This window comes from Lissotriton helveticus, chromosome 6, assembly GCF_964261635.1.
Source record: "Lissotriton helveticus chromosome 6, aLisHel1.1, whole genome shotgun sequence".
Classification (NCBI taxonomy): domain Eukaryota; kingdom Metazoa; phylum Chordata; class Amphibia; order Caudata; family Salamandridae; genus Lissotriton; species Lissotriton helveticus.
Window position 1 is genome coordinate 584,197,808 of NC_136067.1, and position 144,179 is coordinate 584,341,986.

Sequence of the window (144,179 nt, forward strand, 5' to 3'; positions counted from 1 at the left end):
CTAAATATGTAACTGATTTTAAACCAATGCGACACTTTTCCTTTTTAACAGTAAGTCCACTTTCTCCCAACTTGCTCAAAACAGATCTTAGCACTCTGTCATGTTCACTCTCATCAACACCATACAACAAGATATCGTCCTGAAAGAACATGACATTTGAAAGGCGTCCCAGAACCATCTTCATCACTCTTTGAAAACATGCAGCAGCTGAAGCTAAACCAAAAGGCATTCGTAAAAATTGGTAAGCTCCTAATGGCGTGACAAAGGATGTAAGATGTCTACTATCCTTATGTAACACAACTTGATGGTAAGCTGAAGAGAGATCAAGTACGCGAAAATTTTTCGCACCCTTCAAGGTACTAATGCTTTCAGTTATGTTGGGTAATGGTTGCCTATCCACCCAGATCCACTCATTTAATCCACGTAAATCCACACACATCCTAATTGACTTTCCCCCATCCTTTGGTGCTAAAACCACAGGACTCAACCATTCCGAAGATTCTATTTCTTCAATTACACCTAAATTCAACAATTTCTCAATCTCACACTTAAGTGGCTCAAGCATCATGTTAGGTACTTTCCTTACTTTGTGCACACATGGCCTGGCAGATTTTTTGAGAATAATTCTATGTTCAAAACCTTTTAAACATCCTAAGGTATCTGTAAAGACTTTTGGATAATCAGCAAAATACATTTCAGAACTAGAGATATAATCTATCTGAGGGGGAGTGGCAATATGTAAATTTGCAGCAAGAAATTCTTCCTTCAGCATGACTTGATTCTTTGGATCTTTTGCTCCTGGGTCAAGAATGATTCCTAAATCATGCTGATGTCTCCAACCCAGAAGATTATCACCCCTGACAGCAACATAAACTTTGCCAGAAATGCATCTTCCTCTGAAGGAAATGTTGGCTACAGTGTAACCCAAAACTTCTATCCTTGACTTGTTGTAGCTCAAAGGAGAGATATCAGACGGTAAAAGCTTAACATTTCCTAACCCCACTTCCTCATCCCAAATTTTGTTCCCAATTAATGTAAAAGGGGAACCTGAGTCAGCCATAAGCTTGAATACGAATTTGTCAATGGCAATATCACAAAATGGCATATATATATGTTCAACATCAACTCTACCTTCACTAATACTAGAAACAACGACTGTTCGTATAATATCAGAATTTGGTTCGTTGTTTTCTCTCTTTCTGCCAGATCTGCACACACGTGCATAGTGCCCTTTAATTCCACAATTGTTACAAATACTGTCTTTAGCAAAACATTGAGGAAAGCTGGATGTATGGAAGGTACTTCCACACCTAAAGCAACGTATTTTTTGGTTAGGGAAGGAACGTTGCTGACGAGATTCTTGTTCTTTGGAGTTATAGGATTCCCTAGAAGAAGAAGGACGTGTTTCAGAAAAACTCTTCTGTAGGGATGGGTTCTTTTGAAAAGATTTACCCTTAGATCCAGCACTGACTTTGGCAACATCCTGACATTCAGAGAATTCTTCTTCTGCTAACATATGCACAGAGTCAGGAATCTTCTTCTTATGATCATTAACAGTTTGACTCTCATCTTCTTTATTTTTTCTTATTTCTTTGACCCATGTAGAAGTGTTTTCCATACCCTCTACAATATCCAGTGCATCTTTTAGTGTGGGATTTCTCGACAATAATTTTTCTTGTACTCTAGAACTGTTCGTGCATCGAACAAGTTGATCTCTGACAAGAGATTCTGAGAGTTCACCAAAATCACATGTGCGTGAAAGAGTTTTCAGAGCAGCAACATAGGTTCCCACACGCTCACGAGCGCCTTGAACTCGAGTAAAAAATCTATGTCGCTCCAAAACAACGTTAATTCTTGGGCCAAAGTACTGTTCTAACATAGTCATAGACATTTCAAAAATATCAGCAGGTTCACCATCCGCTCCACCTATGGGTATGGTATCCATACTATCGTACGTGTGTCTGCCTTCAACACCTAAATTGTGTAACAATATAGCTTGTTTTTTAAAAGCTGAAAATTTCTCTCCCCCAATGGCAACTAAATATGAGTCAAACAAATTTCTCCATCTCTTCCAGGGAAGAATGGGCTCACCCTCTTCTGAAAGAAATGGGGGTGGCTGTGACATACTAGAAGTAGTAGCCATTTCAACCAACTATACAGATAAACAGTGTCAAAATGAAGTAATTTAGATAAGGAAGAGATATTGAACTACAATGAATGTGTGAAATTAAGTGTGAGAAGGTGCATAATGTAATATTAAAGTAGAGAACACTCTGTATGCAATTTAGTGTTTTTACAGAAAGTTGTACACATTTACAATCAATATCAATATGAAAATTGAAAACAAGTTTACTGGGGAGTATTACTGTGTATCAGCGCTGAAATTCGATGATTGGTAGTCAGAAAACGCTGTTGAGCGTATTAACGTGGTTAATTTGCTATTTAATTGTCAGAATGCGCTGCCGTGCGCATCGGCGTAGTTAAGACTGTAGTTATGGTAAACAAATGCGCTGCCGTGCGCATCGGCGTTGTTGTTAAGGTAATCTAAAATGGCCGCCGCGTGATGACGTCACGCGTAGGACGCTAATCGTCAGACGTTCAGAGGCAGGAAGTGATGATCCAAGCTGCCGGAGAGTGAAGACGCCGCACGCTCACTTCAAGGTGGTGGACACTCTCGTGAGGCTCTGTTGCGTTGGTACACGTTCTTCTGATGATGTTGGAACGGGAAACGGAATGAATCACTCGCGCTATGGTGAGCGCGAAGTGCCTGTGATGACACGTGCTGGCGCTGGTGATTCAAATGGCAACATGTAACATGTAACGGTGAGCCTTAAGAAATAGGCATTTCAATAACAGTACAGTACCTGTATTTTGGAGAAATCCAGTGCGTGTTCATCCAATGTTGATGACAGGTTACTGTAGGTTTTGTTAAATCAATATGAAGCAGTCCAATAAAATGAATAGGAAAGGTTCACAGTTCAAAGTGTAGGGTCCCAGCATGTAAATTCAATCCAAAAGGAAATCCCTTGGCTGATAATCCTCATGACAAGTAATCCTTATGGTAGGCCATCCAAAGCACAACAAGTAGACTCAAATGAGTAGAATCCAAAGCAATCCAAAACACAGGAGAGAAAAAACTTGAAGAAATCCAAAATCCACGCCAAACACGAAATTCCAAGGGTAGGGGAATTGATGGTTGTATGTGCTTGTCCCCAATCAAGCCTTGACCCTCGTCGCCAGTGATAAAAGCTCAAATGCAGAATAGGTTGTAGAAGGAGCTTTATTAGTACAACCATCAACAGCAGGTTATAGCAACTGACTCTTCAGGAGAAAACATAACATTCTCATAATGATGTCAAGATGATGAGTCTGAAGGAGTTCCATTAAAGGGACAGTAACAATAACCACAACAACCAGCCAGTCACTCCGCAAGGAAAGCCGGACGTGTCAGTAGAGAGAGATCATCGTCGGATGAGAGAGAGACATGCCTATGCACAGATAGCCCAAGAGTTCGCCAGACAACCCGAGGCCGCGAATGAGTTACCGAACCAAACAAGACAATCTCTTCAGATAGCACCATACTGTCTGGTATACATGACCCTGAACTGGAGGGCAGTGTTGCCCTCGACCGGACAAGACAAAAGGAAGTAAAAGTAGAGGCGGGTGCTCGGAAGAGAACAAGAACATTATCCACTAACGAAAGAGATCGAGCATCTGGGCCAACAGCAGGTACACCACAAGAAGGAAACATGATGACTGCGGAATGTGAGAATAAACAGTTCACACGCAACGTAGTCAAGGATACCCTGATTAAGACAACGGAAAGATTGACCAAAGCCAAGCTCACCACTGATTCGACACTACTGAGGCTTGAAGAACAGGCTGTCCGCCGACCCGTGTAGTGGATTGAAGATTTGCGAACACTGCGGAAATTAAGCCCATTTTGTTAAGAAAGGGGGAGATGTAGGATTGTGTGATGCAGTCTAGTGGTTGGGGGGTGGAGTTAAAGGGAGGAGCAGGAACGGGAGGAGCCGGGAACAGGAACCGGGCAGTTAGAGTAGGGACAGGGTCGATACAGGTTGTACTAAATAAAGCTCCAGTAAACTATAACCTGTGTCTATGGTTATTTGTAGCACGATGCTACAGCATGTACTCTCTTATCCAACCCCATTCTTCTTTTTTTTTTCTCTCTCTCTCTCTCTATTCCTCCACCTTTTCCACTCCTCTCTTTCTGTCTCTGTTCCTTCGGGGGAAGATGTGTTATGTTCTATAGTTGTGCCCCTGCGAGGACACCTTACGCGTTGCCATGTATGTCCCTTTGCGGATACTGTCCTGCCCGCTCCCTCATCAGCTACTAACGTCACCTGCCTTGGATGACAGTTGACAGCTGATTACCCGACGCTCGGCGCATTCCTGAGCTCCACTCCCGGAGCCTGTGTTGATGTTGTATTGAATAAAAAACTCTGTTACTTCATTCCCGCCTGCATGAGTTCTTCAACACTAGGGTCGCCAATATATAATTTCTAGAAGCTCTTTTACAAAAAACGTCGCAGGAATGAATTTTCCGGACGCCTGTAGTCATAGTCACTTTTACTTCCGGATCAAGAAAGGCAGAGCGGTCTGGTACTGCGCGGTATTATTTTCTGTTTCTATTTCCGGGGTCGATTATGAAAGAGGCAGTGGTATGGTTAAAGGTCGAAGCAAGGCTTGTCTCGCGGACTTTGTTATCCGCAGTGAACGATGACGTGGGGTGCGGGTCGGTTGCTGTGCTATGCTGCAGGGAGCTGGACGCTTCGGCTTTCCCCGTCCCTGAAGTACACCCTCGGAGCGCAGGCAGCACCAGCTCTGAAGCTGAGCCAGGGTCAGTGTTGTGCGATGGTACTCTAATTCAACTCAATAACAACTGAAAACCATAGGCAGGTTATGTGCTTTCTGGGTTTCTTTATTCCAGTCAGTGCTGGAAAAGTAAAACAAATATTCCGGCAACGCATACACTAGGGCTCAATGTGTGGCAGCGGAAAGGGGTTGTGTCACGCAGGGTGGACTCTTACAGGGTGGACTCTTACAGTTGAGTGACCACTGACCAGTCGACCCGGATTTCTGTGGAGAGTCTCGGTTTTCGGTGGACTGTCCCGGTGTTCTGACATATTTCTTCATTTTAAGTACATGTCCCGATTGTTGTGACAAAGGTCCAGTAGTTGTAATTTCAAGGAGGATTGAAAGTATGCTCTCTTTTCACGGGCGCCTCAGCAGACTGAAAAAAATCACGCCATTCATTCTTTTTCTGTCGACCGGTGGAGAGAAAGGCAGGGGGCTCAGAGTAGAGGTCCTCCGTAGATAATGTTAAGTAAATGTGCCTACATATGTGTATATATAGGCACACATTTACAAACCTCTCATATATAAATCTACATAGACAGGGCTTTAGGTGGGATGAAAAAACTGGAGGGGGTCTCTCAAAGGGGCGTGGCCACTGTAATTAAGGGCGTGGTTTAAAAACATGTAAACTAAAAATCTGTGGTTATCATAGTGGGTCACCCGACTAGTATTTTGCTGTTTCTGTCATTGCATCCAGATATGATACAACAAGTAACATCATACCTACAACAAGTCAGGACTATTGGCTTTGTCAATGTTTGTTAGGTGCATAGGATAAATAAGCAGCAACTATGGCTTGTAATATATAATATTGAAAAAGCTTCTACTTAAATCCCTGGTGATACCACGATGATGTTGTTGCACCTGAGTTTCAAAAACAAAAGGGAAATCCAGAGGGGAAATTAATCTTTGAGGGATTTCCCTCATCCTACAACGCTCACCTGGCATGACATCATGCCACAATTTATCCACTAGTGGGAAGCGAGCAGTGTGAGCGCACTCACATCGATTTGCCTGCTTTCTTGAGACGCGTCTCTATCGTGCTCTGTTTTGTGCCTGGGATAGGTGGTCCTTTTTTTTCAGACTGCAGTGACAGCAGTCTGCTCTCACTGCAGTCTGAAAAAAAATGACAGGGCACAAAACAGAGCCCGATAGAGACCCGTTTCGAGGCCCCATTTAAAAAAACTGCAGGTGCTCAGTACTGGTGAGACCCGGCCCACTTAAAGCCATGTATATAGAGGCACATATTTACCTGGGTAACCGCGAAAGGCCAGATCTAGAAGTAAGACCAAGGAATTTAGTCCTACTTTTATTTATGTCCTGTCACGGTATTTGGTTCTCAAAACCTGGTCACCCTATCTTACAGCCAATTTATAGCCTTTAAAAAAAATTCTGCCACAAAGAACTTGGTATGGAGGATAAATATGACTATAATCTGTTCCGATTTACATAATTGGTCATAAAGAGGCTGCATTATACAATGTCTTACTCGGTAGGGGCACCTCTGCAGAGATCTGCGTGTGCCCAGCAATTCTCTGGGGATAATAATAACGATACAACAACTGGTGGTTAATGCACTTGTATTTTATGTAGATAGCTAAATGGGTTACTGCTTTTGACCCAACACTCTCTTTGTTACTTTCGTTACATAATTTGCAATTAGAAGAGTGATCTATGAACTGGTATCAAGGAGCTGTACGCAAACAGCAAGGTACTGGTTTAGAACCTTATTGATTTTTTTTTCTCAATCTGTCATTATTCTGCGGTTTCTTACGGGCTCCTTTGGGTAGTGCCTCTGTGCTACATTTTAAATCCTGACTGTTTCTTCTGACCATGCATGCTTTGTAATGTCTACCAGTATGTCTGATATGTGACTCCTACGCCTTTACAATTCTATGTCTTTAACATTTCATGTAAATTAGTTTATACACATGTATGATTTATTGTCTCTGTATAATGTGTGTGTGAGAGATGTAAAGCACTCCGACAACCTACGTTGCGGCAAGTAGCATTATAAAGCAACTAAACAAAATTGAGTATGCACATTTTTAAATCGTAACTTGTATTATTGCTCATGTAGGCATCTAGATCTGACGTTCCTACAGTACATGCATATCTCTTACATACAGAGGTTGAACAAAGGCAACAACTTGCCTCCAACTCAAAGATCCTCTTAAGTATTGTGAAGTAATAATAAGATATATTACTTTGTTTCCCTCCATTGCATTGCCATATAGGTGTTAAGCTCCATATAACTGCCAGTCATTATGCTGATTGAACAAAAGTAGGGCTTTGTTTTGGACCCAGCTTGAAGTGAAAGTCTCATCGCCACCTGCAAGTTGCTCCTCCAAACAGAAAGCAGACAACTAGTGGGCCCTGCTGAATGTGTCCCAGTGTTGGCAAACTACACCAGGACACATTTTTATTTGAGTTCAGCCCAGAAGCGGCTCAATAATATCAGCTGAAACCACCTCATTTCCTGCATTGATTCCAGTACATGACCAGTTTTGAGATCCAGGCTTCATATTTGGGAGAAAGAACAGGACAAGTTCAACATATTTCACTGGGTGGAGCCCAAATTCACCTCAATAGTATCTGCCAAATCCAGAATCCAGCTTGATCCCCCTCATTTCCTTCATGATTCCAGTACATAACAAGTGTTGGATACCTTGGGCCTGATTTAGAACTTAGCAGACGGGTTACTCCTTCACAACGGTGACTGATATCTCGTCCACCAACATATTAATCCAATTATATCCTATAGCATAGGTCTTCAAACTGTGGGGGGCGCCCCCCTGGGGGGGGGGGCGCAGCATCCCTCCAGGGGGGGCGCGCACTTCTCCTTCTATTGCTCCTTTCAGGCTCCGGTCGCGCATCTCAGCCTGGGCTGCAGCAGCTGGGGGCTCGGCTGAGTGTCTGGAGTCACAGGTCTTTAAAGGCCAGAGGCGGAAAGATTTCAGAGGGGTTGGGGAGTGGGAGGGGGGCTAATTCTTCCAGTGATAGGAAGAGTGGAGATTCAGGGGCTCTTAAGAAGGGATGAAAAGCAACAAAGCCTCATTAAAGCGTTAATGGTCTTTTAAAGACCTGCGAAGTACTCGGTGCGGCTGGCAGCTCCAAAACTGTCTGTCACTTAATTACCCTTTATTTCTGCGTTGGAATGTTTTTTTTTATATAGCGCGGACTTTACCCAAAGGTGTCAGAGCGCTTCACAACAGGAACAGCAATGATACATGTGGAGAAAATTACAAGTGAACAAATTACAAAAGCAAACGTTAAGTTACATGAGGCAAAAGTGACAAATGTGAGAAAACAAAATACATGAAAAAGTGACGTGTGCAGGTTACAAACTGTGGGGCGCAGCATCCCTCCAGGGGGGGCACGCACTTCACCTTCTATTGTTGCTTTCAGGTGCCAGTCGTGCATCTTAGCCCGGGCTGCTGCAGCTCCAGCTGCTGGGGGCTCGGCTGAGAGTATCTGGAGTCACAGGTCTTTAAAGGCCAGAGGCGCAACAGTTTTGGAGGGGGCGGGGAGTGGGAAGGGGCTAATTCTTCCAGTGATAGGAAGAGTCGAGATTCAGGGGCTCTAAGAAGGGGTGGAAAACAGCAAAGCTACATAATCATGCATTTTTAATTGTGTCAGAAAGCATGTTTTGTGGAACTACTTTTTCTGATAGCTTGTTTAGGGGCAAGGATGTGGCACAACAGCCAGATCTGATGACTGTAGAGCTGGGAAACCAGGCTCAATTCTTGATGTCTGCTCAACTTCCTGTGATTCTGGGCAAATCACTAAATCTCCCTGTGCTTACAAAAAATGAATGTGTGCTTGTGTAATGTAAAAGATGCTCCTGTAAAGTGCTCCAATACCTTTGGGTCATGTTCGCATTACAAAAAACTGAAAAAAATATATTGCAACATTTTGTGAGCACTCCCGTTTCCAGGCATTGCTCAAGACTGGAAGTGGAGCACAACCTAAGGATGGCAGAAGCAAGCATCCATCCGCACGTTCTCTCTGTTGAGAAAAACATGCACTCCCACACCTGTGTTTTGGGAGTGTTTTTGCTAATCTATCCTACATTTTGTGTTTTATGTGAAAAATAAAGCACCAATGAAATTTCTTGTGCTAATTGTTTTCTTTTCATTTGAAGTTTAGAATAAGCACACACACTACAAAAACTTCAGTTTACTAAACACTCTTACTTTATTTAATATTATTTGCCCTATAAAACCTGGGCTGTGCAGGAGGGAATGGCCATCAATGATGCAGAGTACCAGCTTCCAGAACTTTTTTATCAGGTGGTGGTGGCGGTGGGGGGGCTCGACGTGTAAAAATGTTTAGATGGGGGGGCTCGGCCGACAAAAGTTTGAAGACCTCTGTCCTATAGGATTTACATTTCAGCAGACCGCAGATGGAGTAACTCGTCCGCCGAGTTCTAAATTAGGCCCTCAGTCTTTCTTTTGGGTAGAAAGTATGTTTGAATCCTATTTCGTGGAAACAATTCAACCTGTCAAAATAAGGAAAGTTTCTGAATGTTATTAATGTTTGCGTCCCTTTTGTCAGATGTCAGAATATACTTTTGCACACAAGTACCCTGACCCAGGGACAGCAATGTAATATTGTGTTCAACTATTTGGAAGTGGATTATTGGGTAGCGGCAGTTTAAAGGTGTAGGAACACATGAGTATGCATGTGTGCTATGATAGCTGTACCTGCAAGCTGACCGGTAAAGCATTCCTACCTGTTAGTTTGGGCTTATTATGCAGTGAGCTATGTGCTTCTTGTTCCACTTGCCACTCTAAACATATGGGCAGGGGGCATGTCCAGGATGGCGCCCGTGCAGGAGCTGACTTGAAGAGCTCCTCTGCACCTGTCGGGCTATATGCTTCTCGGGAACATCGCAACAATCCTGCTTTCCGGGACTGAAAGACAGGGCCCAGGAGAGTGTGCAGTCTGTAATGGCTGCTTTGCTGACTGCCTAGAGCACTTAATCTTCTTGGGCTGAGGCCACCAGCGGTGTTTGGCCCCAAGCTGGCAGCTGCGGCGGGCCTTGCTGGGGCCTATTACCCCCAACTTGACTTAAAGATGAACAGCAACCTGGCTGGCTCTCTCTCCCGGGGGGTAGGAGGGCGAAAGCTGCCGACCCAGTGCCTGTTCCTGATGATCTCCGGAGGCAGGCGGCTGCAGCAATGACACGGAGGCCGGCACAGTGACCTGCTGAGAATGCTCCGCGCAAGTGTGGTGAGCCCGAGTTGGAGAGACTCAACTGCTCAGAGGCACCGTGATGCGGCGGCTTGTGGACCTGGCAGAGGGTGCTGGCGGGGCAGACATCCTGATTGCGGTGCCTCTCCTCCTGGATTGCAGGGAGACTAAGGACCCCGTTTGAGGATGAGTGAGGCCTATGGCGCCAGGGCAGGCTGCTACTGGGGCATCCACAGAGGGAAGAGGTGGCACTCTGCCTCTGCCCCAAGCCCGGTGCACTCCTGTCAACTTGGCGACTTGCCTGCATTGGGGCCCTCTTCGGGAGCTGCCGGGATGGACAGCCAAGGCTGCGCTCGCCTGCTGGACCTGTGTAGCCCAGTGGGACATAGCTGCTCCAAGAATATCTTCAGGCCTGCCGTGCTGATATTTGGGGCAGCGGTCCTAGGGCCCTAGAGAACTCTTACCTCCATGCCTTACCTTCCTCACACTCTCGACCCCAATGCAACTGCACCTGCTAAACGGATGATAGTTAAGGCCTCAATAGCTGGCTATGTCATCTGCCTCTTTCACCCAGCTCCCACCATGACTGATCATCCTTCCAACCCTGAAAGAGGCTCTGTATCCCTTTTTTAGTTATGTATAGCACAGACTCCACCCAAGTGCATTGGAGTGCTTTACATGAGCACCAGTTACATTACACACAGTTAGATTGATTTTTTTTTTTTGATAGGCACTGAGAGATTAAGTGATTAGCCCAAAATCACAGAATGTTAAGCCAATGCTGGGATTTGAACCTGGTTCCCCTTTTCTAAAGTCAACAGTTCTCATCATTAGGCCATATCTCGTCACTGTCAGGAGAAAAAAAACCGAGCCCCCACACGTTGCCCCATTTTTGTGGCAAAGGGACCCATGTCTCTAATGCTAGCAAGCAAATTAATCCCCCATAGCCATTAGCTCAAGAAAAAGTCATAATTTTGAGACAGTGGGGCCCTTGGTCCCCAGTGCCTCAACACCTGCTTCACTAATATTAGATACTGTCGTACAAAGCAGGCTGAGTCCTGTGTCCTTTGTTAAAAACATGGGCTCCCATCATGTACCATCTCCCTCCCTACAGCCTCTCTGATGCCAGAACTATGGTTTCTCCTCTGATTCAATTTTCCCCTCCTATTGGGCCTTTGCTCCATGGCCTGAAGCAAAAAAATTTTTTTTTGAAGCGTAAACATTACCCGAAGGTGTCAAGACGCTATTAAGCAAGCTATTGCCCAGAGTCACATGGTGCTGGGCTGATCTGCCGCCAGCACCAGGGATCGAACCGTGAGCCCCTGGGTTCCGAAGTTAGTCACCCTGGCCGCTGCGCCACACCTCTTCCACTTCCATTGTCACTGCAGATGTGCACTGGGTCTCAATTCAAGCAAGGAAGGATAATAAGAGTTTATAATTGTGTTTTAGTTTGCCACTCATATTGCAGGGACCCATTGCCACTGCACCTGTAGCACCAATGACACCTGCAGCTCTGTGAAGAAGGTTGTCTGCTCTGTCACTTCACCGGGACATCACAAAATACATCGCACCCCCTCGCAGTTTGGGCCCCGTTCCAGGCATAGCAAGTGTGACCTAGGCCTTAATAGTAGCAACAAGGCCACTGCTGCTCTTTTTTGTAGTAGGACAGCTATGATTCGGGTGAAGTGGCCACTAACACCCCTGACCCCAGAGCCATTGCACCTGTTGCACCAATGGTCTTGATGGCCCTTTAACTAAGAGACCCCCATATGTCCTACTAATGGCTCTGCTGAATTGTAGGTCCCTTCCTAGTCATTCAATCGAAATCAATTCCCTCGTACAAGACCATGAGTTGGATATCTTGTTTTTATCAGAAACCTGGACCACGTCTAGTTCGGGCCCAGATATGGTGCAAGCACTTCCCCCTGGCTATCTAATTTATCATGTAGATAGGCCTATTGGACGAGGAGGTGGTATTGCTATCATTTATAGGGACACGCTGGTCTGTAGAGCCCAGGACGGGGGGGTACGTTACTGTGAGAGTTGTTAATTCTCACTACGGATGTCAGCCACGACCTCCATATCAGGCCTCCTAGTGTATCGCCCACCGGGGTGTGCAGGCAATTTCGCCAGTTCATTGGTGGAAACTGTTACGCTCTTGGCATCGTCGACTGCCAATTTTGTGGCACTCGGAGATTTTAATCTCCATTTTGACGACCCCGATGACACACTCGCTGTCGACCTGCAGGGTGATTTGAAAGCCTTTGATATGAGGCTAATTAACTCAGGGGCCACGCATTGTAAGGGTCATTTACTGGATCCTGTCTTTTCGAATATGGACTGGATTGAAGCCTTGACCCCTTTGGCTTTACCGTGGTCAGACCACTTTCTGGTTCCTTTCAATTGGCAGTACGATTCAACGGATGTAACTATTCCTAGGACCTACTCGGTTGACAGGGCTTGGTCCAGGTTACCAGTAGAGCGCTGGATTACTAACCTGGATGCTACCTGCCCGCGCCCGGTGTTGGATCCACTAATTGCTGATGTGAACCTGGGAAATTGGCTAAATAGGTCCCTGGACGCCATTCTCCCTAAAAAGAGAATGCCGAAGAGGGAGAAGAGAGTGGGTTCAGCCCCTTGGTATACCCAGATGTTAAGAACTCTTAGGAAAGGCTGCAAAAGGCTAGAGAGGATTTGGAGAAAGGATTGGGGAGAGGCAACCCGGAATGAGTATCGTACGGCAATTAGAGGATATAAAGCCGCTCTCCGGGACGGCAAAGCCAAGTTCTATGAGGAGAGAATTGGCAACTCGGCTAACTCCTCTAGAGAGTCCTTCAAGGTCTTTAGAGACCTTCTGAAATCTCCGGAACCGTCAGTGAGCCATGAGAGTCCTCAAAAGAAATGTAAGGAACTGGCTAACTACTTTCATATGAAAATAGTAAACATCGTAAGTTCCATACCACGTCCTGCCCTGGAATCAGATATAGGCGAACAGCGAGGTGATGTTCAGAACAAGCTTGACGTCTTTGGTCCAGTGACCATTGACGAAGTTCGCAAGGTTCTAGGGGCCATAAAAAGTGGTTCACCTAGGGATCCTGTTCCGATGAGATACCTCAAGCAGATAGCAACCACTATTGCTGCACCAGTAACAGATCTTATCAATGCATCTCTGGCGCAGGGAGTGGTTCCACCCAGTTGTAAAAAAGCGGTTGTAAAGGCCCTTCTGAAAAAGCTTGGTCTAGATCCATCGGACCTGGCTAATTTCAGACCGATTTCCTTGCTGCCCGGGTTCGGTAAGATCGCGGAGAGACTGGTGAACAGGCGACTGTCACAGTTCCTGGAGTCCAATGGCTTGTTGCGGATTTCCCAAACGGGATTCAGGCCGGGCCAAAGCACTGATACTGCCCTTCTGGCAGTCGTGGAAGAAGCCAGGAGCATTCTGGATTCAGGGGGATCAGTGGCAGTGATCCTCCTGGACCTTAGTGCGGCTTTTGACACCGTTAACCATCAGGTGTTGCTCCAGCGACTGTCAGAGGTAGGCCTGACTGGAATGGCCTTGAAGTGGCTCGCGTCGTTTCTGCACCAACGAACCTACCAAGTCTGGGAAGGTAGTGCACAATCTGCCCCCATCCCCCTTCAATGTGGTGTGCCTCAGGGCTCCTCCCTGAGCCCCACATTGTTTAATGTCTATATGGCACCATTGGAGGATGTGGTGGCACCACTGGGTATCAAAATTATCAGCTATGCTGATGATACCCAGTTGGTGGTGGCCCTTTCCCAACTGGTGGATCATCCGGACCTGTTGCACTCCTGCTTGTCCAAGGTGTATACATGGATGGGCAATTCAGCACTAAAACTGAACGGCTCTAAAACAGAGCTGATGCTGCTGGGACATGCGGGGCCTTTTTTGCCGACAGGCAGCTGGCCGAGTTGTCTTGGTGACCCTCCAAGCCCCAAAAAGAAGATCAAAAGCCTGGGTGTGTGGCTCGAACAAGACCTGTCTTTCAAGACCCATGCAAAAAAACGGCCGGAGTCTGCTTTGCTCTGCTCCGATCAGCCCGTAAGATTCTACCCCTTCTCCCTCCGACTTCCAGGAAACTTCTTATCCAGGGTCTGATTGTCTCGAGGTTGGATTATAGCAATGCGCTTTTTTTGGGCGCTCCGGAAGCAACGCTCAATAAACTGCAACAAGTGCAGAATGCAGCAGCAAGGCTGCTGATGAATATTCCAATGAGACAGTCAGCAAAACCGGCACTAAGAGCATTGCATTGGCTTCCGGTACGGGAGAGAATAACATTTAAATCTCTCTGTACGGCTCATAAAATCCTGCGTGGGAAGGGTCCTCCCATTTTGGGTAATATGGTGCTCCCTTACAAGGCTATCAGAGCTCTACGCTCTGACCACAAATCTTTGTTACAAGTGCCCAGAGTGAAAAGAGCCCGGACGGGCGGTAGAAGATTCTCGGTGAACGCAGCCAAGTTATGGAATGCGCTGCCTTTGAATTTACGGATAGAGACTGGTACTATTCGGTTCCGAAAGCTACTCAAACCCACCTATTCCCCACTTAATGCTGTTTTTTAATGTTGTTTTCTTAGCTCCATTCCCTTGAGTCACGAACGAGCGCTGGGATGCCCAAGGGTAACTGTGCGCTATACAAGATTCCAAATAATAATAATAATAATAATGTCACCCCTGCTTTTCCAGAGGGGCATCTCTCAAGCAAGCTGTCTTTGTCCATTTCTAAACAAAAAATGACCCCCCACATCTATTTTGAACTATCCATTGATCCGGCTCCTTCCCTCTTTCTTCTGCCCATTATTTTGGGGCCTCAGGAGTTGGAGGATTATGGCTCTGCATCTGAATGCATCCCTGCTGGCCTCCTCCCTACCACCTTCTGGACTCACCTGTTTACAAAAATAACCATACCGTAAAAGTCAAGGCTACCTTGAGATGCTTCTGTTTAAAAGTGAAAGAGGAGATGAGGGGAACTCCTGTGCTGTAAAGCTGAGAGAGGGACAGAAAACAAAATAATAAACTAGCCTTCTCACTAAGGGGCCCGCTACCTAAGTGAAATGGAAATGTGTGCGAATGGTTAATCACCAAATATGAAGGCTGCTTGAGAGCCAGTAAAGGCTTTAACTGATGGAGTTACCTGGATCTACAAGGTGACAAAGATTTATTCTTCTTGAAACGTAATGTGAGAGTGTTATTAGCGGAGTTCTGGAGTGTGTCCTTTTAATGGTCACTTCTAAAAATGTTTCTAGAATAGGCTGATAACCTATCACCTGGGCCACTGGAACTATGCGACAGGGAATGACCAAATTATGCAACAAGGTTGAAGTCTGCATCTAGAAAATGCAAATTATGTGGCCTAGTATAGCATATTCTTTGACAGTACTACTTCATACTTTTGTGTGTGTGTGTATATATATATATATATATATATATATATATATATATATATTTCCGAATCCTGAACCTCGGCCACAATCTCCAACGTTTTCCCAGGTACAGACCACAAATCCGCAGGAAATTTGTATTAAGGTGGTTTATTTCTCCATCGTCTCCAGCATGACGCATTTCGGCTACGTCACCGCAGCCTTGTTCACATGACAATTCAAACCAATGGGAGTGCTTAAATACTGTGAATAATCACTTTTGCAGGTCAACAGGCACATAGACATGAAAGACATATTCTTGGTAAAGGAACGAAAGTTGTGACAGCCATGTAACAGTGCAAATAAGCATAGTAAATACATTACTGATAAAATAAAAACAAAAGATAACAGATCATCCCCAAAACAAAATTGGATAAAATATAACAGTCATAAATGACAACTTTACAATTATATCAACCACATATCAAGTGTTTAAACTGATGTTCCAAAATTACTACCCAAAGTCCTCTTATGTTCCTACTGCGCCATTTGTGAACTCTGCATTAAAGAATAAAGTGCTAGTGCAAATTTCAATTTATGTGCAAATATATATATTCACTGAAAAAACCATAGGTTTAACACTCGTTATAGTTAGGAATTAGCATTTAAAAAACCTTTGAAATTCACTGAAAAAACCATAAGTTTCACACCAGTTATAGTTAGCTGAACATTTTACTCATACAAAACCATTGAAATTCCCACGTTATAGTTATTTGTACTCACTATAACTCGCGCGCCCGCAATCCACTGCTGATGATGTCACATATTACATCATTCATGACATGGCCAGCGACATCACTGATGACATCACTGATGACATCTCAAATGACATCACTGATGACATCACTGATGACATCATCCATGAGATAATACAAAGGTTTTTTAAATGCTAATTCCTAACTATAACGAGTGTTAAACCTATGTTTTTTTCAGTGAATTTCAAAGGTTTTTTAAATGCTAATTCCTAACTATAACGAGTGTCAAACCTATGGTTTTTAAAGTGAATTATTACGTTTTTTTAATAGCTAATTTTTATAGCTATTAATTATTATATATTTTTCTAATTATTCCAATATTCTATATTTTTATAATATTATTTTTGGAATTTATTCTTCCCTTTTTTTAATTTTTTTAAAAAATATTTAAACCCTGGAGCGCTCAGGGAGCGTGTACCAGTAAGCGCAGCCGTAAACGTAGCGTGAGCGCTATTCCCGCGATCGAAAAAAATATATGTATGTATTTAAAGTAAATAATAATGCAAGACATTCGGTGGCATACTCACAAAAGTAGTATATTTGATTTTTAATCACCGTATTTTGACTTTTAAACACATTTCCGAAAATTGAGCAACACGTCATTCATTCGCGCCGCGTAAGCGCCCCCGGAAGCGCCTTCGTAAGCGCCTACGTACGTGCCGCGTAAGCACCCCCGGAAGCGCCCCGGAGCGCGTAGCGTAAGCGCGTGACCTTAAAACAACACTTTTGATTGGTTAATAACAGTTTTTTACACAACTATGGAAAGTCTCCACCCATTTCCCTCACTACCTCTTTGCAATCGCTGAGAGAACACCTCTTCTCCATTCTTCTTGAAAATACTTCTTTTTTTAGAAAGATGTCTGGTTCCAGGGAGCCCTCTTCAGACTCTGATCTGGAATTCCTACCTGAGGACACCCCCCAGAGAAAAGTGAAAGAGCACTTCATTTGGAAGTTCTTTAGTTTCCCAGAGGGGCAAAAAAAAGTTAATGCAGCAAAAGTGACCTGCAAGATATGTGACACAACTTTGTCACGTGGGGATCCCACTCGGAAATATAGTTTTGGGAATGCCAACTTGATCCGGCATGTACAGAGGAGGCACCCAAATAATTTCGCAAGGGAGAGCACCAGGGACCTGGCACGCAATCCCCCAAGAGATGGAGCCAGCACCTCCACCGGAGCAGCAACACCTTCGGGAAGAGAAGCAGCACATTTAATCCCGAACTTCCAGCCGGTGTTTGGAGATTTAAAAATAAAATGCAAACACTGTGATGAACTACTCTGCTACGGGGAGCAGAGCATTGAATTAATTGTTCGAAAGAAGGAGGAACACCGCTGCTTCACCCATCTCTAATTTTTCCCCATTTTTTTTGCTCCTGTTGAGCAGTTTGGCATTCCCTAGTTAAAACGTTCGGAAAAACTAAAAAAAAAGAAGAAAAAACCCAGTTCTTTTTAGAACTACCTCCAATTTTCCAAAAAGAGCTATATTCTTTACATATTGTCAAGGAGTGAGTGAAGTGGAGTACGGTGAGAAAGGAAAGGAAAATAAGTGAGGGAGCGAAGGAGGGGAAGAGAGGGGAAGGGAAGTGAGCAGGGGGACTGAAAGAAGGTGAGTGTGGGAGGTGAGTGAGGGGAAGGGCAGTGAACATGGGAATGAGGATAAGTGAGGAAAGCGGAGTAAGGGAATGGGGGTGAGGAAGGGTAAGAGAAGAGCAGTGAGGTTGCGGAAAGAGTGGTGATAGAGGGTGGATAAAGGCAAGTGAGTGTGAGACAAGGGGAGTGAGGGAGTGAGGAGACAGAGGGAGTGAAGGAAAGAGTGAGAGAAGGGGACTGAGTGAGGGAGCATAGAAAGGTAAGTGAGGGAGTGTGGGAGAGTTATAGCGAGTGAGTGTGACGGAAGAGGAGTGAGAGAGTGAAGGGACGGAGAGAGTGAGGCTAAGAGAGAGGAAGTGAAGGAAGGAGAATGAGGATGTGACAGGACAGAGGGAGTGAGAGAAGGACGGAGTGAAGTGGAGTAAGGTAAGTGAGCGAAGGAAGGGAAATAGAGGGGAAGAGGACTGAAGCATAGGTACTGAGAGAAGGTGAGTGGGGGATGAAAGTAAAGGGAAGGGGAGAGAAGGATGGTAAATGAGGGGTAGTGAGGGAACAGGAGTAAGGGAACGGGGGTGAGGGAAGGTGAGAGAAGGGCAGAGAGCATGAGTAAAGATGGGTGAAAGAGCGTGGATAAAAGTGAGTGAGGGTAAGACAAGGGGACTGAGGGAGTGAGGACATAGAGGTAGTGAAGGAAAGAGTGAGAGAAAGGGACTGAGTGAGGGAGCAAAGAAAGGTAAGTGAGGGAGTGTGGGTGAGTTATAGTGAGTGAGTGTGACGGAAGAGGAGTGAGAGAGTGCAGGGACGGAGAGAGTGAGGCTAAGAGAGGAGTGAGGGAATGGGAGTGAGGAAGTGAGAGGACAGAGGGAGTTAGAGAAGGAGTGAGTGAAGTGGAATAAGGTGAGTAAGAGAAGGGGAATGAGTGAATAAGCAAAGAAAGGGAAGCGAGGGGAAGGGAAGTAAAGCAGGGGGTCTGAAAGAAGGTGAGTGTGGGAGGGGAGTGAGGGAAAGGGGAGTAAACATGGGGAATGAGAATAAGTGAGGGAAGTGGAGTAAGGAAACTGGGGTGAGGGTGGTTGAGAAAAGATTCGTGAGGTTAAGGAAATGAGTGATGAGAAAGTAAATTTTGTTTGTCAAACTTACCTTATAAGTAATGTAAACTTGATGACATATTTTTATTAAATTTAATATCTGTGGAAGAGGGAAAAAAATTACTTATAATTTTAATAATATTTATTATAAAATACAAGAGACGAGGCAGGAGATTAAAAGTCATAAAAGGGTACTAAGAGATAAAGTAGGAGTGAAGGACACAGAAAGGGAAACAAAGGAATGGTGAAGGACAAAGAGAGGGAAAAAGAAATAGAGGGTGAGCAAATTACTAAGAGGATAATGAGGCAGATAGATTCAGTGACAGAGAGGAAGAGAGGGAGAGAGAAATGAACTGAAGGTGAGTAAGATACTAAAGGAATGTGAGTTAGCAAAACTAAATGAGAAAAGGGGAGTAAGGGAAGGGGAGTGAGTAACAGGGAAGGGGGAGTGAGTGAAGGTGGATTCACGACAATGAGGGATGGAAGGTGAGTGAAGGTGAGTGTAGGGGCGTGAGAGTGAGGAGACCGAGGGAGTGAGGGTAACGGAGAGGGAGTGAGGAAAGAGGAGTGAGGAAGTGAGAGGACAGAGGGAGTGAGAGAAGGAGTGGGTAAAGTGGAGTAAGTTGAGTAAGGGAAAGAGAATGATTGAGGGAGCAAAGGAAGGAAAGAAGAGAAGGGGAGTGAAGCAGAGGGACTGTGAAAAGGTGACTGCGGGAGCAGAGTGAGAGGAAGGGCAGTTAAGGATGGGGAATGGTAAGTGAGGGAAGTGGAGTAAGGGAGGGGGGTGAGAGAAGGGCAGTGAGGTTGAGGAAAGAGGAGTGATAGAGGGTGGATAAAGGCGAGTGATTGTAAGACAAGGGGACTGAGGGAGTGAGGACATAGAGGTAGTGAAGGAAAGAGTGAGAGAAAAGGACTGAGTAAGGGAGCAAAGAAAGGTAAGTGAGGGAGTGTGGGTGAGTTATTGGGAGTGAGAGTTGCGGAAGAGGAGTGAGAGAGTGAGAGGACGGAGAGAGTGAGGCTAAGAGTGAGAGAGAGGGAAGAGGAGTGAGGATGTGAGAGAAGGAGTGAGTGAAGTGGAGTAAGGTGAGTAAGGGAAGGGGAATTACTGAGGGAGCAAAGAAAGGAAAGAAGGGAAGGGGAGTGAAGTAGAGTGACTGACAGCTGGAAAGTGGTGGATGGGAGAGAGGGAAAGGGCAGTTAAGGAATGGGAAATGAGGATAAGTGAAGGAAGTGGAATAAGGGAAGGGAGGTGAGGGAGGGTGAGAGAAGGGCAGTGAGGGTGAGTTAAGAGGAGTGATAGAGGGTGGAAAAAGGTGAGTGAGCGTGAGACAAGGGGAGTATAATATATATTTCATAATACAAAATATAATATAACTTGTACAACATGTTATATGGTTTATTTTTGCTTTTTTCAGAATATATTGAATTTCACTTAAAACAGTGAGTTCAATATTACTCATCATATGACAGTGGGCAAAAAAAACACAATCAAAAAGATTGTGTTTAAAAAACCCATACAATGTTTCAATAAATAATGTAAAATTTAGAAAAACATATCTTAACTCACTTTTGATCCACTTACTTTTCCACGAAACCAAATAGTATATGGAAAGTCCTTTTCTTTGGAAATTACTCAATAGTATTCTTAAACTTCCATTTACCCGAGTTTCTGAAAGAAAAGCTCCAACATCTTTTACATCATGAAACAATAGTTATATTTCCACCTCTGGCTTACTCATGATTAACATTTCCTATAATACTCATATCACTCACTATGTGATACACTTACACTACCTCTATGACAACTACAAGTTTTTTATTATCTTGATCACTCTCACTCACAAAGTAATTTTGAACAGCAGACTAAGTTTTATTAACTGCTCCAATCTTCATAGGCCCATTACCTTTCCTAAAATTTCGGTTGTAAGAACACTAGGTAAGAATTTGGTAAGTCAAAAGGCAAACGCTGTTTGAAAGTCAATTGAGTATTGTTAGACCTAGGGTATCCTAGACTACATAGGGTAGCCTGGCACAGTAGGGGAAACAGCTAAACTCCAAGGCGTTGGTTAAGTGCTTACAGGACCCACTCACAGTAACTCAATGACTGACCACTAAAAATAAAAGACGCTACACCAGTTTAGAAAAATACCAGTACCTTTTATAAAAATTCTCTTTTGTTCTTTTCTTAGGCAAAAGCAGTACACTTTTAGTTCAGTACAGATTTCATATATATCACATCAACTTCAATACTTTTCTCAATTCAGTGCAGATCAATCAAAGGTACATCACATTTGAGGTAAATTACTATCAGTTTCACAGAAGGCTTCTTCACTTAGTTGTTACAGAAGGGAAAACTCGCTTTACACAATCTTGGCATGTACATTACCCATCTGCACTCAGGGCCCAGGTCAAGCTTGTCAGACTTCTACCCCCAGCAGCGTTGTTCACAAAGCCCACAGCCAACTATATAGTTAAAGAGGAGACAAGGTACATTAGTTAGGCTTCCTTGGGACTATTCTACGGCTAATGCTCTCCTGTAATAGAACTGGCTCCGAGTGATTAACTGCCTGGGAAGTTGTTGTGACTGAGCTCTGTTCGTTACCGGCACCCTATGGCCAAACTTGCACCACTCCTACGCAAGGCACAAGAACCTCATGCTTCGTTTCCCTTTGTCACTGCTCCCCCTGTCATTAGCTTGATTTTAACGGATACTAGTATACTGAGAGGGTTGATGGCCAAGTTCCTCACGTTTCTATTCCTGACGGTTCATTAGTTTTTCAGTAGCTTTTCCCAACACTGCCGCTTCAATGCTCTGTGTCAGCCGGCTCTGCCGCCTCCCGCTTCCCCTCGTTTCTCCCCCGCTTACTTTATCTGAAGGCAATCCGGCTTGAGATGTCCTCGCGCTCGGTTGTTCTCTCCTAGCGCTGACGGCGGGGCCTCTGAGGAAGTCGGCGTCGGGGCGGGGAAAACGGGAAGGGCTTACTCTAGCCGGGGACGCTCCTCTGGCGGTTCCGTGGCGGCGCTTCTGCCTCCTTCCGGGTTACCTCAGGCCGAAGCTCCGCGTCGGGCGCACCTCCTCTGACGCGCCGGGTCCTTCCTCCTGGCTCCGGACTCCGCCTCGGGCGCACCTCCTCTGACGCGCCGGGTCCTTCCTCCTGGCTCCGGACTCCGCCTCACCTCCAACGACGACTCCTCCCGTCAACACACGGGACAGCTGGGCATTTCACTCGCGTGTGGGTCAGACTTGATGACGGCGCTACACACAGGTAGGAGCCTCAGCCGATCTCACCGCCTTTCTCCACAGTGTGAGAGCTGGTCTCGAGTGGGGTGAATGTGGCTGTCCTCACTCCTCAGCCAGACAATACAGCTCTGGATCGACGTCCACCTGCTCCGCCCACAGCCTTCAGGGCAGGTGTTCAGGTCACCCACAAGGGTCGCTTTACAGCAGTTTGCGAGGGTCTTTTCAACACGACCCGGTGATTTGAAATCTGGTCACAATGTCTCTGGTCACAATTAATGGATGATGTGACAGTGGGGTTTGGTCAGCCTGAAAGGGGGCACTTCCCAATAACGCGACAGCCGGCCCACAGGTCGATCTGGTCACCACTGGTGCGCAATCCTCCTCCACAAGTCGCCTCTCTCCTCACTGGTCCCTCCTGAGACTGCACAAAATGGCTGCTGGTCACTGGCCTTTTATAGAGTGGCCTGAGACCTCTGGAAGCCACTAGATGTTTCTGGAACCTTCCTCATGTTAGTCTATGGGTCTGTCCTCCTGGAATGTCCGTTATGGCAGTTGGTGGACACCATTTTAGGTTCATGAGTGTCCCTAGATTTTCCAGGAGCTAGACTAGGCCTCACAGTGTATGAAGGGAAAATGGCGTCATAGTCAAGGAACACCTAGCCCCCTGACAGCACTGAAAAATCCTGGTGGACATAAAAAATAAAAATAGAAACACTGGGAGGCTAAGGGGGACAAAAATAAATCATGATGGTTAGAACACCCCCAGATGCAGACAGGTCTAACACGCGTCCCCCCCAGCTGAAAGTGGGGAGAGCTACCCAATCCCTTGGGAGTTCTCATCAGTAAGGCGGAAATACCTGGATAGACCGTCTGCGTTGGCATGGTCCAATCCAGGCCGATGTTCCACCCGAAAGTCCATTCCCTGTAGGGAGATGGACCACCTTAACAACTTGGGGTTCTCCCCCTTCATTTGCATCAGCCAACGAAGGGGCCGGTGGTCAGTCTGAACCAGGAAGTGCGAACCAAACAAGTATGGCCGCAACTTCTTCAGAGCCCAGACCACCGCAAAGGCTTCTCGCTCAATGGTACTCCACCTCCGTTCCCTGGGGAGTAGTCTCCTAGACAGGAAAACCACGGGTTGATCCAAGCCCTCATCATTTAGCTGCGATAACACTGCCCCAATGCCATGTTCTGACGCATCTGTTTGGACAATGAATTCTCTAGCAAAATCAGGGGCCTTGAGTATTGGAGCAGTACACAATGCTTGCTTCAAGGTCATGAAGGCTCGCTGGCAAGCCTCCGTCCAGACTACCCGTCGGGGTTGTTTCTTGGAAGTAAGTTCAGTGAGGGGTGCCACAATGGTGCCATACCCCTTCACAAAGCGACGGTAGTATCCAGTGAGGCCCAGGAAGGCTCGGACCTCAGTTTGAGTCTTGGGGGGCTCCCAGGCTATGATAGCCTCAATCTTTGCCTGGAGGGGCTGCACCGACCCTCTGCCCACCAAGTGGCCTAGGTACACCACCGACCCCTGCCCGATCTGACACTTGCTGGCCTTGATTGTCAAGCCAGCCTGTTGCAGGGCAGGAAGAACAGCTTGCAAGTGTTGCAAATGATCCTCCCAGCTGCTACTGAAGACCGCAATGTCATCCAGGTAAGCAGCAGAAAAAGCTTCCATACCAGAAAGGACCTTGTTCACCAACCGCTGAAAAGTGGCAGGGGCGTTCTTGAGCCCGAAGGGCATCACACAGAACTGGTAGTGTCCCTGAGGTGTAGAGAAGGCTGACCTTTCCTTCGCCCCCTCAGTAAGGGAAATCTGCCAGTACCCTGAAGTTAGGTCAAAGGTACTTAAGTATTGGGCAGCTCCCAGCCGGTCAATAAGTTCATCCGCCCTAGGGATGGGATGAGCATCTGTCTTGGTTACTGAATTTAGTCCTCGGTAGGCCACACAGAATCTCAATTCAGGTGTGGTGCCCGGCGGGGCAGCTTTCGGTACCAAAACCACCGGACTAGACCAAGGGCTACTAGAAGGTTCAATCACTCCTAGCTCCAGCATCTTAGCGACTTCACTTTTGATGCTGGCCTTCACCTTGTCCGACAGCCGGTAGATCTTAGACTTCACAGGTGGGCTGTCTCCTGTGTCCACGTCATGGGTACACAGGTGGGTCCTACCCGGGACAAGGGAGAACAGAGAAGAAAATTGCTCCAGGATCTGACGGCAATCTCTCTGCTGTTCAGGAGTCAGGGATGGTGAGAGAATCACTCCCTCCACTGACCCATCCTTTTCTTGAGACGAGAGAAGATCAGGGAGAGGTTCACTTTCCTCTTCCTCTGCTCCATCGGTCACCATCATTAAGACAACCTCGGGCCTCTCATGGTGTGGCTTGAGGCGATTGGCATGCAGTACCCGGTGGGGCTGTCTCGGGGTCTTAAGATCCACCAAGTAAATGGCTTTACCCTTTTTCTCCAATACCTCAAAGGGGCCTGTCCAACGATCCTGGAGGGCATTTAGCTCTCCAGGTTCCATCACCCACACTTTTTGTCCAGGCTCCAGTTCCACTGGGTGAGCATTGTGGTCATACCACTCCTTCATAACTGCTTGGCTGGCTTCCAAGTTGTCAGAAGCTTGCTTTCACAACTTGGCCATTTGGCTCCGGAAGGCCAGCATGTAGCTCACCACGTCCTGGGGAAGCTTCCTGGGAGTCTTTTCCCATCCATCCTTCACCAGGCTGAGAGGACCCCGTACAGGGTGCCCGTACAAAAGTTCGAAGGGGCTGAAGCCCACTCCCTTCTGTGGCACTTCCCTGTAGGAAAACAAGAGACAGGGTAGGAGGACGTCCCATTTCCTCCGCAGGCTCTCAGGCAGACTTCTTATCATGCCTTTCAAGGTTTTATTAAACCTTTCCACAAGACCATTGGTTTGTGGGTGGTAAGGGGTGGTAAACCGATAGGTAACACCGCACTCCTTCCACATAGCCCGCATATATGCTGAAAGGAAGTTAGTCCCCCTGTCGGACACAACCTCCTTGGGGAAACCCACTCGGGTGAAGATCCCCATCAGGGCCCTTGCCACTGCGGGTGCAGTGATGGTCCTCAGAGGTATTGCCTCTGGGTACCGTGTGGCATGATCCACTAAAACCAGGATGAACCGGTGACCAGCTGAAGTTGGTGGATCCAATGGCCCTACAATGTCGATGCCCACCCTCTCAAAGGGGGTGCTAACGACAGGTAGTGGTTCCAGGGGAGCTTTTAGCTTCACCCCTGTTTTCCCACTGGCTTGGCAAGACACACACGTCCGACAATATGTATCGGACGCCACTCTCATCCGAGGCCAGTAAAAGTGGGGGACAAGCCGGTCAAAGGTCTTGTCCTGTCCTAGGTGTCCTGCCAATGGTATCTCATGAGCCAGTTCCAAAAGAAAGGCTCTAAAGCATTGAGGGACCACCAAGGCCCTGGATGAACCATGTCCAGGTGCCTTGGGCTCACTGTAGAGGAGTCCATCCTCCCAGTAAATCTGGTAGCTCCCTACAATGTTCCCTGCTGCCTGGGCTTTGGCCTGTTGCCGCAGCCCCTCAAGAGTAGGACACTCCTTCTGAGCTTTGCAGAACTCTTCCCGGGAAGGACCTCCCTCCACATGCCATTCAGTAGGGATGGGTAGGTTCTCCAAGGAAGCAACATTCTCCCCTGTGGACTCCAGATCCACCTCCGCCGGTGGCCTGTCTGTCTCACGAGGTGGAGATGCCGAGGCAGGGTCCTCCGGCCTCCTGTCCTTCTCTTCTCTGGAAGCCGGCTGGGCCATTGTTCCAGGCTCCAGCGTAAGTGAACTCCCCCTTCGGGTAGTCGCGGACCTTGTGCTGACACAGGCCCAGTCAGGGGGTCCCAACATCTCAGAATGAGTCTGGTACTCCACCCTCCTCCAAGCATTGTGCTCCATATCATTTCCTAACAGGCAGTCAACAGGCATGGCAGGGCTTACGGCAACTCGAAGTGGGCCTGCAACCCCTCCCCACTCAAAGGGAACCTCGGCCACAGGATAGTGGCCCAATCTGCCGTCAGCCATCACGGCGGGATGGAGTACATCTGGGATGACCTGCTCTGGAGACACCAGTTGACTCCTTACCATAGTCATACTGGCTCCTGTGTCTCTCAGAGCCTCCCCTCTACGGCCGTTGATGGTGACCCACTGCTCATACTTGGTAGTATTAGAGGGCAGTTGGGTCTTTGGCACCATCTCCTTATCACCCAGGGACACTAAAGTGACACCCGCCCGCTCCCCTCCGTTACCCAAAGGCATCTCCTCCCCGAGCACTACACTAGTTATTCCCGGGGCTTTTCCTCCAGTGGGAGGGGGTGGTCTTTTTGGGCATCTCACATCTCCTTTATAGTGTCCCACACCACCACACTCGAAACAATGAACAACCCTTGGCTGCTGGCTTTGGCCAGGATTAGGGTTGCGAGGGGGGTTACTCTTAGGGATGAATCCTCTGCCTCTTCCTTGTGAAGTATTTTGTGGACCTTTTGAGAACTCCCTCTTATTATCCCCGCCCTCTTTCTTCTGGGGGGCGCCCTGTCCAGACTTCTGGGAATCCCCTCCAGTCCCCTTAGATGACACCCGGGTACTAGCCCAGATGTCCGCCTCCTCAGCAAGCTTCCTGGGGCTGGTCAGCTTGCTGTCCACCAGATGCTGGCGCAGCTCGGGAAAACATTTCTCGAGTAGGTGTTCCTTGAGTATGAGGTCATATAAACCTTCATAGTCCCCTACCTCGCTGCCTTTCACCCAACCCTCCAAGGCCTTCCTGGCGTAATCCAAAAAGTCCACCCAATTCTGCGTGCCTAGTTTGTGGCTACCCCGGAACTTCTGCCTATACTTCTCAGGGGTTAGCCCAAACTTCCTTATCAGCGCCACCTTCATAGCAGGGTAGTGGGTTTGCTCACGCTGCTCCAGGGCCAACAAGGTATCCCTGCCAGCAGGCGGCATGTATTTATACAACCCACCCCCCCAGTGGGCTTCCAAGATTCCATGGGCCCTCAATGAGACCTCATAGGCGGCTAGCCATTTTGCAATATCATCACTTGGTACGTAGCTAGCCATGACATCTTTGGGTAAATAGGGTCTGGGTTCTCTGGTGTTCACCTTGGTTTCGCTGCCACCATTTGGAGTGATGTTAGGGGCCTGGAATTCGAGTTCTCGTAGCTTGAACTCGTGTTCCAACCTCCTCCCCTCCCTCCTTTCTTCCAACTCCATTTTTGCTATTTCCCACCTTAACAGTCTTTCCTCTCTCCTGTCAGCTAACTCGGTTTCTGACAACCCTCTCGATGACACACTGCTGCCCTCCCTTGAGGTTGCCTTGGGGCTGATTGACATCTCACCCACCCCCGGGGGACATTCCGCAGTCCTATCAATGACAGTACCTCTGTCCGATTCCTCCTCCTCTACCATTCCCTCCGTGTGCGCTTCCACCCAGGCTCGCAGACTAGTACGGAGCTCTTCTCTTTTGGCCCCTCGCCTAACGAACACTCCCCTTTCCTGACAGAAATCCTTGAGCTGTGCCACAGTATAGGTCTCCAGCTCTGACATTTCGAATTCCATCTTGTCAGTGAAAAGTGTGGACAACCACCCCGAAGTAAGTTACAAGGATAGGAAACTCTGAGGGTCACCTCCACCCACCACCAGGAGTAAATTTAGAAAAAACTAAATTCAGATTAGGAGGGCCGCAGGGAGAAAACTCCAGGTGTAGTCCCGTGGTAAGCACTGCGTTACTACTAAGTGAGTGTAAGCACAAATCCGCAATCCCACCGCTGAAACACCAATTATGTTAGACCTAGGGTATCCTAGACTACATAGGGTAGCCTGGCACAGTAGGGGAAACAGCTAAACTCCAAGGCGTTGGTTAAGTGCTTACAGGACCCACTCACAGTAACTCAATGACTGACCACTAAAAATAAAAGACGCTACACCAGTTTAGAAAAATACCAGTACCTTTTATAAAAATTCTCTTTTGTTCTTTTCTTAGGCAAAAGCAGTACACTTTTAGTTCAGTACAGATTTCATATATATCACATCAACTTCAATACTTTTCTCAATTCAGTGCAGATCAATCAAAGGTACATCACATTTGAGGTAAATTACTATCAGTTTCACAGAAGGCTTCTTCACTTAGTTGTTACAGAAGGGAAAACTCGCTTTACACAATCTTGGCATGTACATTACCCATCTGCACTCAGGGCCCAGGTCAAGCTTGTCAGACTTCTACCCCCAGCAGCGTTGTTCACAAAGCCCACAGCCAACTATATAGTTAAAGAGGAGACAAGGTACATTAGTTAGGCTTCCTTGGGACTATTCTACGGCTAATCCTCTCCTGTAATAGAACTGACTCCGAGTGATTAACTGCCTGGGAAGTTGTTGTGACTGAGCTCTGTTCGTTACCGGCACCCTATGGCCAAACTTGCACCACTCCTACGCAAGGCACAAGAACCTCATGCTTCGTTTCCCTTTGTCACTGATCCCCCTGTCATTAGCTTGATTTTAACGGATACTAGTATACTGAGAGGGTTGATGGCCAAGCTCCTCACGTTTCTATTCCTGACGGTTCATTAGTTTTTCAGTAGCTTTTCCCAACACTGCCGCTTCAATGCTCTGTGTCAGCCGGCTCTGCCGCCTCCCGCTTCCCCTCGTTTCTCCCCCGCTTACTTTATCTGAAGGCAATCCGGCTTGAGATGTCCTCGCGCTCGGTTGTTCTCTCCTAGCGCTGACGGCGGGGCCTCTGAGGAAGTCGGCGTCGGGGCGGGGAAAACGGGAAGGGCTTACTCTAGCCGGGGACGCTCCTCTGGCGGTTCCGTGGCGGCGCTTCTGCCTCCTTCCGCGTTACCTCAGGCCGAAGCTCCGCCTCGGGCGCACCTCTGACGCGCCGGGTCCTTCCTCCTGGCTCTGGACTCCGCCTCGGGCGCACCTCCTCTGACGCGCCGGGTCCTTCCTCCTGGCTCCGGACTCCGCCTCACCTCCAACGACGACTCCTCCCGTCAACACACGGGACAGCTGGGCATTTCACTCGCGTGTGGGTCAGACTTGATGACGGCGCTACACACAGGTAGGAGCCTCAGCCGATCTCACCGCCTTTCTCCACAGTGTGAGAGCTGGTCTCGAGTGGGGTGAATGTGGCTGTCCTCACTCCTCAGCCAGACAATACAGCTCTGGATCGACGTCCACCTGCTCTGCCCACAGCCTTCAGGGCAGGTGTTCAGGTCACCCACAAGGGTCGCTTTACAGCAGTTTGCGAGGGTCTTTTCAACACATGACCCGGTGATTTGAAATCTGGTCACAATGTCTCTGGTCACAATTAATGGATGACGTGACAGTGGGGTTTGGTCAGCCTGAAAGGGGGCACTTCCCAATAACGCGACAGCCGGCCCACAGGTCGATCTGGTCACCACTGGTGCGCAATCCTCCTCCACAAGTCGCCTCTCTCCTCACTGGTCACTCCTGAGACTGCACAAAATGGCTGCTGGTCACTGGCCTTTTATAGAGTGGCCTGAGACCACTGGAAGCCACTAGATGTTTCTGGAACCTTCCTCATGTTAGTCTATGGGTCTGTCCTCCTGGAATGTCCGTTATGGCAGTTGGTGGACACCATTTTAGGTTCATGAGTGTCCCTAGATTTTCCAGGAGCTAGACTAGGCCTCACAGTGTATGAAGGGAAAATGGCGTCATAGTCAAGGACACCTAGCCCCCTGACAGCACTGAAAAATCCTGGTGGACATAAAAAATAAAAATAGAAACACTGGGAGGCTAAGGGGGACAAAAATAAATCATGATGGTTAGAACACCCCCAGATGCAGACAGGTCTAACAAGTATCATTACAATTAGTCCAGCCTTTTTGACATTTTAAATAAGTTGAGTAATGTACTGATGTTGTCGAAGAACCATCATGGAAAATAATTGCTGCAGTTGCAAAGGTTCTTCCTGAAATTGATAATTGAGAAGCCACAACATTTTTAATTAAAGTTGTCAATTTAGTTCCATCAGGTCTACATCGTTGGAACATTAAAATTACATACTGTCCATATCTTTGTATAAATAATGTTGATAGCGTTGCAGATTTACATTGAGTACAGACCATGTTTTGATTTGCTTCTCTAACTAGATTATTAAAAGACACTGATTTGCAGTCTGGTAAAGTCAAATATATAAATCTTTCAGTGTCTATTGTAGTACTACTTGAAAAGGAACAATTGTCGCAGTCATGCTGCCATTTATAAGAAAGGCCAAAAAGATTTTCTACATCTACACCTTCATCTTGCAATACAACAAGCATATACATTAGAAATTCCTGACAATCTTGCTGAACATTCTGTGAAAATTGATTTAGACCAGAACATATGTCTAAAACATTTCGAATTTCAGAAACACTTTGTATTTTTGTTCTATCACTGCTACATTTCTCAAACACCGAATTGAACAAACAACAAAATCTTTGATCACGATTTTCAACAATCTGTTCTTGTACAGTTTGGAGAAAAAACCCCAACATTAACCACTACATTAGCATAACAGTTGACACCAGAACTGTTTCCAAACTGAAATCCAACAACATCTTTAACTGAATCCTTTTCCTTTCTGCTTACAATTACTGGTTCATCTACTTTTTTTCTTTTTGCTAAAACTTCACTACAATTTTTCTCATTTCTTCTTTTTCGGCCTACCACACGCTTTTCAAATGGAAGATATTGAGGTAAATTTAGAGCATACTCTCTTCTTAACCTATTATATTCTTTTACACAATTCAGATCTGCACTAATCTTTGTCTCATTAAAATCAATCAAGTACAATCCAGATAAAGTTCTGACTCGAGATAAAGCAACATATGCCATACCCTCTTTGAACACAGAACTTCCAATATTCACCAAAGCACTATCTACACTTAAACCTTGAGATTTATGAATAGTCACCGCATATGCCAAAGAAACAGGAAACTATTTTCGGCGGACATATAAATCTTTCACAAGCAGAAATCGAGCAGAACAGCGACTGATTTGTTGTACTTCTTCAATACCATCAAATTTAATTTTTATAAATTCAATTCCTTCTCTATTTCGGTAATTCACAAAATCAACAACATGACCCATTGCTCCATTTACTAAACCTCTTTCCACATGTAAATTCCGTCGTAAAATTATACGACAATTTAAAGATGCATACAGAGTCTTTTCCAAACCAGCAGTTTTAGATATTGTCTTCTTTAAAGAATCGAATTTTGAGTTCAACTTTTCTGACTCTATTTTATCAATAGCTTCCAGTTTCACAATCTCTTGATTTTCTAACTTTAACATTTTGTTGTTGAAGATTGAACCGTCTTGCAGAGTTGGCATCAAGCATATGACAGATTTGTTTTCAGGAATTTTCTTAAAAATATTCTCTGGGAGAATGTTTTCGTTTGGAAACAAATTTGAAATTAATCGTGCATGTAAAGCTTCTTTGCCATGCTCACTTACTTTTCCAATTCTTACATCTTGTAGAATATTTTTATAATCTTCATCCTTTGCCTGTCGCATATTTTGAAGCAATTCTGCATATTTGAAATGTAACCATATGTTAACATTTCCAATGCTTCCTAAGCACTTCCTGGTATCTTCATGTGTAAGCATTTTAAACACTGGTTGTCCTTTCAGTTAGCTGCAGTAGATCTCCAAAAACAATGATGTGTTTGCCTCCAAATAACACATCATACTCTGTTTTAAGAATTTCTTGCATTCTTAAATGCACAAAAGCAAACATTACATTTGATACCATGGTTACCTCATCGATGATAAGAAGTTTCATTTTCTTTAGGACTCTTGAAACTTCACAACAAGCTTCTCCAGATAGCTTGTGGTATTGTAATTTATTATCATGCTCTACTGCCAGCATCAATAAACGATGTAAAGTAATCCCTTTAATGTTATGTGCTGCTAACCCAGTTGGAGCGGTAACAACACAAGACAGCGATGACTCTTTTCTGCAGATAAGTTACAATTGCTTTAATCAGAAAACTTTTTCCAGTTCCAGCTTCTCCACTCACGTACAGTCGGACAGGTATAAATGATGTACATGAGCACTCTTTTTTTTCTCATGACATAAATCATGCTCAATCTGTTCTGTGACTTCGTCATATATTTGTCTCTGCTCAATGTTTAGTTCTTTTTCCAAATCTTCTAAGTTAACTACATCCTCCTGAGCTTGTTCCATGGCTCTCTCCACTTCATCCATGGCAGTGGCAGCTTCATTTTGGATAATTGGTCCTCCTAGTGGATCCTGACTCAATGAAGCAGAACTCTGACTGTCTTGAGAACTGTCTCTAGCAATCTCTGCTGCAATTGTAGCTTCTTGCTGTATTTCCTCGTTCAACATTTGCAGATAATTTGAAAAAACAGGACATTGCATGGTATCCTTGGTTGCATTGAACGAATCTTCATAACTGAGAAAATCTCCAAGTAGTTCCTCTTCTGTATGCCATGGCTTAAAGAGTTGCAAAAGAGCTAACTAGTAAAATTCCCTTTTGTCAGGAGATTCACTAGACATACTTCACATCCAATTACAGCATATACACCTTTATTAATATTTTCTGTGATGTTCCTCTTAAAAGTATAGGTTTGCAGAACTTCATAGAGACAAATGTTCTCAAGATGACTACTTCTATTTGGATAGTATGTATCCAACATGTTTGTCTTCAAAATATCTGTACTGTTTGGTTCTTTCTCCGCCAAATACTCTATTTCTTGTACAGATTTCAAAACTCGGTTTCGTGTTGCAGCAAGACCTAGACTCACCCAATTGATTGTTCTAGATTTGGCATATAGAATTTCTGATGATAACCGATCAGAACATTCATATGCTCCAATTTCTCGATGCAACAACATCTTCAGACTGTAACTGTATAATTTCTTACTTAGACTCTTCATGTGAAATTTCCTCCCACATTTCCTTCAGTTCCGTCTTTTCTGATTTTGTGATGTAAGACGTCACATATCGAGCCACAGCAATAGAGTTGTCAGCAACATATTGAATATCCATGTTCGCATTCCACATGGACAAAATGACTGGGTTGTAGTCATTTATGTATTTCGACTCTTCATTTCTTCTTAGGTTGTATGTATTTTTCGGTGATTTTCTTGTCACAGTATGTCGCAGAGAAGACATAAAATTGTTCACTCTTCCTTTCGATGTTACTGGACGTGGAAATGCAAAACGACATTTTGTGTAGAACTTGTCCCTGGATTTGTATTTTCGACGACCGTATTTTCCACAACGATGCGTTTGAAAGCGTAAAACTTGATGTCTTAAATTGTTTTCTTCTGTATTTTTCGGAACAGCACATGTAGAATACTGTTCAATGAAACTCATCACTGTCTCTTCCGAATCTGTTGCAAATTTGGGTGCATCTTTGATCCATAGCAGGATATGTATGTGAGGAGCACCTCTTGCTTGATACTCCTTTCTCCAAAAGAAATCCAAAACCTCTCCAAGTGGAGGATTTGTTTTGTTTGTGATAAGACATCATAGCTTCAAACCTATGATTGAAATACCTGCATACATTAACTGGATCCAAAGAGCACAGTTCTCCAGGTGTCTTGTATTCATATTTTCAATGTTTTTATTTGCCTCTCGTAGAAATTGAAGTAAGTCTTCCTAAGCATACTCATCACAGCTAAGAGTGAGGAACCATGTAGGAGTTCCTAAGTTTCTTAGCATACATTTCAATTCCCCATGACGACGGTACCAATACTCGTTAGTACCACGCTGACATGCCATGAGATTAATTAGCTGAGATTCCAAAACACTGTCTTGCAGTTTGACTTTATCCATAAAGTCCCTTGCCGAAACATTTTGCAGATGTACTCCACTTTTCAGTATATGGTTCACTGCATAAGAAAGTCCAGACAAGTCACTCTCAAACAGTAGATGAGACCAATATGGAATGCATTGACGAAACCTTGGATTTTCTGCATATATTCTTAAAGTCCGGTATTCAGATGCAGGAATTTGAACAGGTCGGTCATCTTATCGTCCACCTTGACCTGTTTGAAATAACTGTGGAAAACAACGAGCTTCCAAACTTTCTTCCCATACACTAATGGGACTTCCTTTTGCTTCTTTCATTTGAAACAAGTCAATAGCATTCCCCATTACTTCTTTGGAATGCAATGGATGAACACTATAATGTTCATAAACTTCTTCACTTCTAGAGACATCAACTTTTTCAATTTGCCCAGCTGAGAAATCACTGTCCTCTTCTACAGTTGTTTCCTCTTCTCCAACATATACATTTTTGTAGTAGTGATTATTTTTTACCAAATACAACGTTGCCTTTTTGACTTTCCTAACATCCACTAATTCTTGCCAGATTTTTTTACTCTTTGTTGGAACACCATTAACTAGAATAACCAGAGGTTTCTCTTCTACTTTTTCTACACCAATTGTATCCATATTTTTCTTAAAATCTAGAGGCAAATAAACAACTCTTCCCTTTAATCCTCTCTGTAAATCTGAGGGCGGCAATTTCCCTGTCTTAGGCTCCATGCGAACAATAGCCTGAAAAGGATGCACACATTGAATCGGAATAGACTCGTAGGTATTTAAATCCTTCAATTCAGAAGGAATGTCTACCAACTCCAGATTATTATGAACAGCTCTAGCAGGCATTCTGTTTTGATTTAATTTATTATAACAATATTTACAAATACGTTGATCAGAACCCAAATCAAAACCATTTTCTACCAACAAATAAGTTGCAAAACCCTTCCACTCATCATTATTTTCCATTTCACTTTTTACATATAAATCAACTAATTTAGTCTGATTCATATAATGAGTTTGTCGACAACACACACAAGAAAAATTAGGCCTTTCACTTGAATTGACCTTAAACTTTGTAATTTCATGTTCATATTTTTCTGTACTTAAAATCTGTACATTCTCTTCCACATTACCTTCTATTACTGTATCAGTTTCTACACTGTCCTCTTTTTCACCAAAGTTACAAAACTCAATTTCTTCACAAATGTTCTTCACATCTAATTCAGTTCCATGCAAAAGAGTACTGTTTAACTGTTTTAGCTTAATTGCTAGGCTTTTTGCATAATATAACCTTCTCACTAATTTCCTCACTTTATTATGATGCACTGCTAACATCCTAAAATGGTGAAAAACACTCTGACATACCTTTCTTGAAAGACAAGCCAGTGAATGCCCATGCAAACCTGTTTTTTCTCTCACTCTACAAGGCTCTAACTCTTGCAAAATCTTCATCTTTTGTTTTAGACTTTTCTTAGTATATGTCCGTAAGAAATTGAGAAACAAATCAATTGAATCATGTTGCACACTACAAATACTACTACAATTCCAAGTATACACTGGAGCCTTAGGACATCTCCCTAAAACTTCATCAGCTAACACCTCTTCTGCATTTCTAGGCACAATTTTTTCTTTTTTCAACCGGACAACCGTCCTTCACCTCATATGCTCGACCACTGGTGTCAACTGCATGCACCAAATCATTATCCTGAAAGTAACTTTCTTCATTAAAAAAATGTCTCACAACTTGAACTAGGCTTCCATTCTCCAGAAAAAACATCAAAACAATTAGTCCGATTAATTACTCTTTTCCACTTACATTTTGATTTGAACACATTGATTACCTTATCTAGTGTACGAATTCTATTGATTACTAAACCAGATCATTTATTTTTCACTTTAAATGCCTGATCCACAATCTTCACTATGCTTTTTTTTTCTTGTAAAAAGCACTCTTCTTTTGATACATCTTTACATTTTTTAATAAATTTGAAACTATTCTGTTATAAAACATTCATCTACGAATGTTAATAAATTGATTTCTCCTTCTTTTGCTATAGAGAATATCATCTCCTTCTACAGGTCTAACATTTTTTGAGGGGCACAGTTTTTTCTTTGTATTTAGAGATGTTTTTTTTTTTTACATTTCATTAATTTCCTTAAAAAGTCCTTTGTTTGCTTACCAGGAGCATTCTTTTTTTTCACTGAAGATTGTGTTTTGGATGAATCTTCTATTTGTGTTTTCTTGGACCATAAATCATGTTTATATATTTTTTGTCGTCTTTCCTTCGTCGGCATATTCTTTTATCTTTCTATAGATGATTACAATCTGTGATAAAGAAAAAATAACATATTATAGACCGCTACAAACAGACTACATGGCAATTACAATAAGTAAACGATATAAACACTAGTTTACAACATAAGTAAGTTTATACCACAGCAACAGTGCAGTACAGTTTCATTATTAATCTCACTCTCTGCCTGCACCATCTCACTCTGTGCCTGTGTGTCATCTCACTCTGTGCCTGCCCCATCTCTCTCTTTGTGTGTGTCATTTGGTAAAATGTATGGCTTTAACATTTTTGACAAGGATCCCACTGAGTGTCTGTATGAAATATGGAATTATATTTTCACATTTTTCTATAATGTCACCTGTGTCTGCTCACAGTTTGCATCTCTAAGCTTAAATGGTACTCTGTGCCTGTGTCTCACCTCACTCCGTGCCTGTGTGTCATCTCACTCTGTGCCTGCCCCATATCTCTCTCTTTGTGTGTGTCATTTGTCTGTTTGCGTGTGTCTCATCTCACTCTGGTAAATGTTTTATGGTAAAAAGTATGGCTTTAACATTTTTTGAGAAGGATCACACTGAGTGTCTGTGTAAACTATGGAATTATATTTTCAAATTTTTGAATATTGTCACCTGTGTCTGCTCACAGTTTGCATCTTTTAGCTTAAAGGGTACTCTGTGCCTGCCTCACACACAAAGGAAGAAATGACACACACAAAGCGAGAAATGACACACACAAAGAGAGAGATGGGACAGGTACAAAGTAACATGAGACACAGGCACAGAGTACCCTTTAAGCTAAGAGAGGCAAACTGTCAGCAGACACCGGTGACATTATTGAAAAATGTGAAAATATAATTCCTTATTTCACACAGACACTCAGTGTGATCCTTGACCCAAATTTTAAAGCCAGACATTTTACCAGAGTGACATGAGACACACGCAAAGAGAGAAATGACACACACAAAGAGAGAGATGGGGCAGGTACAAAGTGACATGAGACACAGGCACAGAGTACCCTTTAAGCTAAGAGAGGCAAACTGTCAGCAGACACAGGTGACATTATTGAAAAATTTGAAAATATAATTCCTTATTTCACACAGACACTATGGGGCCGATTATGATGGAGGATTTTCCGCATCCTCCGGGCCGGCGGATGCCACCGCCGGCCTGGAGGATGCGGAAAATCCTTTGCGGAGCCTCAGAAGACCCACCGCCATATTAGGATGGCGGTGGGTCTAGAAATCTGTCCGCAGCTTTTCCGCCGCGGTTGGCTTACAACCGCGGCGGAAAAGCTCTAATATGGTGACGGTGTCTCTCGGACACCGTCAGCCAGATTAGGATGGGCTGAAAAAAATGCTTTTCCGCGGCGGGTTTTCCGCCGTGGAAAAGCATGTGTAACTTCACTGCGGGGGCCCGTTGCGGGCCCCCTGGGTGAAGGGGGGGTGGGTGGTGCACATGGGGGGTACCTATGGTACCCCCCTGCATTTGTATGCAGAAATCGGCAGGCACCGCACGGTGCCTGCCGCTTTCTGCATACAAATGCAATGTATGCATTTTTACCATTGCGGCGGATGCAGCTTGAAGCCGCACCCGCCGCAATGGTAAAAATAGAGGATGTGACCGCCAGGGTGGCGGTCACATCCTAATTGCACAGGAGGGAACCCCGCAGGCCATGCGGAGGTTCCCTCCTACCTATGGTGGCGGACGGACTCAGGTCCGTCCGCCATCATAATCGGCCCCTCAGTGTGATCCTTGACCAAAATTTTAAAACCAGACATTTCACCAGAAAACATTTACCAGAGTGACATGAGACACACGCAAAGAGGGAAATGACACACAGAAAGAGAGAGATTGGGCAGGTACAAAGTGACATGAGACACAGGCACAGAGTACCCTTTAAGCTAAGAGAGGCAAACTGTCAGCAGACACAGGTGACATTATTGAAAAATGTGAAAATATAATTCCTTATTTCACACAGGCACTCAGTGTGATCCTTGACCAAAATTTTAAAGCCAGGCATTTTACCAGAAAACAATTACCAGAGGGACATGAGACACAGGCACAGAGTACCCTTTAAGCTAAGAGACGCAAACTGTCAGCAGACACAGGTGACATTATTGAAAAATGTGAAAATATAATTCCTTATTTCACACAGACACTCGGTGTGATCCTTGACCAAAATTTTAAAACCAGACATTTCACCAGAAAACATTTACCAGAGTGACATGAGACACACGCAAAGAGAGAAATGACACACACAAAGAGAGAGATGGGGCATTATGCTCAATTCATTTTTTTGCCAGCATTACAAAAACATGACACACAATGCAAGAATAAAGAAGCCCAATATGCTTCTTAATCTTCCCCATAGTGCATACAGCAGTCTATCTATATTAAATGAATCATAACTCACCTTTAAAAATGCTTTAGAAGATTTAGAACAGTGTCAGTTACACACACCAGATTTCCTTAAGCAGAATCTCTGAAATGCACCTCAAATGCTGTAACCACAAATGGCCCTGATTCCCTGTAATTCTTCACACATATCCCTGGAGTTAACCAATAAAAATTCTTCCCACACTATTTCAAAAGCAAACTGACATTTTAATTGGTTCTACATTTCAACACTTTCAAACTCACATAATATTCACCCATCCCCCCAGTGCTCATTCAGCCTGTTACCATGGTAACTCCCACCTAACTCAGCACACAGTTGAACAGTTCATCATACTATGTTGCAAAGAAATCCAGCAAGGGTGTTCGACCTCTCAATGTACTAGCTAATCATGTGCAATGTTTCTTTCAATGACTTTTTCTTAACCATTACAATTACTTCTTTCAAAAAACAAAAGCATGCACCCTAATTTTCAGTGGAGAACTTTAAAAATCACCAATCATTTCTTCTCTTTCAAGAGCACTGCATCTCAACCACTTTTTTTTTCTTCACTCCTACTTTCAAACTGCCATTTCATTTCCACAACTCATCTGAATACAACCACATCTACCTTGAAGATGCCAAAAGTCTGGATTGTGGGTCATAGCTTTGTTCACTGGAGTGAAAAATATGCAGCTAACAGAGGTATCCCCAACCTTGATTTACCAAATGTGGATATTATGTGGATTGGCCAGAGAGGATTGAGATGTCACCAATTGATACCATTGGTAAAATCCTTTATGCATCTACCACACCCCGACCTCATAATTGTGCACTGTGGTGGAAATGACCTGGGCACTTTGACTGGGGTAGGTCTGGAAATACTTTTAAAGGACATCTTTGGGCAATTGAAAATTGGAACTGGTCCAACCAATTTTGTCCACAGATTGAGAAAGCAAGGAAACATGTGAATAAATCTGTTTCTGCTTTCCTCAGAGACTATGGTATGGGTTCCATATACCACAACAACTTGCGTTACAACATGCAAGGCATCTATAGGAGAGATGGTGTACATTTTACAGATGAGGGGAATAGAGTCTTTCTCTTGAATTTTAGACTCTGCATCGGTACCTACTTGTAGGTACAAAAAACACCCACATAACACAACAGCTCTTTTCAGAGCTACCCTACCTCTAAGCACTCTAAATTATTTTTTTACTCTAATTTTTTTCACTGTTTCTCCCCGTGGTGTGATCAGGGTACACGTACCGGGAAGCGTACATGGGAACGCACCCAGCGCTTACCCCGCGAATTCTTTTTTTTTAAAAGTAGTTTTTTTGCCCTTCTAGGGGGTCAGGGGGTGTCTACCCTGCCCCCTTTTAATCATTTCCCACTTTTTTTTTTTTTTATACCTCTTGTGTCTTGATTCTACCGAGACACAAGATGGAGGACTCTCCGGACTGTTCGGAATGTTGACAGACATCCGAGAGCCAATTAACTTTCCGCTCGTGTACTTCCGTGGCGCGCCGGGTGCGCTCCCCGGTACGCGTACCGGTAAGCGCTCGAAGCGCGCAAATTGATATATATGTGTTTTTGAAGTTGCTTTTCATAAAAACCACTGGAGCAATTTTAAACAAATATGGAAAAGGCCCTACTACGTACCAGTCCCCATAATTTTGCCAAGTTTGGTGTAATTCCGTTCAGCCATTCGGGCTGTAGCCGTGGCTAAATGTCCTATGGAAAATTGCATGGGGAAAACACATTTGAAAGTCTTGAAATTTAGAACCAATTAAAATGTTACTTTGGTTTTTAATTTGTGTGTGATGAAGTTTGATTGGTTATGTATATATCTAAAATGAGAGGAAAACACGTCCATTTTGTGATATTGCTGTCTGAGGTACATTTGTGAGGAATTTTTGGTGCTCAATTTCTGGTGTTTTTTTCACAACAAATTTTATTGGTAGGAATAAGCAAGCAATTTGCGTGGCTCCCCACAATCAGGAGAACACCACCAAGCATCAATTCTCCATTTTAGTACAGAACCAAGTGGCCAGCTAAGCAATCCAGAAAAGACAGATATATAGGAACATTATCATGCCTTCCCCCACCTTTTCAAACCCAAACTACCCATTCCTCCCAACTCCCTCCCAACATCCCACCCCACCCCTTAGCACGTGTGTATTAATCGCCGCTGTGTCACATCATGGAATAAGATTTGTAGCACAATGCAAGAACTAGCCAACAACACAAGTCTAGAGGTCTTCTTCCAGTGCCGCTGGAGGGTCAAGAGTCAACCCCCTATACTCGGCCCACTTCTTCCATATCTTGAAATGTTTGCGGGGGCAACCGCGTGCTTCAAAGATCGGCCGTTCCAGGCCCATGCAAAAGTCCAGTTCGGCCCTCCATGCACCCAGGGGGGGGGGCCTCACATCCTTCCAGGCTCGGGCCAAGTCCCTTTTGGCCACTACCAGACCCAGAAGCAGCAAGTGCCGTTTATATACATTACCACCAACTCCCTCTAAAACGTGGAGCAGGCCTAGGCGATGGGTGCGAGGAAGAGTCCAACCCAATACCTCCGACAGGCAGTCCCACACACCGCTCCAGAAGCCCACCAACCTCGGGCATGACCATAATGTATGAAGCAAACTGCCCACGGCATCTCCACAGCGCAAACACTCCGGGGACTCAATCAGGCCAGCCTTCCACAATCGTTCACGGGTGAAGTAGGCCCTATGGAGAATTTTGAACTGAATGAGCCTAAGCCGCATAGCAATGGCTGCTCCCCTAGGGGACTCCAGAGCCTCCCTCCAGTCATCTTCATCGAGGGGGCCAACATCAGCTTCCCAAGTCGCCTTTAACGGAAGAAGGGTGGAGGAGCAATGAGTGACCAAAGTCTGATAGATGCGAGAGACCTTTTTCTCTCCCAGATCCCCCATAAAGACCTTCGCCTCGATGGGACTAAAGTCGGGGAGGGAATCCAAGTTGGCGATGCTGGGCCACAATGCATGGCGCAGTTGTAAATACCGAAAGAATTGGGATTGGGGCATATCGAACTCAGCTCTAAGTGCCTGAAAGGACTTGAGCGTCGTACCGGACATCACATTCCCCAGTCGCGAAATCCCTATCGCATCCCAGCCATCGAATCCCGTCAACGCCGACAACTCAGGCAATAGCCCGTTACGCCATAGCGGCGTCTCCGCGGTCAGGCGACCCCACCAGCCCACACGGCGCAAGGCCTGTCTCCATATGGCAAAAACAAGGCATGTCACTCTCGGCAGATCCCGCCGCAAGCGGGCCGAGTAAAGCACTGTGTGGAGTGGGTTGTCGCCCATCAAGGAGCGTTCCAGGGCATAAGCCGGATCCCCCCTGTCGCTGTACCACCAGTCGTTCAGGATAAGCAGATGTGCGGCCTGGTAATAGGACAACAGGTCCGAGGTGGCCAGGCCACCACAATAGGTGGACAAGAAGCACGTACGAAGTGCCACTCTGGCCGTCCCCCCAGCCCACAGAAAACGGCCTAAGATCGAATTAACCTGTCGGAACCACTGGGGTGTAATCGGATACGGATGGTTCTGCAACTGGTACAGGAGACGTGGAAGCGCCACCATCTTAAAAATGGCGGACCTGCCAAATATCGAGAGGGGCATCCGAGACCAAGTTTTGACATCCGACTGTACTCGATCCCAAACTGGGACGACATTACGCTCCCAAGCAACGTCGGCCGATCTCGACAGGAATACTCCCAAATATTGCAGGCCGTGTGTAACCACTTGTAGTTCCAGCGCCCAAGGATCCGCCACATCACTTCCATCCAGCACCCAGAGGATAGATTTACGCAGGTTCAGAAAGAGACCTGAGACCTCTCCAAATATTCGCATAATTTCTAGTACTCGTGGTCCCGAACGCTGCAGATCAGTAAGAAAGAAAAGGACATCGTCCGCGTACAGCGCAATTCTATCAGTCAAGCTGTCATTCCATACAAACCCCCGCATTTGCGCATCTATGCACACCCAGGCAGCTAGTGGCTCCATAAGCAAAGCAAAGAGATAGGGGGAGAGTGGGCATCCCTGTCGAGTCCCTCGACCAATCGGAAAAGTCTCCGACACTGCCCCTGCAACCCGCACCGAGGCCGTAATATCAGTGTATAGTAGCCGGATATAGGACAGGAAAACAGGGCCTAGATTGAGTCGGGGCAACAGCGCAAAGAGGTAGGTCCAGCTGACAGAGTCAAAGGCCTTATTAATGTCCGCGAGCAACAAAGCCGCTCGCTCTCCCGTAGCTCCCACCGCGTCAATCGCCGCCTGTGCGCGTCTGATGTCATGTCGCGTCGCTCTATGGGGCATAAACCCGGTCTGATCCGGATGAACAAGATCTGTGATATGTGGGGACAAGCGATTCGCCAGAGCTTTGGCCAGAACTTTAGCCTCAAGATTGAGTAAAGAGATGGGACGATACGAGTCATGCCTCTCCGGGGGTCGACCCGGCTTCTGGAAGACCACAATTTCGGCGTGCCTCCAGTCCTGGGGCAGAGAGCCCCGTTCACGCGCAGCCTCAAGCGCGCGGTGATAATGGGGCCCCAGCTGTACATGAAACATTTTAAAGAACTCACTCGGGTAGCCACTCGGACCAGGGGCCTTCCCAGTATTTAGCTGTCCCAGGGCATCGCCTAGTTCCTCAGCCGTAAGGGGTACATCTAACGCCAGCCTAGCTTCCTCAGACACTGCCTTGGGGGGCAGGTCCTCAATAAATTTAATCACCTCGTCAGCGGACAGGCGGTCGCAAGGGGCGTATTGGGTAGCAAAGTAAGCGGCAAAACTCGCCGCCAGTTCGATTGGATCAGTAATGACCTCACCGTCGGCAGACGTGAGTCCCGGCAGCGCAAGCGGCTGGAGATGGCGTTGGCAGAGTCTATGAAGCATTGTACATGATTTGTCCCCCCACTGGTATATTCTACTACGCGTAGCCAGCCACGCCTGTCTAGCCTCATCTAGAAGGACGGATGCATAGGCCTGTTGAGCCTGAAGAAGGAGTCGCAACTCGGCCTCCCCCCCACCCACTCGGTGCTGCTCTTCTAAAGTTGCCACCTGCGCGGCCGCGTCCGTAATCAGTTCCCTCCGCTTCCGACGCGCCGCGGCACACCACGCAATGTCCACTCCCCGGATAGTGGGCTTCATGGCTTCCCACACCACCCCGGCATCCACGTCCCCTACAAGATTCTCTCGCCAATAGAGATCCAGCGCTTCCCGTAAGTGTGTCACGTAGGCCGGCTGCTGTAGATGCCACGAGGACATCCTCCACCGAAACGGTTGGCGCTGTCGGCGGAGTTCCACCCTAACCGACACTGGGGAGTGGTCGGACAGACCCCTAGGCAAAATGACAGCACTCTTCACTCTACACAGACAGCCACTAGGCACAAACATACAGTCCAATCTCGAGTAGGAGCCATGCACAGTGGAGACATACGTATATTCACGCGCGGTAGGATGCATGTGCCTCCAGGCATCCGACCAACCCAGTCCCTCAGTCAAAGCATGCAGTCTGGTGCGGACAGGGGGGGGGGCAGCAACATTCACATCTCGGCGCCGCTGGCGGTCCATATTCGCATTCAGTACGTCGTTCCAGTCACCACCAATCATCGCCAAGGAATCAGGAATGTCCTCCCACACCGCGAAAAGTTTCTCAGCCAGGGCCCATTGCAGGGGAGGGGGGGCATAGACACTCCCAAAAACCACAGATTCAGCGCCCACCATGCCCTTGACAAAGATAAATCGACCCAGCGGGTCAACCCACTGCTTCTCATGGACGTATGCCACCCGGCGATGAATCAGAATGGCCACCCCCCTAGATCCCCGGGAAAAACCAGCATGGAACACCTGGTGGTAGCCAAACCTCTGCAGGCCCAGCACTTTGGAGCCCATCATGTGGGTTTCTTGGAGCAATAAGATGTCAGCACTTTCATTCTTCCCCCATCGCAACACTGCCCCCCGCTTAATTTTGTCAAGCATCCCCCTGACATTCCAAGTGATCACCCGCAGAGATGCCCCAGGAAGGCCATGCGTCTCTTCAGCCATAGTCTAGTGGGACCCATCCAATAGAGTGTCCTTGCCATTGCCTCCCATCATGCACAGGAAATAACACCACAGCAAAACACACGTGTAGACCCACCCCCCCACCCCAAAACACCCAAAAAACACGACGAGCTACTCCCGTCCCACCCTGAACCCCAGAACTAACCATCAAATGAATGTCATCATAGTCACTATCAAAGTACAGTCCCAACTCAGTGGCCCCGTCTCCAGCCACCCGCACCCTTCCACCCCCCACCCTATACCTCAAAAAACCATGAAGTACCTGTCGCGGCATGGGCGACTCCGGGTCCAGAACAGGGAGCCCTGAGCCGGCCATGCCAATGGATCCCAACACCCCCAGAACTAGTAATCACAACCCTCCCCCCCCTCAAACTCCCACATTCGCAGGAGAACAGTAGCCCCTTATATGTAACCCCCGAACCCCCCACTCACAATCCCCTTTCACGTTCAGCGATCAGCCGCAAAGCAATCTCAAGGCAGTACTGACGCCACCAGTCTATCGAACCTCAAGTGCTCGTACTCCTGTGGCCAAAACCTGCAGTCACCACCGTTCAGAGGAGCGCAACACCATCAGGTCGTGCCATTATCCACCTCAGAATGGTCGGAATCTGCTGTCCCACCACTGGCCCGGACACTGCTGAGGGAGGCCGAGCGCTTACGTGACCTGGATCGTCGATGTCTCTTGGGTCTGGTCCTCTCCTGTGAGACCTCCCTCAAGGGCCCCGGATTCAGCCCCGGCTGGGGGTTCGGCCGGACCCTAACTGTCTCGTCGGTCCACTTGAAGAGGTCCTCTGGAGTATCGAAGAACAGAGTACGAGATTGAAAAATCACCTTCAGGCGCGCTGGGTACAACAGAGAGTACTGAAGTTTAAGGCCACGCAATTTCGCCTTGGCGTGCACGAAGGATTGGCGCTGCTGCTGTACCAGTTTCGTGTAATCAGGGAAGATCATTATTTTACGATTCTCATATAGGAGAGAGTCCCTGGATCTCGCCTCCGGTAGAATGACATCTCGATCATGGTAGTTCAGCAGCCGAGCAATCACTGCCCTAGGACGTTCACCCTCTGGCGGCATCTGCGATAGGGCGCGGTGCGCGCGTTCAATAACAAAGCAGTTAGATAAAGCTTCTGGGGGCAGCCAGGACTCCAGCCACTGCTTGAGAAATTGTTCCATGTTGCCCTTCTCACATCGTTCTGGAAAGCCAACGAAGCGAAGGTTATTGCGGCGCGCGCGCCCTTCAGCGTCTTCCACCCGAAGCGCCAGGCCCCGCTGCGCCGCCTCCACCGCCGCCATTTTCTTCTTAAGCGTGTCGACATCATCCTCCACAACCGACACCCTGGATTCAGTTTCTGTGATCCTCGCCACAGCATTCCGCAAGTCCTGTCGCAAGAGGGTGACATCGGCGCCCACCGCTCCGATCTTGGCATCGAGCGCATCCCTTGACTGGGTAATGGCCGCCATTAGTGCCGCGTTGTCGGGTCCACCGCCCTGCTGCTGTCCACCTCCCGAAGGACCAGGGCCCCCACTCGGCCCGGTGAACTTGTCGATTGTCACCTGCTTGGCGGGACCGCCACCCCCTCTGGTCATGGCTGCAAGTCTCTCGTGTAGTATCAACCACGTATGTGGGAATGGCCGTCAGGGACCCCCAGCCCCTTCACCAAGTATAGCAGGGGAGGGAGGCCACACGATGGCAGTAGGGCACTCAGCGGGGCCCAGTGGACTGTCTCTGTGATGAAGCCCCTTGGCCAAGCAAAGTCTAGATAGGCCCCGAGGCCCGCACTCCACCCGCCGACAATCAGGGACCCCCAAGCCCCCTAGGCCGCCAGGCGACCTCTCCAAACTGCCCCAGGGCCCCTACAGCGTCCGCCCGAACTCCAACAGGGCCCGGGGACCAGGGGGATGGGGTACTCACGGATCAACTTTGGGCTCCTGGCAAGCCAAGACGTCTCGATCTGTCCGCCGCCGTTCAGCCACTGCCAGAGCCCCAGGGCAGGGGAGCTCCGAGCACCACCAGGCTCCAAGTAGTGAAGGTGTAGGTCCAATCGATGGGGGAGCGCAGCCCTCCAAGCCCCGGCCGCAGTCCGATCACTCGGCTCCCCAGCGGAGCAGGCAGCGCAGCGGCGCCAGGACACACTCCCCTCTCGCAGGGTCCCAGGAGGAGAAAATCGCCTGTCTCACAGCCAATGTCCAATGTCAGGTGGCGGGCCAGCCGACCCACCCACAGGCCGCCCAGCCGGTGTCCGCCAAAATCGAGGTCCCGGCGCCCCACCGGAATGCCAGGCCTCACTGCGCCATGCACAGGCGCGGGCACTCACAAATCGCCGCAGGGCCCCCAGGCCGTCTACCCACGGCGTTCCAGGCCGTCCGCCGTGTAGGGGCAGCAGGGAGGATCTCCGCCAGGCCAAGCGACGAGGCCCCGTCCGACCCCGGAGGCCGCAGCAGCCCACAGCGAGCCCCGGGCGGGAGTCGCGAAATCCGAGGCCCCGGTCCGGCCGGCTCCACAAGGCCACAGCACACAGCAGGGCGAGCCCACGCCCTCAGGATCTCCAAGTGCCCCACCGGGCTCTCGGGGGGGCCGCGCCCGATGTGCGGGGTCCCGGTGGGCCAAGTCCGCGTCAGGCAAGCGGCTGGGCGGCCACGCCACACCGGTAGCACTAGCCTCGGGTGCGCCAAAATGGAGTCCCCCGGTTTCCAGCGGAGCGCCGGGCCACACACTCCTCGTCTCCTCCCGGCCGCGATCCGGCACCCGAGGCTCCGCTGACCCCGCCGGGAGAAACCAGGCAACAGCAGCAGCAATCGCCTCACTTTGGGCGAGAGTAAGAGGTCCGGGGGTCAGGATAAACTGTCGGATAAGTAGCGGGCAAGCGGGAGCTCTAGATAGCTGCGACCGCCATTGCCGCGCGCCAAGCCACGCCCCTCAATTTCTGGTGTTTGATTTACACAGTACTAACTCTTCTCCTACTTTCAAAAAGGTGAGTTGTTAATTTGTAAGGGGAACTATGTTGTACACTTTAAGATAATTTGAAAAATGTTTTCTGTTAGTTATTTACAGTCCTTCTGTTATAATGATGGATTAAGATATGCTTCATCACATGCACTGCTTTATATTTCTAGTTCCTGCCTGATACTATACACTGCCCAATTAATTTTTTAGAACTAAATACTTGATAAAGCTAGTTTTATATTATGTATTGCTAAAAACGATAAATGAAAGTGATTAGTTTTTTCTGCAATTTACAGATGGATCACAATGAAGAGACCGTGGAAATTTCTTTTGAATTTTCCACTACATTTATTGAAATTCGAAATGTCCCAGATATTAACAACACCAATAATGAAATATTTTCACAAGGAGGAGATGACATGAATGATTTTTTGGATCAGTCTCTTGACGGCGAATTTATCGAATGTTTGGAGACCATAGAGTTACAAGAATCATCATTGCAGACTTTTCATGAGGAGATTCCTGATGATATGATTGAAGACGAAATTCCTGATGATGTTACTAGTTCTTTTAAATTATGAAAATTCAGAAGAATAAATTTATATTTAGAAATTTAAAATTGTTCGAGACATTATTCATTTTTATTTGTAATTTATGAGGTTGTAGAGAAGTGATTCTAGTATAAAGTGAGACTTATAGTATAGAGTGCAACATTCTTATGTTACATAGTACATTTACTCATATTTACTTCCCTTCTCCCACTATATTATCTCCAATGTGTATTTTACATCTCTTCTTCATCTCCTGCCTCCTTTCTCTCACTGTCTGTCTCTGAACGTGAAAAGGGGGCAGGGTAGAGTGCCCCTAGGCCTTCTCAGGCGGTCCCAAAAGGATCTGTTTCTACTTTCCTGAGAAACTATGGTATGAGTTCCATATACCACAATAACTTGCATTACTACATGCAAGATATTTACAGAGGAGACGGTGTACATTTCTCAGATGAAGGGAACAGAGTCTTTCTCTTGAATTTTAGACTCTGCATCGATACCTACTTGTAGGTACTTAAATCACCTACATAACACAACAGCTCTTTTTAGAGCTACCTTACCTCTAAGCACTCCAAATTCTTATTTTACACTATTTTCTTTCACTGTTTTTCCCTGTGGTACGCTCAGGGTACGCTTACTTGGAAGTGTACATGGGAACGCACCCAGCGCTTACCCCGTGAAAAAAATAATATAGTTTTTAGCCCTTCAGGGTCCTTCTAGGCCCCCCTCAGAAAACCTAGGGGGTCAGGGGGTGTCTACCCTGCCCCCTTTTAATTATTTCCCCCTTTTTTTTTCCACCTCTTGTGTCTCGATTCTACCGAGACACAAGATGGCGGACTCTCCGGACTGTTTAGAATGTTGACAGACACCCGAGAGCCAATCAGCTTTCCGCTCGCGCACTTCCGTGTCGCGCCGGGTGCGCTCCCGGGTACGCGTACCGGTAAGCGCTCGAAGCGCGCCTATAGATATATACATTTTTTTAAAGTTAATTTTCGTAAAAACCACTGGAGCAATTTTCACCAAATATAGAAAAGGCACTTCTGCGTACCAGTCCCTACAATTTTGCAAAGTTTGGTGTAATTCCATTCAGCGGTTCGGGCTGTAGCCTTGTCTATTCGTCCTATGGAAATTAACATGGGGGAAAACACGTTTTGGGACCCCCCTTTTTTCTCAGCCCCCGCATGACGAATCCCCCCGAAACTTCCAGGGAAGAAGCGGAGCGGAGCTGACCTAAATTTTGGAAAATTACACGCAAATTCCTCCACCGGCGCCAAAGTTATACCCAATAGAATGTTGCGGATTTCCTATGGTAGCTAGGTCCTAACTATAACTACCTACTGGCGACCGCCAGTAGGTAACATATATATATATATATATATATATATATATATATATATATATATATATATATATATATATATATATATATATATATATATATATATATATATTTTAACTCATGGTAACAATGACTGGGTAAAGATCTCATCTCATTAGTACCAGTTTAAAAATCAAATACAGCATTAAGCAACCGAAGGATGATCAGTCAGCTTTTGCGAAGAGACTTCCACTGCGCGCAAACACATATTTGCAAAGTTTTTAGTAACTTCTAATCCATTTGTGCTAGAAACAAAATCGTTTTTTGTTAAAATCTGCAGATTTCGAAGCATATGATGGTTAATGTGACAAATACAGCAGATACATAATTATGCAGTAAACCATGCTGCCCAGAATTGCATTATTCCAGTGGCCCTGCCTATTACTAAAGTATATAAACTATAAATACACAAGCCACTATTTCCCACTGCACCAACTAGGATAACAGTAATCAAGTGGAAACATAAAACAAGAACATTCGAAACCAGTTTAGAAAATAGAAAAATAGTGTAATGAATAAAGTGACCCCAAAATGAATTAAATGCAACCAGTAGAACCAGAGTTATACCTTTAAAAGTTGTTACTGCCAAATAGCACCTAAAAGATCAAAGTGGCAACTGTGGGTATCTGGTCGCACAAGACCAGGCAAAGTCAAAAGTTAAGGCTGATTACAATGGAGCACATGTCGGATATATGAGGTGGGTTGTTTCCGGTCTCTGCTTACCTTTAGACTTAAAAGAAAAGTTAAAGAAAAGTGCAGGAGAAGATAGAGTTTAGCAGAGCAAGGCAGCAGGTTGTGTCCAAGGGATAGTTGGGAAAGCTGGATGAGGTCTTGGTAAAGCCATCAACGATGACGGGAAAAAGCTCAGAGTGGGAGAAGATCTTTTTCCAGGCTGAGGAGGTAGTCGTCGACGATGGGAAACATGTCACCGTTGAGCCTGGTGAAGATTTGTGCCTTGAGACTTAATCAATTTTGTGGAAGTTGAATACCTCCATTTGGACAAAGCTGCAAGCTGTAGCTGAAGAGGGCTTCATGAAGCCAGGTACCATTGTTCAGAGCTTCTACTGAAAAGGATTTGCTGCTATGGAGGAGAACGTAGCAGGAGCTACCGCAAAGTTCGGTTTAATGGCTGTAAGAAAATGCCCCTTTTTGACATGGTCACCCCAACCTTTTGCCTGGTATTCGAAGCAATTTTGACTCGAAGTGCACTGGGTTCCTGCTAACTCATGCAGATTGCCATTGCAGGCTGCGTGCTTTGGTGGAGACAAAAGTGAAAACATGACTTGGCACAGAACCCTGTGTGCCATGCCTACAGACAATGCATACAATATATTTAAGTCACCCTATAGCGTGCCTTACAGTCCTAAGACAGGGTGTATTATGCTGCATGTGTGGACATAACTGCACAAGCAGATCTGCCCCTGTGCTGGCCAGCTCAATTACTGCCAGTAGAAATTACCAGAAATGGTGAAAAAGAGTTCCCGGGATACATCATTGTTTCACTGAAACCGAAGATGGTTAATATCAAACATCTTGTATTAATGAACCCACACTGATTCCATTGACGGATTTATTAATACATTCATCCAGAGGGCACCTTGGAGATGCCCCCTGAAAACCTTCAAACTACTAGTGTGCTGGCAGACTGGTCTTGACCAGCTGGCCACCACACACTAGTGTCTAACCTCCAGGGGCGAGTGCCGACGCTCTCAGGAGGTCCGGTAAAACGCATGCTCCGGTAGAGGGTGTTTACACCCCTTTCCAACAGGATGACCTGTACATTTTCATTCCAAGGTAGGCCTTTGGTATGCAAATCTGGCTTTCCACAGAGGGATACCATCCCCACTGCCCAGGGCTCATTTGGCTTCTGGATAGGCGGGAAAATTAGTAGTCATAGAGGCCTGTTCACCTTCAGGCTAGTTCCAACCCTAAGGTAGGCTACCTGATGTGGACCTAAAATGTCAGTGTCTGCCATCTTTCTGATGACACAATTAGGAACTCTGGGACAGGCTAATGCCCACTCCCCACAGGGAGTGGTCATAAAGGTGGAAGAAATCAACCCAGGGACAAGTAGTCCATTGGCTACTACCCTACACTCCCCTAAATGTTGTATTTAAGGGAGCCCCCTTGCACCAGAAAAGTAGATTCCGCTGACCTGAAAAAAGAAGACCGATGCTGAAAAGTTGCAAGAACAGAAGACCAGCAACAGACTTGACTGCAACCCTTCCAGCCCGTCTGCTGTCCTTGACAATTGTGCCAGATAAGACTTGTTCTGGATCAGTCTTTGCCTCCAAAAGCCTGGGAGGACTTTCAGCCTTCAACCAAGAATCAGGGACTCCCTCGGAGTAACGGAGCTGCTCCCTTGCATCCTGTAGGCTCTCTAGAAGAGCTGTGAGGACTCTGAACTGGAAAGCACAACTGCACCTGTGCCCCTTAGCCAGAGTTGTAGGTGGATAATGGTGCCAGCGTGGTCTCCAGACTCTAAGCCGACCTTGGGTTTCCCAGTTGTGGACTTCCTGAAGCTGCCCTCAGCCTCTTTGTGCAGGCCCCTTCTACCACAAGCGTTTCTGGTGACAAAAACCAGACTCCTCAGGACACCTCTGCACCCGGCTGCCCCGGCCACAGGAAAAGAGAACCAAAGGTGTCCCCACATCCCTGAGCATTGTGAGACCTGAGCCCCCCTGTTTCAGCCAAACTGCCCCCCCCCATTCCACACCTGCAGCCTCTTTGTGACCGTACCGATCTCTGTTGCCTTCAACGGGGCACTTGTGCCGTATTGATCCTCTGCACGCGGCTGCACCAGTGCTACCTGAGGTGAGCTGTTGGTGCTGTCTTGGACCCTGTCCCATACTCCCCTCAAGTCCAGGATATTGATCTTGTAAGTCGCTGTGAAGAGCTTGTATGCAGTACTTGTTTTTCCCCTATAGGATGACCTTGCCACCTCTGAAAATTGCACTGTCGAGTTTTGAAAACTGCAAATATTTCTATCTCGACACCTAGTTACCCGATCGTATTGATTATGGTGCCTAAATATATATAAAATACATGTTATTTTTATAAATTGGTGTGGATCTCCTTATTGAGTTGAGTGTACCATTTGACTGTGTGTATTGAAGATGTCCAACACTCCTCTCTGATAAGCCTAAGGCTGCTTGACCACACTACCCCCTAAGAGAGCACCTTGGAATTGCTAGAGCAAGCCTCAATCCACTTATAAGGTATACTTGCACTTTTTGTACAGTATACCTCTTTTTGTTATACTGTATTGAGAGCCCACTTCCTACACCAGCAATGTACCTTGGGCAGATCGGCCGGCAGGTAGTCCTGGTCTTTTGTCAGTTCTTCTGGCACTTCCTGGCAAAAAGTTTTCTAAGTAAAAAATGTTAAGTTCGGGCAGGAGTAACACCTCTAACACACCTTCCAAAGGTCCTGAAGTTGGAGGGTCCCACTTGGGTGGTTAGGACACACTCCAAGTGCTAGTGTAGGATTCAAAGGCTCTGGAACTTGTCATGTCTGTGTAACTCACACTGGAAGCCAGACAACTAGCCCTTGTAGTCACTCTGGTTTTCCTGGGTTCAAGCAGCAAGGCAGGCCTCTAGCAGTAGGGCAATCTTCTGGGGAACAAGACAGGCCTCAAGCAGCAGGGCAGCCTTCCGGAGAACAAGTAACGTAGTAGTCCAGGCAGGCGTTCCGAAGTCTCCCACAGGTCCAGGATTTTCCTGAAGAGTTGCTTTGAGGATCCCATATTTAAATCTGGTGTCAGCCTTTGAAGTCGGGGAATATTCTAGGCTGCCCCACATCTGGTTCTCCAAAGTTCTTCCCTTCTCCTGTCAAGGCTCCAAGAAGTCTGGTGTGACAAAAGACTAGTATCCGGTTCCTTTTTTGTGTGTGCTGGAGGCAGCCCTTTGAAGTATTTGTGGCATAAGGAGCATCTCCGTCCCAGAAATCTAGGCAAAGTGGCTTGGCAACACCTAGTCCCCTTTTTTTCTCTGTCTGGGAGGAATACACAAAGCCCATTCACAGTCATATGACCCGAGCCACTGACAGCGAGCACAAGAAGCTTGGGAAAAGAAAATGCCAACCTTCTATAAGTCTAATACACAAATAGGGCAATCCAATATCCCCATGGAACTGGGTATAATCAATGACAAAATACAAGTGTACCTTGAGGAATACTTTATCTATAACTTGATTTTTCAAAAAGTCACGTGTGTGAACAAAATATTCATCAATCATGGAATTTCTCATAAATGTATATTTTATATACATTTGATTCAATCAGTTTTTATAAAAAACACTACAAATAAGTACATTTATTATATCATGTACGGCAACAATTGTACTACTAACTCAGTATATGTCATACACAGTTGTAGCAAACACCTAGGACATAAATGAAAACAAAAAGGTGTAATTGCGTAAATTACACCTTTTTTGTTTTCATTTATGTCTATTGATGCACAATGAAATTAATGTGAATAGCTAATTAATTTCAATGTATGGTTGACTCTATGCACTGCCCATACTTTAGTTTTCAAACAAAAGGTGGTTTGCTACTAATACGTGTATTTTCTTGCACTTTCTGCTGCGTCTGAGAGTTTCTCACACTGGGAAGAATGGCTGCAGCACCTTTCGTGCATCGTCGTGCACCTGTGAAATGCGACACAGTCGGTATGTATACCAAATTATAATCCGCCTTCATCATTGCGACACTTCGCTGCGTCTATGTCCTGGAGCTCAGAGCTTTGGGACCACCCGTTGCACTAATACAGCACATCACCTTGGCGTAGTGTTAACTTAAATAAAAATAATAGGCACACTGTGCATCAAACTTGCTTTAAAGTTGTCTCTGACACACCGGTAACGAGACGCAAAATAGACAATGACTAAACATCCCGACAGTACAATTCAACTTTCCAAAGAAATATGAGATTATGCTCTGGTCTGACCTCAGGAGAATTATTCCAAAACCAGCTCCCTTTTAGTTATTACAAATTATTTTTAAATGCCATTGCCACTGTTTCTAAGCTCTTTATAAAACAGGTGATTCTATAACCCAATCTAATGCAATATATTCATTCACTTGGCCAACTTCAGAAGGAAAGGAAGATGTGTTTGCCTTGCCACAATCCAAACTCTACCAAAATGTTAACAGTAAAGGTTTAGCGCGTAGAACTGCCCGCAGGCCTGTACGTCAAGCGTTCTTGCTTCAAGTTTCCGCACTTGAAAGGTCTGCCTGATCCGCCCATGTCTTACCAAGGCAGTCTGAGTAGCCAGGCCCGTACTTCCTTATCTGCTGCCAGACGAGGCACGCAGCACTTACCATTATTTCTAAACTTCGCCAACAACCAATTGTAAGCCCTTTAGTATTTAAATCAAAATACTGTATTACTCTTTAAAAATTCTCTTTTAGAAAAAAAGCACCGGAAGCAGCTGGCTCACAAGTTTTAGGCGGCCTTTACTCCTGAGAAGTGTTTGACTGTACTTGCATTAATACCACATTATTAGGTCTCGACTGGCGTACACTGCGCAGCAGTGTCGCGCAGCTCGAGAAATTTTGTCTTACAGTAGTGGGGTTGAACCCGCCTCTCTCTTCCATTGGCTAGCTCCATAAATGGAGGCTAGCCATTGGAAGAGAATAATGTCAATCATTGTTGGAGCAGATTCGTGGGCGTTTCTGTGTTTTTGTTAGCCCCGCCCCCTTTTTACCGTCATGGGGCGGTTGTTTTTTTTTTGTTGGTTTTTTCAAGCCATGTTTTTGTCATTTGGAACGTGTCTGTTGCACGGATGAGCTGCGCTATTTCTTTTGCTGATTCTTTTGCGAGCAGGTAAGCAGTATTTTGTAATGTTTTAATTTGTCTTTTTTTTTGGGGGGGTTTGTTTACTTTGTCGGTTTACCCTGTGTCCTGTCGTTTCCTTTATCGTAGTGCGTGGCTGTCGTCTTTGTGCCTGTGGTCTCCGTGTTATGTCGTGCCGCTGCTGCTGCCTCCTTTCCGGCTTCCTCCCCCGCCCGCTGCTTTCTGGAAACCTCGCTCCGTATAGCGCTGCCTCGGAGCCTTCTGCGGCGCAGCAGAGGACTGCACGGCCCCTGCCAGGGCATGGAAGGTCGGGGGTGGAATGGACGGAGGGCCGGAGGCGAAAAAGGCATGGCCCCCAGCTCCCCAGGCGACGGAGGGAGGAAGAGACTCGTGTGCGCAGGACTCGCCACTCCCTCCCGCCTCCATTGGTGGATGGGCGGCGGGAGACGGTGAGCGAGTCACGGGGATCTGTGGAGCGAGCTGCTTCTCCGCCTGCTGGCGAGCGATCCCTGGGACTGGTCTGGACTGCACTACTGTGCCTGGCTCGCCCGGTGTTCCTGGGGGCACAACCCGCGGCTCGACCACTGCGGCCTACCAGCCACTGACGTGTCCGCTGCCGCCTCCTATTGTTTGCTTCATGGGCTAAGGTCCTCTCCCGGCGCCTTTACCTCAGCACGGAGCTGTGCCAGTGAGGGCACGAGCACTTTGTGGAGTTTACGCACACATTAAACTCTGTTAGACGCCGAGAAGCGATCACACAGAAGGAAAGCGACCCCCGCTCCCCAAGCATGCTGCAGCTGTGAATGGGGCATTTGCTTTTCGTATGACGCAGCATTATTATTGCATTTAAAATCCTAGAAAGGTTCTCATACCTGCTTCTTGCAAGCCTATTGTGTGATCCTGAGGAAATCTCCTTCCTTTCAAAGCTGAGAGAACTTGAAGAAATTGTCCACGTTTGCTATAGTTTGGAGGTGTGCATACAAATACAATACGCATGCATAAGAAAAGTGGACATTTTACATTCCTAGTTTCCCCCTCCCCCAGCTCCGGGAATGTAGACGAGACGGGAGAATCGTGAATCAAAGCTGCCGGGTGGTTCTACTGCTGCAGCTGCGAGGGAGGGCGGGGCTGGCTGCAGACCCCGCCCCTTCTCTGACTCGAGCGAGGTGTATCTTGCCTGCATGCATGAATGTTTGAATGAGGGTCTGGTCCGGAGACAGTTGGCGCCTGGGGATATATTTATTTCTGTGCCCGTGTTGGATTGTGCCTGTGGAGTGGGAAGTGGCGACTTCTGGCACCCTGCGCCATCAGTTCAGACTGGGACCCGACCCTCCAGACTTCAGAGACAAACTTCAGCGGGGAGCAAGCGGCGTTGATAGCGTCCATTTGCTGGGTGATCCGCCATCCGCCAAGGAGCAGCAGCAGCACAGGCGTCCATTTGCGGAGACAAATTCACAAAGACCGCACGCCTACAGAACGTCACTGATTCTGCAGTAGACCCCCGCTGTCCGGAGACAGTTGGCGCCTGGGAATATATTTATTTCTGTGCTTGTGTTGGATTGTGCCCGTTGAGTGGGATGTGGCGACTTCTGGCACCCTGCGCCATCCTGGCAGCCGCGGGCGCCGAATCGGTAGGTGGAAGTGAAATTGGGAATGGTTATATATACCGCGATTATGTCTCATGGAAAATGTGCTTGGCGGGCTATGTGGTATGTATTCGGTTACCAGATATATTAAACTTTCCGTAGTGTTTTTAACCTAGTGTTTGTGTTGTTGTTGAGTATCGGAGCTTTAGCCCGGATGGCATGAACGTATAATCTACTTTTGGTTTCTTTGCTTAGTTTTAAAACGTGTAACATGTCTGTTTTTCAGTTCTCTGTGGTTGAGCTTTTCTGTACTCTGCTGCGGTTTTAAACTAGCTCCCTGTGGGTGTTTGATTTAAACTGGTTCGGGGATACTTGTGAGATATCTGCGTCCATGCGGTTGTAGTTTGTTATGCTTAGGGCTGTGGGAACGGAGAATCGCCACCTTCCTTATAGTCGAGTGTTGTGTGAATACGCTTCAGAATCAGAAGTCCCGTAGTGCTACGTGCAGTTCCTCGACGAACTAAGTGACCAAAGTGTTTGATTCCTTAAGGTCGTCAATGCTTTCTTGTGCTTGTTAGATTTGTCTATGTGTTGCTCTTTACAGCTGAACTTAAGTGGGTGCGTTCTCAATGAATGGTGGTTTGTTTAGTAGTTTGTGGGATCCTCAAAGCTAGAATTAGTCTGCCTGCTGGACTTTAGTTCTCGTGGTTATGTTCCTCTAATTTTTAAAGTCCCGTGGTAGTTTCCTGGTATGTGTTTGGGTATATTTGTGTTTCTGGAGTGTGCGCGTGTGTAGTTTCAGGTAGTGTTAGACCTGGCATCATTGGCATGAGTCTCTCCTCCATTTTTTCTGTTTGCCTCCTCTGTTTACGATGTTTTTGCTGGTATATGCTTTGGGCACTGTGCCACTGCTGATCAGTGCCACAGTGCAAGTGCTCCCTATGTGAAATTGCTGTATTGATTGACTTCCATGTTTGGCTTATTTGGTTTACTATCAGTCCCTAGTAGAGTGCACCAGGAGTGCCAGGGCTTGTAAATACAAATGCTGCTGGTGGGCCTGCAGCACATGTTGTGCCACCCACAAGAGCGGCCTAGTAAAAGTATGTCTGAAGGTCTGCCATTGCCAGACCACGTGCAGTCTGACTGTCACGAGGACTGCGCAAGTACACCTACTTGCCAGTCCCTAAACCTTCCCTTAACTTCATGTTAGTCACCCCTATGGTAGGCCCACGGGCAGGGTGCATTGTAAGCATAAGGTAGGACAAGCCTGACAAGGTTGGCATGTCCTAATAGTGAATTACATCCATAGTCGTTTTTCACTATTGTAAGGTAGCCTGCTCTCCATCAGTTAGAATGGGCTGCCAGGATTATTAATGTTATAATCCTAGCGGGCTCGGGGAGCATGGTGCAATGTCGAGTTTGGTATCCCTGAACTCAGGGTTTAATAACGCATCCGTTTGTGTGGATGGTTTTTGGACTCTGTGTTTGAAAATAGCACTTTTAGAAAGTAGCTATTTTCTTGTCTAACTGTCTACCGGTCTCTGCGGGTTCTGGTGTGTGTGTGACAGGAGCTGGGTGGCTCCAGAGAGTCTGAATGAGTCAGTGTGGGATGAGTGGGGCATTTGCATTGAGAGTAGGGGAAGAGTAGCTCTTGATAGCCTGCCCTGCCTGATACAATGTTGGCTCCGCCCCCCTGCCAGGCGACTGATGACTCTGTGCTTGCCTGGGACTTTCCTGGCCCGCCTCCTGCCGGGCAGCTGATGGCCCTGCCCCTGCCAGTAACAATGCTGGCTCCGCTCCTGCTGAGCGGCTGAGGACTCTGCCCTGCCCAGTGAATAGGCCAGGTGCTCTGGCCTGGCAACACCCACAACAAACCCAGGATGGGGGGAAATTCCCCTGCATGGACAAAGGGATCAAAGCCAAAAAGGGGTATAAGAGAAGGACCCCTGAACCAAGAAATCAGATCACTTCTGACAAGGAAACCTGAACCAAGGACAAGAAGCCTGCTGATCTAAGGACTGCCTACCCCTTCTGCCAGAGTGCTGTTTGTTGGGGGAATCCTGCATTGCTTCTTTATTTTTGCCAAGGAACCAGGAGAGAGGAACTTTGTGTGTACTCTCACTCTTTGCTGAGAAAATCTCCAAGGGCTGGAAGAGTGCCAGTCTCCTGTTGAAGTCACAGGGCTAAAGGACTTCATCTGCTTAAAGTGCTATTTGCTGGGATTTGTGAATCCAGCACCTCTGAAAGAATCCAGCAATCTCGACGCCGACGGACGCCGCCGAATCCAGCTCGACATCGTGAGTAACGGCTCCAGTGTCCCGCTTCCTCGACGCCGGCCGCCGGGCCCGATCGACGCCAGCAGCTACGCAAGTGAGTAGTGAGTTCGGCTCCAGCTCCAAGTGACCCCGTGTCTGCACCGCTGCTGATCGCATCGACTTCGAGCCCTCTCGACGCCGTGAGCGCTGCTCACTCTTGCAACATCGACATCGACGACGTCGTATCCTGCTTCATCCCGTGAGCGCTGCTCCCGCCTGACTTCGGTCGACGCCGCTGCAGATCGCCCCGACTCCGAGGCCCGATCGACGCCGAAGACGCGACGCCGGACATCTCGACGCCGCTGATCATCGAGTGCTTCACTTTTCCAAGGTACTGTGTTGTTGGGGTCTGTGCGACTCCGGGCTCGACGTAGCGCTCCTCGCGGTCGACGCCGAACCTTTGGATTAACTTTGCCTCGACGTCGTGTGACTCCCGTGGGGGTTACATTGTTGCCAAGAACTGTGTTTTAGAGAAGAAGAGTTGCTTTTGATACTAAAGACTTTGTGCTAAGAAGAAACCGTGCTTGAACTATTATTTTTCCTTCCAAGAGTATTTATTAAGACTGTGGTATATTTTTGTCGTTATTTGGTCTTGTGCTAAACCTTATATAAAAATACTTATTTTTATAATACTACTGTGTCGTGTCCATTTGTAGTGTATTCACTTTATTACTGTATGTGGTCATAAATGCTTAACGCACTGCCTCTGAGATAAGCCTGTCTGCTTTGCCAAGCTACCAAGGGGGTGAGCAGGGGTTATCTAAGTGTGTGATCTCCTTGCCCTGACTAGAAAAGGTGTGTCCCTATTTGTCAGAAGTGTATACCTCTGCCAACTAGAGACAGCCGCTTCTAACATTGGTGGGTCAGCGGTGGGATTTTGAACTTTGCATTTATGACCCATGTGCAGTGATTAGTGTGCGCTACATAGTGAAAGCAGACCATAGCGCAGCCACAATCTGTTTTGGTTGGATATTCTATTTTTGTTCTCCGCTTTTCCTGAAGCTTGATTTTTGAAACTGCCAGTTTTAACCATGAGTGATACCGGAGTCACTCCCCTTGTTGTTGTTGTGGAGGAATTTGATAGAGCCAAGATAGGGACATACGAAAAGAAGCAACTGCAATACTTTTGCAAGCAGTTTCAAGTTCCTACCAAAGGCATCTCCCGGAAAGGAGACTATTCCAAAGCATTGGAGGCCTGGTTAGAGGCCAGAGACCCCTCTGCCCCGGTGGTGGTACCGACAGAGGAAGGGGAGGAGGAAGTGCCCGTGACTGGGCCTGTATCCCCTCCTGGCAGCAGTGTTTCCTCCAAAGGTCTTTCCCCTGAAGAAAGAGAAGAAAGGGCGAAGGAGCGAGCCTACAACGTGGAAATGGCAAAACTTAAGATAAATGGGCAGTTGGAGATAGAGAATGCAAGAGGCAGGAGAGAAGCTGATTTGGAGATCAAAAGATTAGAGTTTGAAAGAGAGAAGTTAGCTTTTGAGCGTGAGAGAATGGTGAGGGACATGGAGCTCAAAGCTAAGGAGTTAGAATTGAATCCCTCTGGTGGCAGCGTCCCATCTGTGCCTGCAGAAAGTAGGTTTTATTTTCCCAAAGATGTGATCAAAGATTTTCAGAAGAATGAGGATATTGGTCAGTGGTTTAAAGCATATGAGTTAGCATTGTTGGCCCACCGGGTCCCTGAGAAGGATTGGGGAGCGGGGTTGTGGGGTCGCTTTGTGAATGAGGGAAGAGATACCCTGTTAGACATGCCTGTTGAGAATAGGACGTCTTATGCTCATATGAAAGATGCTTTAATGTTAAGGTATGGCCTAACCCCAGAAAAGTACAGACAGGCCTTTAGAGAATGTAAGAAGTTGCCTGGTACCACGTGGGTGGAGTATGTGTCATATTTTTGCAGAGCCATGGATGGTTGGGTAAAGGGCAGCAAAGTGGAAAGTTATGATGCTCTTTATGATTTGTTTGCTTGGGAGCACTTGTCTAATAACTGTTTTCCAGAGCTGCGCCAGCACCTTATTGATAGCAAGATATCTAACCCTAGAAAACTTGCTGAAGAGGCGGACCGCTGGGTCAGTACCAGGGTCCACAAGGGTCCAGTGGGAGACTCAGCCAAAGGTGGGCAGGGTCCCCAGCAGAAGAGTGGGGGGGACAAGGGTAAACAGAAGGAGTCCCAGAAAGGGCCCCAAAGTAATCCCCAAGGGAACCAAGGGAAAGGTTCCCAGCCTCCCCCTGTGAAGAAATCAGAGGCCCCGCCAGGTAAACCTGGTCATAGGGGCCCCCTGACCTGCTTCGTTTGTAAGCAGGTAGGACACCGTTTTTATGACCCTCAGTGTCCCTTGAAGAAGTCTGGTGCACTACCCAGTGCACCACCCCGTCAGTTGGCTAGTGTAGCTCTGGGAGGGGAGGAGATGGTTGCCCATGGTGGGGAGGGTCCCGCGGAGATGTCCCTGGTCTCTCTAGGAGACATGGAATTGGTCCCTCCACCCCCTCTGCCTAGTAACACTAAGAAATATAGGCAGTGGGTGACCATTAATGGCCATAGAGTGGAAGCTCTCAGAGACACCGGAGCGAGTGTGACAGCTGTCAAGTGTCACTTGGTGTCCAGAGAGCAGGTTGTTCCCCACGCATTCTACCCTGTGATAGCTGCTGACAACTCCCAGAAAGAGTGTGAGGTAGCTCAAGTTTCCTTTGAATGGGGGGGAGTTTCAGGTACTCTTCAGGTTGCTGTGAGGCCCGCCATGCCTGTTGATTGTCTCCTGGGCAACGATTTAGAAGACTCCCCTTGGGCTAAGGTGGAGAGGGAGACACATTTGAAAATGTTGGGTGTGCCAGAGTGGGTGTGTGCAACCACTCGATCCATGACAGCAAGTAAGGGTGTTGATGGGGTTCTGGAGCCTGAAAGTATGGCCCAGGACCCAGCGGTGAAGAGAAGAGGCAGGGGGCGCGGGAAACCGTCCCCCGTAGTTCCCGTGGTCCAGGAGGAGGCAGACCTCGAGGGGGATGCCCTGGAACCCACAGGTGAACAAGTTGCCGAACTGGGAGACCTGCCCGAGCTGACCCATTGGCAGCAGGATGGTGGTCCCTCCAGGGAGGAATTCTGTGCAGAACAGAAAGTGTGCCCTTCTCTTGTGGGTATGAGGCAGCAGGCCTCAGCCCAAACCTCAGGTGATCAGTCAGGGTCACATTTTGTGTACTGGGAGAACGACCTCCTGTATAGCGAGCCTAAGGCTGCTGAGCCTGGGTCAGCCCGTGTGCTGGTGGTACCCCAGCGCTTCAGAGCCTTCCTACTGGGTTTGGCTCATGACGTTCCTTTAGCTGGACATCTGGGGCAGGACAAGACCTATGACAGGCTTGTCACCCATTTCTATTGGCCTCAGATGCGGAGGGATGTAGACATCCAGTGCAAGACCTGTCAGACTTGCCAGGCAAGTGGGAAGAGCGGGCGGAAGCAGAAGGCTCCCCTCCAACCTTTTCCCGTGGTCAGTACCCCCTTTGACCGGGTGGGGATTGACATTGTTGGGCCACTGGACCCCAAGACAGCCCTGGGCAACAGGTTCATCCTGGTCTTGGTGGACCATGCCACACGGTACCCGGAAGCCATCCCTCTCAGAACAGTGACTGCCCCCGTGGTGGGACGGGCGCTGATGGGTGTTTTCTCCCGAATGGGGTTCCCCAGAGAGGTGGTGTCAGACCGGGGCACCAACTTCATTTCCAACTATATGAAGTCTCTGTGGAAGGAGTGTGGGGTAACTTATAAGTTCACCACTCCTTACCACCCTCAAGGTAATGGGTTGGTTGAAAGATTCAACCGTACCCTTAAAGGCATGATCATGGGTCTTGAAGAACCAATGAGGCGTAAATGGGACGTCCTCTTGCCATGCCTGTTGTTTGCTTACCGTGAGGTGCCACAGAAGTCTCTAGGGTTCAGCCCCTTTGAGCTTTTGTATGGTCACCCGGTAAGAGGACCTTTGAGTCTGGTCAAAGAAGGCTGGGAGCAATCTCCCAGGAAACCTCCCCAGGATGTATACAGTTACATGCTGGCCTTTAGGAACCAGACTAGGCGCTTCAGGGATCTTGCTCAGGCAAATCTGGAGGCCAGCCAGGAGGAGATGAAGCGGTGGTACGACCAGAGGGCCACTCTGGTAGAGCTTCAGCCTGGACAGAAAGTTTGGGTCATGTCCCCTGTGGAACCTTGTGCGCTCAAGGACAGGTGGACTGGACCATTCGAGGTTGTGGAGAAGAAGAGCGATGTCACCTACCTGGTGGATTTAAAGTCTCCCAGGAACCCCTTGCGGGTCCTGCATGTCAACCGTTTGAAGCCCCACTTAGAAAGGTCCGAAGTGGGCATGCTCCTAGCTACAGATGCTGGAATGGAGGAGGAGAGTGAGCCTCTTCCTGACCTCCTGTATGCAAAAGAGCAAGATGGGTCAGTGGATGGTGTTGTCCTCTCTGACACACTGACCCCTGAACAGCAGCAGGATTGTCGCCATTTGTTGGGGCAATTCCCTGATCTGTTTTCCTTGATTCCTGGTGTTACTCAGTGGTGTGTCCATGATGTAGACACCGGGGACAGCACTCCTGTCAAGCACAAGGCTTACAGAGTGACTGACAAGGTCAGAGCATACATCAAGGAGGAGGTCTCCAAGATGTTTGCCCTAGGGGTGGTTGAGTCCTCTAGCAGTCCTTGGGCCAGCCCCGTGGTCTTGGTTCCAAAGGCTGCAGCGCCTGGTGCTTCACCGGAACTTCGGTTCTGTGTGGATTACCGAGGACTCAATTCAGTCACCAAGACTGACGCGCACCCCATCCCCAGAGCTGATGAGCTCATCGATCGGTTAGGGGCTGCCCAGTACCTTAGTACGTTTGATCTAACGTCTGGGTACTGGCAGATCGCCTTGACCGATGGGGCAAAAGAGAGGTCAGCATTCTCCACACCAGATGGGCACTACCAGTTCCGGGTTATGCCCTTTGGGATGAAGAATGCCCCTGCCACCTTCCAGAGGTTGGTCAACCAGGTCTTGGCTGGACTGGAGGATTTCAGTGCCGCCTACCTAGACGACATCGCAGTGTTCAGCGCCAGCTGGGAGGAACACTTGTGCCACCTCCAGGAAGTGTTGTTGGCCCTGCGCAGAGCAGGCCTCACAATCAAAGCCAGTAAGTGCCAGATTGGGCAGGGTTCAGTGGTGTACTTGGGGCACCAAGTAGGGAGCGGCAAGGTGGCCCCCCTACAACCCAAGATTGATACCATCCTGGCATGGGCACCGCCCAAAACCCAGACTCAGGTGAGGGCCTTCCTGGGTCTCACGGGTTACTACAGGAGGTTTGTCAAGGATTATGGTAACATTGTGCACCCCTTGACTTCGCTGACTTCCAGGAAGCAGCCACGACTTGTGAACTGGACTGACGCCTGTCAGACGGCCTTTGACACCCTGAAAACTGCAATGTGCACAGCACCCATACTCCAGGCACCCGACTTTTCTAAAGAATTTGTTGTTCAGACGGACGCTTCAGAGCATGGCGTGGGGGCTGTTCTAGCTCAGGTGAATGAAGAGGGCCGAGACTTACCTGTAGCCTTCATCAGCAGGAGGTTACTTCCCAGGGAACAGAGGTGGAGTGCGATAGAAAGAGAAGCATTTGCTGTGGTCTGGGCACTGAAAAAGCTGAGACCCTACCTGTTTGGGACTCACTTCCGGGTGCAGACAGACCACAGGCCCCTCAGATGGTTGATGCAGATGAGGGGTGAGAATCCAAAGCTGTTGAGGTGGTCCATTTCCCTACAGGGGATGGACTTCACGGTGGAACACCGCCCTGGCACAGATCACGCCAATGCTGATGGTCTGTCCAGATTTTTCCGCCTTAGTGATGAGGACTCCCTAGGGTAAGGGTAGTTCTCCCCACATTTCAGCTGGAGGGGACACGTGTTAGACCTGGCATCATTGGCATGAGTCTCTCCTCCATTTTTTCTGTTTGCCTCCTCTGTTTACGATGTTTTTGCTGGTATATGCTTTGGGCACTGTGCCACTGCTGATCAGTGCCACAGTGCAAGTGCTCCCTATGTGAAATTGCTGTATTGATTGACTTCCATGTTTGGCTTATTTGGTTTACTATCAGTCCCTAGTAGAGTGCACCAGGAGTGCCAGGGCTTGTAAATACAAATGCTGCTAGTGGGCCTGCAGCACATGTTGTGCCACCCACAAGAGCGGCCTAGTAAAAGTATGTCTGAAGGTCTGCCATTGCCAGACCACGTGCAGTCTGACTGTCACGAGGACTGCGCAAGTACACCTACTTGCCAGTCCCTAAACCTTCCCTTAACTTCATGTTAGTCACCCCTATGGTAGGCCCACGGGCAGGGTGCATTGTAAGCATAAGGTAGGACAAGCCTGACAAGGTTGGCATGTCCTAATAGTGAATTACATCCATAGTCGTTTTTCACTATTGTAAGGTAGCCTGCTCTCCATCAGTTAGAATGGGCTGCCAGGATTATTAATGTTATAATCCTAGCGGGCTCGGGGAGCATGGTGCAATGTCGAGTTTGGTATCCCTGAACTCAGGGTTTAATAACGCATCCGTTTGTGTGGATGGTTTTTGGACTCTGTGTTTGAAAATAGCACTTTTAGAAAGTAGCTATTTTCTTGTCTAACTGTCTACCGGTCTCTGCGGGTTCTGGTGTGTGTGTGACAGGAGCTGGGTGGCTCCAGAGAGTCTGAATGAGTCAGTGTGGGATGAGTGGGGCATTTGCATTGAGAGTAGGGGAAGAGTAGCTCTTGATAGCCTGCCCTGCCTGATACAATGTTGGCTCCGCCCCCCTGCCAGGCGACTGATGACTCTGTGCTTGCCTGGGACTTTCCTGGCCCGCCTCCTGCCGGGCAGCTGATGGCCCTGCCCCTGCCAGTAACAATGCTGGCTCCGCTCCTGCTGAGCGGCTGAGGACTCTGCCCTGCCCAGTGAATAGGCCAGGTGCTCTGGCCTGGCAACACCCACAACAAACCCAGGATGGGGGGAAATTCCCCTGCATGGACAAAGGGATCAAAGCCAAAAAGGGGTATAAGAGAAGGACCCCTGAACCAAGAAATCAGATCACTTCTGACAAGGAAACCTGAACCAAGGACAAGAAGCCTGCTGATCTAAGGACTGCCTACCCCTTCTGCCAGAGTGCTGTTTGTTGGGGGAATCCTGCATTGCTTCTTTATTTTTGCCAAGGAACCAGGAGAGAGGAACTTTGTGTGTACTCTCACTCTTTGCTGAGAAAATCTCCAAGGGCTGGAAGAGTGCCAGTCTCCTGTTGAAGTCACAGGGCTAAAGGACTTCATCTGCTTAAAGTGCTATTTGCTGGGATTTGTGAATCCAGCACCTCTGAAAGAATCCAGCAATCTCGACGCCGACGGACGCCGCCGAATCCAGCTCGACATCGTGAGTAACGGCTCCAGTGTCCCGCTTCCTCGACGCCGGCCGCCGGGCCCGATCGACGCCAGCAGCAACGCAAGTGAGTAGTGAGTTCGGCTCCAGCTCCAAGTGACCCCGTGTCTGCACCGCTGCTGATCGCATCGACTTCGAGCCCTCTCGACGCCGTGAGCGCTGCTCACTCTTGCAACATCGACATCGACGACGTCGTATCCTGCTTCATCCCGTGAGCGCTGCTCCCGCCTGACTTCGGTCGACGCCGCTGCAGATCGCCCCGACTCCGAGGCCCGATCGACGCCGAAGACGCGACGCCGGACATCTCGACGCCGCTGATCATCGAGTGCTTCACTTTTCCAAGGTACTGTGTTGTTGGGGTCTGTGCGACTCCGGGCTCGACGTAGCGCTCCTCGCGGTCGACGCCGAACCTTTGGATTAACTTTGCCTCGACGTCGTGTGACTCCCGTGGGGGTTACATTGTTGCCAAGAACTGTGTTTTAGAGAAGAAGAGTTGCTTTTGATACTAAAGACTTTGTGCTAAGAAGAAACCGTGCTTGAACTATTATTTTTCCTTCCAAGAGTATTTATTAAGACTGTGGTATATTTTTGTCGTTATTTGGTCTTGTGCTAAACCTTATATAAAAATACTTATTTTTATAATACTACTGTGTCGTGTCCATTTGTAGTGTATTCACTTTATTACTGTATGTGGTCATAAATGCTTAACGCACTGCCTCTGAGATAAGCCTGTCTGCTTTGCCAAGCTACCAAGGGGGTGAGCAGGGGTTATCTAAGTGTGTGATCTCCTTGCCCTGACTAGAAAAGGTGTGTCCCTATTTGTCAGAAGTGTATACCTCTGCCAACTAGAGACAGCCGCTTCTAACAGGTAGCGTGAGCTCCTCACCCCCCTCGTTGCTTGTGTGTGTGAGCTCCTCCTCCCCCCTACCCCCTCGTGGCTTCTGCAAGCGTGAGCTCCTCACCCCCTCGTTGCTTATGTGCGTGAGTTCATCACCCCCCTCATTGCTTGTGTGTGCGTGAGCTCATCACCCCCCTCATTGCTTGTGTGCGTCAGCTCCTCACCCCCCTCCCCCCTCGTGGCTTCTGCGTGCATGAGCTCCTCACCCCCCCCCCTCATGGCTTCTGCGTGCGTGAGCTCCTCACCCCCTCCCCCCTCGTGGCTTCTGCGTGCGTGAGCTCCTCACCCCCCTGCCCCCCTCGTTGCTTGTGTGCGTGAGCTCCTCCCGCCCCCTCCCCCCCTCGTTGCTTGTGTGTGCGTGAGCTCATCACCCCCCTCGTTGCTTGTGTGCGTCAGCTCCTCACCCCCCTCCCCCCTCCTGGCTTCTGCGTGCATGAGCTCCTCACCCCCTCCCCCCTCATGGCTTCTGCGTGCGTGAGCTCCTCACCCCCTCCCCCCTCGTGGCTTCTGCGTGCGTGAGCTCCTTACCCCCCTTCCCCCTCGTTGCTTGTGTGCGTGAGCTCCTCACCCCCCTCGTTGCTTGTGTGCGTGAGCTCCTCACCCCCCTCCCCCCTCGTTGCTTGCGTGCATGAGCTCCTCACCCCCTCCCCCCTCATGGCTTCTGCGTGTGTGAGCTCCTCACCCCCCTCCCCCCCTCGTTGCTTGTGTGCGTGAGCTCCTCACCCCCCTCCCCCCCTCGTTGCTTGTGTGCGTGAGCTCCTCACCCCCTCCCCCTCGTTGCTTGTGTGCGTGAGCTCCTCACCCCCTCCCCCCTTGTTGCTTCTGGGTGTGTGAGCTCCTCACCCCCCTCCCCCCTCGTTGCTTGTGTGCGTGAGCTCCTCACCCCCTCGTTGCTTCTGCGTGCGTGAGCTCCTCACCCCTCCCCCCTCGTTGCTTGTGTGCATGAGCTCCTCACCCCCCTTCTCCCCTCGTTGCTTGTGTGCGTGAGCTCCTCACCCCCCTCCCCCCTCGTTGCTTGTGTGCGTGAGCTCCTCACCCCCTCCTCCCCTCGTTGCTTGTGTGCGTGAGCTCCTCACCCCCCCTCATTGCTTGTGTGCGTGAGCTCCTCACCCCCTCCTCCCCTTGTTGCTTGTGTGTGCGTGAGCTCCTCACCCCCCTCCTCCCCTCGTTGCTTGTGTGCGTGAGCTCCTCACCCCCTCCCCCCTCGTTGCTTGTAGGTGCGTGAGCTCCTCACCCCCTCCCACACTCGTTGCTTGTGTGTGGGTGAGCTCCTCACCCCCTCCCCCCCTCGTTCCTTGTGTGTGTGCGTGAGCTCCTCACGCCCCTCCCCCCTCGTTGCTTGTGTATGCGTGAGCTCCTCACCCCCCTCCCCCATCGTTGCTTGTTATCATTATTATTATTATACATAATGATAATAATAATAATATTAATATGAAGGCAGCAGATGTTATACAGTTTCTTTCTTTTTTTCAGTAAGGGTTAGAGATCCGTAGTTCAGTACTTTTTTCCACATGTACAAACAGAATCCCGGCGTCGCCGCGGAGACACTGTGTGCCAGGCTGCACACATAAAACCTCCATTATTTAAGTGTAGTGCGAGGGAGACGATTTTAATCAGTATTCCCCTGCTGACTGTTTGACCCGGGGAGAGTTCAGATTAAAAATAATGTGCCCGTCTGAACCTTACTGTAGATTGGCGAAGGAGGGGTGCGGGGGGGCTGAGCCGGGGGGGGGGGGTACACGTACTTAAAAATGCAGGTGGAAAGATGGAACGTTCACTTCAGCATCCTGCTTAGTTCGGTTGAAATGTACTTTGCAGCAGTGTCATTCCCCTTTCATTGTCCTGACATTAGCGGAGCTGCCAAGCCGGTAGTCTTTCCTCGGCTTCTATTGCGCGGCGCAGGTTGTCCCCGCCAAGAGTCGGTGTTTGGGCGACACTATTTACGCGTCGTCAGTCTTATGGCTCCGACGGACCTCCAGTGTTGCCACACAATACTCGTGGCCATTCCTGTTTAGTGGTTATTGTGTTCATTTAATTGTTCGATTGTTAATGCGTGTTACTTGGAGTTGCGGAGATGATGTGTTTTTGTTTTGTGTATTTGGTTTGTGTATGTTTGCGGGTGCTGTGCTTCTTCGCTGATTGGTCTGTTCGCCGCGACTATTTTGGGTAAGTGTGTGTGTGGCTCTGTGTGTGTGTGTGTGTGTGGCTCTGTGTGTGTGTGTGTGGCTCTGTGTGTGTGTGTGTGTGTGTGTGTGTCTCTGTGTGTGTGTGTGTGGCTCTGTGTATGTGGCTCTGTGTGTGTGTGTGTGTGTGGCTCTGTGTGTGTGTGTGGCTCTGTGTGTGGCACTGTGTGTGTGTGTGTGGCGCTGTGTGTGTGTGTGTGGCGCTGTGTGTGTGTGTGGCTCTGTGTGTGTGGCTCTGTGTGGGTGCAAATGCAATAGGTCTTGCATTTGCGAGAGATTAAGCTATTGGCATTGTAAATGACAATGCCATTTATTTATCTGTTTTCAAAACCAACACATAAATAAAAAGTTTGTAATTTACAATGCCAATAGCTCTAACTTTTGCAAAGGCGAGACCGTTGCTACATTGTAAATGCTTGTCTGCTGTCGTGACCTAGAAAGGGGGCCTGCCTGGGCTATTCTCAGCCAAGCCAAGCTAGGTCCTCCATTGACCGGAAACAAGTTGGTATGTATACCAAATTAAAGTCCGCTTAAGTGTGTTTTTGGTTGCACAAACATTATGTGAATGTTTTGTTTTCGATGGATTGGCTAAAGGAACCAAGCGCTGCCGCTGACAAAACAAAGATGTCGGCTTTATCCTGAGTAAATGTATTTGTTTATTAATTGGTGAATGTCTGTGTGAATAGAGAAGTGTAAAACAGTTAGGAAGGATGGCTGAACGAACGGTGGTGGGCATGAATGAACAGATAAATGAAGTCGTAAAATAACAGCATTCTGTGAGAGAAGAGAAATGCGTCATCTAACACTAAACACTAAAACTGAAGCATGTTTGGGAATTAGCTTCCTGCACTTTAATGAGAAGACATGAGAGATGTGAATGGCAAGGTGTAGATAAGTGACGGGAATGAGGCTGGACATTGGTGGGTGAAAAGGAAATGACGTCAGTGAGGATGAATGGATAAGTGCGTGAGAATGAACACGAGTAGATTGATAGACGAATAAGTGGGCGGTAGGTAGACGAGGCAATGGTATGTTGATGCGTGAATGGAGAAATAAAATGAACTCCGTGTGAGAGGGGGTGTCTCCTGTATTTTCCATAACCTCCAGTAAGGGGAATGCTAACTAAAATGGCTGCACGTGCATAAGTAGAATCAAGGAAGACTATCGTTGTACTGAATCAATGAAAGGATTTTAAGTTAGGATTTTTATAATTTTTAAAGCCCTGCGTGAGAGCACGCTGCTAGGGAAAGGCGCGCCTCTGCAGATCAAGGTGTCATTTTCTGTAAAAACATAAAAAATATCCAGTGCTGGGGGCTCGTGTGGTTTGTACTGAAGATCCGGGTTCTGCCTTTGTTGGAGCAGTGTTAGACGGGGACCCTGAGGGTCGGCCGGATACCGAGGGAGAGATCCCCGAGGGGGACCGTCTCCGGCGATCGTACAGACAAGTTACCTCCCTCCCCACAAACAGGCACCACACCAAGTCGAGTTCAAGGCTTTATATAAGGTTCTCAAGGCAAGGATATCAGCGATACAGGAGATCTTGGACCCGGGGGTCCTCTCACTTCTAGTCTCTGTAGGGAAAGGGGGTAGCGGGACAGTCTTGGTACCGGATCGGTACAGGTAGTGGTAACAGGCGAGCTCACAATCCCCCAGGGCCCAGGGAGAGCTTTCAAGGTCGTTTCCTAGGAGGCAGTCCACGGGGGCATCATCGCGGACAGTAATGAAGACAAAATGGAGCCAACAGGAATATTTAGCACTGGCATAGGCTAAAATGAATATTATCAACTTACCAGGGGAAAAGCATCGGTCTGTGCTTCTGTCTGTGTGTCTGTCTATGGAAAGTGCTGACTGGTAAGGAGAACCATGAATGTTTGAACCCCAGTCATTTATACACATTTTCCTGGCTCAGACTACACGGGGGGTCATGGCTGATCTCAATGATGCCTTTTGCAGGTAATAATGTTTCTATTACTTACCGGTAATGAAATTACTCCTAGTCCTACTCTCGCTTATCTCCATTATGCAATGAGGCCCCTGCGCATTGTAGACACACCCCCTACCAAAATAACAAGCATTGAAAATGCAATAGGTTTCGCCTTTGATTAAGTTAAAGCCATTTGCTTTGCTAATGGTATTGTATAGCTAAGCAAATGGCTTTAACTTAATAAAAGGTGAGACCTATTGCATTTTTTATGCTTGTGTAATGTACCTGGTTCTCATGTACAGCGCTCTAAGTTTGCACTATATAAAACTGAAAAATGAGTCGCTTTAAAGATATATCAAAGGCAGTGACTGGTTGTATTATTGCAGAGTTGAGGTTTTTTTGTTTCCACCCCGAGTGTAACAAGCATTTGCAATACAATAGGTCTTGAATTTGCGAAATTTTAAGCTATTGGCATTCTAAATGACAATGCCTTTTATTTATCTGTTTTTTAAAACCAACACCTAGATAAAAGGTTTTTTCATAATACAAGCACACACAATCCCACTCTATAAACTTTCCTTCACTTTACACTACACAACACCACTCCACTACTGCTCCACTGCCCCACCTTCCCCACCAGCCGGTCCGCGCCCAGTTCACTGACACCCGCCAAAAGGGAAGCCCGACCTCCAAGCAAAACCATCTCCCAGCCCCACCCCCTGCCAACCCCTACTCAACCAGAGCAGAGCCCCCACACCGGAGTGGATCACTACCTCCATCCTCAACTAGGCCTCTTCCTACCCCCTCATGCCTCACCACAGATGGGCGCTAAGCCAAAGTCAGCACCCCAGCTGCCTCTGAACCCCCCACCCAGAAACGACATGGCCAGCAGCCCCTCACCCCTGGGACTCAGCTCCTCCCTTCCCCTCCCCCCGACAAGCTGATGCAACGCCTTGACCTGCTAGAAGCCCAGCTTGGAATCCTTATTCATGGCCTGAAGGAAACCCTTTCCACCTTAGGGAAAATCCATCTGACAACCCCAGACTTCGCAACCCCCCCCATTCCTCCGCAAACTAAAAGAAATGACTCACAACCCCTCACCCAGACCGCGGCACTCCCAGGCTCTCGGCCCTCACTGGCAAAACCCTGGATGGAGTCACGAACAGACAGACCCAGAAGAACTAATCCCAACCTCTCCCCCCCAGGAAGCGACCACACCCGCCTCATCATATGATCATCCCACTATCCCCTACCACAAGTCCACTCCCCACCCTCAGATAACGATTCCGCCCACCTTAGTTCAAGCTCCGACTTTGATCTCTTCTCCCAAATCCGTAATCCAAGTTATTACTGGAATGGGTAGGGACCCTCCCCACAGTAGAGCCACCAGACCCCCAGCACACCTATCCTCCATACCCAGTGCCCACCCTGGCAGTCAGAAGCCTAAAGAAGACCCGCCCATTAACTGCATGCTCATCAACAGTAGATCCGCTTCCAAACACGCTACTGAAATAGCAGAAGCCATCCTCTCACATGACCTTGATGTAGCTTTTATCACGGAAACCTGGCTGAACACCCTGTCTTACCCTAACATGGATATGCTGGTGCCACCCGGTTTCTCAATCATCCACAAAGAAAGACCTGAACACAGAGGGGGTGGCATAGCAATCATTCACAAAAGCGACATCTCCATATCAGAAAATCCCTCATGCCTTTATAACTCCTTCGAATGCCTATCCGTCATCATCAAATCGCGTTCTAACAGTTCGCTACATTGCCATCTCCTGTACCACCTACCTGGTAACCACAACAAATTTGGAACACAGCTCTCGGACTTGATCACCCAATGAGCTCTCAGCAACAATAACAGCATAATTCTGGGTGACCTCAACTTAAGATGGAATGAAACAAAAAACCCGCTCATCCAATCTCTCAACAGCCTCATGCTAGATAACTGTTTGATCCAACACTGTTTAGAAGAAACACACCACAGAGGAGCGATCCTGGATGCAATAATCGCGGACAAGAAATCAATCACTTGACTACATCATTCCCATTGACTGGTCCGATCACCACATTATTCTTTTTCGTATCAACCAACCGGCCCTATCCAATCCCCTCACTCTGGCACCACCGAAATGGGCCAGGAACACATCAGAGTCCCTCGAGACAAACTAGAAGAAGGCCTAAACATGCTCCTCCCAAACGAAGCGGAGCACCTCTCAACCACTGAACTTACCTCGCTCTACCACTCTAACTTGTCGCTCACCTTGGACCGGCTGGCGCCCCTGAAACAAAAAAAAACCAGAAGCACCCCCTCTAGGTCCTATTTCACCACTGACATCAATGAGGAAAGAAGACACCTCAGAACCGTAGAAAGAGCTTGGAGGAATAATCCCTCCTCCCTCCATCGTGATCAACTCAAGGCAGCACGCAGAAACTACAACAAACACATCAAGAACAAAAATACATCTTTCTTCTGCTCCGCCCTAGACAACACCAAGAAAACGCCCCAATGAACTCTTTAACATCATTAGGAGCCAAACATCCAAACCGTCGACAACCAACATGGTGGCGTCAAAAACGCTCTGACAACTTTGCTAGCTTTTTCAACGAAAAAATCGCCAAAATAAATCTATCACTCAGCACCTACCCCTCCACCCGCACGGCGACCTCGACACTAGCAACAATAAGCAACTCCCCAGTGATCACTCCTACGCTTTGGTCCTCCTTCCGCCCCATCCAGGAAGAAGAGATTATTAAGCTGATAGCCGCCGCTAAACCCTCAACCCACTCCCTAGATCAGCTACCCTTGAGCCTGGCGAAAGACCTGAAGCTTACCCTAGCCCCAATCTGGTGCAAGATAATTAACAGTTCACTGAGCACGGGACTCATTCCTGACTGCCTCAAAGTAGGGCAAGTCACTCTGTTACTAAAAAAAAAAACAGGTCTGGACACTGTGGATATGAACAACTTCAGACCGGTATCAAACCTTCCGCTTTTATCCAAAATTCTTGAAAGATGTGATCTCCCTCAGTTAACCCATCACCTATAGAACATCAAACTACTAGACCCAAACCAATCAGGATTCAGAAAGGGATGCAGCACCAAAACCGCAATCTTAAATCTTCTAGACGATCTTCACATGTCACTTGACTCTGACCAATGTAGCCTTCTCATCCTACTTGACCTATTGGCCGCGTTTGATACAGTTGACCACACCCTGCTCCTCAATGTCCTCCAGGAGAGAGCAGGCATTGAAAGGATGGTACTAAAATGGTTCTCCTCCTTCTTTCACAACCGCACACAAAGAATAAAAATCAACAACTTTGAGTCTGACCCCCTTCCCGTCAGTAGAGGAGTTCCACAAGGGTCAGTACTCTCTCCACAACTTTTCAACATCTACATGGAACCCCTCACCACACTTCTAAGGAACTCCAACATCCCCTTCCACCTCTATGCGGACGATACACAACTCTATCTGGAAACCACCTCGATTGAAGACATCCACAAACTAAATGTCACGCTCAAAGTGGTCCAACAGTGGCTCTCAATGAACCACCTCAAACTCAACCAAGAGAAAACAGAAGTTCTCCTCATCTCTAATAGAGACAAAAACGCTCAAATCGAAGAATGGCTGAAAGCAATAGACGCCCTCAATAGGGCCCTTCCTTGCGCCAACGGACTCGGTGAAATCCCTAGGGATTACCCTCGACCCCAAGCTGGATATGAAAAAACACATCTCAAAAGCCACAAAAAGCACATTCCTAAACCTGAAGCTGCTGTACAGAATAAAACCCTTCCTCCCTCCAAAAGATCTTAAACAGGCCGCGCAGGCATTGGTGCTTTCCAGAATTGACTATGGAATCGCAGCATTGACCGGATCAGCAAAATCTCACCTAGGTCCCCTGACCACTACCCTCAACGCCGCAGCAAGAATGGTCACAGGAACGAAGAAATTTGGAGACACGTAAGGCTTCTTAAAAATTGTGATTAAAAGACTCTAAGGCCGTGGACAGGAGAAACTTTATCACAAGGCAAAGAATGGTGAGACATACACGATGTAACGTAAATATGCTGAATGACGGACGACAAAAGTGGTTAGAGTGGCTATGTGTTCTCTCTTATGCAGCTATGATCCGACTATGGAAAGGGAAAGTGTCACAAGACTATGGAGCGGGATAATAAAAGATCCCTGACTAATATCCTGGAACGTCAACGGGATGGGAGACAAGATAAAGAGGGGGATAGTTCAGCAATATCTTCAGAGGCATTCGCCTGATGTGGTCCTCCTGCAGGAAACTCATTTGGTAGGTCAAAAATCCAAGTTCCTGTAGTGAATGAGCCACTTTAGTGGTCTGATGATCTGTGGATGACCCTCGATCACCACCATTGTGTACTGACTTTAGTGTGCTATGTTACTTTAGCCTTAATGTAGGATGGTCTTGCATTAGAATAATCTTGCCAAAGAATAGAAGGTATGGGATGTCGAGGTGCAGAGTTGTTGGTGATGGTGCACACATGTGCTCCATAGTGGATACTGAGGGATTAAGTGCATAGTGTTATTTGAGTTAGGTGAATTATGACTTTAGCCTATTGGCTTTGATGTGTTATAATAGCATTCTGCTTTCCAAGTAGTAGAGGCCTATGCTTGAGCAACTCCATATTCTAAACTACAGCCATCTTCTGAGCCTCTGTAGGTGAGAGGTGATATTTGAGATTACATGTGTTGTTCACCGGCAGTGAACCAGAGCAGACTAGTTCTTATCAGGAGGAATGTGCCTTCTTCGCATTGGCGCCATAACAAAACGCTTGGCCAGCTGCTGTTGGGTGCTTGGTGTGGAAAGGTACAGGAATCTTGTGAGAAAGGTAGGCGGGTTCTTCCAGAAGCTTCGATAGAGGATAGCATTCTATATTAGAGAAAGGGGGTCCGAGAGAGGGTGCGATGCTGAGAGGCAGAGAGATGCAGAGATGCTGAAGAGATTCAGAGAATCTGAGATGCTGAGATGGTGAGATGCTGAGATGCTGGTCTGGTGTTTTGGCGGTCTGATGATACATCGCGGTGCAGACGTGCAGACGTGTTTGTGCAACAGAGAGTCCGGACCCAACCAGAGAGAGGGAAAGAGAGACGGACCCTTCTTCAGATGACAAGACGCCTAAGATTATGGTGAGGTGTTCGATGTATATCTAACTTTATCTAACTATGCTTTTATTTTCAGGCTCTATGTATATGTATGTGTTGGTGATTGCTATAAATGTTCACTGTGATATTTAGTTCTTTCTTTCTTTTGTCATCCTATTATCATGTAATAAAGAAACCCTAGAGCATATCATTTGTTTGCATTCCTTGTGAGGGAAGGTCGGGACCCTTTTTTTTACCAAGTACCTACAGAGGGATGGGCGATTCCCCTCTAATGGGTAATTGTTGATAGTGCCTGCTCGTGCTAAGCACTGGTATTGCCGCCCTTGCTGCCGCTTTTGCGTTACTCGTTCCGCCGTCCTTGTGCCTGGTAAAGTTTCGTATTGTACTTATTTGTGAAGCTCTGTATTGTACTTGTTTTTGGTATTTTGGTTTTTTGTACTGTACCCCTCCGTTTCGCTAACTGTGCCCCGTGTCTCCGCTTGTACCCTGCCCCACCCCGCTCCCTGCCGCTGCTCCCCCGTGGCCCCACCCACGCTCCCTCCAGCATCACTGCACCGCTGCCCCCCCCCCTTCCGCCATCCCGCTCTCGCCTCCCAGCTGCTCCTACCTCGCCCCTCCCCCCCCCACTCTCCATTTATGGCAGAGGGCATGTGGACGCACAGCGTTGACGCGCAGCGGGCGCGCCGATTGTGCGACGAAGGCGTGCCAAAGGCAAGCCTGTCTGCGCCCGTCCGCGCCTGGACCGCGCCCAGTGCCAGGACCCCCGGCCCCCGCCCAGTGCCAGGATCCCCCACCCCCGCCGATGCGAGACCACCCGACAGACCTACGACGACGCCGCCCTCAACGCACTCAATGCCGGCCGGAACCCCGCCTGCTGCCGGGCCACCCCGAAACGCATCCACGAACCCTTCACCTGCAAGGCATGCAAGTTCACCTGCCTCCGAACCTGCACCGCACCCGCCAAGCCAAGCACCAGCAAGACCCACCTCAAGTGCATCCTGCTCAACACCCGCTCCATCCACAGACACGCCATCGAACTCTGGAACCTGCTCGACACAACTTCACCAGACGTCGCCTTCCTCACGGAAACCTGGATGAACGCCTCCTCTGCACCCGACATCGCCATCGCCATCCTAGACGGATACAAGATCACCCGGAGGGACCGTATCAACCAGACCGGAGGAGGCATCGCCATCGTACACAAGAACACCATCCGCATCACGACCGACTCCAACGACACCTTCTCCGCCGCAGAGCACCTCCACTTCCAGATACACGCCGACCCAAAGACGACGCTCAGAGGCACCCTTGTCTACACACCCCCGGGACCACGCACACAATTCAGCGACGACATCACTGACTTCATCAGCCCGCACGCCCTCCCCTCCGCTGACTACATCCTCCTAGGGGACCTCAACTTCCACCTGGAGAACAACAAGGACCGCAACACCGCCGACCTGCTGGACAACCTCGCCAACCTCGGACTCAAGCAACTGGTCAACACCCCCACCCACTACGCCGGCCACACGCTTGATCCCGTCTTCCCTTCCAGCAAGCACATCACCTTCAGCCGCTCCACCGGACTTCACTGGACCGACCACAGCTGCGTCCACTTCAGCTTCAGAAGAACCACGACCCACCACCACCCGCAACAGGTTCCTCACAGGAGCTGGAGCAAGATCACCGCCGAGCAGCTCACTACCTCCCTCAGCCAGAAGCCACCCGCCAGCACAACGGACCCCAACGAAGCAGCCCGCAACTTCACGCAGTGGGTGACCGCCTGCGCCGACGACCTCGCGCCACTGAAGAACCCTCCCAGCAGACCCAGAAGCAAGAAGGCCTCCTGATTCACCGATCAACTCAAGGACTCCAAGAAGAACTGCCGCACCCTCGAGAAAACCTGGCTCCGCGACCAGACCACAGACAACATGACCGCCCTCAAACACGCCACCCGCAAGCACCACCAGTTTATCCGCACCACCAAGAAGAAATCACTGAAGGAACGACTGGACAACAACGCCCACGACAGCAAGGAACTCTTCAACATTGTCAAGGAGTTCTCCAACCCCAGCACCGGCAACAACGACATCACTCCTTCACAAGATCTCTGCGACTCTCTCGCCTCGTTCTTCCACCGCAAGATCGCCGACATCCACAACAGCTTCGACGCACAATCCATGCACCCTACCGTCGAACCAACGCCCTCCACCGCCACCCTCTGCACCTGGACCACAGTGACCACCGAAGACACAGCCCGCACGATGAGCACCATCCACTCCGGATCTCCAACTGACTCCTGCCCCCACCACGTCTTCAACAAGGCCGACTCCACCATCGCACCCCAACTCCGGAACATCATCAATACCTCCTTCAACACCGCCACCTTCCCGGAGAGCTGTAAGCATGCCGAGCTCAGCGCCCTACTGAAGAAACCAACAGCGGACCCCACCGACCTCAAGAACTTCCGCCCCATCTTGCTCCTCCCTTTTCCTGCCAAAGTCATCGAGAAGACCGTCAACAGGCGGCTTGCCGCCTTCCTCGAGACGAACGGATCCCTCGACCCCTCGCAGTCCGGTTTCAGAGCCAACCACAGCACCGAGACCGCCCTCATTGCAGCCACCGAGGACATCCGAGCCCTGCTCGACAACGGGGAAACATCGGCACTCATCCTCCTGGACCTCTCTGCAGCGTTCGACACTGTCTGCCACCGCACCCTAGCTCAACGCCTAAGCAACATCGGTATCCAAGAGAAGGCACTGGAGTGGATCATCTCGTTCCTCGCCGGAAGAACACAGAGAGTCCACCTCCCCCCGTTTCGATCCGAGGCCACCGAAGTCATCTGCGGCGTTCCGCAAGGATCATCACTCAGCCCCACCCTCTTCAACGTCTACATGAGACCTCTTGCAGCCATCGCACGCCAGCACAACCTCAACATCATCTCCTACGCCGACGACACACAGCTGATCCTCTCCCTCACCAGAGACCCTGACACCGCCAGAACTAGCCTACACGAAGGGATGAAAGAGGTCGCCGAATGGATGAAGAACAGCCGCCTGAAACTGAACTCAGACAAGACGGAAGTGAACTCAGACAAGACGGAAGTCCTCATCCTGGGACCATCTCCCTCCGCCTGGGACGACTCCTGGTGGCCCCCGCCCTGGGCACCACTCCCAAACCAACAGACCACGCACGCAACCTGGGCTTCATCCTGGACTCCTCCCTCTCGATGACCAGACAAGTCAACGCTGTCTCCTCATCATGCTTCAACACCCTACGCATGCTCCGCAAGATCTTCCGCTGGATCCCGACCGAAACCAGGAAGACGGTCACCCAGGCACTCGTCACCAGCCGACTGGACTACGGAAACACCCTCTATGCCGGAACCACAGCCATGCTACAGAAAAGACTCCAACGCATCCAGAACGCCTCCGCCCGACTCATCCTCGACATCCCCCGACGCAGCCACATCTCCGACCACCTGAGAGACCTGCACTGGCTCCCCGTCAGCAAGAGGATCACGTTCAGGCTCCTCACCCACGCACCCAAGTCTCTCCACGACGTGGGGCCCAAGTACCTCAACGACCGCCTGACCTTCTACACGCCCACCCGTCAGCTACGTTCTACAAGCCTCGCCCTCGCCGCCGTACCACGCATCCGAAGAGCCAACGCCGTAGGCAGATCCTTCTCCTACCTGGCGGCCAAGACATGGAACTCCCTCCCCATCCACCTTCGGCTGACCCAGGACCATCTCGCCTTCAGGAGACAACTCAAGACCTGGCTGTTCGAGCAATAGCGGACCCCTTCCCCCAAGCGCCTTGAGACCCTTCCGGGAGAGTAGTGCGCTTTACAAATGTTATGATTGATTGATTGATTGAAATCGGCTCCCATCAGGGATGTCTAAATAACATTGCTAGGAGGAGCATGTGCTGTGTACCCTCTTAGATTAGGAGGTGTCGTGACTTGTTGTTATTTGCGAGCTCCTCGGCAATGGTCTTATTTGTTGTCAGTGTTTATTCCTTTCTTGGGTAAGTATTGTGAAATGTGGTGTCTTTCTGGAACCTGAGAAAGGATGTGGTAAGTAATGGCCTGGTGACTGACAGAAGCACCAAAACATACAGAGAAGTAGGTCATTACAGTCCCTTACTAGGTGGGGTTATAGGCTCCTGATACATGCCGACTACACCACAGGCTCAAGAGGTACAGCGGTTTTAGTGAAAAAGAAGACGCCCTTAATTATTCACAACGTGTAGGCTGATACAGGGGGCTGGTTTGCGGGAGTTGAGGCTCAGTGGGACGGAAGGGGTATAAATGTGATATCTGTATATCTACCGCCCGCTATGGGCAAGACAGCACTGGAAGACCTGGGTATTAAGCTGATGGGACTTCAGGAGGGCACACTGATCATGGGGGGAGATTACAATATGACTTGACGACACCGTGTTTCGCCACACCCGCAGGTCAAAAGACACGACCAATTACCTCATGGTTGACTTTGTGCAGGCGTTCGGGCTGGCAGACGTAGGTCACATACTTCACCCAACTGATAAATTGTGTCCTTTCTTCCCTGGCGCCAATCGGAGTCTCTCGCGCATTGACTACTTTCTCACACAAATGTCCGAGATGGGTAACTTCGCCCATTATAGGGTTCTACCGAGAGGGATCTCGGATCATTCCCCGGTTTTGACGGAGTATATACTTTGGGAACGTCAACCTCGCCCTACTATAGTCATTAACCCATGGCTCCTACACATCCCAGATATAAGGGTCGAACTTCGCACCCACACAGAAAATTATTTTACTGAAAACGTGGGCTCAGTCACCTCCACACAAACACTCTGGGAAGCATTTAAGGTGGTGCTCAAGGGTCTAGCCCTGTCGTTAAAGATGGGCTATTTCGCAAAAACATGAACTCCTGACTAAATTAGAATCCGACCTTCTCGCACTAGAATGCGAACATTCAAGAGATCCCTCGCCTGCCCTAAGCCATAGGCTCCTCCTGAAACAAGACGAATACAAGATAAAAATCAGGGGACAGATGGTGGTTAAGCACCGCTTAACTCAACATAGGTTATACAAGCTTGGGGACAGGGCAGGTAAGATGCTGGCGTGGCTAGAGAGGCGGGAACAGGGCTCTCCAGCCGGCACCGGCGGGTGACACTGTGGTTCACCCGAGGGATATGGCGGAAAAATTTGCTGACTACTATGAAATGGTGTACTCCCCCTCTACGCACTACACAGCGGAGGACTCTCGCCAGCTCCTCGGGGACAGCGATGTGCCTAGCCTCTCGGAAGCGGACATAGACACCTTGGAGCAAGAGCTAATGAATGAAGAAGTAGGTTGGGCCCTGGGTCAGCTGAAATCAGTAGGGGTGATGGGACCAAACAGCATCCCAGTGGAATTCTTGAAAGCCACCGCCTCCCTGACTATACCGCATTTAAGAGCCATGTATGAGGAGGGGCTGGAGGAGGGAATGTTACCGCTGGATCAACGTGTGGCCACCATAGTAGTTATTCACAAAAAAAGTAAGCCTCCGGAGAACTGCAGCTCCTACAGGCCAATCTCGTTGATTAATGTGGAGAACAAGATATTTGCAAAAGTCCTGGCTAACAGATTGGTGACAGTTATCTCTTCATTAGTCCACCCAGACCAATCCGGCTTCATGCCAGGGCGCAACACGGCCCTTAATCTGCGCCGTCTCCATAACGTGATGGCCCACAGACAATACTTTGAAGAAGATGCAGCGGTTCTATCCCTTGACGCCTCTATTGCATTTGATTCCATAGAATGGCCGAACCTATTTGAAGTGCTAAACAAGATGGGGCTAGGGCCTAAATACAAAGCCTGGGTAAATCTGCTATACACCGGTGTACTGGGACAGGTGAGAGTCAACGGTTTTACGTCAAGGTCATTCGAACTACGCAGGGGAGCGAGGCAAGGGTGCCCACTATCCCCGCTGATTTTTGCTCTCGTGCTGGAGCCACTGGCGGCCTGGGTACATAGGGACGTGATGGTGCATGGACCATCGCGTGCCCCCCTCCCACCAGCGCCGCGGGGGAATTAGTCCCGCGGCGAAGGGGTTAAAGAGGCATGAAGTTTGCGCTAGACTATGCAGCCTTGGTACTCTAGGCACCGGTGTCACTCGTAAGACATTTGAATGTTGCACATAAGCAGCCTGAAAACTTGTCAGCTATGTGAGGAAGAACTACAGAGGAGAAGGTAAGCCTGTACTCCCAAGCAAACAATGAGAAGCCCCATCAGCACCAAACAGTGAGCAGCCCGCACGCTCTGAGAGTAAAGGGAGACTGCAAACTAGTTGTGCTTCCCCTCTAATAATCTAGCCTTTGGGCAAGATAAACGGAAAAAAGCAGCCCAGCACGCTCCAAAAGATAAAAACAAGGAAGTAATACAGAGCACACGTGGGTGTGCGTTAAGTTATAAATGTAAACGAAAATAAAGCCACTTACCATGCAAAGTAAGCCTGAAACCAAAGCTGACATTTTTTATATAACGGATGCAACATGAAGCACCGTGTGTCTGTTTTAGGTGAGGGAGGACATGAGTGTGAGATGGAAAACATTCACTGTCATGGAATTCTTCCACAAAAAGAAACAAGCAAGGGGTGGACAATTGGCGCTAAAAATTGTCCAGTCTTTGAATGTACAACAAATGTGACAATATAACAAGATTTACCAGCCTATTTACAAAAACGAAGCTTGAAATGATTAAAAACACGAGCGCTCCTGAGAAGGGCTCTTAAATAAAGAAAAAAGTAGATCCAAAAACCGTTCCTAAAATGGGAGTAGTGGATTGATAGTAGTAATTGATCCATGCTCTTTGGGAGGGCTAAACACAGGAAGAGGCATGAATCATGCATGCCATGGACAAATGGGGAGAAGGAAAAGGAGAGCGATGATGGAGTCAGCAAATGGGAAGCCTATAGGCGGGCTGAAGCCCACATATTGAATACACATGTCTCTTCGATACAGGACATGCTCTGTCTAGCCGAGTCCTAAAAAGGAAGGTTTAGGCCTGACAAAAAAGTTTCTTTTGCCAGATTGATTTGCAGTTTAAAACTGCACTACAGGCTGCAATGACATGCCTCAGACCTTTATAAAGTGCTACTTTAGTGGGTGGCACAAAGAGTGCTGCCGGCCCACTAGTAGCATTTAATTTACTGGCCCTGGGTACTAATGTAGTACCATATACAAGGGACATACAAGTAACTTGGATGTGCCAATCTGGCCGGTTTCTACATGTTTTAAGGAGAGAGCACAAGCACTTTAGCACTGGTTAGCAGTGGTAAAAGTTCAGAGTCTGAATGCCAACCAGATTGAAGTTCAGAAAACAGGAGGGGTGAAGGGAAAAAGTTTGAGAGAAGACCAAGCTAAGGAGGTCAAGCCTAATGCTCACTAATTACCTATCTTCTTTATTTGCTAAAGTACCAGCTATCCAGTTTTTGCCCAAACTCTTCTACTTACACTAGTTTAACAGATTTCTAATTGTCATGTATCTGCCCATGATCAGCTTTAATCCCCATCTTCCTTATGCTTTCGATCCCCTTCTAAGCAGTCGACCTGCCCACCACACGTGTGACATTCAATTACAAAAGGATCTGTCCTGCCACTTTTCTCATTTTAAGTGCTATACATCCTTCTTTTGAGACGTCATCGTCTGAATTGGCGTTTCCGCCTGGATGGCTCATACATCTTTTCTTTCTTTATGCCTAACCTCCAAACACGATTCTCAGACTGGCCATCAGCTACTAAATGCTGGATGACTCTCTGACCTTTAATGCTTAACTCGTATATAATATAGAAATATTTTGCTTTGCTGCCTTCTCCGCTATCACAACCCTAAGCCAGGAAACTCGTGCTACAATTTAACTCGTCCATAAGACTTTTCTTCTATTTCTTCCACTCCAGTCCAACCAATTAACATTTCATATATCCCCCTCCAGTCCATCAAATCATTAACATCCTCCGAATGGGAGGACAATTCAAAAGGTTTTTTAATCAGTTCTCCACAGCACCCACTCTACCCTCGACAAAATTATTACATTTACTACTATATCATCGCTTGACCTCCCCAGACGCTGTCCCTTGCCTTATTAGACTCAAGCAGGATGAATGTCAGCCAAGCACGGGTACCAGTACAATTCCTTAAATCTGTGTTGAAAATCATGCATGGAATGCAGTCTGCTTACCTCAACTGCTCAAGCGTCACTTTCTAACATGCCAAATGCTCTGCTACACACAGCCGAATGGCTGTGAAGAAGCCTCCATATGGCTTCTTTAGGCTTTGCTCCTTTGAATTGCTTTGACGCCTCCTATGGAACATTCCCCTGGTTCAAACGCCCCCCAGCAAAGCAGAGCACCGAAAGCCTTAAATAACTAATAATAGAGCCCCCCCAATTATTTTTTTAAGGGCATGATGAAGGATTGAAACCAACCAACCGTTTGATATTTGGACTTTTTTAGGTTAATAATTTGAAGATGGTTTCTTTTTTGGTATTCTCCCAGTGTTCAGACTACGAAGTCTGTTTCAGAATAGTCAATACTCAAAATCATGAATAAGTTCTGTAGATTGCATACAGAGTAAGTCTAAGTTCCTTCATCAAGGGAAGAATAATGGGACAGAAAAGATATGAGCAATTGCACAATGAGTCTGATTTTTTTTTTTCTTCAACAAAACTTGTCTGTTTCCTCACTTGTTTCTGACTTAGTATTAATAAAGCAAGTAGACCAGTTACAATCGCAAGGTACTATTTTTTGTTTTTCAAGTAAACATGTGATGTGGAACCTTTCGCTGTAGATCTGCAAGTGCTCTTAACAGTTTTATTACAAATGGAATAAGGCTTTAACAGATGAACACTTTTCGTTTGACAGAATGTGGTTGGTGGTATAATTCATCACAAGTGGCTAGCTACAGTTCAGAAGAAAAAAGGAAAAAGCCTTTAAAGAAACCGAAGACACCACAGGGTCGTTTGGATAATGAAGAGCCTGTCGCAGAAAAAGATCCTTTGCAAGGTTGGTGAAATAGTCATAAAACATGCGAGTGCCGGAGACAGGAACACACTCAATTTTGTAAGCACAGGTTTTCAATGGAGGAAAAAATGAATTAATTAATTGGACTAATCTTCATTCTTTCGAAGTCCATTTCCTTTCTGTAATACGGTTCATATCTAGGAACCCCCACCCCTTCTGCACTTCCAGAAAGAACTTAATACTCAATTCTTTTCTTTTATTTAACATCTGTTTATTGGCATTTACAGTAGACACCGAGGGTATAAACAGAAGCATACTATAAAAACAACAATAAAATTATTACAGGTTCAGAATGGTCGACAGGAGTCAAGACGATGGGCAGCTGTGTAGAGTAACATTTATAATTAACATGTAACCTACAACACTGTTGCTGTCAGAACGGATCCTAACATCTGGGTGTAGGGTGATGCCCAAGAAAAAAGGAGAACTATGACGTGTGATAAATGTCCAATAACATAACAGGAAAACAAAAAAAATGGGAGGGAAAGCAAGAAAACAAACCAAAAAGAACAGGTTTACCAAGTCAAGTAAATGATTGCTTCTAGTTGGCACTGCCTAGTCCCAAATCTAAAAAGATAATTGATGGGGATGTTGCGGCCAGGTAGCCCCCACGGGCCCACCAGCCCACCTGTGGGTTGAAGACTCATTGGACTTCCCCTTTTCTCAATCGGCAGAGCCCCTCTTAGCAAGATCTCCTGTCTTGCCTTACACTGCTATCATTGCCATATTTCTTACATCCATGCAAGCTCAACTGGGAATCCTGGGATTTTATTTCTTTATTTAATGTGTTCACGTATACCACAAAGGCTTCAAGGAACTAAATGAATTCACAACCTGAAGTGAAGGCAGAAAAACAAGAGATGAAGGCAAAAATAGGAAAAGGAAATGCCAGCATCTTACAAAAGACAGCAAGCAGATTTGTAAAGCTATCCTGAAGCTAAAATGGCTTCTAGTAGCACGAAGACACACAGGAAACATACTCCAGATTTGTGATCCAAAGAACTTCAATCTGAGTATTTTTTGTCCTACTTCACCTTATAACTTTCTGATTCTTGACCTTTAGGAAAATGCACAAGGCTTAAATGTGAGGTCTAAAGGGAAATGTTTTCCTATCAAACTGATCAAACTGATTAAAAGGCTTGTGGAAGGGAACTCGTGTGCTGCTCTAATAATATGTAGTAAAACATGAAACATCAAGTGTATTCCTAAAATAGTAATCTGCTGGCTACCACAAACCCTAATAAGTCATAAAATAATGAGTCAATAGGCCCCCAAAGCCGTAATGAGCACAGGGGGCTCTCCCGCCTGTTCCGTTTCTGCGGATGCTGGGGACTTCTGCCAGGGCGAGGTCGGCGGAGCGGAGGTTCCTCTTGGGTACGTGGAAGGATACTCTCTCGTTAAGGGATTTGGGTCCGATGTTGTTGAGGGCTTTGTAGGCGTGGATGAGGAGTTTGAAGGTGACCCTCTTCTTGACGGGGAGCCAGTGGAGGTCTCGTAGGTGTTGCGTCATGTGTTTGTGACACGGTGTCCCGAGGACGAGTCTGGCCGCGGCGTTCTGGATGGTCTGGAGTTTGTGCAGATGAGTTCTGTTGATTCCGGCATATAGGGCATTTCCGTAGTCCAGTCTACTGGTTATGAGCACGTGGGTGACGGTCCTTCTGCAATCTGGGGGGATCCATTCGAAGGTCTTGCGGAGGATGCGCAGGCAGTTGAAACTGGTGGAGATGAGGGCGTTGATCTGGCGGTTCATGGAGAGGGAGGAGTCGAGGATGATGCTGAGGTTTCGTTTGTGGTCTCTAGGGGTGGGTGGATTCCCGAGGGCGGTGGGCCACTAGGTGTTGTCAAAGGGGGAGGTGTAGGGTCTGAGTATTGGGACCTCGGTCTTATCAGAGTTGAGCTTCAAACAGCTGTCTTTCATCCAGGCTTCCACGTTATTCATTCCTTCCTGGAAACAGAGTCTGGTGTCTTCGGGATTCATCGTGAGTGAGAAGATGTGCTGGGTGCCGTCGGCGTATGTTACAATGCTTAGCCCATGCTGTCTGACTATGGCGGCGAGGAATGCCATGTAGATGTTGAAGAGCGTGATCCTTGGGGTACTCCGCAGTTGATGTTGGTGGGTTCGGAGAGGAAGGGAGGGAGTCTGATTCTCTGAGTTCTGCCGAGAGAAAGGATTGGATCCAGTCAGGGGCGGCTCCTTGTATCCCTGTGTCGTGAAGTCTGGCTGTGAGCGTGCAGTGTCAAACGGTGCTGAAGGCTGCGGAGAGGTCTAGAAGGATGAGGGCCGCAGTGTGACCCTGGTCGAGTAGCATGCGGATGTCATCAGTGGCGGAGAGGAGGGCGGTTTGTGCTGTAGTTGCTGCGGCATCCAAACTGGTAGGCGTCTAGGATGGAGTTCTCTTCGATGAAGGCGGTCAGCTGGACGTTTACGAGTCTCTCTGTGACTTTGGCCACGAAGGGGAGGAGAGAGATGGGCCTGTAGTTTTTCAGGTCCGTTGGGTTGGCCGTTGGTTTCTTGAGGAGGGGTTTAACCTCCACCCGCTTCCACTTGTCTGGGCAGGTGCCGGATCTCAAGGAGGCGTTGATGGTCCGTCCTAGTGCAGGTGCCAAATCGGCGGCGGCCCTGTGGAATATGCGCGGTGGGCAGGGGTCCGTTGGGGGTCCTGAGTGGGTTTTCGTCATGGTCGCGGTGATGTGTTCGACAGTGGTGGGATCCCAGGTCATGATGGCTGGCTTATCAGCGACGGTGGGTAGGGGGTTGGTGTTCAGCATCGGTTCGCTGAAGTTGTCATTGAGCACCTTGAACTTCAGATGGAAGTAGGAGCTGAGCTTGTTGCAGAGTTCCGGGGAAGGTGTGACGTCCGTGGCTTCGCTGGTGGGGTTTGCGAACTGCTGTATGACATTGAACAGTTCCTTGGCATTGGTCGCGTTGGTCTGGACTTTGTCTCTTATGAAGGTCTGTTTGGTGTCTCTTATGCACTGGTGGTATTCCTTCAGGGCGTTCCTGTGGTTGTTCCGTGCTTGCGTGGTTTTCTGTTTTCGCCAGGTTTTCTCTAGGCGTCTGTAAGAGCATCTGGCTTCTTGTAGTTCTGTGGTGAACCAGGCGGCCTTCAAAGGGTGTTGTTTGGCGGGGTGGCGGATGGGTGCGAGCTTGTTGGTGCAGCAGGAGATTCAGCTGTGAAATTCTATGGCTGCGGAGTTGGTGTCGGTCGTGGCACTGGGGAGGTTTTGGAGGAGGGTTGTGTTGAGGTGTTCCTCTGTGACTTTGCTCCAGTTCCGTCGTGGCGAGCGCGGGGCGGGCCTGTGTGCGGTGGTGGTGTTGAAGGCGAAAAGGTTGCAGTGGTGGTCCGTCCAGAGGGGCTGGGTGGTGTGGCTGAAATGGATGTTTGTCCCTCGCGCGATGATGGGGTCGAGGGTGTGTCCAGCTCTGTGGGTGGGCGTGTTGACCAGCTGCTTCAGTCCGAGGTTGTCCAGGAGAGTGCTGGAGTCAGGGTCGTTGCAGTTGTCGAGGTGAAATTCAGGTCCCATAGTAGAATGTAGTCCATGGAGTTGATGGCGCGGGGTGCGACGAGCTTGGCGATGGTAGTCACGGGCTGGGTGCGAGGTCCTGGTGTTCTGTAGATGAGGGTGCCACACAGTGTGGTCCTGGGGCTGGTCTGGATCTGGAAGTGGAGGAGCTCTGTGTTGGAGTGGGGGTCACTCGTGCTGGATGTGGAGAGTCGGAGGGGGGTCTTGTGTGCAATGGCGAGTCCTCCTCCTGGGCGGTGGGGGCGGTCCTTTCTCTGGATCTTGTAGCCGTCTGGGATGGCTGTGGCGATGTCGGGGCGGGAGGTGGCATTGGTCCATGTTTCCGTGAAGAAGGTGACCTCGGGCGGGAGGGTGTCGATCAGGTCGGTCCCAGATTTCTACTGCGTGTCGGTACAAGGAGCACTTATTGAGGAGGATGCAAGCCAGGGTTTCGGCAGGGCATGCATCAAGCTGGCCTTTGGCGGTTGTTGGAGCTTTGTCGATGGTGAAGGCTCTGTGGCAGGGTCTGCATGAGAACTGTCCATGGGTGGTGATTGGCAAGGATCTTGCACAGTCGGCATGTCTTCGGGGATTGAGTGCATGGAGGGTGGTTGAGTCGTAGCGGTGGGGCCAAAGAGAACCAAGGTTCCTGGCGCTGGCCCAGGAGTAATCAAATAAGAAGGGGAAGCTGAAGTAGAAAAGCAGCCACTGATAGGACTGCCACCTGCCTCTTGTCTTGTAATTATCTTGGTTGGGGTTCCCCCCTTGAAGGAAAGACAAAAGGAGGCACACATAGTTACGTAATAAGACTATGAACTGGTTGGGTTGATACAGAAAATTTTCAACTTCACTGGCTTCTAAGATCTTATTTTCAAGTAAGGTGGGATGGATAGGAACAGGGCTGGTGAACAGGTCTGGGATTGTATCATTGTCAACTTTAGCACTCCTTATTTTTATTTTTTTTTGCTAATTTTTTTTATTGCCATTTATATAATAATCAAGAGAAACACTCAAAGCAGTTACATGTCCATAGTAAGAGCAGTACATTACATATTATGCTTGTCAGTTATATTACGCAGTACATCATTCAAGCTTGTCTGGAATTGGATAGATTATATCATCTCCGTGTCAGTTTCAAAGCTACTAATCTACTACATGACTATCATTTCCAATATTAGACGAGTGGTAAAGGTAATCTCTCACTATGGCAAAAATACGAACTAGGGAGTGGTTGGGCCCTTTGTCAATATTCTCCATATAGACAGTGCAAGCACGGAAAAAGCATAAGTCCGCCATACAAGAAAATCGTTCAACAATTGCGTAGGAGGAAAATAAAAGCCTTAAGAAGAAACATAAAAAACAAAAGAAACCAATTCCATGTCTTCACACAAAATAAAACAAAACCTTTTAACTACAACTAATGAGGTACTACCAGGGGTCTGCAATTAACTCAAAGGTCTGCTATCGGTTGATCTTCGCTGCTTAAAGTTTGGAAGGGGCTTTAGCACTCCTTATTTAGCAAAAAGTTTACTTATGGGCATATGAGCACACAGATGAAATTCAGTAATATTGCATTACTGCCCTTGAGATACTTTTATAAATCGGTACTCCGAGTTGCCAGGGTTTCCACCAAGGTAAACACCCAGTTTATTGGAAGGTAGGTTTTGGCGCCAGTTAGAACAAATTGTGACAGATGTGTGCATTATGGAATCCCCACACACAACCAGTTTGAGGCTATAGCACATATAGATTGACATGACAGGATGAGGGTTGGTCTCTTTCAGGTGATTGTAGGAGACGGAAATAGGATGGTAGAAGGAACTGGGGAAGAGTCTTCCAATGGGCTTCAGGTCCGTAGGGGAGCTTCTACGACAGGCCAGACCATTTTAGGGGTACATAGTTGGAATGTAGCAGGGTTTAAATCTCTCCTGGATAATGACAAGTGTGTTGTTCTGTGTAAGTCATCTTCCCAACAAGGTAGATTCAATGGGGACTTACAACATTTATGAGCTTAGGACTGTGTTGGCAAATGGAGTTGGTAGCTTTTGATTCAAGTAATATACTGGGTGTTCTTTTATCCTTCCCACATAAGGTTAGAGTTCTGGTAATTAATATTTACAATTCTCCCTCATCCGAAGTTAAGCTGTATAAACAGTTAAGAAAATGTTGGGATGTGACCTTTTTGCCTGGACAGTTTTCCCTTTTATTATAGTACCAGCTGACTTTAATATACATCCTTCATGTAGTTCTAAGTGGAGAGCAGATACTTAATTAATAGTCTCTGAACAGGTTCACTTTTCCTATACTCATTAGGGGTATAATTTAAATGATATTGTATCCCACTTTTATCTTATTAATCTCTTGACTAAAGAAAACTATGTCTCCTTTGACTCAGTTCCCACATTGGAGGGGAGAGGTAGTAACTCAGCTATTGAGTTTATATTTGTGTCTGCTTGCCTTGGCCTTTCCCTCAGTAGTCCAGGGCCTTATAGAACGTTATTAGTGATCATAACCCTCCTATATCCAATTTCAGTTGGTATGATTTTAAGGAAAAGATGAACCCTAATTTATATAAAGGATTATGGTAGACAAATAGTATGGGGCAGGATAATTCCTTATTACTTTTTAGTATTAAATCTTTCTATTGAAAAAAGAAAGGCTCTTTCACAAAGCAGAAAAGTCTCGGTGTACAAAGCATGGAAAATTCTGTCAACTTCCATATCGAAACCAACGAAATACAGCCATAGGGTGAACCCACACAGTCCAATCCCCGGAAATTGCGGGGCCATCAGGCGGAGCAGGCCCATTGTCCATAGAGCCACAACAGGAAACAACCCCACTCCCATCCCACCCCTCCCAGAACTACCCCCCGGCCTACGCACCTTCACCCCCGTTCCAGATCCAGAGGCCCACACCAAACATACTTATTACTTTTTAAATAATTTAGTAAAGGGGTGTAGTTTGGATTTTGAAGTGTGCCTACAAGTTGATTCCCCTGATCAAGTTATAGTGGACTCTTTCTCAAACATATGTAAAGAGGTGAAGATTGCTTTTACTAGGAAGAGTTAAAAGTCAGTCCGCTGTGGCCCTACATGGTTTGACAAAAACGGTACCAAGACACACACAGCTCTAAAGTTGGTCCTCCAACAGATACCAAGGTCAAAAGAAACTGTAAGGAGGCTAGAAAGCTCTATAGGCTGGGATGTAGGAACAGAATAAGTGCACTTAAAAGAGAAGCATGGTGAGAGCTTAAGGAGGCCTACAACGTGGAGATAGCTCTGCTTTTTGGCAAGTTGTAAACCTGCCACTTTTTATTTTTAGGATAGTCAAGTTTATTGATTTTAATACAAACAATACAGCCACTTGAAAGCAGGATGAAGTACGCTTTGACCCAATGCACGGATTGTGTTTTTCGAACCACATCAACTACAACACTGAGAAGTGTATATGCATTTTCACATGAGCGCGTTATTAGTACAATTTCACCAAATTCATTTAATCTGCCCCAGCCACCTGCTCCACACCTTTTTGTACTTCTGTGAGTAGCCCTGTGCTACATAAACCTGTTTCTCCTGTATCGCTCACCAGTCCAAGCCTCTGGGCCACTGTGACACTGTGTGGGGTTGCGGATGCTTCTATATGGTGGCTATGTCGCTTTTCGGCCCCATAAGGGTGGTGCCCAAAAACGCTTTGTCTGCTCCAGATCCTCCCATGCCCTCCAGAACCCCCAGGAGAAAGACATCAGTTGTGTGGGGGACCTCCCAGCCCCGTACCCCGGTGAGCTTTGTGGCTATAGTGGTCCAGTATCTATTTATAGCCGGTCATACCCATACTATGTGATACAAGACTGCAGTGATTATCGCACAGTGAGGGCAGTCAGGGCTCAACAAAAGGCAAGCCCTGTCTAGTCTGGCCAGGGTGAAATAAGCACAGTATAGATAATATGTCTGGATTAGTGTCAGTCAGGAGGAAATGGAAATGACCCGGGGGCCATGAGGGCGTCCTCGTCATCCCCTAAGGGGCCCAGCCAATGCTCCCAGCGTGTCCTGAGATAATCTAGCGTAGGGTAGGCATTGATAACGAGTGTGCAATAGATTTGGAAAATGCCTCTCGTTCCCAGTGACCCCATCAGGATCTTGGCTTCCAGTGGACTAAACTCTGGGATGAGTGTCGGTGGGGATGTGAGTGGTGACAGCGTGCCTAAGTTGCAAGTATTTATAAAATTGTTGATCCTGTAAGTGTCCTGCAGTTCCTGGAAAGTCCTTCTATGGGTCCCTGACCAGATGTCTCCCAATTGTGAAAACCCTATAAGGTCAATGTCTGAGGTGAAGAAACCTTTCTGTGCTGCCTCTTCATACAGGGAAAAACAACAGGAGTATAACCCACGGACCAGATTGAGATCTGGGGGTATATGTATTTTGAACAGCAATATCTCAATCAGATTCAATGGAAAAGGCAAGTATACGCGTATGTACAAGACATTAGGAGATCATGAAAAAAAGGAGATCGACTCACAATATCAATTTTGGAAAGTGCATATAGCATCATATATTAAGAACACATTTTGTAGAGGACAGTTATAGCAGCACTGTTGGCATAAAATGCTGTGGCAACCCAAGGGGGCTTTGTGCACTTGGTGCTAGTGAAACAAAGAGTGACGGCACGAGTGACAGGTGGGTGAACACAGCGAAGGACGCAAGGTGACAAGGTGAAAAACAATATATACAGAAGCAATGGTTCGTCATCAATGAATGAATAGCAGATGTTCGTTAGGGAACCAAGGTTAATGGTGCGCCATGAGTCGTGCTGTACATTGGGTCGACGGCGTTTCGATCTTATCTAGTCAGGATCTTCATCAGGACCGGGTTGCCAGATTTGTAAGTGCTGCCTGGAAAAGGAAAGGAGAAATTAGGGTAGCGGCCAGGGACGATGGGAGTAAGCGTGGTGTCAAGTCCAGGGTTGGTCATTGTAGCTTTGTATCGGTGAGACCGACCCGTGTTTCCTGAGCTTTTGTTATCCTTGTTTCCAGAGTTCTGAGCTATAGTTATTCCTTGTTCCTGAGCTGCTGCATCTTTACTTGTTGCTGAACCAGCACTGCCTGCAGTGCTACCTTGACTCCTGAGCTTTAGTAATTCCCTGTTCCTGAACTAGCATTGCTTGCAGTGCTACCTTGACTCTTGAGCTTTTGCTCAATTCTTGTACCTGCTCCAGCACAGCATTCAGTGCTACTTTGTTTTCTTGACTCATGATTCAGCACTATTTTAGTGTTCCCTTGTAGCCTCCCATCCTGCATTTATTTTCCAGTCCCTGCCTTTCTTCCCATTTCCTTGGTTCCAGTCCTTAGTTTGCTGTCTTTCTATTCCTGCTGTCTTGCTTCTATTATCTTGTACGTTTGTTACTTGCTTCCTGTCAAGTGTGCCCTGTGATTTCCTTCCTTTCCTGTTAAGCACTCCTCCTTGCTAGCTCCTTGTCTATCGTGATTGTGTTTAGATTCTACCCCCCTTGCTGTTACTACCTTACATGTTCCTGTTTGAGTGCCAGGATCCATGTGCACAGCTGATAACCTAGTTGGTGTTTCTTGTTCATTGTGATTATTGTCTTTGAGTTACATGTATAACATCACATAGGTGTCCGTTCCACAGAACCCTGCCTATTCATAGTAAATACAGCAACAGAGTAGGAGAAACAGCCTTAATAACGAAGCCTTTACAACGACTGACCTAAACAACGAATCCAAAACCACTACCTGTCTATGAACCACGACATCATTAACTACGACTTACTCGAACGACGACCTTCCTAAACCACGAATAAAATTACCTCCTAACTGGCCAATAGATGGCACTATTGTTTTTTTTAAATAATTTTTTTTATTAAGTTTGCAGTATAAATTGCCATACATAGTAACAGAAACGTTACACATCCACATTTGCAGCATATTATAAAACATGTTGTAAGTCGCACGTGAAAACACACAACTGCGATCCGTCAAACCTAGAGATGATCACAGGCTAGACAATGCAAGAAAGGTACATCACGCCTACCATAATGAACAGTGCATATGTGGACCCATACCTGAGGCAATGAAAAAACAAGACCCCCATTAAATAATGGAAAAGTAAAGAAAAAACATAAAACAAACCCCATTTCAATCCTAGCACAATAATAGTAGACAGATCAATCCAAATACTATCCAAGTGTCTGAGCCTAAAGCTGAAACTGCTCCACTGTAACTGAAAGGGTCCCACCTCCAACATCTCAATCTGTGCTCCCCTCAGAATGTGCAAGCAAATATAGGCGCAGTGGCTCCCAGATGTCTCTCGGTCTGGACCGAAGGGGCAGTTCCTCCGCATACACACTTCGGATATCTCTACAGTACACCAAGTTAGCCAGCCAGTCTTTCAAACCTGGGCACCTACCCCTCCCCCACGCCATCGCCACCCTCCTCGCAGCCATAAGCTGCGCCAAACGCACCAGCCTGACTTTCACACCCTTGATGTGTGGGACACAACAAAGAAGGCACACCAGTGGCGTACAGGGGATATCCGCAGCGACCATTTCACACAACCTACTCACTACTGCCCCCCAAAAGTCAGCAACCGGTCGGCAGTTCCACGCCAGGTGCATAAATTCTGCATCGTCCTGACCATTCCTGTCACATCTCGCCGTGTCTCGCAGGCCATATTTATACAGACGTGCCGGAGTATGATATACTTGATGTATATACTTGAAATGAATAATTCTAAGGTTACCATTCATACTCAACGACCCAGTCAGCCCACACACGTGCCGCCAGTTGTCTTCCGAAATATCAGTGTCCAGACATGCATTCCACTTGGCCCAACTTTTATCATCTCCCACCACTGATTCCTCTTTAAATAGCTTATACTGTAAGGACCGCCTGCAGCGACTTTAGAACCGGAGGCTCCTCTGGAAAGGTGACATAGTGCTCCCGAGCCGCACCTCTCAGCCGATGGATCGCGAAGCGGAACAAGAGTGATTGATTCACTACATGGCCAAGGTCCCCCTGATCCAGGATGACGCCACCTGGGTAGACGTCTCTAAGATGAGTAATTCCCGCCTCTTTGAGCACTCTCATAGACGGGCCCTCGCCGGTAACTGACAACCGCCTGTGCCATTCCAATCGTAGGTCCGGCGCATACAGTGGTAACTTCTGCGCTAACCGCCCTATACGCTGCCATCATGGCATCAATTGAGTTAATCTCCGATTTAGGGGTGCCTCGCGAAGTATGTGTAACTACGCTGTGCAACGGAACCGGAGCCGCATCACACTCCTCCACCGCAACATGTGGCGTAAAAGCATGTGGCCTATACCAGTAGTATAGGTACTGGGCCTGTGCGCTCAGATAATATACATAGAAATCCAGAGCCGCAAAACCTCCGCCTTCATACCCCCGGGTGAGTATGGACCACTGAACTCTCGCTCCTTTGCCCCCCCCACACCAATCGGGGCAAATGTCCACGAAGGACAGATTTAGCACTATAGGCACGTTTACAAATAAATACAAAAACCGGGGCAGTACCACCATTTTAATGAGGGCTATACGATCTGCTAGCGACAGCGGCAACAACAGCCAACTCTCAATCGTACTCTCCAGATTTGCGCAGGCCCTGCCGTAGTTTTCCCGTACAACAACTGCCGGATCACGGTGTACCCACACCCCGAGGTATTTGACAGGTTCCTCCGACCACACTAGTGGGTACTCAAGATCAGGGCATCTGGTCCCCGCCGTGAGCGGTATTATGAGCAACTTATTCCAATTGATCTGGGGTCCAGAGAGACATCCAAATTGCACCAGCTCCCGCAACAATTGCATCAGAAATCGAGACGGTTCGCGCACAAACAGCACCATATCGTCTGCATATAGGGAGATTGAGACCGGACGATCATTGAAATTCAGCGCTGTCTCCCTATGATGCTGTCGAAGCACACACGCAAGCGGTTCCAGAACAATCGCGAACAGCATGGGCGAGAGGGGGGCAGCCCTGCCGAGTGCCCCGCCTTATACACAGTGGTTCAGACGTCAAGCCGCCAACCCTCACTCTGGCCGATGGCGCTGTGTACAGCACATTTATCCATTGAAGGAATAGAGGGGGGAATCCCATCCGATTCAGAACATAGTACATGTATCGCCACTCCACAGAATCGAACGCTTTGGCAGCGTCTAGCAACACTGCCGCGGCCTCCAATGAAGGCTCAAGTACATGGAACATGGAGAAGAGCGTGCGCAAATTGTGCGAAGTGGACCGCTCAGGGACAAAGCCCGACTGATCCGGCAGGACCAGGCCTTGCATTAGGGGTTGCAATTTAGTAGCGATAATTTTCGCCAGGATCTTTGCGTCAATGTTGATTAGTGACAACGGGCGATGGGAGTCACAGCGCTCCGGGGGTTTGTCCTTTTTGAGCAGCGTGACGATGAGTGCTTCCCGAAGGGACAGGGGGAGCATCCCGACCTCATGCGCCTCTGCATAAACCTCCAATTGGTGCGGCGCGAGCAGATCAGCGTACTTCTTATAGCTTGACATCCCGCTCGTCGATAGGGAGACATAAGTACTTGCGCTGTGCATCCGACAGCCAAGCACACGCTATGCCGTCGAGATACTCATCTAAGTCCCCAGTAGACAGCTCGCCACGCGTGCCATAGAGATCTGCATAGAAGCCGCGGAATTGTTCCGTTCTGGCCTCCGGGGTGTAGTGTGCCTCGCCCATTTCATCCACTATCCTATCTATCCGGTGCTGCTCCGACCTCTCCTTAATCTTGAATGCCAGCGTCCTACCCGGCCTGCCCGCTTCGCCATAACAGCGAGCCACGTGCCTACGAGATATATACTTGATCTCCGCCTCCGCTTGATCACTATATTCCGCAATTAGTCCCATAATTTTGGCCAATGTGGCTAGGTCTGGCCGATGAGCATAATCGCGCTCCAGAGCACTTAGATCAGACTCCAAGGTCTGCAGCCGCGACCGTATATCACGAAGAATGCCAGCCGTCGTACCGATACAGGTCCCCCTGATAGTGACCTTGAAGGCCTCCCATAACGTTGCTGCGTGGTCTATCGTACCTTTATTGAGCGTAAAGTACTGTACTATGGCGTAGTGCACGGTTTTATCGTAAATTAGGTCTAAAAGTACCTCAGCCGCCAAGTGAAAGGGCGACGCACTCCAGCCGGATTTTTCAAGAGCAGCTGCACCGAATTATGGTCAGACAGCGTGCGGGCCAGTGGCGCCACATCACTCACGCACTCCAGCAACTCCTCTCCCACTAACCAATAATCCAGTCTCGACCAGCTGCCATGCATAGGTGTTGCGTGTGTGCCCTCTTGTCTGTCTGGGTTCCTCACTCTCCACACATCCTGCAACCCACACTCCTCCATGACTTGTAATATACTTATAACCTTAGGGGAGCAATGCCTTTCCGGATTAGACTTGTCTAACTGCGCATTCAGGTAAGTGTTTAAGTCTCCGCCCCACACTATAGGCGCCTCAGGCCATTTCCTTAGTTGGTCACACATACTGGTCACACACGTCGGATCATCTACTATAGGGCCATACATGTTTACAAACACCAGAAGCGTGCCACAGAGCTTCCCACACACCATCGTACATCGTCGCTCACCATCAGCATACGTGTGTAACATTTGAAAATCAGTCCCCCTTTTGATCAGAATTAGCACCCCCCCGCGCGTAAGAGGAATAAGAAGCAGCGAACTGAAAGCCCGCCCAGCGGCCAAGTGCCCCACATATCGTACTCTAGGCCAGATGCGCCTCCTGCAAGAGAGCCACCCGTATGTCATGCCTATCCAGTAAGCCGCTACCTGACGTCCCTTTTTGGGGGAGTTGAGGCCTCGCACATTCCAAGTTAACAGGGCATAATCAGTAGACATTATACATAGGAAGTAACAGCATTGCCGGATAGGAACAGAGGGACTTGAGGCCTCGCACATTCCAAGTTAACAGGGCATAATCAGTAGACATTATACATAGGAAGTAACAGCATTGCCGGATAGGAACAGAGGGACAGCATGAGCACGCTCAATTGTAACTCGAGCAGAGTAGGCGACGTGCGCCACAAACACCATCTCGAGCATTGTGGATTGATCATTATGTGAAAGAAATTATAAAAAATAAACAAGAACTTCAGCGACCCTCCCCACCACCGCCCACCGCCCACTACAACCTCCCGAACAGGTCGAGACCATCCCCCCTCCACCCCTCCCTGAGCAACAACTTTGTGGGTAATACCCATTGGGGGAAGAAGCACAGCTGCGCATACTCGCACCGAAGTGCGGTTGCCGGAAGAGTTCCCATGTCAGTGCCCCTGAGGCTCCAGTATCAGGTACACGAAAAAGGCTACACAGCCCCCTCATGGAACCCAGGGAGAGCGACAAGTGTGCATCAGCGCCACATCCCTCACCTCCAAATATCAACTAGAGCAACAACTACCAGAATAATCAATGACTAGGAAAGACTTCCAGTTTCACAAATGTTAGAGAAAGGTCCAGTATTGCAATTAACAATCATTCAATCTGCATCCTCCAGGCCCGACTCCTGCCTCTCAGGCGCTGTCCGTTGCTCACGTGGTCTGCCCTTGCAGATGTGTTTCGTGAACTTCAATGCCGATTTGGCATCAGTGAAGAAATGAGCCTGTTCCTCATGAGTCACCTTCAATTTCGCGGGGTACAGCATGGCGTAAGGCGCCGCCGCCTCACGGAGTAATTTTTTCACAGGGACAAACTCACACCGCGCAGACTGGACCGCCGAGGTGTAGTCAGGGAAGAAGGATAAAGTGTCACCCTTATATTGCACTGGCGCCCTCGCTCTGGCCTCTCGCAGAATAGAGTCTTGGTCTACGTAGTTAAGAATCCTGGCAATGATCGGCCGCGGTGGTGCGCCAGGTTTCGGCCTAGGTCCCAACTACCTGTGAGCTCTCTCAATTATCATCACATTGGACAAGGCGGGTCCAAACAGCTCACGTAGCATACCATCAATGAAAGTCTCCATCTTAGAGATCGGTGTGGTCTCCGAAAGGCAGAGAATTCGCACATTATTGCGCCTAGATCGCGCTTCTAAATCTTCGTTTTTCGCACTGATCACCTCTAGGACCTTTTCCATTTGTAAAAGTTGCGTGCGTGCCTCAGCCTGTGAGTCATGGTCATCCGACACTCTGTTTTCCAAGACGTCGAGCCGCTTCTCATGCTCGTCCACCTTCCGTTTCACGACGTCCAATCCAGTCGCCAGGGCATCTATTTTACCGTCGATGGTCCTCATCCCCGCACGCAATTCCAGAAGAATCGTGCGGGTATCGTCCTCCGCTCCATCTTGCGCGGAAGAGGCACTCCCCGAGTCACTCTGCCCTTGCGTCTCTTCCGCAAACCGTGTCTGCCGCTTGGCCTCGAAGGCCAGCTTGGCCTGTCCGGGCTCCGTCTTGCCCATATCCCGAATCTGTCTGGGCTCCGTCTTGCGCATACCCCCAGTCAGCGTGAGCAAATTGAGGGCAGGCGCTTTCACCTTCTAGGGGCCCCGAGCAACACAGCGTCCCAATCCGTCGTGCAGTGGACCTTCTGCAGCAGCTACGCAGTCCGGGGCACCGTCCACACCTACGCTGTGGCCGCCATTTTACCCAAGCTTTCACCGCCTCACTCTCCGCTCCAGCCAGCTGCCGGTCCCTGAGTCCGCAGGCCTCCAGGCGCTGCGAGGCCCCCTCCGTGCTCCAGCCAGTGGTGTGCGCCGTGCCTCCACCAGCCCCCCCGCCACCCGAGGCCCCCACAGAGCACCCGCCCCACCACCCACTCGTCCCCGGGCAATCGTAGCCCCGGGGGGCACCGTGTGGCAGCGCCCCCCAGAGGCCTCAGACAGCACAGAGCCGACAAGGCACCGCGAGTGGCACTGCTCCGGCCCCAGCCCCCCCAGGACACGCCACACAGGTCCCACAGGACGCAGCCGTTACCCCGTGCGCCCCGCCAGGCCCGCACAGCCAGCCCGGCCCCGCGCAGCAACCCACTCACCGGCGATCGCCTTGCAATGCTGCTCCACACCAGCGACGGCCGAGCCAAAGGCCCCCGACCGTCCGCCTCGCCAGCAGATCACCGCCGCCTCCGCTGGCCTCCAAGGTCGGGTATCGCGGAGGGCTCCCTTCAGCCGGATCAACCCGCCGGGAGTCATCTCTCTGCACCGAGGGGCTCGCAGCTAACGTAGGGCAGCCCAGCTCCGCCGCCCCGGCACTCCGATGCCGCCTTCCATGCAGTCGAGTCTCGCAACAGCCTCCAGCTTCACTCACTGCTCCAGACGCGAAGCCGCCATCTTGTCCCGCTCCACTCAGCAAGCGTTCACTAGGTTTGCAGGGTGAAAATGTGGCGCATGACTCCTCCACTGCTCCACAACTTGTGCCAGGACTCTCTCCGGCCCCGCTGGGGTGATTACGAGCCGCAAACAGAGGCTAAAAGGATGGTATTCGTCAAGTGTAGTATTCCGGCGCGCGGAGCTCCCTTACGAGGCCGCCATTCCGCGTCGCGCCGTAGCCACGCCCCAGATGGCACTATTGTTATATGTCGTATGTTTGTTAAATTAATAAAATAACAAAACAAATTACAAAAAAACAATTTACATACAAGCCCCCAACACGTTTCAGGCTTCGCCTCAGGGTTGGCAGTTTATTCACTGTGAATGATAACAGGATAAAAGAGTTGAAATTGGAACTTTATTGGCCGTGGATGTATTTTTGTTATGAGAGTACATTTACTATTTTAAAAACACTGTCTGTAAATACCGCAAGATGTCTATATTCCACTCTGTTAGGGACGAGGGGGCACACATGAAAGTACAAGGGACCATGTACGAAAGAAATACTATCGGAGCTTGCTGCCGTGGTTGTGCAGTCCATCCCTAATTAACATGATCTGCAATGTTAATATTTTCCCTCTCTAAGCTTTTCGCTCTATTTTGTATGTCCTTGCTGAAGACATCAGTGACTCTAGAGTGAACATGGAGTTAATCCATGTTTCTTTACTAATTTTATATTAGTTTAGTAATCTAGCATAGTGTACCAGGCCACTTCAGCACATTAGAGTAACATGACATGTGCTCTGTTGCACCAGAGACCTCTCTGTCTTGGTAGGGCTGGGGGCACCGCATTGGCTCTGGCACGACAGTCAGAAAATGGTCTATCTTCGGTGTACCTAGGCTCCATTCGTGTGCCAATAGACGAAGAATTGCTTAAAATTCCAGGCAGCCTGACTCTATCATGAAAGGCTTTTGGACGGATGTTTGTCATGGAGTCTCATGATCCAAAGATTGCATGCCACCTCCTACCGTGTTTAAAACATGCGTTTTATTTTAGAGCAGAATGGTATATTAAGGAAATGAGACAGCTGAATATTTTTCGTTGTTTAGGAAGTCGTTGTTAAGAATGCAGTGGGTTGGCATTGCTCGTGGTTTAGCATTCGTGGTTTAGGTATTCGTTGTTAAAGTAGTAGTTGTTAAATCATATATCCACAGAGTAGGCTAGCAAAGCTTCAGCATAGGCCTTGAGCTTTGTTTTTACAAAGGAAGAAGGTACTTATGTCCATGTTCTGGAAGCACCAACAGTAGCAGGATATGTCCAGATCCTCCACCCTTGTATTCTTCCCTTTGTGGTTTTGTATTATTTTGCATCCAGCCCAATTTTACCCTCATAGCAACTACTTTAACCCTCCCCTCCCTAATCATCTTCAGTTCAGATTAAAGAATTTGAGAGAGCAGAGTGGAGACAGCTGTTGTGTGAGGGCTGCAGTTTACCCTGGAGATTGCTGCACCATTTGGTGTGGTTTGGCTCAAACAAATACATGCTGATATTAGTTTCTAGGAAGGCAGTCACATGCTAGCTGGACCCGCTCTTCATCAAACAAGTATTTCATTATCTCCTGCTCATATAGATTTTTGAACTATGGATTGCCCATCAATACTTTACAACACATAGCAGACACTTTGTTTTCTCTTTATTTTAGAAAATGCTTAAAAGCATCATCAAGCTGAGTCTGGTGGCTCAGTGGACTATTGTGTCCACTGTAGGGGCCTGTGTTCGATCTCATGGTCACAGGTTCAAATCCCGGCAGGTCCACTCAGCCTTTTATCCTTCTGAGGTTGATAAAATGATTACCATTGAGTTGGGTAACAATAAACATCTGTTATTCAGCACCAAGATACCTGTCTGGGTGAACGTGCGCTTTACAAATACACATGTCATGTTATCAAACAATCAAAAGGTGATGGGAGAAATGTTTACAAATAATCTAACCATGGGCAATTGCTTGGGGTAGCATTCCAACTCCTCATTGTTGTGCCCACTATGCAACTTCAAGTAGATACAGCCGTATACCAATCAGCCTTCATTCAGTGGGTACATGTACGCAACACATGGGAAAATAGGTGGTACTCTCAGGCTATGTCCTCCAATTCAACTACACTGGCAAAAATGCACGTGGAGGAAAAGAACATCTATCATAATTCCTCGAATATCCTATGCTAAAGAAGTGATCCCACCTAGTTGACTAAACCGAGGAATGTGCTCCTTTAAAGCATGAAAACCCTCACTCACCCTGGGGTGACCTGCTTCATCATCTAGCCCCTCCTCACACTGATATAATTGGACATCTGTGGGGGCTTATACCCTGACATGTATGGGTAGCTGTTGGGGATGGTGCAAAGAACAGGTGCCCAGCAGCCTGGTGTGTAAGTAACTAAATATTAAAAATAGGGTATAAAAAGAGAAGGGGTAACATTACCTTCTAGTAAATCAAGAATCCTTTGATTAAGTTTCCAATTGGTAAGGTTAAAGTATAAGGTAATTATTCAACCCATGCTGAGAAGGTTGACGGGTTCCAACCCTACTTCATGCCCCTAAAAGAATGCAGGGAGGCCTTTCATCAGGACAAAACCTCTCTAATTATGCACCTTTTTGAGTGTGTGACTTGATGTAAACTATAAATACGTGCAAAAATGCGTACTACAGTATCCATTGATCACTTGGAGCCTTTGAGACCCTTTTAGGGAAACTCTTCTGCCTTCATTCTTGCTCACAGAAGGGGAGCAGCCATCTTCTCACTTTTGGCTCCTGTAGCAGAAGATTCACTGTCGGTATAATATGCTTCTGTGGGAACAGTCCAGCCCGAACTACCAATTCAGGTCCTCTCTGAACCAGAACACAAGCGACCCAAAACCGGTTTCGGCTTAGTTAGACCATTTCAATCGGGTGCAGCTTGGTGCCAGTGGTCAAACTATTTGCAAGCATTCTTTGCATCATTTAGTATGTGTTTTGTGTAACACCCTAGGTACCAATGGGTATGCCCAGAAGTTGGGCTCTTGTCTTAGAATCGAAGATGGTACTTCACTGACGAGGCCCAATAAAGCTGAAACTGGCATGGGGTTGCTTGTGGGCCCATCTTGAGAGGTCTACCCCAAGCAGTTCAGGATGTACTGTTCCCATGAGAAGCACGCTCAGTACTGATTTGCATAAGGTAGGCTTTTCACTAGAGTGGCACTGTGGGTGAAAAACGATGGTTTGGTATGCTACCCTGTGAGCTTGCCAGTGGTTAAACTGTTTGCAAGCGTTCCTCCCATCGCCTTTTGAATGCATTGTAAAAGCATCATCGTCGTGTTTCAGAAAGATGTAATGAATGTCCGAATTCTTAGAGACTGCACTTGTGCATCAGATAATCACAGTACTGTTACAGATATGTAATTTCTTTTATTGCTGCACCACTTATGCTTTTTCTTTACAATTGTAGGATTTCCAGATGGCGTAAATCCTGTTACTAAGGAGAGAGGAGGACCCAAGGGCCCAGAGCCTACTCGTTATGGAGATTGGGAAAGAAAAGGACGTTGCATTGATTTTTAATGCACCTATTATCTAGCATAGGACTGGAAGCTCATTTTTACTACATACTGAGTTTTCCTCTGAAGAGTCTCAAAAACAGATCTATTTTGCTACTACAGATCTACTGATTGGTCACTTCTTCATTTCTTCTCTCACTTTGTGGTTATGTTGCATACAATTATGGCCATTTAAATTTGTATGTGATCGTAAATTGTGTGGAATATAGTGTTTTTTGCATTTAATGAAGAGCTCTTTGTTATTAAAACAGTGTTATATATACTTTAGGATTAACGCTCCTCTTCGGCTTTCTTTTGAGCCTCGTGATCATCTTCATCATCTGTTATGTGCATCTTCTTCCGAATCTGCTCTTTTAAGGTGGTGCCTGATAAGATGTTGTGTACTAAATGAAATGAAAGTTTCAATATACTCTCACTTTTCAGTTCATAATCTCAATACACGTAGTATTTCTTTCCCTCACATGTTTATTCTTTGACATGCTTGCTAGAAACCTTCAGATGTGGCTTGTCTATTTCAGGGTCTTGGGAAATGTAACGGTCAAAGTATTTGTCTTGTCCACTTCATTGACACTGGAAATATCCAACTATTAACTTTACCTCAAACACAGTTTGTCAGCTGGCGTCCTCCACAAAATGATGCTGAGCTTTGAAATGAAGTGCAGTAACGCTTTATTTTTAGGCAAAGCAAACATTTTCCACAAAACTTAGTGGTCATGTAATTTGAACCTAAACATACAGAGCTGTGGAGAAAGTTGATGCAGTTATGCCTTGCATTTCAATCAATCAATCAGACCGATTTGTATAGCGCGCTGCTCACCCGTTAGGGTCTCAAGGCGCTGGGACAGGGGGTGTGGGGGCGGGGGGGAGCCGCTACTGCTTGAAGAGCCAGGTCTTGAGCTGTTTCCTGAAGGAGAGGTGGTCCTGGGTCAGACGTAGATGGGCGGGGAGGGAGTTCCATGTCTTGGCCGCCAGGTAGGAGAAGGATCTTCCTCTGGCGGTGGATCTGCGAATGCATGGGACGGTGGCGAGGGCAAGGTTGGCGGACCGGAGTTGGCGGGTGGGTGTGTATAATGTGAGGGGGTTGTTGAGGTACTTGGGGCCCATGTCGTGGAGAGCCTTGTGTGCGTGGGTGAGGAGTCTGAACGTGATCCTCTTGCTGACGGGGAGCCAGTGCAGGTCTTTCAGCAGGGGAGAGATGTTGCTGTGGCGGGGGATGTCCAGGATGAGTTGTGCAGAAGCGTTCTGTATGCGCTGGAGTCTTTTCTGGAGTTTGGCTGTGGTTCCAGCGTAGAGGGTGTTCCCGTAGTCCAGTCGCCTGGTGACGAGGGCCTGGGTGACCGTCTTCCTGGTGTCGGTGGGGATCCACCGGAAGATCTTACGGAGCATGCGCAGGGTGTTGAAACAGGATGACGAGACGGCGTTGACTTGCTTGGCCATCGTGAGGGAGGAGTCCAGGATAAAGCCCAGGTTGCGTGCATGATCCGTTGGTTTGGGGGGCGGTGCCCAGGGCAGGGGGCCACCAGGAGTCATCTCAAGCAGAGGAGGATGTTCCCTGGATGAGGACTTCCGTCTTGTCTGAGTTCAGTTTCAGACGGCTGAGCTTCATCCATTCCGCGATGTCTTTCATTCCTTCCTGGAGGCTGGCTCTCGCGGTGGTGGGGTCATTGGTGAGGGAAAGGATCAGCTGGGTGTCGTCTGCGTAGGAGATGATGTTTAGGTCGTTTTGGCGTGCGATGGCTGCGAGGGGGCTCATGTAGACGTTGAAGAGGGTGGGGCTGAGAGAGGATCCTTGCGGGACGCCGCAGATGACTTCGGACCGGAACGGGGGGGAGGCGGACTCTCTGGGTTCTACCGGCGAGGAACGAGGTGATCCACTCCAAGGCCTTTCCTTGGATTCCGGTGTTGCTGAGGCGCTGTATCAGGGTGCGGTGGCATACGGTGTCGATGGCTGCTGAGAGGTCCAGGAGGATGAGGGCAGCTGTTTCCCCGTTGTCGAGCAGGGACCTGATGTCATCGGTAGCTTTGATGAGGGCGGTCTCGGTGCTGTGGTTTGCTCGGAAGCCGAACTGCGAGGGGTCGAGGGATCCGTTTGTCTCGAGGAAGGCGGCGAGTTGTTTGTTGACGGTCTTCTTGATGACTTTGGTCGGAAAACTACTACTGGGTTACACCCCTGAGGCGGAAAGCCGGGGGATAGCGTATTTGTGATTTTAAACTGTGTGCATTACTATTTTGGTTTTGTGGCATTTTATTTCACGTTTTGAAATTTTAAAAAGAACTTGCCTCACCCTCCGAGTTCACCGCATCTCCCAGCATAGCAGATTACTTGCTGACGCTGCGGGAGAGACTGTCTCGAGCCGCCATACTGGGGGGAGGAAAGGGTTGCGGTCCAGTTGCTAGCCGCATCCCGCCCTCCCAGGGTATTTAAACCTATTTCGAGCGCGCTGACTACTGTGTCATACCCCTGAGGCGGAAAGCCGGGGGGTAGCGTATTTGTGATTTTAAACTGTGTGCATTACTATTTTGGTTTTGTGGCATTTTATTTCACGTTTTGAAATTTTAAAAAGAACTTGCCTCACCCTCCAAGTTCACCGCATCTCCCAGCGCAGCAGATTACTTGCTGACGCTGCGAGAGAAACTGTCTTGAGCCGCCATACTGGGGGGAGGAAAGGGTTGCGGTCCAGTTGCTGGCCGCATCCCACCCTCTTCTAAATTGGATAAAAGGATGCCGTCTTCCCGTCGACGCAGCGGGCGGGTGCGCCAAAGGCAAGCCCGTCTGCGCCTGGACCGGGCCTAGGGCCACAACCCCTGGTCCCGATCGTATAGATCACAACATCATCTACTCTAAAGCGACAATGGTCGATATGCGCCCAGCGCTCATGAATAACTGTATAAAGCACGATCCTGAGTATGCGTCAACAACAAATGGCTATCCTGCCCTTACTGTAAGTCCACTATATCACTTATCAACAACAATGCCAATCCCAGTACACAGAGCATCAGAAAACAAATATATATTACTATAGCGCTTATCAATGCTCGCTCACTGGGAAGGCATAGACAAGATATCGTGGATTTTATCACTGACAGGAACATAGACATACTCTTTAATACAGAAACCTGGATGGACAGTGCATCCGACCCAGATCGAGTTATCACGATCCCACCAGGTTTTAAGTTTTACCGTCAGGATAGGGAGCGCAAAAGAGGAGGTGGGCTGGCTATAATTGCCCGTGACGCCTTTAAGGTGAGGACCTTTTTGATCCCCTCACCTACTTGCGAAGCCATGCAATTTGCTATTAAACTGACCCCCTCACATAATTTTAAAGGGGTGCTTCTGTACAGACCACCAGGAGCACGCTCTGGATTCCTTTCCAATATAAGTACTATGATGGAATCACTAGCAACCGAAGAGTCAATAACAGTCCTGGGTGATCTAAATTTCCATTTAGAAAAATTAGATGACACCGAAACGCACTCCTTACTATCAGACATGGAAACCTTAGGGCTCCCTCAATTGGTTTCTTCCCCCACGCATGATGCGGGTCATACCCTGGACGGTATTTTCTCTAACTTAAAGGGTATGCATATATAAGATATTCTCCCACTCCCATGGTCGGACCATCACGCCATAATTTGTACAATCACACCAAAGGGGGCCCCCTCTACCAACAGCTCTTTGCCCAGTTGTGAACCTTTCAAGGTCTGAAAGGACATAAACAACACAGAGTTAAAAGCCCTATTGGATAACACTCGGCCTATTTTATCCATAGATTCTAATACAGCCACCAAGCAATATCAGGATTGGTTGAGTCATGCCATGAACTCACTGGTACCTCCTAAAACAGTAACCAGAAATAGGACGGCGCCTTCCGTGCCCTGGTTCACAGAAGACCTCAGGAAACAGAAACAACTCTGTAGGAACAGAGAGAAATATTGGAGGAAACTGTACAATCCAGATAGTAAACTCCGCTACAAGGAGATGCTCTCTACCTATAAAAAAATTATCTTAGAGGCTAAGAGGAAATATTTTAGCGACCAAATCGAGAAAGCCTAGAATTCTAACAAGCAACTCTATGACATAACTAAGCAACTTGCAGGGAATGCCCCCGACCTAACTCCCCCCCCCCCTTCTCAATCCTTTTGTGATGCGTTGGCAAACTTCTTCTTCACCAAAGTGAATGACATATATCTAGCTTTTTCTGCTAAGACCGATGGAACTACACACTCTAGATGTACCACACCGCCAGATTTTTCATTCACCCATTTCAAAGATCTTACGGAGTCTCAAACAATGGACATCATCACATCTATAAAAACAGGATCAGCCATGGACCCCTGCCCAGTCAAAAGTCTCATCCCAGTTATGGACTCCCTGATAACAGTTATTACTCAAGTCTGTAACACTATGTTCAGATCAGGGACCTATCCAGATATATTAAAAAATACCCTTTTAAAACCACTTCTAAAAAAACCATATCTGGATAAGGGTGATCTAAAAAACTACCGCCCAATCGCCAGTCTGCCATTCTTGGCAAAGGTGGCTGAGAAAGCAATTAACCAACAGTTGTCGGAATTCATTGAGGAACATCAACAGCTGGACAGTACCCAATTTGGGTTTCGGAAATGTCATGGCACAGAAACTGCCCTAATTAAAGCTGCTGATGATATTCGAGTCATCCGAGATCAGGGAGGGACAGCAGTACTAGTCCTACTGGACTTATCTGCGGCCTTCGACACGGTCGATCACTTAACCTTGATCGATCGTGTCGAAAAAATGGGCATCCAACAAGCGGCAAGGAACCTGCTCACCTCCTTTTTATCGGGAAGAAAGCAGGCCGTCACCCTGGGACCATTTCGGTCAGCTAACTTGTCGCTGCCATGTGGGGTTCCTCAAGGCTCATCCCTGAGTCCGACACTGTTTAATATCTATGTGTCGGACCTAGCTAAAGTCATTAAAAGGCATGGGATGGGCCTTACCTCCTACGCAGATGATACCCAGTTAGTGCTGGCTATTAACAACGACGGAGAAAGGGTAGCCGAACGCTTCCAGGGAGGCATGCTGGCAATTGCAGACTGGATGGCCTCCAATTGCCTCAAGCCTCAATTCTGAGAAAACGGAGGTCGTTATCTTAGGACAGCTTTCTCCAATTTGGTCTCCCGCTTAGTGGCCTTCATCTTTTGGAGCTCCACCTAAACCAGTGCCTAGGGTCAGAAATCTGGGAGTAGTTTTCGATCAAAACCTAAACTTCACTGCCCATGCCAACCAAATAGCGGCAGCAGCATTTCATAAGCTGAGACTGGTAAGGAAAATAATTCCTTTCCTACCAGACAGCGCTGGAAAAACGTTAATGAGTTAACTGGTGTTATCTTCACTAGATTACTGCGACAGCTTGTTTGCTAATGCCCAGATTCGTGTGGTTAATAAAATGCAGACCATACAAAACGCTGCAGCAAGAGTGCTCTCCAGAACCTCAAAATACAAATCTACAGCAGAAACAATTCGGAACTCCCATTGGCTTACGATCAGAAACAGGATACAATTTAGATCCCTCTGTATCGTATATAAAACGCTACACAAGCAGGGACCTCAATTTCTCAAAGATCAGCTCATACTCTATTGCCCCCCGAGACAACTTCGATCATCATCCATGTACGAACTAGTGGTGCCACGCACTAAAAATGTCTCCTGGGGAGATCGGCGGTTCATGGTCACGGCACCTAAATTGTGAAACACACTGCCACTGTCGATTAGGACAAGTCACTCCCTCTTGCTTTTCCGTAAAAGGCTAAAGACCTTGCTGTTTAACCAGTAACTCGGCCCTGAACCAGCAGTGGGGAATCCAGTATGAAGTCTTAGCGCCGAGACGCCTACGGGCATTTGTTCGCGCTCAACAAATATTAAAAATAAATAAATAAAAGGGAGGAGCGAGATGGTTTCTTGAGGTCCGTGGGGTCCTGCGGTGGGTTTCTTCAGGAGGGCATTGAGCTCGGCGTGTTTCCAGCTCTCCGGGAAGGTGGCGGATGTGAAGGAACTGTTAATGATGTCACGGAGTTGGTGTACGATGGTGTAGTCTGCTTTGTTGAAGATGTGGTGTGGGCACGGTTCGGTTGGGGAGCCGGAGTGGATGGTGTTCATCGTGCTGGTGGTGTCTTCGGTGCTGACCGAGGTCCAGGTGCAGAGGGTGGTGGTGGGGGTCGCTGGTTCTGTGGTTGGGTGCGTGGTCTGTGCGCCGAAGCTGTTGTGTATGTCGGTGATCTTGCGGTGAAAGAACAAGGCGAGTGAGTCGCAGAGGTCTTGCGAGGGTATGATGTCGTTGGTGCCGGCGCTGGAGAGCTCTTTAACGATGTTGAAGAGTTCCTGCTGTTGTGGGAGTTCTAGTCCAGTCGTTCTTTGAATGTGGTCCTTTTGGTGGTGCGGATCAGCTGGTGGTGTTTGCGGGTGGCGTTCTTGAGGGCTGTCATGTTTTCTGTTGTCTGGTCGTGGCGCCAGGCTTTCTCGAGGGGGCGGCAGGTTTTCTTGGAGTTCTTGAGGTCGTTGGTGAACCAGGAGGCTTTCTTGCTGCCAGGTTTGCTGGGAGGGTTCTTCAATGGTGCGAGATCATCGGCGCAGTTGGTGAGACACTGTGTGAGGTTGCGTGCTGCTTCGTTGGGGTCCGTCGTGTTGGTGGGAGGGTTCTGGCTGAGGGAGGTGATGAGCTGGTCGGCTGTGATATTGCTCCAGCTTCTGCAGGGGACCTGTTGTGGGATGTGGTGGGTCGCGGTTCTCCTGAAGTTGAAGTGGACGCAGCTGTGATCTGTCCAGTGTAGTCCGGTGGAGTGGCTGAAGGAGATGTGCTTGCTGGAGTAGAAGATGGGGTCAAGTGTGTGGCCGGCGTGGTGGGTGGGGGTGGTCACCAGTTGCTTGAGTCCGAGGTTGGCGAGGTTGTCCAGCAGGGCGGCTGTGTTGCTGTCATTGTTGTTCTCCAGGTGGAAGTTGAGGTCTCCTAGGAGGATGTAGTCTGAGGAGGTTAGGGCGTGCGGGCTGACGAAGTCTGTGATGGCTTTGCTGAATTGTGTGCGGGGTCCCGGGGGTCTGTAGATGAGGGTGCCTCTGAGGGTGGTCTTGGGGTCGGTGTGTATCTGGAAGTGAAGGTGCTCGGCGGTGGTGAGGGTGTCGTCGGAGTTGGTTGTGATGCGGATGGTGTTTCTGTGGACGATGGCGATGCCTCCTCCGGGTTGGTTGGCGCGGTCCTTCCGGGTGAATTGTAGCCATCCAGGATGGCTATGGCGATGTCGGGGCTGAGGAGGCGTTCATCTGTGAGGAAGGCGACGTCTGGTGATGATGTGTCGAGGAGGTTCCAGAGTTCAACGGCGTGTCTATGGACGGACCGGGTGTTGAGCAGGATGCACTTGAGGTGGTTGTTGCTGGTGCCTGGCTTGGTGGGTGCGGTGCAGGTTCGGAGGCAGGTGAATTTGCAGGCTTGGCAGGTGAAGGGTCCGTGGGCGCGTTTCGGGTGGCTCGGTAGCAGGCGGGGTTCCGGCCGGCGTTGAGTGCGTAGAGGGTGGCGGCATCGTAAGTCCGTCGGGTGGGCCGGCATCGTTGAGGGCCAGGGGTCCTGGCGCTGGGCGCGGTCCAGGCACAGACGGGCTTGCCTATGGCGCGCCTTCGGCGCACAATCGGGGCGCCCGCTTGAGTCTGGACAGCTTTCTAGATGCTCCCCCTCCATTGTCCCATTCGCAGTGTGGAAAGAAAGGCATGTGCTTTTGAGAGAAACACCTAATCATCCACTAGGTGGCGCTTGAACAAGGCCCAAAAAATTACAAGTAATCTGCAGATAAAGGTTTAAGGTGCTGCATCCACCACCTGCTAGCAAATCACTTTAAACTGACAAAAGACAAAAATGAAATTAGATGTTGATGTGAAAAGGGCAGTGTTAGTGCTAACATTACCTCCATACTGGGCACCGTCCTGGAGCCAGCCGCAGTGCATGGACAAGAAGCTTTACCCAGTTCCGGCCAGTATCATCATCATCATCATCATCAAATAAACTTTATTCGATTCATTGAATCATAAAAGTCAACATCGTACATAAAACATCTTTAATATTTTCCAGTACAACATTTGAGGTGGATAAATATTTAGATTTCACAATATAAAATTTAAAACATGATCTTAAGCTTATTCTATCACTATCCGAAAATAACTGCATGGATTTAAACCCTTCAATCGCATTACCCGGATTTCCTAACACAATTCATAACGTTTCCTAATTGATAATGCAGTTCTGATAAAATTAAGCACAGCACTACAGATGGCAACCGAGGATAAAGATAATAAATTATTAAAACCCTCTTGATGAGAACTAGGACAAGTTTCCTTCAAAATTGGCCTAAGAAAACGGGCCCTTATATCCTTATATAATGTGCAAAAGAGCATAAAGTGCATTGTGCATTGTGCTTTGTTGGGCTAAATTATTACATGGACAGTGAGTCCGTCTCTCACACCAGCTCACTAGATTAGGAAAGGTCAGAAGAAAGTTCACTGTGCAGAAACGAAACCTAGTCAGAAGGAAGCGTGATTGTGTATGGGGGCTAAAAGATAGATACAATTCCTGGCCCCTTGGCTGCCTATAAACTAAAAGCTCGTCAACAGAGTCAAGCATTCCTAATTCTTTGTAATAAGCTTTTTTTATGATTGGTTTCATATTAGCTGGTATGCTTTCGGGACCGTCATAATAATTTCCCAGACCAATCTTATTGAAACCAATCTTATTGAATGCATTTTTTTACATAACGGAGCCAAGGAATGGACAATACCTTTTCCAGGCTCATACAGTCCTTAATGATCTCTCTAGTAAATGACAATTCCTCTGAAGACCACACTTTCCCCCATAAAATTAAAGGGGCGATTTTAATTCGGTCTTCAACATAATCCACTCCCAGTTCGGAGTTACAGAATTTCGTAGGGGAACTAATAGGGACCATCAATAGTCTTTTTAAAAATTGGTTTTCCAGAATTTGTATCTGGCTACTTTTTTGATAGCCCCATACTCCTGCCCCATAAGTTGTGACTGACTCGCCTTTAGATTTATACAAGGTAAGCATTTCCGCGACCGGCTTATGACCCAACTTGCATGCGAAGCGGAACAAGCCCTCTATGATTCTATTAGTGTGTTGGGCCCTCACTGTGATCAGATGATCCCAATTCAGTTTATTGTTGAAGACATTCCCAGATATGTGAAGTTAGGTTCTTTGTCTACAGTATTTTCCTTTACCACAAATTTCCTCGTTTTTGTTTGTTTTGGGCCACACACCATGATAAAAGACATTAACTTTAACACCTTGGCTGCTTGAGTTCTTCTTCTGCTGTGCTGGACCACAATAGAAACGGTTGTGCTCATGACGAGCTGAGCTCGTCATGAGCACACGAGAGGTGTACCTCATGACGAGCTGAGCTCGTCATGAGCACCCAAGGGGTTAAGATCCAGTGCCATCATAAAGTCAGTAAAAGCCATTAAAGCTTTTTGTAGGCTATTAGCAGTTAAAGTCATCAGTACTGTATCATCTGCATATGACAAAAGGGGAACCCGCTTTCCACCAATGCTTGGATAGTCCAACTGCTAATCCAATAAAAATTTCTCCACCCCATTTGTGTATAAAAGAAATAAAAAGGGGGCCAATAAGCATCCCTGTCTGACACCCTCAGTAGATGCAATAGGCCTAGTTTTTTCGCCCCCTGGTCCATAGCGTATAGAGACAGAGGTTGTTGAATGCAATCTACGCAACAAAGTAATGAGTGCTTCCTCAAAGCCCATTCTCTCCATTAATGTCCACAACTTCCCTCTATTGACTGTGTCGAAGGCACTAGGTAAATCCATGAAGGCCAGGTGGATTGACCCACCCTTCCCCATAACTAGGGACACGTTGTTCATTAATTCCCATTACCTTCCGGAAACCATATTGTGATTGAGAGATAAGACCAGAGTCATTAGCCTAGGTTTCCAGACGGGCGAAAATTACCCTCCCCAGCACTTTTTACATGTTGCACCAATTAGGGTTATGGGCCGATGGCATACAGGAGCATTCCTGTTGCCTTTCTTGTATATCGGCACCAGCACGGCCTCTTTCCACGTAGTAGGAATACGACACACTATTACTGCTCTAAAAACATTTGCCAAAAATGGAGCCCATAATTGGAGATTGCCCTTAAACATGTAGAGGGGTACCCCGTCTGGCCCTGGGGCTTTTGCAGAGATCCCCTTTATCAGCGCCTCTTCAACCTCGCTGGCAGAAATAGATAAACTCAATTGGGTCGCAGTTTCCAAGTTAATAATTGTGTGACCTTTTTGATCTTGCTAGGATACGCCGTTTGGGTTAAATATTTTCGAAAAATGGTCTACCCAGGATTCCCCTGTTATAGTTGATTCCATATTTCTAACAGCGTCTGTAAAAAACGGAAAGTTTATGACTTCCCAGAAGCCCCTGGAATCCTTGAGAGCGCTAGCTCTCTCCAAGTCTTCCCAGGCGCTTGAACAAGGCCCAAAAAGCTACAAGTAATCTACAGATAAAGGGTTACGGTACTGCATCCACCACCTGCAAGCAAATAACTTTAAACTGACAAAAGACAAAAATGAAATTAGATGTTGATGTGAAAAGGGCAGTGTTGGTGCTAACATTACCTCTGTACCGGGCACCGTCCTGGAGCCAGCCGCAGTGCATGGACAAGAAGCTGTACGCAGTTCCGGCCAGTAACATCGCCAAATTCCAATGCCCATCTGCCGGCAATCCCACCCCCGGCACTCGCGGGCTCAAGAACACGCGCACAAGCTGTTCTACGTTTCCCTCTTTGACTAGTTCCTTCAAGACCTACACATGACTATTCTGCCCCCAGTGCCTTTCTTCAATGCATCCTTGTTATACTTATGTGACTTTATAACCACTTAATGCTTTATTGTTTAACTACGGCTCCTATGAATCCCCTCATGTACCTCTTGTAAAGGTTATCACATAACATGTAAAGCGCTCTGATACCTTCAGGTCTAGCTAGCGCCATATAAAACTCAAAATAATAATAATAAAATACGCTGTGCATGTGGCACTTTTTCTTTTTATATAATTTATCTTTATTGTTTAATTTATAACATTACAATTATTGTACATACAATTAGGTATAGTGTACCATATGCATGTGGTGTGCAACTCAATTATTATTATTATTATTATTTTGAGTTTTACCTAGGGCTAGCTGGACCCGAAGGGGCCCAGATTCTTGATTTTTTCCTTATACTTCCATGCTCGTTATTGTTTTCTTAGCTGATGCGTAGATATGCTCAAATGCCGCTCTGGTAGAATTAGGGGATGATGCAGTATCACGTTTAGCCACTAGGAGTCCTATTCCCACAATAATCTGTGAACTCGTTGTGCCCTCTCAGCCATCTATAATCCCAGAGATTGCTACAGGAGGCTTTTTTCAATTAATTCACCTTTTAACTGAGGCACTACACAAGGTAGGTAAGAAATGGAGGGGATTAATTTATGGATCCACGTGTTGTTCACACGCTAGTCAGGTTCAAATAAATGTATTATATGAATGGCATTTGGCTATCACTAGGTATATGGTCTCCTCACAATAACACAGACGTGAGATACATTCTCTTGGCTAGAGAACTGCATGGCAGAGGCGTATACCTTGTTAATATTGGTGACTCCCCTTTTTCTCTGTAGTAGCACAAAGTAACATTAAGTACAGAAGTAGTGTAATAAACGGAGAGCGGTATTAAGTGCAAATTAAATGATGATCCAGGTAGATTTGAGTGTACTAGTGACCTATGCTCTTCCTCCACATCTTCATAGGAACAAGTGTTAACCTCATTTAGCGGGAACGTAAAGAGAACAAATCCAGGCAGATTATTCATACTCTTCAGCCCCACATAATATATTGGGAACTGTTATATTATTATTATTTTGAGTTTTATATGGCGCTAGCTAGACCTGAAGGTATCGGAGCGCTTTACATGTTATGTGATAACCTTTACAAGAGGGGATTCATAGGAGCCGTAGTTGAACAATAAAGCATTAAGCGGTTATAAAGTCACTTAAGTATAATACAAGGACGCATTGAAGAAAGGCACTGGTATATAATTGATATGCATGGTTTTCACCTAAACCCCGTTAACGTGAACACCAGAGCCTAAATCTGGTAATTTACTGCTATCGCATAGCAACAATGGTTAGCAAGAGCTGTTGCCCACTGTTGCTACATTATAAAGAAAGTTTAGGCTTTCTCTCAATCGGGCCAGGAATATAGAATTCTTCTTCTTTTAAGAAAATGTAATAATGTAAATTGTAAAAATTATTATTATTGTCTCGCTTTTATGATAACGAATTTTTATCGAAATAAAGCTTTTTTGACTTTGACTTTGACTTTGTTTAGGCTGACCTGACAGACCATATCAGTGCAGAACTGGCGGAGCAGAAAGAACGTCATCTGGGGGAGGGGCGAGTAAGAAGAGGCAGAGGGTGGTGGGTGGCAGTAGGCCAGGTTTTTTTTCGTGACAGGGAGGAGAGGACATATTATGTATGGCTCTGGGTTTACTCCTGCTTTCACGTACTGCCCAGGGACAAAGGCAGATGATTTGGGTAGGCCATATTGTAAAGACCACGTCTTCCAACACAGAGATCCCTTTTTAATTTCCGTTTGCCTACGTGTTATTAAAGCTGTCACAAGTGATGAATTGCAATTTCATAAAATGCACGTTTCTGCCAAGTGCTTTTATTCTGTAATGAAAATGGTTCTAAAACAAAATACTGGACAGTTTCTATTTTAGCCATTTTAGTTAGCCTGTCCAGCTCGTTATCTTTGGCTCAGATACTGCATGTTATTTTGAGGTCCTATAGTCTGACTCCATTTTTAAGTAGATAACAAGCAACAACGGTCCTTAATTTATAGTAATTAGAGAGAAAATGCAATTATAGACCACAATCTGTACTATAGGGAAACATGTGTCCAGCTGGACACTGATTTAATCAATGTTATGTTTCACAAAAATTGAGGCGAACAGTTACACAGTGGGATACAGCCCTGTATCCAGTACACATAACATATAACAAAACAAAGGGTAGGGATTGCAGGCAATTTAAGAACAAGGAGGCGCTAGTAATAAGTTAGAAAATTAAACTAGCTGGCCTCATGTAGCATCCACATTTAGGTTATTCAATGGCAATTCATGCGTCACTACATAGACTGTCGACGGCGTTTCGATCCTACGTTTGATAAAGGATCATCATCAGGACTGAAATAGATTGCCTGATCATGCAAAGCCTTTTGGGGCTCGATTAAATCAGTGTCCGGCTGGACACGTTTCCCTATAGTACAGATTGTTGTCTATAATTGCATTTTGTCTCTAATTACTATAAATTAAGGACCGTTGTTGCTTGTTATATACTATACCCCAGGTCCTTGATTACCTAAAGGGTTCCCTTGTCTCTTAAAACTCAATTTTTAAGTAGGCCCGAATCAATTTTAGGTAATGTAAGTCACCATCTTAATTTTTGGTAATGGGAGGTGCCATTTTCCTCAATTTCTGCAGATCCGTCAACATGTCTGCCTTTGACACAGATGTCTGTGCCTATCTTTCAAAGAACTAGGAAAGTGTCAAGTCATCCAGATATAGACATCAGCAAAACCCCCAGTGCAACATCAAAGTCAAATAACCATAACCCAAACTGTCTAGTCTATATTGACGTATTTTACCTTATTAGTACATTCAAGGTTGCAATAATAATCCATATTTGGAAAGCCTGAACATATCACCCCTTAAATTCAAGGCACTGGGGGCCGCCGGGGAGCTTAAGTGAGCTATTGCCCAGAGTCACATTATGCTGAGCTGAGCCAGTGCGGGGATCAAACCGTGATCCCCGCACTCCGGTTTCAGCCGCTCTGGCTGCTGTGCCAAACCTCTCCTATTTATGTGATTGTCAAAACATTCCAAACATGACATTGAAATTCCATCTCAAATCAGATACAATATTTAAGGACTACCAATTGACCACTAAGGCAAGAACTTTCACCCAGGTCACAGATGCAGATTGCAGATCCAGATGAGCACAGAACCAGATTCCATCTCGATGGAAGAAGCCTCCAGCAAGACTCGCCGAGGCCCTGTAAAGCATTTCATTCTGCCTTCACGAACTGGTGCCAGGATTATGTTCTCTCAGATGTAGTCTCCTAGCTCCTGACAGTGTGCTCGAAATTTGCTCACAAGTTATTCCAAACTGACAACAAACTCTATTGTCCCAGTGTGTGCACCACTTCCATACCCTAGGCTTATTATATATTCATCTGCTCGAACTGGCATAGTGCTTCGAGATGGCACAGTGAGGGTGTAAGGCCTATAAATTGTGATGCTACAATATTTCCATGGTTTCACGGTTATTGAAAAGCTTAGCTGCTTTTTATTATATTCGGTGATATTACAAATAGTATGTGCATTAGCGCTCAACATTTTTAAATAACTGCTTTAAAATAAATATATGGAAATACAGATTGTTTCTAGTGATATTCAGTGTGTATCATTAATCAATGATTATTTGGATTGCAACTGCTCCCTCTTAGTAGCCCAAAAGCATTGACAACACCTTATTTATGTATTGGGTGGGTTTCTGCGGGGCTAAAATAACCTGTTTTTTTACATTCAGTGCTGGTGCATTGAACTAAGTTGGCTTGTCACCTGTGGATGTGAAAACCATCCTTGTAGAGCACAGCCAAATACTCTGTTTATGCAATAGTCACAGATAACATAAATGATAAATGGGTTACAGTGAATAACTGAGATGTTTTACACCTTGGGGTTCTGTGTGACATCACCAAGAGAGTGAGCTCTCATCTATTTGGTGTCATTTCATCAAATCATTCATCACTTGCTTCACCGCAATATCCCATGCAGTGTTTTAAGACTGATAAAAAATATGTGATGCTTGAAATAACTGGCCATTCTAGTAACTGGAAGCTATTCTTTGTCCAGTCAATGCCATTTGTCATTAGGTAAGCTGTGAAGGTCATGGGAGATTCACTTCTTTGTGAAGACAAGTGAAGTTGTAATACTGAATTCATTAAAGTAAGATTTTGATGATCAGACTGATAATGTACATTTAGCTCTTCGGTCAGAATTACAGAATTTTGCGAGCTGCAATAGAATGATTGTTACATGTATTCAGTTGGTTGGACTCCACCATATCTGAAATAAAGGAGACCCGCATGAGGCTGAGCTGGGATGCCATCTGTGTCTGAGTCCTACTGTGTGTTCATAAGTAGATATTTGGCTGTGAGTGGTGTTAACTGTGCAAGTGCATTGATGAATCCCAGATGTGGCAGCCATCATTGTGATACGACTACTGTTAGGTGTCATCTCGTGTCCTCATTCCAGGTAATCCTCAACGTATCCCAGCAGGTTGTAACAGTTGACGACAATGCGAGTCACTATCCTGGGGCTCTGGTGTCCTTTGAATGGGAAAAGGGTGCCTCAGGTTCCTTAAGGGTAGCTGTGAGTCCAGGCATGCCAGTGGATCGTCTGTTTGTAAGTGACATGGAACACACTGTCTGTGCTTGACTACACAGTCTACGGCAACCCATCAAGGAAGTCAAGCTGATCTGGGGCCTGGGAAAATGGCCCTGTTACCTGCCATAAGAAGGTAGGGAAGGGGACGTGGGAATCTATTCTAAGATTCCCACAGACTCTAGAAGGCGGATGAGCCTGAGGGATACAACCCAGAACATACAGGTGAGGATATTGCTGCTCTGAGGGACCTACCGGAGTTGGCCGGCTGGCTGGCAAATTGAAGGGTAAGCATCCGGGAAAACATCTGCAAAGCACAGAGGGAGGGCCTATGGTGACAGTCTGAGGCCCAGGCATCTGGCAAAACTTCTGGTGATCATCTGATCTATGGGAGAATGCTATCTGTACGACATGGCTAAGGTGTCTGACCCTGGTGCAACCCATGTGTTGGTGGTCCCCGCATGCCACAGGGCCTTTCTACTGGGTCTGGCTCATGACCTACTGCCAGCAGGACATCTGGGGCAAACGAACAGCTTTGCAAATTTGGTTAATTACTTTTATTCACCAGATGAGTATGACCTCTGATGCATTCTGCAGGTCCTGTCCCGTCTGCCAGGCTACCGGGAAGTCCGGGGCAAAACATAAGGCCCCACTGCTTCCCCTCCCTGTAGTAAGAGCATGTTTTGATAGGGTGGCCATTCATGTTGTTAGGCCCCTGGACCCCAAGACTGCCCTAGACAACAGGCCCATCCTGATCTTGGTGGATCAGCCATACTGTACCCGGAGGCCATTCCTCAAAGGATGGTGACTGCCCCTGTGGTGTCAGGGCACTGATGGGGATTTTCACCTGAGTGGCCGTCCCTAAGGAGGTTTTGTCAGACCAGGATACTAACTTCATTTCTGCCTACATGAAGTCCATGTGGGGTAACACACAGGTTCTCCACACTATACAACCCCCAGATCAATGGTCTTGTTGAAAGGTTCAACAAGACCCTGAAGAACATGATTATGGGCCTACTAGAATCAATGAGGCATAAGTGGGGCATCCTCCTGCCAGGCCTTCTTTTTGCTTACAGAGAAGTGCCCCAGAAGGGGGGAGGGTCAGTCTCTTTGAACTCATGTTAGATCAGCCTGTGCACTGTGCAGGGACCTCTCAGTCCTGTCAAAGAAGGGTGGGAGCAAGCTCCCAGGAAACCCCCTCAAGAAGTAGTGAGCTACATGTTGACACTCAGATCCCATATGAACTGCTTCTGGAAGGAATCCAGAGTAACAACCTAGCCAAAAGGTGTGGCTTATGGAGCCTGTGGAGCCCATGGCCCTGAAGGATGGGTGAGTCTGGCCCTGTGAGGTCAAAGAGCAGAAGGGTGAGGCCACCTACTTGGTAGATGTCAAGACATCCAGGACCCCCTGAAGGGTCCTGCATGTAAACCGCCTCAAACTCCACTCTGAGAGGTCCGAAGTAACCATACTTCTGGTGACGGATGATAGGGTGGAAGAGATGACCGTGTACCCCTCCTCTTCCAATGAGCAGTATGAGTTAGTTGTCTGCTCTCCTACCCTGAGCAACAGAGGGATTGTCGCCCTTGCTGAGGCACTTAACCTCCCTCTTCTCACTTACCCCGGGCCCATCACTTGGTTCACCCATTATATTGATTCCAGGGACAGCATATCTGTCAAAAACAAAAGTTACTAGGCTGTGTTACAAAGTGAGTGCCTGTATTCAGAATCAGGTATCTAAAGTGCTAGAGTTAAGGTTGATTGAGCACTTCAGCAGCCGATGTTCCAGTCCAGTGATTCTAGTACCCACAGCTGACCCACTGGATGTCAGAATGCAATTCCAGTTCTGTGTAGTTTTCAGGGGGATTAATTAATTCTTTAAGATTGACGCTCATCCCATCCACTGATCTGATGACCTCATTGACTGGATAGTACTGAGTAGGTTTGACTTAACATCAGTGTACTGGCAGATTGCCTTAACCAAAGGGACTAAGGAGAAGTCTGCATTCTCCTCCCCAGAGGTGCCACTTACAGTGTCAAGTGATGCCCTTGGGTTAAAGAATGCTCCTGCCACCTTCGAGAAGTTGGTCAATCGTGTCCTGCTTGGATTGGAGGATCTCAGTGCCACCTATCTTGACAACATTGCTGTCTTCAGCCAACAGTTCCATCTCCAGGAAGTACTTCAGGCCATGCAGAATGCAGGCCTTTCAGGACCAGTAAGTGCTAGATAGCACAGGGACCTATGGTTTATTTGGTCCGGCAAACCGGTGGGGGCAAAGTTTAGCTTCTACAGGCCAAGATTCAGAACATTCTGGCTTAGGAACACCCAAAGACTCAGGCTGAGGTGAGAGCCTCCTTTGGCCTCGCCGGCTAGTACATGAGATTTGTCCAGGGGTGTGGCACTATTGTTGCCCCATTAAAAGAGATGACTTCTAAGAAGCAGCCCAAGAATGTGATCTGGACGGAGGAGTGCCAGAACACTTTTGACACCTTGTGTTCAAGGCACCTGACTTCTCCAAAGAGTTAATCATCCATACATACATATCTCAGCATGGCACTGGGGCTGTGCTCTCACAGTTGAATGATGAGGGCCTGGACCAACCTGTAACCTTCATCAGTAGGAGGTTAATTTCCAGGGAGCAGAGGTGGAGTGCCATTGAAAGGGAAGCCTTTGCACTGGTCTGGGCACTGAAGAAGTTGTGACCATGCTTGTTTGAGACTCCCTCCTTGGTTCAGACAGTTACAGATCACTTAGATGGCTAATGTAAGTGAGGGGGAAAATAATTGTGGTGAGGTCCATCTCCTTATATGATATAGACTTTATGGTGGAACATAGCCCTGGGACTGACCACGCAAATGCTGATGGTTTTTCGACGTTGTTCAGCCTTAGCGATGAGAAATCCCATGAGGGTTGGTAATTCCCCCCTGCTTTCAGCCGGGGAGGATATATGTTAGACCTCGATCCTTGGCATAGTATTCATCCGAACATTTTGTTTGCTGGATTTATTTTTGTTACCTTTAGGACTTTGTGCACTTTACCTCGGCTATTCAGTGCTAATGTGCTCATGCTCTCTCCTTCAAACATAGTAAAATTGCACTCGACTTAATTGGCATACCTAATTTACTTGTACGTCCCTAGTAAATTATACTTGCAGTGCCTGTAAATTAGGTTTGAATATGTTATTTTCAATAACCGGTTATCAACTTTCCATGGACAAGGCACATATTAATCATATTTGTGGACATCGGATAATCCCAAAGAACTTCCCCCAACCCTCAGCTGACCCGCTCCCTACCACCACTCCCCTCTCAGTCAAAACATTCCAAAGTCCCTAGACCATGTGGTTTCACAGCCACTCGGGTCCTGTGTGTAACTAGAGTGGAGGCCTGTAGCCAATCATGGTGCCGGTATACAGCATTGTAGTAGTCATCCAGTTTGGAGGGATCTGAAAGTTTCAGAACACGAAGTCATTTTAGGCATGATAGTTCTAGTTAGTCTCTACTAAAGCATGCCAGTAGGTGACCCCATTGTTTAGTAAAGGTTATCTCCTCACTCCGGGTCAGATATGACAGTTTTTCCCTTCTCAGGATCCATCACAATTTCTCAACCTATTTTTTCTCCGCAGGTAGTGTTTGTTGACCGCAGAGTTCCAGGATAGTTTTTTTGGCAGCTAGGAGGAGGTGGGAGATTATCCTGCCCAAGACACTATAGAGCTAGTAGACATCTGGGGCTGGTTGCCCAAATAAAATTGCCTCTGGTCAACGAGCTAGATCAGACCCTGAAATATATTTTACCCTGGCGAGTACTGAGGAGTAAAATGACTGTATCTTTGAGCATGACTAAAGACCATAGGTTAGAGATCAATATTTCATACATCCCCTCCAACATAAGTGACTTCACCCTCTCTTTAATTTGGCTAATCGTAGGGTAGAGAATGTGGCCTAATGGCTAGTGCGGTCGACCACAGAGCTGGTGAACCGGGTTAGAGTCTCGGCAGGGACGCTCCACATTCTGTGATTCTGGGCAAATCGCTTAATCTCCCTTTGCCTAACAAAAATGAATGTGTCTAACTTAACTGGTGCTCATGTAAAGCGCTCTGATACATTCAAGTCTAGTTTGCGCTATATAAAACTCTACAAAACAAATACAAAAAATAATCGTACTGGATTGTATTGCCATATATATATAGGATTTTAAACATTGTCTCCCTCCCGCCAGCATTTGACACAGTTATTAGTCCGCACCAAGATTTCCCCCCCCATTGATTCTGATTGAGGGTAATACCCAGTTATTTTTCCCAAGTTTATAGGAACGTGTATTTGGCAGTGCCACTTCTCACATTGAGTATGTTGTATATGATTGCTGTAGCATGCTTGTTACCTGTGCAGTATACCAGATATTGTTCATACGAGAGGGTCCTCATTCCTCCATGTCTGATTCTAGGGTTGTGCACCCAATGGTGCAATTTGAAGTAGCAGAATCTTTTAATCTCTGGGAGGGTATATTCTTCTTTTAGCTGTTTGAAGGATTTTACTGACCCCTGTGCAAATAGATCTTGTAGTGTTTTGCATCCCTCTTCCAACCATGTGCTATAAGAGATTCTGGGTAGCCCCGGGGTATATTCTCGATTCCCCCAGAAGGGTGTAAATGGGGACGGGAAAGAAGTAAGGCCATATTTAACCCCTACACCATACCAAATGGTTAAGGTAGCTCTTGTGACCGGGAAAATGTTGAGTGTGTTTATGCGTTCAGACCTCGGCTGCCACAGAATATCCCACAGGAGGTCTGCTGACATTGTTCATTCACCAGCCTCCTCTCTCTCCCTCTCCCCATGCATCCAATGGATGAGGATGCACAATACAGCTGAAGGTCAGGGATGCCCAAACCACCCAACTGTGGAGCAGTGTGCTCTGCTTCTGACCAAACCTCCCTGCCTTACCCAGCCCAATAAAAGAAACACATGCCAGTTGAAGGTCAGCTATGTATTTGCGTGGAGTGGGAAGGTCTGGTGCAGGCAAAGAAACTTCGTAAGGATAGTTATTTTATAGGCGTTGATCCTGCCAAAGAGTGGTAGGGTTTTATATTTTCAACTCAAGAGCTCAGATCGAATGCTCCTCTTTAGTCGTTGGAGTGTGATATCTGCAGTTTGTGTTATCTTAGAGGCCAGTGCCAATCCCAAGTGTTTTATGTGTGATGGAGCCCACTGTAGGAATGTGAGTGTTTGTAAAACTACTGGTTATGAGGTGGATATTCAGTATCTCAGATTTGGTGATGTTGATTTCGAACCTATAAACTTTTTGATAGAGGTGAAATTCTACGAGGGCCTACGAGAGGAAGACAGTAGGGGTTGTCCGGGATATGAGAATATCATCAGCAAACATAGTGAGTTTCTGTTCCTGTTGCCAAATCTAACACCTGTTATCCGGGGTTTGGCCTAGATGTACTGCACCAGGGGTTCTAGCATAAGGGGGAAAAAGGAGAGGGGGAAAAAGGACACCCGAGCCTTGTTCCTCTGTGAATGTCCACCCATCCTGAATAAAGCCTGTTGACTTGGATCTTGGCTTAAGGTGTGTGGTAAACCACGAGGTGCAAAGATATCAAAGTGGTACCCATTCATACTAGCTGTAGAACATCAACCATAAAATCCCAGTCAACCCTATCAAACACTTGTTAGACCTTTCATCCTTACGGTTGTCTTCCCCCAAACCTTTTTGCCTTATTCTTCCATTTCTTGCTGATCTTGTTGCCTTCAGAACTCTGTGCACTTTACCACTGCTGACCAGTGCTAAAGTGCGTTTGCTCGCTCCCTTCAAACATGGTGAAATTGGCTTACACCCAAATAGCACATTTTTTAAAAATACTTAATTTATTTATACATTTTCAAAAAGAATTACAGAGTAAGTAGGTATGAGTACAGACAGTGCGTCATTACAATGTACAGATGGAACAAGTATAATAATTGGCGAGGCAGATCGAGGGATTAGAGGCAGTATAGTAGTGGACACCATGTGATACATATAAAAACAGCACTCAGGTGTGAGGCGAGTTCAAAAGGGAGAGGGGATTGGATCTTATAACTGTTTAGCACAGGCATGGGGGTCTGAAGTGGGTGGCGCTGTAGCCGTTTGTCGATAAGGTGTGTGAGCATATATGTTGTGAGGGGGCCCCAATCGTCTGGAGGACGGGAGGCTAGTGGAAGAAGCTCAGCAAAGGCATGCATCTGGTCCTGCCAGAACACCATGTCTCGGATCCACTCCTTAAATGTAGGTGCACGACCCCATCTGCATGCCACGCGACGTTTGGCGAGAAGGAGACTGAACTAAATGAATTTCCTGTGTGACACTTTTATAGTTTCGGTGTAACCTAGAAGGGACAAGAGGGAAGTGTGTGGGAGGCATAGCAATGTCATCTGTTCCAGCACTTCAAGTACCAGGAGGCAGTATTCCTGCACCACAGCGGAGCCCCAAGCCAAGTGGAGGAAATCCGCCCCCGTAGCCATGCATCTGCCACATCTATCATCATCCTGGAGCCCAAAACGATGGAGTTTCGCTGGTGTGTAGTATGCAAGGTGTAAGTACTTGTAATGGATAATCTGGTGGCGGCTGCTGGATGTACTTTGCTCCGTTTGCCTGCAACAAAAGGTCCACTGCTCCTCTGTAATAGCTAGCTCCAAATCTGCAGACCACCTGTCCTTAGAAGTGTTCTGTGAGGGGCACTGAGTGGCGTACAGCGAGTGGTAAAGGGAAGAAACTAAGTGGGGTGCTGCGTCTTTGGCCAATATTAGGCGAAGTGCAGCAACCTCCGGAGGTTCTTGAGGGAAGGATGGGGTGTGCTCTTTGAGTCCCTGACGCAACCCGATGTATAAAAAAACATCCACAGGGGACGGGGGCTGTGTGGAGAAGAGTTGCTGTGAGGTATGGAATTCCCCTCTGAGGTAAAGGTCTCCCCAAACCTTAATTCCATATTTGGCCAGTGTTTTTTTTTTAAATTCCCTCCTGAAAGACTGGCATGTTTGGGTGGTATGTCAGTGGGAGTAGAGGTGAGTACAACATGGAAGCCTGGGTTTTCACAGCAATATAGTGCCATGCTCTAACTGTACTGGTGATCGGGGAGGGAGTATCCGCACGTGCAGTAATGGCAGTGAATATAGCGCCGTCTAGAAGTATAGGGTCTGATAGCCACTGCTCGGCGGCCACCTGAGGCATATATCTGGGGGGTGAAACCAGAAGTGTGCATAATGAGCCTGTGCGCAGGTGTAATAAAGTTTGAAATTCGGTATGTCGAGTCCCCCTTGTGAGTAGGGACGGGTGAGTATATCCCACTGTATCCTGGGCTGCCTGCCACCCCAAGTAAGCCGGATGAGTTCTGTCCAGAGCATCGCGAAAAAAGTCCTGCCTGGATTATGGGGTATATTCATGAATAAATAAAGAAGTTTAGGCAGGATAACCGTTTTGATTAAGGATATGCGACCTGCATTGGTTAGCGGGAGGGTGATCCAGCGCGTGATGTTGTCTTTTATCCCATCTGGGGCACGCCCATAATTGGATGTAGGTCGTTACAACGCATGCTTTTTCCACGCATACCTTTACAACGCAAGTCGTTACAACGACTTGCGTTGGGGGGCACTGGATAGTGAATAGTTTAATTTACTATTCCAACTCCAGTCCCCGTGGATAGTAGGGAAGGTTTTGGACAGTAAATTAAACTATTCCCTATCCTACAGCGCCCTCCAGCGCAAGTCGTTGTAACGACTTGCGTTGTAATTCCTGCGTTGTAAAGGTACTGCGTGCAAAAAGTTTCGCTGTAAAGGATGTTTCCCATCTTTATTCATTCAATTCTTCATATTCAGTGTCAGAGATTTCTGGGAGATGATCAAATACGTCATCGCCTTCTGAACCCAGACAATGAAGAGGAAGGGCAGTTTTACTCTCTGCACTCAGAGATGTCCCACATACTTTAGCGTATCTTTGAAATACCTTTTTCCATTTTTGCCAGTTTAGAGGTGACATCCCTAGACTTGTCAAAATGAAAGGAGGAGCAGTAATGTTCTGCATGATTGTACTACACCTTATCCCACACTCTGTATTATACAGGTGCTATTATTTCCTTTTCTGCAAAACACTCACAATATCACAACCTGACAGCAAACCTGTGTAAATAAAAGGTTAAACAGAAACTTTCCAGAAACAAAACTCTCATATCTGCATAAAACAGTTACAGTTTCACAGCTTACTTGTACACATGTATAAATAAATGGTTAAACGGATATCTGGCAAAGTTTTCCACTAGGTGCCAGTCTCTGAATCCAAGACAAGAGTGTTCCAATCACTGTGTTTCTTCTGAAGTAAAACTTAAATAAATTATTGTGCCAATCACCAAATCGACGACAAGGCTGGCAAACCTTCACAGAATTTTTAATAGAATGCACATCCGGGTTACTTCTGGAGTCCCTTTCATTACTAAGGAAAATTAGTTATATTACTGCGTATAACCTTCCTCAAAAGAGGGTGCCAATAATTGACCTTCCTGTCAGGACTAGCAAGCTTGCAAGATGCACATAAGTGTGCAAATCACTAGACCATTGGTAACGGGGCCACTAATTAGACAGAAACCCCACCCTAAAGACAATGGTTGATGTGTTAGAAAGTGGTGGCCAGTAGATGTCATTTTATTTGAAGGGAAAACTCTATACGATACATCGGGAAGACCGTCTTTTCACCCAGGGAGAAGCTCAGTCAGTAGCAGAAAGGTTTCAGACACCGACAAGCTTTAGTTTCTGACACTGACCAGTTCCACTAAAAAGGTATTTTCTTATCCAACATCTATTTATTGAATAATGTATTCCAGGAAACCTGTCAGTAGGCAGTGTTCTGGTCACTGAAGTTGTCCAGGTGGAAGTTGAGGTCTCTAAGCAGGATGTAGTCGGCGGATGCAAGAGAATGGGATGCATGGATATCTACGATGCAGTCAGGGCCGGACTGGCCGTAGCGGGCACCGGGCAATCCCCCGGTGCGCCGCACGGGTGGGGGCCGGTTTTGGGGCTGCTGGGGGCCGTTTTTGTTACAGGGACGTTTTTGCAGCATAGCTGCAAAATCGGGCCTGTAACAAAATCGTCCGAAAACTGGCCCTGGCAAAGAGCTCGGCGTCACCTCCAACCCCCTGGGGGGAGGGGGGCCGGCCAAGAACTTGGCCAGGGCTGGTTTTGGTTCCCAGTCTGGCCCTGGATGCAGTCGGTGAAGGGGGGAGGTTGGGCTGACCCCTTTACTCAAAGGTAACAAAGACTCTCCTAATTTAAATGGAGTCTGCGTGCCAGCTCTTCTATTTGCAAACATCTTGTTAATCTCAAACTCCTCTAGGTTTGCAACAATTATTGATGAACTTTAACAATTACTGTTCATTTAAGGGGCTGGAGATTAATATATCAAAAACAAAAGACATGGTAGTCAGACCCCACAAGTCCTTTAAAGGTGATATACATTTGGATAAAGGGAACTGGAATTTGTTCCTAGTTTTTGAATTCCTGTGAATTATGCTGGATAGTAAGGCCTCATAGTCCCTGCATATTCAACAGCAGAGGGCTGTGCTTCAGTACCAATCAGCTGCTATTCATAAAATAAACCAGGCGTCGTTCACAGGATCTACACTCACTGCAACGGAAGTGTACAAATTAAAGGTGCAACCCGCAACACTTTGGTGCCGAATTGTGGGGCCATGCTGACTGAGATCCTGACTCTGAGGGGAATGCGTTTGTTCGTTCTCTCCTGCATCCCCTAGGAACACCCTGTTGTGAAGTTAGCAGGCTAGTGGTTGTGGGTGGAGACAGGGGGAGGGCAGGAAGAGGAGGAGCCGAGGGCGAGGGAGGTTAGTTAGTGTAGGGACGTGGTCAGGATGCGGAGGGGGTGGCTGATAGTTGCGTAGTCCTGGATATACCGTGCACAATAGCTGGCCATCCCGAGGAATGACCGGAGCTCATTAACGTCTTGAGGACTCTTGGTGTTGTTCAGAGTCCCAATTTTGTCGGGGTCAGGCTTCATGCCAGCACTGGAGAAGATATGACCAAAGAATTTTAATGTGTCCTCATGAAATTCACATTTGTCCTTGTTTAGGGTCAAGTTAGCTTCCAGTAGTGCGTGACAGACACGATTGAGTGCAATGTCATGTTCTCGTAGATCAGAGCCATACACGAGAATGTCATCACTATAATTGAGCGTATTGGGGATGTTCTGGATGACTTGTCTGATAGCCTCCTGAAATATTTCAGCTGCCGAGGAAACTCCAAAGCTGAGCCTCTTATATCGGAATAACCCAAGATGAGTTGCAAAGGTGGTGATGTATCTGGATTTTGCCTCTAGTTCCAGTTGATGGTACCCCTTATTGAGGTCCAATTTGGAGAACACCTTAGCTCCGTTGAGAGCTGCGATCATGTCGCTCAAGTGTGGTCCTGGGTGTCTCTCTCTTTCAATAGCAGTGTTGGGCAACCGCATGTCTACACAGAGTCCGACTTTGTTGGCGGTGCCCTTTTTTGGGACAATGACTACTGGAGATACCCATGGAGTTGGGCCCTCAGTGCGCTCGATGATGTCAGCGGTCAACAAGTCCTGGAGTTCTTCTTCCACTGCGGTCTGCAAATGGAATGGCACCCTTCGTGGATGCTGAGCAACTGGCCTGACTTGTTCGTTGATGTGCAGCCGCACTTGACAGCCCTTCAACTTGCCTAGCCCTTGAAAGAGTCTGGGGAATTGACTGGTCACGTCTCGGTTTCCACTGACCTTGAAAATAATTTCTACAAGGTGAAGGCGTTCTGCTGTTGGTAAGCTCAATAGACAGTCTGCTTCAGGGCCTTTGATAACATGGATGACTGCCGAGATGGTTGTGTCTTCATGTGTAAGGGTTGTCGAGAATTTCCCCAGGCAAGGAAGTGGCTTCTTGGCCATCCAGGTGAAAACTCTGACAGGTGCAAACGACAGAGGGGGACGCGGGCTCATTCTTTCGTATTCAGTGACTGGAATATAGTTCAGAGACGCACCTGAGTCCAGTACAAATTTGCTGTCGTGTGTGCCGACCTTGATGTCCAGCCTTGGATATGTTTTGAGCTGATCAGGATCCGCAGCTAAGTTCAAGTATTCAATGGTGTATACAGAGTCTCTGGATGACGGCCTGGATTCCCTGGACGGTGATCTCCGGTCCCACCTGGACCGACGTGATTCCCTGCTGGAGTGGGACGACCCTGACGACAGCTCAGTTTGATCTTGAACCGCTCGTGCATGGTGTCTCCAGCCGTCAGATCGGGATATTCTTGAGGTACCTCCTCGTGGCTCAGGCTGAACTGTCTTGTTGGTTCCGCCTCTTCTCTCTTGGTGGTACTCTCCACACATTGCTTCGAAATGATTGGTTCTGCCACATTTCCGGCATTTCTGGCCCATGGCAGGGCAGCTGTCTACATGGGGGTAGTCATATCCGCACCTGAAACACTTCCTTATATTTTCAGATCTCCTTTCTTTCATCCATGGCTCTCGCCGCTGATATCGCGATTGTTCTCGACGAGATGACGGGCGTGACCTCCACTGCTTGTCTCTCGAGCTTCTTCGCTGGTCACTTCTGGCGTGCACACGTTGCACTACCTCGCGACTCCCTTTGTGCCCTGTTTCAATGGCAGCCGCATGCTCCTCTGCTTGATCAAAGATCCGTGTCATCTCCTCGATCTCATCTAGTGTGTGTTCTTTCCTCAGCAACCGTCTCCGCAGTTGATCGGAGTGACATCCATCAATTATTTGTGATTTTACAGCAGCATCCGTGGAGAAGTTATCAAATGCACAGTGCCTGGCTAGTCTCCTCAGTCGCATCATGAAAGCGCTCATTGGTTCTTCCTTCCCTTGACGTGCTGAGTGGAAGGTGTGTCGTTCATAGTCGACGTTCTTTTTGTGAAGGAACCTCTTGTTCAGAGCATCACGCACTTTGTCATAAGTATCTGCCTCTGTGGCAGGAAGGTCCTTGATTATTTTAACAATCTCTCGCCCCGCCAGGTTACGCAGGGCAATCAGCTTCTTTTTGTCCTCAGTCACTTCTGACCCTTCGATATAATCCTCGAATTCTTCGAACCATTCTTGCCATTTGGGGCCCATGGTGCCCCCAGTGGTCACTTTTAGGGGTTCAGGCGCTCGTAGGTGCGACCCACCCGGAGCCTTAGGCTGATTTCTCTCATCACCAGACATCGTGGTAGGGTTTGCAGGTGTCTTTGTCACACTCACTTGGACTCACCAATGCTTGTTTATGTTCGGGTATCAATGCTTGTTTCTTTGCCAATGTTTATTTGTGTGCAGGTACCAGTGCTTGTTTCTTCGCCAGTGCTTGTTTATTCTTGGGTACCAATGCTTGTTTGTTTGCCAATGCTTGTTCCTGCCATCAATGCCTGACTTCAAAATGGCCGCCGTGTAACAGTCAAGGGGTTTGTTTTGAAACTTGCCTGACTTAAAGATGGCCGCCACTCAATGACTATGGAGTCTGTCCTCACACCTGCCTGACTCCAAGATGGCCGCCACCAGTCATCCACGAGGTCTGAGCTCCTCTTCACTCCCAGTCACACTCGGTCTCTTTTGGCACTCACCGAGGGTCCTTCTTTCCAGCAATCAGGATTTGGCAGTTCCCTTTCACCTTCTGGCCACTTTCCACCGTTCAGGTAGGCCAATGCAGGTTCCCGCGTCTTGTTTACCGCGGCATGCCGTTTCTCACGCATCGGGGGTGAGACCCGGTGTCGGCGGCATCGGCGCTTTTGTCCTGGCGCCTCCGCGAGTTTCGCTCGCTTCCCGCTGCACTCCTCACTTGTGCAGGACACTTCAGGAAGGCTGGGGTAGGATCCAAGTCCCTTCCTTCTTGACTCTCTGCTTCGGGGCACACTCCCGGATTTGGCGCGAACGGCGCGCCGGACACCAGAGGGGCAGCGTCTTGCTTTTCTCTGCTCTGACGGGGCCACACACGATCTCCCGGTCGTGAATAACTTCTCCACCGCTGGCCTCAGGCTGGAGGCAGCGGCAATCACATGGCACAGACATCGCAGATAGCGGTCGCGTCTGGCTGGTGTCCTGGACGGGTCAGCTGCTTTTCTCTCGTTCTCCAATGTTGCTAGTGGGTCACCTTATCCCACCCTCGTCGCCAGTTGTAGCATCGGGCTACTAAATGAACACAGACACAGCTTACTATTTAAGGGAGCTTTATTCCATAGATCTCGCCCTGACCACGTCCCTACACTAACTAACCTCCCTCGCCCTCGGCTCCTCCTCTTCCTGCCAGCCACCCCCTCCGCATCCTGACGTCGCCAGTTGTAGCATCGGGCTACTAAATGAACACAGACACAGCTTACTATTTAAGGGAGCTTTATTCCATAGATCTCGCCCTGACCACGTCCCTACACTAACTAACCTCCCTCGCCCTCGGCTCCTCCTCTTCCTGCCAGCCACCCCCTCCGCATCCTGACCAAACAGGGTCAACCATTTGAATGGACCCCACAATGTGAGACAGCATTCAAAGACATCAAGAAGGCAGTGGCAACTGCAGATCACCTGTCATACTTCAATCCACAACGGAAAACAGAAATAACTGTGGACGCCAGCCCCGTTGGGCTTGGGGCCATCCTGGCCCAGTATGACAACGATTCAGATCAACGTCGAATCATTGCTTATGCGAGTCGCAGTTTAACTGACCCAGAGAGGGCATACTCGCAGCCCGAGAAAGAAAGTCTTGCCGTAGTGTGGGCATGTGAACATTTTCATGTCTTCATATATGGTAAACATTTCACCCTAATTACAGACCACCAAGCACTTGTCACCATCTACGGAAATCCCCGGTCCAAGATGCCCCCAAGAATCGAGAGGTGGGGCCTAAGGTTGCAGGAATACACATTTACAATAGTCCACAAACCGGGGAAGTCAGAAAACCCGGCTGACTACATGTCCAGACATCCACTCACATCGTCAGCTTCTAACCCCTCTATTGCGGAAGAATATATACACTTTGTGACAGATCAAGCTCTCCCTCCTGCCATTCCAATGGACACCATCCGTGAATGTACGTCCCAAGACGTTGTCATGCAGAAGGTCTTGCGCCGTCTTCGACACAACAGGTGGAGACACGATCCTACGGATACAGAGACTGATCCAATCCTCAAACAGGAAATGCAAGCTTTCCAACACGTAAGTGGTGAACTGTCTGCCACCACTGATGGCATACTGCTGAGAGACCAGCGAATTGTGATCCCTACCAAGCTGAGACAAGGAGTAGTTGCACTTGCTCATGAAGGTCATCGGGGTATTGTATCAACCAAGCGTGCACTGAGAGAACGAGTATGGTTTCCATACCTTGACCAAATGGTGGAAGCCACATTGAAGGATTGTCACCTCTGTCAGCTCACAAGCAAAAATGACCCTCCAGCACCATTAAACATGACCCCCCTTCCACCGGGAGTGTGGCAAGAGATTGCCATTGATTTCTATGGACCCCTGTCATCGGGCAAATACGTGTTGGCCATCATTGATGAACACTCCAGATATCCCTTTGCACACTTTGTACCGTCAACCAATGCCGCGAGCACTCTCAAGGTGCTTGATGAAGTCTTTGTGGCTTGGGGAGTTCCCTCTAAAGTGAAGACAGACAATGGGCCCCCATTCAATGGACAAGACTTTGCAGCGTTTGCAAAACACCTAGATTTCCATCACCGTAAGATCACGCCCCTCTGGCCACAGGCCAATGGAACAATCGAAAGATTCATGGCCACGCTCAAAAAGACTTTTCAGCATGCAACGGCAGAGGGAAAGGACTTACAAATAGCCCTCAATGAGGTCCTCCGAGCCTATCGGACAACCCCTCATGCTACCACAGGGCAGTGCCCAGCGACTCTCATGCTGGGGCGTCCCATGCGGAACCGCATTCCGACATGGGAAGGGGCCTTACGACCAGCAGTGTCACCGGCTCGAAAACATCATGAGATGATGGTGACTGACAAACACCGGAAAGACAAGATGAAGACATACGCAGATCGACGGAGAAGAGCACGGTCACTCTCACTACATGAAGGGGACCAGGTACTTGTCAGACAAGAGCAGCAGAGGAAGACTGACTGCCCTTTCAAGGATGAACCGTTAATAATCACAAAACGGAAAGGAACTATGTTGACTGCTGAATCGGAGCAGCGACGCATTACCAGAAACATTTCACACTTCAAGAAACTATCGCAGGACACCACCGAAACTGCATCCAGTGAAATAGCCATTCCTGGTTCGGCTGAACCACGGACAGATGATTGTGAGAACATTAGTCCTGCTGATGAAACACCGAACAGCATTGGTCCGAGCGTCAAATCGCCGCGACCTCACAGGAATACCCGTCCACCTAGGAGACTTATTGCAGAAATGGACTAGGAAGTCTGAGTTTCATTTGTTTTGTTACAAAAGGGGGAGATGTTGTGAAGTTAGCAGGCTAGTGGTTGTGGGTGGAGACAGGGGGAGGGCAGGAAGAGGAGGAGCCGAGGGCGAGGGAGGTTAGTTAGTGTAGGGACATGGTCAGGACGAGATCTATGGAATAAAGCTCCCTTAAATAGTAAGCTGTGTCTGTGTTCATTTAGTAGCCCGATGCTACACACCCCCTTATCCAAATGTTTTTTTAAATCTAGCTCCTAAAACGTTAGGCTGTATTGCTAGGTTAAGATCTCTGCTATACTGGGCAAGGCTTTGGTCTACTAAGGAACCTGTGCCTTATAGGAACGCTGTGAAGGAACTTTTTTTTATCTTAGATGAGAATAGCATTTTTCCATTGTTTAGACACGAACGGCAAGGATTCTCGAGTCTGGAACTCGAAAGTTTCTGGACTAATCCAGAAGATTTATCTGCGTCTTTTAAAAAGCAACTAAAACACATTTATCGGAGTATGTCATAGCTAAGAATATTTATAATCCTACACTGGGGAGACTAACAAAAGTTATTGACTGTTAATGTTGCTCCATGTTATGAGATATTTTTGGACATACTGCAACAACAGAAGGCTAAAAGTTTATAACTGAAGTTTCGTTATGGCATACTAGTAATAAGCTCTTTTACATCCAAGTGGTCTGTAGGAAGACAAAGAGACCCTGTTGATATATGCCCAATGTGCTCCCTACCTTGTATGGAAAACATTAGTCTCTTCTTTTGTAAGACCTATGCTATTCCAAGAGTGAAGTGGATCTGACCATTCACTATGTATCAGGCTTGACTTCAGATTGCTTAACAAAGCTTTAAAGGCCTTGAAGAGTGACAAATCAATTGATATTGTGTCTTCTCTTACCAGGTTCTTGTTCACGGTGGGGATATTGAGGAAAAACAAGGACTTGATGTTTTAGTCCACACTGTATGGATACATAGGTTTTCAGTTCGTTTTTACCAGTTTGAAACTGCATATTGGGTTGAACTATTGTATAGTTTTATATTCTTTCTCGCAAACAAGACTAATAGAGGGCATACTCTTGTACTTTACCAAGCCTACTAATTAGTACCTCTGAATAAAAGCCCACTATAATTGTTTAAAAATATTTTTCTTCTAGAGGGACACAAGCATTTTATTACAATTTTAACTGACCTATAGTATTGGATCAGAGGGCATCAAAAACCACCAGATGATATAATTTGTTTAGAAACTGGAGTTGTAGGTCATATGACCCTCTGCTGGATTTGGCGAACCAGTGTTCTATTTTATTGATAGTTTTTTTTAATGCTGATGAGAATGGCTGGAATTCAGGTGTTTGGCTGCCTGGAGACGGTGGTGCACACCGGCCGAGAGCTGCAGCCTACATCCGATCCCGTGTGTGGAGTGTGTGTGCGTGTCCCCTGGCTTTGGGGAGCGTACCGCTGCTGAGCTCGCATTGTCTCTGGCTCCTACGTCGATCCGAGGTGCGCACCTTTCCCACGGCTCACCTCCTGGGGGCTGGGGCCCTGACGCTGCTGCAGCTGGGGAGCTGGTTGATGCCCGGTGCCGTGGAATCCTGGGCCTGTCTGCTGTAACGGCACTGCCGTGAGGTGCGCCCGACGCTTAGCTGAAACTACACCTTCCTCAGTGAGTACCCGCGATGACCCCCACTCCCCTCGATAGCGCTTCGGGGTGCTCGTGGGACTCAACACAAGATATCATGTCATCGCGCCCCACAGCCATTACTGTTCCGCGCTGTGGCATGGCCTCGCCATACCTTTGGATTTTGGCCCTATGACCTGCTTGACCGTGGTCTACATCTCCTGCTGGAAAGGCTACTGTGACTTCTTGGCCCCACTCCCCTTTACCTCCCACATTGCTTGCAACTCGGGCGGAGGTGGAGTAGCTGCAGAGCCTGACCCCAAGATGGTGGCTGGGGCCAGTTTTGATTAACGCCGCGGGGGACTCCTGAGGCTCCGGCACACTCCCAAACTGACATGTTGGGGCATTCCAGCTGATCCCCCTTTACGAAGGCGATCTATTCTGGGGGCATTTCGAGACCGGGGTGTCCACTGTAAGGAAGGGCCAGGACAACACCTGACTTTAAGAAGGTGCCCTTGTCCTAACTCCTTACTGCCTGCAGTTTTCACCGGTTCTCTGGCGGCTGCCTCTCCCTGACATCGCGCTTCCTGCTGATTGCACCTTGATAACACTGAAACAATAACCCCATTTACACCTGTTTTAGATCTGACTGCTTTTCCCATCTATCCAACTCCCTAGTTTGAACTCAACATTTTCAGATTAACCCTGATCATTACCCTCACAGGGGAGTCTGAGCAATATGGCTGATACCCGGTGGAGCTGCCTAGACAGCTATAGAGGAGATCGGCTGTGGTACACCCCCTCGGCCGTCACCTACCCAGCCGGACATTGGGCACAGTTTCTCCCTTGTATGTCTCCTTCCTTCTCCCCCTCCCTCTGACGAATTACCGTAACATTGCTTTTTTATCCTATGTTTGACTATATTCGTGTAACAGATGTAACTTGCAACTTGTAACTCACTGATCCTCATGTAAAGCACTCTGACACCTCCGGTTCTAGCCAGTGCTATTTAACACTTTAAAAATAAATAAGTCAGTGATCACACAGAACTTTCAAGGAACACCAAAATGAGTCAAAGTTTTTTTTTCTTTGTATGTATATTTATTTTAACATGCACAAGATAATCAAGTAGCACAGCCTAAAATACAAATATATACATTTTTTCCCTCTTTAACTTTCATTAGTGTTTAGCGCGATTTTAGAAGAAAACAGTTGAAGAGTACTCCACATGCTGGGAGTCAGTTACATGTAGCCGCTTCAGTCGATCACGCTGGAAGATTTCATTACGTGAAGCCACGTTGTGCGATCAGGCAAACTCAGACAATGCGGCTTCACTGGGCAATCAGAAGCAGTCAAACAGAAACTATCATTTTGGTCTGGAACGTGCTTTGCCATGGCCTTCTCGTATGGTCAGCACGCTCTGTGTCCCTTGTGCATTCCATTTACCAGGTAATTTAATAACAGGCAACCTGTCAATGCAATCAGGCTTGTGCTGTGCAGGTTAAATGTAAACAGCCGTGGACACCCACACAACGGAGCAGGTCAGCTGTTTATATTACAGTTAATCAGCTGTTGATTTTAAATGTAGACCACACTCACCACCTGGATACTGCTTGCAAGTGTCATAAGCATGCAAGCTAGTAGGATAAAGTCAATCTGTCGTCACCAGAGAGTAAAAACTATGACCAACTGCAACTCTCCTGACCATGTGAAGCTCACTAAACCATCTCCTCAAGTAGAGTGATGTTGAGATCTTCCTCATTCCATCCCGTCGGCAATGTAACAGCTTAATCAAGAGAATTTGCCAGCATAGAAATGTAATAAACATAATTATTCTATTACAATAGGAACATGGCAGACCTGCTCATAACCATATTATATTTTACAAAGCATGAGTCAAAAAGTTGCTCAAAGCATTAAGAGCAGCCACCTTATGCTTTTATATAGGAGATAAAGACTCCTTAAACAATGATAAAGAAATCTTGAGCAAAAATGTTCAAATATGTGTCCACACATCATTGATGCAGATAACATTTCCATTTTATTCCCAGTTTCATTTGTAATTCCAAAGCATCCAACATTCAGTACGAAATGCAGTCTCCACTCTATTTCCAGTTGTGTTTATAACTGTAAAGCATTCAACATCCAAATGAAAATTCAGCTAACGTGTTTCGTCTGTGGGACTTATACAACTGACTTCATCAGGGCTACAAAACAATAATTCGTAATATTTTATTAAATTTACACAACACAAGCCAAAAGAAAGAGCTCATAAGTAACGCCTTGAATTGAAAGTCATCAAATTCTCCATGTGTCATTTAAATCACCAGCTAATTGGAATCATGAGTAAATCAAAATTAAAGTTCAAGTAAAATCAATACGAGGAAAACAGACTAAACAATGTTTTAGTCATGTGTAGGAAGGCATGCCAAGTCAAACACCAACATAATGTGAGTAGAGATAAAGACGAGATATGACTAAATACAATTTCCCATACATTAGACTCACCTATCACATAAGTTATCATAAATTTGTAATTATACAAACAGTAATACAGGCAAGCTCTTCTCTGAGTACTAAATGGAAATATAATTCCGTTAATAATCCAAATAATAATCGTAATGCTAAAAATTAAAATACTAAAGTCAAATCATACCTAATTTTGTAGCCGCAGGCCCGTAATGAGGGTTAGCACATCAATAGATAATATTTTCTTCAACCGGTAATATAATGATAGAATCTATGTATCATCCGCTCCAAGTAATCTAATATTCAACTCTTCACATATAATCAATCAATGCACAGCTCAAGTATCTCAATACAGCGTTTAATCTGACCAATGACATCTAACTCATCTATGAATGATCTAAAATAAGATAATCATCCTGTAATGATACATAAATCTTCAAAGATTTAGGTAATGTATTCGTTCGTACTCACCCGTAAATCATAATAGAAATCCAGGAGAGTACACCTCAAACAAACGGTGTACCACATCAGCGCAATCTTTAAATGTCCTATTATATACATCGTAAATAGGTATCGTCAATGGATTAGGTCAAAGGGGTGTCCTCTATCAGCGCCGTCTTAACGTAGGTAAGGTACCATAAATGTAAATAAAACAGCATCATCCTGGTAAATGATGAAACCTATTATCATAGCTTTGGGGGCAACTACTGACCCATCAATAGAAATTGTCATGAATTAATGTCCTTCCCGAAAGGTGCCAATAAGTATTCAGAGGTGTAAAAAGGGGCGTGGCCTCATTACACCTCTCTGCAACGCAGCCCCCTGGCGCATACTGGAGGTTCCTTGTGGGCTAGTTGGCGTCCAGGGACCCCAGTATGCAAGGGGAATTAGTTCCCCCTCTGCAAACGCGCCGGGGGGCTGCGTTACAGAGAGGTGTAAAAAGGGGCGTGGCCTCATTACACCTCTCTGCAATGCAGCCCCCTGACACATACTGGAGGTTCCTGGTGGGCTAGTTGGCCCCCAGGAACCCCCAGTATGCAAGGGGAATTAGTTCCCCCTCTGCAAACGCGCCAGGGGACTGTGTTGCAGAGAGGTGTTCTGAGGCCATGCCCCTTTTTACACCTCTCTGCAACACAGCCCCCTTGGTGCATACTGGAGGTTCCTGGTGGGCCAACTAGTCCAATGGGTACCTCTAGTAAGCGCCACGGAGCTGCGTTGCAGAGTGTTGTAAAAAGGGGGCGTGCCCCCTGAACACCTCTCCGCAATGCAGCTCCCTGGCGCATACTGGAGGTACCTGGCTCACAGGTGACCTCAGGATTGAAGAGGAATATACTCCCCAACCTAAAACGCGCCACAGGGCGTGTTTGCACACATGTCAGCTCAGGCCCCGCCCCCTTCCTTCACTATTGAGCTAAATATTCCTCTAAAATTAGCCAAAGTACGAATTCCGATTTACTCACCTGTTATCACGAGAGACGTCAGTGCTGCATCTTTGAGCCCAGGACTGACCCTGAAAAGTAAATGTAACCATACTTACAGTAACTTGAATTTCCTTCCATAGGCTAACATTGACTGGTTTCACAAGGAAATTTTTCTAAGTGTGAAGTTTTGGAAGTTTAAAAAATTCCTCAAAAATCAGCCGAACTACGAATTCCGATTTACTCACCTGTTATCAGGAGAGACCTCAGTGCTGCATCTTTCAGCCCACTTCTGATCCTGAAAAGTAATTCTAATTGTAGTTACAGTAACTTGAATGTCCTTCTATAGGCTAACATTGACATGTTTTACTTGGAAATTCTTCTAAGTGTAAAGTTTTGGAACTTTAAAAAATTCCTCTAAAATCAGACGAACTACGAACTACGATTTACTCACCTGTTATCAGGAGAGACCTCAGTGCTGCATCTTTCAGCTCACTACTATTCCTGAAAAGTAAATTTAACTGTACTTGCCAGTAACTTGAATTGCCTGCTATATAAATAATATACAAATTAAAAAAATATTAAATTAAAAAAATATATATTACAATTTCAATATTTTTAAAAACATTTTGTAGATGTTGGAATTACCTAATAGATTGTTGTAACTGGTATTGGTATCTCCATTTTTAAATGTAGTTTCTATTTTTTAATGTGTGTACCAAAGGTTATATTAGGGTGAGAGGAGGTCTGCCACTCTCATTCAAGGATGATGTCATCAGTGATGTCATTTGAGATGTCATCAGTGATGTCATGAGTGATGTCACTGACCGTGTAATGAGTGATGTAATATGTGACGTCATCAGCAGTGCAATGCGGGCGCGCGAGTTATAGTTAGCTGAACTAATTATAACGGGGGAATTTCAATGGTTTTGTATGAGTGAAATGCCCAGCTAACTATAACATGTATGAAACCTATGGTTTTTTCAGTGAATATATATATATATATATACTAGCTGTACCCTGCCTCGCGTTGCTGTGGCTCAGTCTGGTTAAAGGTAAGAGAAAGAAAAGAGTAAGCGCACTATTCTAATATGTTTAATTTCACAATGCTTGTGGGCACACAATATGTTTTTGTGACTATTGTCACGTTGTGTATATATAAACACGCGCTAGTGTTGCAAAGTTTACCAACTCCTACCCGCTCCCTCCACCCACTTCCCGGTCTGCCATCCTGACAGCAACTGTTCATCCTAATATATGTGGACTATTGTCTCTATGCGTCTTTTCTTAATGTTACAAAGTGTACCAACTCCTCCCCCCTCCCTCCACCCACTTCCTGGTCTGCCATCCTGACACCAACTGTCCATCCTAATATATGTAGACTATTGTCTCTATGCGTCCTTTGTAGTTGTTGCGCAACAACGAAATCGTTAGGGTCTGTTCGGCCTTTCGATTAAAAACACGCGCGTATTGGACACGCGTGTATTCAAATCCAACGTTGTGTATATATAAACATGTGCTAATGTTGCAAAGTGAACCAACTCCTCCCCCCTCCCTCTACCAACTTCCTGCTCTGCCATCCTGACACCAACTGTCCATCCTAATATATGTAGACTATTGTCTCTATGCTTCCTTTCTTAATGTTGCAAAGTGAACCAACTCCTCCCCCCTTCCTCCACCCACTTCCCGGTCTGCCATCCTGACACCAACTGTCCATCCTAATATATGTAGACTATTGTCTCTATGCGTCCCTTATAGTTTTTGCGCAGCAACCAAATCGGTAGGTTCTGTTCGGCCTTTCGATTAAAAACACGCGCGTGTTGGACATGCACGTATTCTAATCCCACGTTGTGTATATATAAACAGGCGCTTAATCGAATCCAACGTTGTGTCAAAATTTCAAATCAATCGGTTCAGAACTCCATCCCAATATATTTAGACTATTGTCTCTAAGCGTCCCTTGTAGTTTTTGCGCAGCAACCCAATCAATAGAGACTGTTCGGCCTTTCGATTAAAAACACGCACGTATTGGACACGCGCGTGTTCTAATCCCACGTTGTGTATATATAAACATGCGCTTAATCGAATCCAACGTTGTGTCAAAATTTCAAATCAATCGGTTCATAACGTTCGGAGATTTAAGATTTTGAACAAAGGAACATTGACATTTTTATGTGTCTGTTCGGGCTTTCGATCAAAAACACGCACGTATTCGACACACGCGTATTGTAATCCAACGTTGTGTATATAAAAACACACCCCTATTCGAATCCAATATTGTGCCAAAATTTCAAAGCAATCGGTGAAGAACTTTCGGAGATTTGCGATTTTGAACAAACAAACATTTACATATTTTTTTATATAGTGACACAGGAACTTAAAATTCTGTACAAAACAC

At 47.4% G+C, this 144,179-nt stretch overlaps 1 protein-coding gene across 1 annotated transcript; it reads left to right on the top strand.

Annotated features, from left to right (window-relative positions):
* Nucleotides 1-4,650: 4,650 nt before the first annotated feature.
* On the top strand, nucleotides 4,651-105,768 carry SDHAF4 (succinate dehydrogenase complex assembly factor 4). Its single transcript, XM_078648018.1, has 3 exons — nucleotides 4,651-4,861; nucleotides 85,781-85,921; nucleotides 105,227-105,768. The coding sequence occupies exons 1-3, from the start codon at nucleotides 4,741-4,743 to the stop codon at nucleotides 105,334-105,336; spliced, it is 372 nt and encodes a 123-aa protein (XP_078504144.1). The 5' UTR covers nucleotides 4,651-4,740; the 3' UTR covers nucleotides 105,337-105,768.
* The last annotated feature ends 38,411 nt before the right edge of the window (nucleotides 105,769-144,179 follow it).

Excerpts from the sequence above, each read along its gene's own strand:
- SDHAF4 (XM_078648018.1), top strand. The coding sequence starts at position 4,741 with ATGACGTGGGGTGCGGGTCGGTTGCTGTGCTATGCTGCAGGGAGCTGG. Across the intron at positions 4,862-85,780 it reads AGCTCTGAAGCTGAGCCAGG|AATGTGGTTGGTGGTATAAT; the intron begins GTCAGTGTTGTG and ends TTCGTTTGACAG. Across the intron at positions 85,922-105,226 it reads AGAAAAAGATCCTTTGCAAG|GATTTCCAGATGGCGTAAAT; the intron begins GTTGGTGAAATA and ends TTACAATTGTAG.